This window comes from Trichomycterus rosablanca, chromosome 2, assembly GCF_030014385.1.
Source record: "Trichomycterus rosablanca isolate fTriRos1 chromosome 2, fTriRos1.hap1, whole genome shotgun sequence".
NCBI classification, from domain to species: domain Eukaryota; kingdom Metazoa; phylum Chordata; class Actinopteri; order Siluriformes; family Trichomycteridae; genus Trichomycterus; species Trichomycterus rosablanca.
In genome coordinates, this window is record NC_085989.1 from 45,794,697 (window position 1) to 45,938,875 (window position 144,179).

The 144,179-nt window shown below is 40.5% G+C and overlaps 3 protein-coding genes, 1 long non-coding RNA gene and 1 other non-coding gene across 6 annotated transcripts; 3 read left to right on the plus strand and 2 right to left on the minus strand.

Annotated features, from left to right (window-relative positions):
• The first annotated feature begins 29,084 nt into the window (after positions 1–29,084).
• Positions 29,085–57,337, plus strand: LOC134301807 (envoplakin-like). Its single transcript, XM_062986696.1, has 22 exons — positions 29,085–29,095; positions 33,703–33,793; positions 33,872–34,026; positions 35,587–35,710; positions 35,887–36,003; positions 39,379–39,405; positions 39,494–39,652; positions 42,229–42,336; positions 44,046–44,141; positions 44,240–44,350; positions 44,456–44,599; positions 45,387–45,541; positions 46,684–46,781; positions 46,867–47,057; positions 48,035–48,195; positions 48,381–48,519; positions 50,386–50,579; positions 51,000–51,150; positions 51,236–51,319; positions 53,014–53,118; positions 53,206–53,298; positions 53,864–57,337. Exons 1-22 carry the CDS (start codon positions 29,085–29,087, stop codon positions 57,335–57,337), a joined length of 5,988 nt encoding a protein of 1,995 aa, XP_062842766.1.
• An 8,118-nt stretch (positions 57,338–65,455) lies between these two features.
• LOC134309241 (sphingosine kinase 2-like) lies at positions 65,456–95,641 on the minus strand. Its single transcript, XM_062990891.1, has 5 exons — positions 94,404–95,641; positions 79,747–79,896; positions 72,871–72,965; positions 72,615–72,730; positions 65,456–66,371 (listed from the first exon to the last, which is right to left on the minus strand). The coding sequence occupies exons 1-5, from the start codon at positions 95,443–95,445 to the stop codon at positions 65,537–65,539; spliced, it is 2,238 nt and encodes a 745-aa protein (XP_062846961.1). The 5' UTR covers positions 95,446–95,641; the 3' UTR covers positions 65,456–65,536.
• A 1,268-nt stretch (positions 95,642–96,909) lies between these two features.
• On the plus strand, positions 96,910–100,086 carry LOC134309242 (uncharacterized). The gene is made up of 4 exons (XR_010011015.1): positions 96,910–97,007; positions 98,306–98,411; positions 98,603–98,656; positions 99,498–100,086. It is a non-coding gene; the product is annotated as an uncharacterized LOC134309242 (long non-coding RNA).
• LOC134309452 (small nucleolar RNA SNORD49) lies at positions 98,456–98,533 on the plus strand. The gene has a single exon (XR_010011167.1). It is a non-coding gene; the product is annotated as a small nucleolar RNA SNORD49 (small nucleolar RNA).
• Positions 100,087–102,490: 2,404 nt separating the features above from the next.
• LOC134309243 (fas-binding factor 1 homolog) lies at positions 102,491–135,927 on the minus strand. Of its 2 annotated transcripts, XM_062990892.1 has the most exons (30): positions 135,701–135,927; positions 132,632–132,659; positions 132,500–132,547; positions 131,138–131,216; positions 130,980–131,040; positions 129,947–129,997; positions 128,909–129,053; positions 128,557–128,637; positions 127,329–127,364; positions 126,822–126,950; positions 124,910–125,045; positions 124,403–124,560; positions 123,626–123,731; positions 121,941–122,399; positions 121,756–121,824; positions 119,784–119,866; positions 119,606–119,700; positions 117,305–117,436; positions 116,770–116,870; positions 116,465–116,671; positions 113,508–113,615; positions 111,830–111,969; positions 111,608–111,726; positions 110,653–110,775; positions 109,075–109,227; positions 107,446–107,622; positions 106,819–106,956; positions 105,913–106,021; positions 104,740–104,852; positions 102,491–102,642 (listed from the first exon to the last, which is right to left on the minus strand). In XM_062990892.1, exons 1-30 carry the CDS (start codon positions 135,701–135,703, stop codon positions 102,562–102,564), a joined length of 3,468 nt encoding a protein of 1,155 aa, XP_062846962.1. In that variant the 5' UTR covers positions 135,704–135,927; the 3' UTR covers positions 102,491–102,561. The 2 variants fall into 2 exon arrangements, with proteins under 2 accessions (XP_062846962.1, XP_062846963.1); XM_062990893.1 differs by lacking the exon at positions 127,329–127,364.
• Positions 135,928–144,179: the final 8,252 nt, after the last annotated feature.

Consider the following 144,179-nt stretch of genomic DNA (forward strand, 5'->3'; position numbering starts at 1 on the left):
CAGTGCCTATATAGAGTTGTTAACAGCTACCCATCTTTCAGCCAGTTATTCAGAATGACAAGTTTGTTCACATTATCTGACAGAAGTGAGGATATTTTCCTGTTCATAACCCTGCCACTGAAAACAGGCGCTTATAATATGAACCATTTTTAGATGCAACCAATTGTTGGGTGGGAAAAGAGGCCGAAATAAGTGGGTGGGGGGTAGGGGGTCTTCAAATGCTGTATTAGGACCCTGGTTAGCAGATTGAAACGCCTGTGCAGAAAGTGGATAAGCCTCATGTGCGAATCCACCAAAGCATGGGCGAAAATGAAGAGGTTGAGGGACTGCGCACGCGTCGGACGAGGCGTGGAGCAGGCAAATATACCCTCCTCAAACGCAATTGGGATTCCCAGCAGCAGAAGACTAATTGTCTATGCTAAATCGGGAGAAAATGCATAACTAAACTTAATAACTTGGTTGTTCTACCTTAAGCAGCAACAAGTGCAACTGAACATTTCTGATAACTGGAAATCAGCTGACCACTGGAGGTCATGCACCTTGTTTTATTAAATGTTGCAAACTGTTGAAACTATTTTACAACTTCAGTAAACACCAACTGTCTTATGTGTTTAAAAATTGCTCTACTAAACTTAATAACTTGTTGTTCCACTTTAAGCAGCAACAAGTTCAATCAAACATTTCTGATAACTGGAAATCACCACTGATTACTGGAGTTCCTTTACACCAAACTTGCCAACCCACGTATTTATAGATTTGGATTCATGCACAGGGGCTTTGTGCACAATTTAATCTGGAACATGAAAGGGGTCTGCACCCAAACTGTTATCACAAAGTCGGAAGCAATCGTTTGTTCAATTAAACCTCAAAAATATTGCTAGATTTGTATATACCTGGCAACACCTGAAGTCAATAATTAGGTGGGTGTCCACATACTTTTGGTCATATGGTGTATTTAGACTTGTGAAAGGTCAGTAGATAATAAGAAATGTGAGTGTGGGCTTGGAAGAATTTGGTGCACTCTTTTCACCTTCAGTTCTTGCATAATCGCTGCTGTCCCAGCTGATGAATGGCGTTCTTTCTGCACTGACACACAGTGAAGCGTGAAGTTTAGGGTGGAGTTTCTGATCCACTTCACTGAAAATTTGTTCAGGGCTTTTATTTTTTACATGTAGATGATTATCTTGTATGTGTCCTGTAGCTGCTAGACCTGTTGATCAGTGATGTGCTTTGGGTGGGACTGAAAATATGCAAACTACATTTTACAGGAGTCAGGCCCCTTTTCTGTAGAAGCATAACTGGAATTCGTTGCATTTCAGTCTCACACGCACCCACACACACACACACACACACACGTACACATAAACACACACACACACGCTTCTCAGCCCGGACCAGAAGAAATTGAACAATGCTATCATTCCTGTCTGTGGGCCGGACCGGTCCGGCAGCATGCCTGTGTGTATGGGTGTGAGCAGATTCGCTTAGCATCCCTGAGACATAAAAGACAAGACGAGTGAATTATTCTTCCATCCAGATAAGAATCTCAAGACAACACTGACAACATAGATAAGACAGAAACACACCTCGTTTTTTAACATTTTTACTACGCTTTACACTGTCTCTGCATGTAAGGTTTAAATGCACGTATTGAAGCTGCCATCTAAGAAACCTGAATCATCTGCTGATGAAACTGTCAGATATTGTAAACGAACGAACTCATGCTGGTGATGGTATTGTAGATTAAAACAGCAGCACGTCTATCAAAATCACAGTAGAATTCTGTAGAAGTGATGTTACACCAGTGAAAGTAAGGGTTTAGTAATAATGCTGCACTGATAGATAAATCCCTGATTAAAATCTGATCACCAAACCCTGGGTCGCAACCCTTAGGTGGGTAGCGAGCTTAAAAAAATGGGTCGCAGAGAAAAAATAATAATACTTAAATAACACACTCACTCACTCACTCACTGTCTTAACCGCTTATCCAATCATGGTCGCGCTCTGCTGGAGCCTATCCCAGCTTTTCAATGGGCGCAAGGCACACAGTAACACCCTGGACGGGGGTCAGTCTATCGCAGGGCAGACACACACATACACACACGTACACCCATTCACCTATAGGGAAATTCAGTGTCTCCAATTAACCTGGCTGCATGTTTTTGGACTGTGGAAGGAAACCGGAGCTTACGGAGGAAACCCACACAGACACGGGGAGAACATGCAAACTCTTGCATGTAGAACATGCCCAGGACCTTGTTGCTGTACACATAACTCATTTTTTTCCTCATTTATTTATGCATTATCTCCCCAACTTAGTGTAGTGAATTTGTCTTCCGCTGCTGGGGGATCCCCGATTGCAGTCGAGGTGAGTATACTGCTGCTCACGCCTCCTATGACTCATATGCAGCCCTTAGCGGAACCCTTTTACCCATGCACTCTGCACAGGTGCCTCTCTATCTGCTAATCAGGGTCCTTACACAGCATTTGAAGACCCCACCCACATAGTCCGGTCATAGTTCCCTAGCAGAACCGTGTCCCTGACTGGCGGAAGAGACGCCTGTGCAGATAGGAGGGGCAAGAAGTGGAGGGCTGTACACGTGTCGGAAGAGGCGTGAGCAGCGACGTGCTCTCCTCGGATGAAATCTGATATCCCTTTTAGCGGAAGACAAATTGAGTGCAGGAGGAAAATGGGGAGAAAATGCAGTAAATACATATAAAGGTGGGAGCATCATGATATGGGGCTGCTTCTTTTGTAATGGTTAATAACACGGTAAAACAAAACAATACAGCTTTTAAATAATCATTCAATTAAAATGAGATAAATATAGATTTTAAACATATATCACCCTGAGAAAAGAACCCCCTCTTAAAACCTTAGTAGTAACAACTGCAAACAGCATGAACTACCTGTTTAAGGTCTTACTGTAGCATCTTAACAGTCAGGACTATGACTCGACCACTCCAACACCATTTTTTTGACTCCTGATTGGTGGACTTGCTTGTGGACTTTGAATCATTGTCCTCCTGAATAACCCAACTGTGCTTGAGCTTTAGGTCACAAATTAATAGGAGGATTTTTTGATAGAGAGCAGAATTCCAGGTCCTGTGGAAGCAAAGCAGCCCCAGACCATCACACTACCACCACCACGTTTCACTGTTGGTATGATGCTCTTATAGTGGAATCTGGTGTTAGATTAATTTATGAGGTTATGAGGATCTAGACCATGTATGGTAATCATTAAGTCCAATGTGTGTGTGTTTTGTATGCGAGACAATCCTAATGAACTTTAACACGATAGGAGTGTTTGGCCTAAAGCATGTGTGTAAAAAGTCACTACAAACACACACCGGTTGTTTTAGTCAGCCTGTGTTGACAGGGGTTCTGTGTTTGCTGAAGCACTTGTGAGTAGGTGTATGGTGTGTGACCAAACTTGTACTACTGGAAACATTTGGTATTTTGGACTGAATCTGGATTTTACTACCACTCTAACATTTGTGCTGTGGTATGAACCGGTCAGATCTTAAAAGATTTTACCGGTTCATACCACAACACAGATGTTAGAGTGGCAGTAAAAACTGTGATTTAAATTAGAGTTTCTCTGAATGAACCCAAACTGCTCCCCTGTATCCGGAATATTTTCATTATTTATTTATTTTTTGTATTTTGTGTGCATGTGTTATTGCACTGATCATAAACGTATTAAATGATAAAACATGCAGCAATCTTAATACAATACACCACAATGGCATAAACTTTGAGTGGTGGAGGAAAACATCAAGCTTAGCGATCCTCTGTACATGTGAGTGCTTTTAGGGTTGAACTTAATTCAGGGTTGGTGTACATGTTAGAGTAAAAAAGCAGGTCATTACACAAATGACTTACATTTTATCCAAAGAGACAATTATGAGTTAATTCAATTATAGATACTATGGATGAATGGAGAGTTAAGATATAAAGATGGATGAATGAGTAGACAGATGGATGGACAACAGAGAGATATATAGATAATATGGATGGATGGACAAGATATAAAGATGGATGAATAAGTAGACTAATTAATTCAGTGGATGGATGGATGGATGGATGGATGGACAACAGAGAGATATATAAATACTATGGATGGATGGGTGGATGGATGGATGTTTACGATATAAAGATTGATTGATGGATATGGATGGATGGATGCATGGATGACAGAAAGATTTACAGATACTATGGATGGATGGATGACAGAAAGACATGTAAATACTATGGATGAATAGATGGATGACAGACAGAAAGATATATAGAGACTATAGATGGATAGATAGTGAAAATATAAAGATGGATGGATGAGTAGACAGATTAATTCAGTGGATTGATGGATGGATGAATTACAGAAAGATATATAGATACTATGGATGGATGGATGGATGGATGAATGACAGAAAGATATATAGATACTATGGATGAATGGATAGTTAAGATAAGAAGATGGGTGGATGGATGGATGAGTAGACAGATTAATTCAATGGATGAATAGATGGATGGACAACAGAGAGATATATAGATACTATGGATGGATGAATGGATGTTTACGATATAAAGATTAATGGATGGATAATGTATGGATAATTAGACTGATCAATTCAGTCAATGGATGGATGACAGAAAGATACTGTATATAAAGATTTAAAGGTGGGTGGATGGATGATGGATGGATGAAAAGACAGATCACTTCAGTGGATGGATAGATGAACGACAGATATATAGATACTATGGATGAATAGATGAATTGATGAGTAGACAGATAAATTCAGTGGATAGATGGATGGATGGATGGATGGATGGACAACAAGGCAAGGCAAGGCAAGTTTATTTGTATAGCACCTTTCATACACAGTGGAAATTCAAAGTGCTTTACATAAGGAAAAACAATTAATTAAAACAGAGAGATATATGAACACTATTAATGGATGGATGTTTAAGATGTAAAGGTGGGTGGATGGATGGATGGTAAAGATGGATAATGGATAAATGGATAGGTGGACAGATATATTCTGTATATGAATGTGTGGATGGATGGTAATTCAAAATGAACATTAGCAGTGATTTACTTTACTAATTTACTAAAATGTGGTTATTTTGTGTCTGTGTTTATGAATGAAAGATTGTACTGTCCGGTTGGAAGTCCTGGCTTGTTTCTTATATTTGCTGGACTTCTTAAGGACATAAGAATGTTTGGCACTGCACAACCTGTTAGTTTGTTAAGATTTAAAAATTTAAGAAATGAATGTAATATAATTCATTGTACAATAAAATTAATATTTTGGTCAGATGATTCTCTGTATAATTCTTTTTAATGCCAGTTTTAGACACTATTCAGTCTCTACTGGTAAACTTCAACAAAAAGGACAGTAACATTAGTGTTACTGCTGCTGACTAGAGTTTCCACTGTGAATGGAGGAGTTTTTCATATTTAGTTGCTTGTATCACTAATTTCCAGGCCTCTGGGGAGGCGTACACCTTCAATCTCTACTGTCTGTCTAAAACTTAACAGATAATTGCTAATGATTAAGCATGTGGTGTGTCTACTACATTTATGTTTGTGTTTATGAATGGAAGAGATTTACTACACACACGGATGTTTACCATAGTTTGGTCAAAGGAAGTGTACCAGCCCAGTAGTCGTAGAGGTTGTAGCGTAGTGGTTTTAAGTACAAGCAGAAAGTTGCTACTGTTGGGACCCTGAGCAAGGTCCTTAACCCTCAATTGCTCAGACTGTATACTGTCAAAGTACTGTAAGTTGCTTTAGATAAAAGCGTCTGCTAAATGTCAAAATTGTCAGAGGCCACAGCAGTCCCAGTGTGTGCCTAAAAATGTCTGAGGTAAGTTTGTGCTTCATCCTGGTTGAGGTTTCCACTCCTGGGTAGATGCATCAATGTTCCATGTTTCTTTTTTTCTTTCAAGATAATGTCTCCCACTGTGGTTCGATGGAGTCCCTGAGTCTAAGAAATGGCTTTCTGATGCTTTTCAGAAAAATGTATTTAAACTTGAATTAGATCAGAATCACTTTATTTCGCCAGGTATGTTACACATACGAGGAATTTGTTTTGGTGATACACAAAATAGTACACAAAATAGTACACACAATAGTAGACATAATTATACACATAATACACATGTATGACATGTAGCATGTTAACAGTCTGGTCTGTTAAATAAGTATTAACCAAGGGAGCAACTGTGGTTAAGAATTGTTACAGCTCTTGGAAAAAAGCTGTTAGCATGTCTGGTTGTGTTCGTTTTTATTGTCCTGAGTTTCCTGCCAGAAGATAGAGCAAGAGTGAGCTGTATATTCTACAGGCCTGCTTACTTAAAGCTGACGGGGTATTTAAATAAATAATGGTTTATATTTGGTAAACTTGGTTAACTGGTTAATTGAGTCACCAAGAGCAGTTACAAGTGATGATGTGCTTTTGCTCATGATTTGTTTATATTTCAAAATTCATTTAGTGTTACAAGTATGCAGTGATTGCAGATATCTGAACGTGTGCAATTACTTTTTCACAGGGCCAGTGATAGCTCAGTGGTTAAGGTACTGGACTAGTAAACAGAAGGTTGCCGGTTCGAGCCCCACCACCACCAAGTTGCCACTGTTGGGTCCCTGAGCAAGGCCCTTAACCCTCAATTGCTCATTGTGTTCCACTCATTGTGTAAGTCGCTTTGGATAAAAGCGTCTGCTAAATGCTGAAAATGTAAATGTAAATGTCACAGCAGTGTATGTACGTATATGTGTGAGAGAGTGAGAGAGAGAGAGAGAGAGAGAGAGAGAGAGAGAGAGAGAGAGAGAGAGAGAGAGAGAGAGAGAGAGAGTTCCTGACTGAGGTGTGGCACTGACACACCTGTTAAAAGCATTAGAATGAAAAAAATGTCTGCAGCCGTCCTGCACTAATAACGTGTTTCCTCAGTAGCCACACACACACACACACACACACAGCTGTGCAGGTGTCATTTACACACTGTTCGATAAATGTGAAATGGCCCGACCCCAGATAAAAAAAAAGTAAAAAAAAAAAAAGACAGTATGGAAAATTTAACACAGTGTTTCTTACATTTACTTTGACTTGTATTTGATTGCAGACAGGACGAACCTGAGATATTTCATGTTTTATCTGCTCAACTTCATTTCATTTATTAATAAACCTCCATTCCTGCATTTCAGGCCTGCAACACATTCCAAAACAATTGGGACGAAGGCAATTTAGGGCGAGTAATGAAGTGAAAAAACTAGATAGATAGATAGATAGATAGATAGATAGATAGATAGATAGATAGATAGATAGATAGATAGATAGATAGATAGATAGATAGATAGATAGATAGATAGATAGATAGATAGATAGATAGATAGATAGATAGATAGATAGATAGACAGATAGACAGACAGACAGACAGACAGACAGACAGACAGACAGACAGACAGACAGACAGACAGGGAGGGAGGGAGGGAGGGAGGGAGGGAGGGAGGGAGGGAGGGACGGACGGACGGACGGACGGACGGACACTTTATTGATCCTTTGCAGGAAATGTCTTAATAATGATAATAATTATATAATACTAAATGATAATAATGATAATAATAAATAATGATGTGATTCCAAACAGGTGATTGTAATCATGGTTTGAGTCTTTAAAGAGCAAAGATGCGCAGAAGATCCCCAATTTGTCAACAAATGCATAACAATGCATTGCAATGTTTAAAAACAATGAACCTCAAAGAAAGATTGGAAGGGATTTGCGTATTTCTCCCTCCACAGTGCACAATATCATTAAACAACTTAAGATACTGTAAATCTTGTTTTTGTACTGTTTTTAATTGAACTCTGGTCAAAATAGTTTGTGAAGACACACTGATATATTTTATACTGTATATTTTACACTGATAATGTGACCTGTTGTGTTGCTTTATTATTCACAATGCATCTGAACTGACCTTTTGGAGTGAATATTAAATAACTTTGTACCTTCACCTCTCTCTGTTTGTCTGTCAGGTTCTACATTTTCACTTTTTTAAATCTGTCACACGGGGCGGCACGTTGGCTCGGTGGGTAGCACTGTTGCCTCACACCAAGAAGGTCCTGGGATTAATTCCCATGTGGAGCAGTCTGGGTCCTTTCTGTGTAAAGTTTGCATGTTCTCCCCATATCTGTTCTCCCCATATCTGTGTGGGTTTCCTAAGGGAGCTCTGGTTTCCTCCCACAGTACAAAGACATGCAGGTGAGGTGAACTGGAGATACAAAATTGTCCATGACTGTGTTTGATATTAAAACTTAAACTGATAAATCTTGTGTAACCAGCAATTACCTGTCCTGTCATGAATGTAACCAAAGTGTGTAAAACATGACAGCAAAATACTAATGAAATAGATAAATTTAGTTATACAGTTTGGGTACTTACTGTAGGATGAGCACATGACCACTTAGTGCAAAACAAACAAACAATCAGGGCGGGGTCATCACTCATTTGTGCAAGATAAACTCTTGAACGTGCAAAATTGGTATTCAGTTGTACAGGTTGAACATTAAAGTGTGCAGTTTGAAGACAGTTGTGCAGGGTAAATTTATATCATACACAGTGGGTACCAAATCAAACATCATCAGTCATGCTCAGAGTCAACTCTTTAGTTATAAGTGGTCAGGGTCAAGGGAGGAATTTATAAATATCAACAAGCATAAACTGCTACAGTAAAATACACAGATCAGCCATAACATTAAAACCACCTCCTTGTTTCTACACTCATTGTCCATTTTATCAGCTCCACCACTGAAGTTCTACAATTACTGACTGTAGTCCATCTGATTCTCTACATACTTTTTTAACCTGATTTCACCCTGTTCTTCAATGCTCAGGACCCCCACAGGACCACCACAGAGCAGATATTATTTAGGTGGTGGATGATTCTCAGTACTGCAGTGACACTGACATGGTGGTGGTGTGTTAGTGTGTGTTGTGCTGGTATGAGTGGATCAGACACAGCAGCGCTGCTGGAGTTTTTAAATACTGTGTCCACTCACTGTCCACTCTATTAGACACTCCTACCTACAGTAGTTGGTCCACCTTGTAGATGTAAAGTCAGAGACGATTGCTCATCTATTGCTGCTGTTTGAGTTGGTCATCTTCTAGACCTTCATCAGTCATCACAGGACGCTGCTCACGGGATGCTGTTGGCTGGATATTTTTGGTTGGTGGATTATTCTCAGTCCAGCAGTGACAGTGAGGTGTTTAAAAACACACTAACACAACACCACCATGTCAATGTCACTGCAGTGCTGAGAATGATCCACCACCTAAATAATACCTACTCTGTAGTGGTCATGGGAGAGTCCTGACCATTGAGGAACAGCATGAAAGGAGGCTAACAAAGCATGCAGAGAAACAGATGGACTACAGTCAGTAATTGTAGAACTACAAAGTGCTTCTATATGGTAAGTGAAGCTGATAAAATGTTAATTTAATTGATTTAATGTTATGGCTGATCGGTGTATAGTTTCTATCAAAATACACAGTATTTATAATCTTAGGCTTTTTCACCCCAGTATTGTTCTACCTTGGTTAAAACATCTTGCACTTGGATTCTTTTCATTCTTGTAGGTGCAGGGCTTCACCTCGTGAGACCCGCCCCGATACATATAAGCATATTTCAGTGCTTATTGTGCTGCCTTGTGTCTTTGTTTTCCCTTTACTCCCTGTGTGTGTGTGTGTGTGTGTGCTTTCCATTGACTCTATTCAAGTTTTTTTTACAGTGGGCAGGGTTCAGTATATTGGAGGTAACAACAGTGTGTGAAAAAATTACTCAGCAGTTTCAACCAACAGGTTTGTGAGGAAGGGGTGTGCAAGGATGAGATGTGGGTTTGGTGGGATTGGGATAATTAGGGATGGGGGGTCTACAGAGTCGTGGTACGCTGGGATGATCAGGGATGGGAACAGATTTTTATTTTATATTTTAACTCTCTGTGTGTCTGAAATGTTAAAGACTAAAGACTATGAGATCAGATTCATTTGTGTCAAATGTGGCACATTTTGCAACAGGTATTGTCTCAAAGCAACCTTTTCAGTCAGGTTTCTGTTCTCAGCATAGCATGAATCTGTACTGTTAATAGTTATAAACAATCTACTGCTTGCTGGAGATGGTGGTACTGGATCTCAGTGCTGGATCTCAGTGCTGGATCTCGGTGTAAATGTTGAAATACGTCTCTCCTGTTTCTCCTCAGTTGGAATCTCAGGTATCCTCTTAGCTTGGTTTCTTTATATCTTGCAGACAAACAGCAGTTTTTTTATAGTGAACATAAATCATCCACTGCACCTGTAACCCAAGATGTTCCTCAAGGATCCATACTCGGTCCCCTTCTGTTCATTATTTGTTCGCTACTCCTAGGCTGAATCATCCAGAGCTATAATCAAAGTTTTGTCTGCTGTGACAAAGTCATTCAGATTAATGTCAGTCCTAAATATCAATTACATAGCCATGAACTGAACATTGGCGTGACTATGTACCGGGATTTGGGAAGGAAGGGGGGGGGGATTTCACAGCAGGATTTTCTGCTAGAACACCATCATTGGGATTCTGAAATTCCCGAGCAGCTCTGCTACTGGGCGCCCCATAGTGGGCACAATTGACAAAAAAAAAGGCCACTAAAATCTGCTGGGTGGGAAAAGACTGGACTAAAAAGGGGGTGGTTTGGTGGACCTTTATCCTTTTTGAATAGCATAGAAATATTATTAGATTAAACAAACTACACACAATAGAATGCTTTCTCACAAAAGTAATAACCAGTAAAAAGCATAAAGAATTTGGGTTCTTCATCACTTAGACTCTAACAGTGAGTTCTGGAGACACGGTAGAGATGAAAAGAAACGGCTCACGAACTAAACTCATCGTCACTCTTTCACCCACTTTGTGCTTCCTAAACCCTTTTGTACAGTGTAAAGTCAAACCTGTCAGTTCTGTCTACATCAATCCATCATTCTCTCAGAAAATACCAGAGCCATCGTTTCAGATTCCTCACATTGTGAGGTGAAGTGAGTAACATCTGAATTTCACTACAGAAAGAATGTTACACTCCCCACATCATCCAGCGTGGGTGGTTTTACTTTGATTCAGATTCTTAAAAACTGCACACATCTATTGCACAATTTTTTTGTATTTTCAATTAACCTGACATGGGGAGAACATGCAAACTCCACACAGAAAGAACCCAGAGCACTCCACCTGGGAACTGACCCCAGGAACAACTTGCTGTGAGGTGACAGTGCTACCCACTGAGCCACCCATGTCAATTATTATTATTATTATAAGTGCCAAAAGAAAATTATTATACTGTCAAACTTACTACATTTTGTCACATTATACCATTAAAATAATGTGTACAGTATATATGTGTAAAACCCTCATCATCAAAAGAAACCTGGTAAATTATTATTTAATTAGTAAAATACCGGGTCTGGATTAGTAACCAGCCTCTTAGAATAAACATTGAAAACTGCACTGGTACAACCAATCACCTTCCAGATCACACACCAGGATACCAAGATCAGCCTATTTCTCCAAACTGGACGACAAATCCAGAACGATATTGACCAGTACAGGGAAGCTACTAAGAGGCCAGCATTAAGTCTGTGTTGCTGAGATTCTTCGGTCTGTGCATCTGAAAATGGGCTAGAAATGACATAAAGCTTGTGAGAAACTAGAATAAGAGAATGATGGTCCATCCTATATGCATCTAAGTCCAGAGAACTCATTTTAACATTTTTTGCACTGTAGAGTTTTAAGTGATGCAGCTGTGAGGGATCAGAGATCACGGGTGTTCAGCTTACGTTTGCCAAAACATAAAATGTCTAAGGTAAATGTAAAAAATACTGTGTTTTTGAATTGCATTTGGGGTTGTAAACAACTGAGCCATTTCACCATGTCACTGCCCTTGTCCCAACTTTTTTTTAAATGTGAATCACAAATCTCTATACTGTCCCAACTTTTTTTTACTGGTTAATTTGCACTATGAGGCAGTTCTAGTGTAACCGAGCATCTTTAGAGTTTGCTGAGTTTATAACGAAAGAAATAAACTTTACATAGACAAACTACCGGGAGTAAAATAATTTACTGGCTTGTTCTTTTGAGGTGCAGCACAGAGATGATCACGTGTGTAGAGAAGCAACACTTTTACATTGATTATGGAATCCACAAAGGGACAAAATGCACTTAATATGTACACATCAAACACTGTCAGCACATTACATCACAGAAAAGTCTGTTACGCTAGCAATCCTACGGCAATTCAGTTAGCAATCGGTTAGTCAAAATGTCCAAGATGTTGAAGTGTACAGCTAAAAACACGACTCGGGTAACTGAGTTTGGAAAAAACACAGAGTTTTGCATCATCACTGGATGTTCTAGGTTTATATTCAACTATTAAGGAAGCTGTGTTGTGTATTGTAGCTTCTATTTATTTATTTAAATGAATTTTGAAGCCTGTGTGATGGCTGGATAAATTATTTTTATGGAGGTAGTAATTGATTTTCTCATTCACTCTATTGTCTTTTTTTTATTTTTTATTATAATACTACTACTAATAATAATACTGTTATTGTGTTTTGTTATTCTTATTGTTAGTAGTATTATGTAGTTATGTAGTGAACAGGACGATTATTTCCAGTGGCACTGTAACCATTAACCTCTGTACTAGATGTTGAGTTACTCCACATTACTGAGTGATGAGAAATGGTGTTACTCACCGTCTCACTACTGCGTAACTAATTGTAGTTTCAACAGTGTAATGAGCTTTTGATTTCACCTAAAGGTCAATGACAGGAACTATTATGTTATGAAGATGTTTCTCCGTGCAGGTTTATGAAGAACAGGTCATACCTGAATGAAACATCAGCGTGTGCTTTGTCTAACAGAAACCATTACATAATAAAGAATGCATTAACACAGTGTTAATAGCTTTGTTCTCTCTGAACTCTGCATGTACTCTTATGTTCGTCTGATATTAATCTCTTTTAACTCGAAGTACCCAAGCTGCTAATAATAAAACAAAGAGCATTTAACAGGCATCCTCATCCTCTGCTCCCAGCATAATTTTACCTGTGGTGTTTTATCTCTGAGGGCATCGTACTAGTTGTTTGCTTATAGGACAACGAACACAGAACCATATATGCTAGACAGCTAAACTTTAGATTATTTAAATAATAAGATACAGTGGTACCTTGTAACTCAACGTCCCCTAAACTCAAAATCTTTGAATCTCAGCGCCCTTTGTTGAAAAATTTTTGCTCTTAAACTTTTTTTTTTATTTATTTTTTTTATTTATTTATTTCATTTCAAATGAACAATGTATCTGTGTTTATCTGGATTTTCCTCACTGTTTCACTTTTAAACTTGTGTTACAACTCAAGGTTTGTTTATTAGGATTTTAACATCATGTTTTACACTTTGGTTACATTCATAACAGGAACGGTACTTACTGCTTACACAAGATTCATCAGTTCACAAGGTTATATCAAACATAGTCATGGAGAATTTAGTGTCTCCAATTCACCTCACTTGCATGTCTTTGGACTGTGGGAGGAAACCGGAGCACCTGGAAGAAACCCACGTGGACACGGGGGAACATGCAAACTCCACACAGAAAGGACCGCCCCTCCTGGGGATCGAACCCAGGACCTTCTTGCTGTGAGGTGACAGTGCTACCCACTTAGCCACCATGCTCGAGGTTCTGAGAAATTGTAAGAATCAGCTTTTTATTTCAATGATTTTATATTATATTTGTGTTATTTGTGTATAAGTATTATTTTATTTTAAAATTAAAACAATTATTTGTTCCAGCATAAATGTGCACATGTACACAGAGATAGCTGCATAAGCTGACTCTAGTATCTCATGTGATACAAAATGTTGGTATCATTCAGGATAGACAGCTCTATACTCCTGGGTTCATTTATCTATCCTGCCTGTATGGCTGAGATTTGTCCATCTGTGCATGTGACAACAAGCTAGTAATGAGGTAAAGCTTGTGAAAAACTAAAATAAGAAGATGATGGTCCATCCCAGATGCCTCTGAGCCCAAAGAACTTGATGCCACTTCTGGACATTGTTAACATGTTTTGCACATACATTTTTAAGTAATCCAGTGAAATCCCCCCAGGTTCCTAAAATTGTTCAATATGATTAATTGTAATAATAGTGTTATATACTGTGTGTTTTAAGTATAAACATGCAGTACACTATACAGCCAAAATAATGTGGACGTTTCTTATTATTAATAGGTTTCAAGGTATTTCAGTCACACTGACTGGTAACAGGTGTATAAACACACACACACACACACACACACACACACACACATATATATACACACACACACACACATAATAAAGATCTTCATCACTTCTTTGCAAAGCACTTAAATGGAAATTAACTTGCATTAACTGATTCTTATAAGAAAAAAGAAATGATTTTGTTGTTCTGCATTATTTTTTTTCTGACAGGGTTTTAACAGATTTGTGTTCTTGTACCGGAGGACGGATAGGTTTACTTACTAAATCGATCTGGACGAGAGCACCAGAGCGTTCTGCACAAATCCCTGACTTCAAATCAGTTAAACAAATTGGGGATTGTGAGCCAGGCCTTGTTTGTCAACATCAGTGCCTGATTTCACAAATGCACTTGATTATAAATGAACACAGATCCTAGATTCTACAGACATGCTCCAAAATGTTGTTGTAAGAATTAGCAGAAGATTACTGTTCTTATAGATTCTAAGCACGGTCAACCTTATAATAATGCCCATGTTTTAAGAACGAAATGTCCAACAAGATTATGGTCAGGTGTCCAACACTGTTTTAATAGTTTTGTTCTATCTGAACTCTGCATGTTCTGCGTATGTAGTTGTCCTGCGTTTGCTTATTAAGGGCGTCTGATAGTAATCTGTTTTAACTCGCAGTACACAAGCTGCTAAATTATAAAATTAAGAGTGTTTAATGAGCATCCTCTGTTCCCAGCATCCTTTTACCTGTGGTGTTCTATCTCTGAGGGCATCGTACTGGTTGTTTGCTAATAGGACAATGCACACAGAACCATATACTTATATGCTAGACAGCTAAAACTTGAGATTATTTAATAATTAGAAAGTTTAATTTATAGGAGGATGGATTAATAATTAGATTAATAATAAAATAAATTAATTTGAATAATAGTGTTGCTCATTTTTAAGTTATCATATCAATGTTCCTCCTGTATCTGTGTGGGTTTCCTCTGGGTGTTCTGGTTTCCTCCCACAGTCTAAAGACATGCAGACAGGGTAATTGTGTGTGTGTGTGTGTGTGTGTGTGTGTGTGTGTGTGTGTGAGGCAACCATTCTGGGGTGTTTCCTGCCTTTTACCTGATAATTCAGACACACTGTGACCCTGAACAGGATAAAATGATAGTAAAACAGACAATTAATGAATAAATGACTGATGATTCCTCATGTAAATGTAAACAAGTATAAAAGGTTAAGGTTCTTTAGCTGATGAAATCGTGCCTGACTCACACTACAATAAAACACTTTATTTATCTGTTAGTAAGTCTGCATTCCAAAAATGTCAAAGCTACGTGGTGGGAAGGACCGGGACAGTAGATTAGGAACTGCTCTTTGACCGAGAGGGACCCTCCACATTTAGTGGCTCAGCAGTGTGTATTTCTTGCTGGGGCCAAGTGTATCTGAGTGGCACTGACCAGCCACAAACCCTGCCAGGATTAACTTTCAGGTAATAATGAATAAATGAACTAATAAAATGACTTATCAAATGCTAAGTAATATACATCGATCAGCCATAACATTAAAACCACCTCCTTGTTTCTACACTCACTCTCCATTTTATCAGCTCCACTTACCCTATAGGAGCACTTTGTGGTTCTACAATTACTGACTGTAGTCCATCTGTTTCTCTGCATGCTTTGTTAGCTCCTTTCATGCTGTTCTTCAATGGTCAGGACTCTCCCAGGACCCCCACAGAGCAGGTATTATTTGGGTGGTGGGTCATTCTCAGCACTGCAGTAAGACCGACATGGTGGTGGTGTGTTAGTGTGTGTTGTGCTGGTATGAGTGGATCAGACACAGCAGCGCTGATGGAGTTTTTAAACACCTCACTGTCACTGCTGGACTGGGAATAGTCCTCCAACCAAAAATATATCCAGCCAACAGCTGTCCTGTGGGCAGCGTCCTGTGACCACTGATGAAGGTTTAGAAGATGACCAACTCAAAAAGCAGCAATAGATGAGCAATCGTCTCTGACTTTACATCTACAAGGTGGAACAACTTAGGTAGGAGTGTCTAATAGAGAACTCCAGCAGCGCTGCTGTGTCTGATCCACTCATACCAGCACAACACACACTAACACACCACCACCATGTCGGTCTTACTGCAGTGCTGAGAATGACCCACCACCCAAATAATACCTGCTCTGTGGGGGTCCTGGGAGAGTCCTGACCATATGGTAAGTGGAGCTGATAAAATGGACAGTGAGTGTAGAAACAAGGAGGTGGTTTTAATGTTATGGCTGATCAGTTTACACTTTACAGTAGTTTACCTAAAAACAGGCTGAGGACCTCTGGATGGGGTGTGGGTTTGTAATGGGGTCATGACATTTCAATACCAATCATTTTCCTGTACCTGTTACATAAAGGCCAGTACTTCACCTAGCAGTCTTGTTTGGTGAGCATGGGGCCACTCAGCATCCATCTAACCAAGTGAGGAGTTGAAAACACTTGTGCGCATGTTAACACGTTTTCAATGATTAGCTGTGGGGCACAATCATGTTGGCCCCATACTGAGAGCAGCCAATAAAAATAGATTTACACAGGCCTGCGTCAAGCCTTTTAGCAATTATCGTTTATTGTTTAAGGTATCAGTGTTGCTACACAGATAGCCATAGTCATCACAGTTCTGTTAGCCAATACTATTAGCAAAGCAATATAATGAATCAAGTCGATTTATTGAGCTATCAAGTGACTTTGACAGAAAATTTATGGACAAGTTTGCTCAGATGACAGATTGTCGTGTGTCTTCTTTATAAGCTCTGAATGTCACTGGTGTGTTTTACATTATTACAGACGTGTTATTTTGACTGGCATGAAAGGGTTTGGGTTTCTCTGCTCTGAAATGATGTTTGGACAGTGTGTTATTACAGTCTCAGGCCACAATGGTTTGTACTGCTTGATAACTTTGTATTTGTAACCTGATGCTGTATAGGAAGGTAACAAACCAGTTGTTAGATGTTAGTTATACTTATGTCCATATAATTATAGTATTAGACCTAGTATTTCTTTACTTTGCACAGCTTAAGAGCCGAGCATACAGTTCTGCACATTTTCTTTCAATAAACTAGGGTATTGATACTTTGACTTGGTGTCTTGTCTGGGTGCTTTCCTCTACACGAGATTCAACGAATTATTTTTCCCCTGGTTAAGTTCTTCATATGAGCTCAAGGGACAGGTCTTTCAGTTACTTTGAGTAAATCCTAACACCAGTTGTTCAGTTTCATTTATATTTATTTGGTGATGTCACTCATATTCCGGTCTCCACAATCCCACTTCTTGCGATGTAGTGATGAGGTGTGTTTGTGTTTGGATTCGTTAAGCGAGTAGGTTTGTGTGTAGTTTCACTTACGAGTGGGATACTGACCAATAGGATCCCAGTTTATTGTGCCCCACCAGGCTTTCTGTGCCAGAGACACCCCTGAATTTCTGTACTCCTAAAATAAAAATCCCCTGCTCTGGTACACGAACATCACTGATGTAAAATGCTGTTAAAATGTAGAATAAATAAAATACAATAAATGCTCAGCCAAGGGAAGTTTATTTCAGCACCTGGGTGCCTGTAAGTGAGAACACTGATGCTTGTTATCCTTGAACTCTGATAGGCATTTCAATTCAAACCTTGTACTAGTAAAGGTACCAGGTACAGAGCAAGATTTACCAATAGCTTTTGGGTAGGTGGGTGTTTTTCCATTATTCCATTAGGTAAGTTCCATTATTTTTTATTTGTATGCTACAGGAAGGCAACAGATGAATCACAGCAGCTGCATTTTAAATCACACACAGGTAAACCTGTCAACCTAAGTGGCTAACTGAAAGAAACAGTGGCATCCTAATAATGTTGTAGATGTCGAACAAGCATGACCATGTTAGGCTAGCAGCACGGTTATCTAGAAATACTCCAAGGTTTCTTGCATCCTTTGGGAGTTTTAGAAGAATATGACTAGTTCAATATTGTATCATCTTGCTGTATAAACCAATATCACCTCATCTGCAGCTCATGGAAAGATGCCCTTAGATTCTTCTCAAGCAATTTGTTATTTAGTAGAACACATTTATGGTGAGATGTCTGACAAAAACGATGACAGGATGAGCTGACTTCACCAAGAAAGTGCATGTTTAAAGAAAGTGAAACGGATTGAGGACCAAACCTTGAGGGACTCCAGTCATTTCTTATCTTTTTGCTATCATAAACACTTTAACTATTTGCTGGTGGTTATTTACTCATGTAAACATAACATGACTGTTAATGTTCAACTTAAAATTGGTTAAACACTAAGGAAATGTTTCACTTCTTTATTACCCTAAATTGTTGGGGGTTTTTTTCTCTGCAACCATAGTTTTATTAGATGCAAGGTACAGTAATGACTAAAACATTAAGACCAGACCTTAAAATATGCATGGCATGTTTGACAACAGTTCAGTAATATGTCAGTAATGTCAGTCAATGACTTCTGTGGCTCAAATTGTATAGAATTAAAATACAGCTGATGAGCTGAATGTGTCACAACACACAGTGTGTTGGCCATGCTAACTTCTGTCCACCATCGAAAGTACCCACAATGGGCATGCAGGCATTAGAACTGAACAACAGAGCAATGGATGAAGGTCAGCTGGTGCGATGAATAATGCTTCCTCCAAGATCATGTGGACGACCAAACAAATTTAAAATTTGATGACTGAAACTTACTCAAAAAAAGCTGGGACTGAAGCAAATTAATAGAAAAACGTGTATAAAATATTCAGGTTACAGTGCAGTGGTACCTTGTAACCTCGACGTCCCCTAAACTCAAAATCTTTATAACTAGACGCCCTTCTTTGAGAAATGTGTACCCTTAAACTCGACTTTCCCTTAAATTTGACGTGTGTGAGACTGCAGCTTTGTTCAGTGCTTGGCTTGAGTGGTGTGGTAAAACGTCATCAAAGTGCAAATATGAGACGAATCTGCATTTGTGTGGAATAACCGTCAAATCCAGTCTGAAAGCTCCACATGTATCTGTGTTTATCTGGATTGTCCTCACTGTTTCACTTTTAAACTGGTGTTACAGCTTGAGGTTCTGAGAAATTGTGAGAATCAGCTTTTCTGAGAGTCTAAAACACTTATCGTTAAAAAAAGCTTAATGTGGATTAATGTACTAAAAGAATGACACTAGAACACTAATACTTAATTACTAACACTTTACTAATAAAATTCCTTGCTCGTTGTTTTAGTACAATAAGTCACGTTAAGCTTTGTGCACCGCCGCCACACTCCATAGAAAATAACAGCACAGCAGCGCAAAAGCGGTTTTGTTACTTCTCATGTGAATGCTCCAGTACTGATCGGAATACGATATTCCAAGATCAAGCATCTCCACGATTAAGAAGCATAAGGAAACAATAAAGAAGTAAAGATAAAGTGCAGGTTTTATTGTATTTTTATTGAATTTCAAGGTACCATTGTATTTTAAAATGTTCCACAATAAGCATGTTAAATTGGTAACAGGTAAGGGAATCATGATGATGATCACGCCTCACAATTGTGTTCCAAGCTTTATTAAAAAATTGGTCAATCCATCCAAAAAGAACACTTCTCAACATAAGACAGCAAACAATTTGTATTTATTCAGTCTTTCTGTTAGTGTGGCTTCTTTGTACAGTTTAATGAGTTGGGCCTGGTTTACATTTACTGCAAGAAAACAGGCATTTAGGAAAAGTGAAACGGACCGAGTACTCAAGGACTAATTTCTTATCTTTTTGTTTTTAGAAATACATTAACCATTTGCTGGTGTTTATTTGCTCATGTAAACATAACATGGCTGGTAATGTTCAACTTAAAATATGGATCAACAGAAGGACTACTGTGGTTCAAATTGTTTATAATTAAAATAATGCTGATGAGGTGAATGTTATGCAGTCTTTCTTTTACTATCCAGTCTCTTTAACTATCCAGTCTTTCTATTATTTTGCAGTATCTTTGCACAGTTTAATGAGTTGGGCCTGGTTTACATTTCACTGCAGGTTAAACATCGTATAAAAAAAAGTATATATGAGAAATAAATCTTGAAATCTTCTGATGTCTTGTGGAGTCCATGTTTCGGCAGGTCGGAGCTGCTTTGACAGTCTATTAGGTGCGTGCTTTTAAGTTGCTTTTTTTTATTATACAGCAAGGAAATCTGCGGCTCTCAGGCATATAACTGCATTGTTTTGACAAATCTGTTTCATTGTGTTGAATAAATTATTCCAGCTTATGTGCAATAACAACAATTAAATATTATCCAGTGCACCTTTAAACTTGTAATTAAGAGCATTTATAAATCACCATATGCTTAGAGATGACAACTAGCAATAGGCAGCAGGATGAAAATTGTTCTCATTGATGAAAATCTGTTGTCATTTTGTTGTTATTGCTGAAAGAGTGACGAGGAGGCCTGGATGTAGAAGTGAAACAGGTCTTCCTAGTCGCGTCTGTCAGATAAAGAGGTGGTACACCTGTACCAGGGGCGGAGCCCGACAGGTGCGTGGACTTTTAACTCCAGAGTGAAGAGTCTGAACTGCACATACAGTCGGCGAGGAGAGAGAAAGACAGGAGGCAGAGGGACTAACTCTGGAAGTGCTGTAGACAGAGCCATTACGGACCTCCAACATGTTCAACAGTCCGACCAAGCTCAGCCAGTAAGTCCTGCTCACTGAGTCAAACTCTGCTGCACCCATCAATTGTTTATTATAAATAATAGTCTTTATTGATGTCTCACACTAGCACTAAAACTAATGTGCTTGTTACAAATATTATTGTGATTATTACTGTTAAACATGGATCATTTTAATTTTTAACTTTAAGTGCTGTGTAATGAAATTTTTTATTTATTATCCATTGTTACACATATTTTAGAGTTTGCACATATAAAGCTTTAACAAAATAATACAATGCCAGTACAATATACAAATATTCAGCCTATATATATGCTATTTAAATACATAGTAGTATTTTTGGAGGGTTTGTTTACGATCTATATCATATCACACCTGCTTTCTATATGCAATAGAAATCACATAGAGCTTCTATAATAATACATTCTATAGTGTTTACAGATCATTTAGCCATTACTGTTTAGAGCTGGTACAGTATGGGATGTTAAGAGCTAGGATGATGTACAGTAACATGGTAAATTCTATAAAGAGCTAGAATTGTTGATTGATGGTACATTAGTTATCTACATTAGTGTATACAGTATGTACTAGGTTTACTCTTAATCAGCTTGTGTGATGGTGAAAGAAGTCAAATGTATATTATAGGTATATCAATAGGTATATGTGTCCCATGTAAAGCATGTGTTAACATTTTGTATTCACTCTAAATCAGCAAAACATGCACTTTGACCAGAGTGGTCCCACCTTTGCCTATGAATTTATCTACTATAGTAAAAAGATATGACACAGGACAAACAAACATTTTGCTTGTCATAAGATAAGTATACAGAGGTTGTATAATACTGTAGGTAGGATAATGTAATAATTTTGGATAATTCATTTACATTGCAACTGGGGGTTAAGGGCTTTGCTCAACAGTGGCAACTTGGCAGATGTGGGGCTTAAACCAGCAACCTTTCAATTACCAGTCCAGTACCTGGACACTGGTAGCCAAGTGGGTAGAGCTGTGGGCTACCAACTAGAAGGTCTGTCATGCAGGCACTGTTGGGCACATGAGCAGGCCCTTAACCCTCTGGGCTTGGTGGTTACCCCTGCGCTCTGACCAAACAAGCTGCAATATACTGTATATACGTATATACAGTGTATCACAAAAGTGAGTACACCCCTCACATTTCTGCAGATATTTAAGTATATCTTTTCATGGGACAACACTGACAAAATGACACTTTGACACAATGAAAAGTAGTCTGTGTGCAGCTTATATAACAGTGTAAATTTATTCTTCCCTCAAAATAACTCAATATACAGCCATTAATGTCTAAACCACCGGCAACAAAAGTGAGTACACCCCTAAGAGACTACACCCCTAAATGTCCAAATTGAGCACTGCTTGTCATTTTCCCTCCAAAATGTCATGTGATTTGTTAGTGTTACTAGGTCTCAGGTGTGCATAGGGAGCAGGTGTGTTCAATTTAGTAGTACAGCTCTCACACTCTCTCATACTGGTCACTGAAAGCTCCAACATGGCACCTCATGGCAAAGAACTCTCTGAGGATCTTAAAAGACGAATTGTTGAGCTACATGAAGATGGCCAAGGCTACAAGAAGATTGCCAACACCCTGAAACTGAGCTGCAGCACAGTGGCCAAGATCATCCAGCATTTTAAAAGAGCAGGGTCCACTCAGAACAGACCTCGCGTTGGTCGTCCAAAGAAGCTGAGTGCACGTGCTCAGCGTCACATCCAACTGCTGTCTTTGAAAGATAGGCGCAGGAGTGCTGTCAGCATTGCTGCAGAGATTGAAAAGGTGGGGGGTCAGCCGGTCAGTGCTCAGACCATACGCCGCACACTACATCAAATTGGTCTACATGGCTGTCACCCCAGAAGGAAGCCTCTTCTGAAGTCTCTACACAAGAAAGCCCGCAAACAGTTTGCTGAAGACATGTCAACAAAGGACATGGATTACTGGAACCATGTCCTATTGTCTGATGAGACCAAGATTAATTTGTTTGGTTCAGATGGTCTCAAGCATGTGTGGCAGCAATCAGGTGAGGAGTACAAAGATAAGTGTGTCATGCCTACAGTCAAGCATGGTGATGGGAATGCCATGGTCTGGGGCTGCATGAGTGCAGCAGGTGTTGGGGAGATACATTTCATTGAGGGACACATGAACTCCAATATGTACTGTGAAATACTGAAGCAGAGCATGATCCCCTCCCTCCGGAAACTGGGTCGCAGGGCAGTGTTCCAGCATGATAATGACCCCAAACACACCTCTAAGACGACCACTGCTTTATTGAAGAGGCTGAGGGTAAAGGTGATGGACTGGCCAAGCATGTCTCCAGACCTAAACCCAATAGAACATCTTTGGGGCATCCTCAAGCGGAAGGTGGAGGAGCGCAAAGTCTCGAATATCCGCCAGCTCCGTGATGTCGTCATGGAGGAGTGGAAAAGCATTCCAGTGGCAACCTGTGAAGCTCTGGTAAACTCCATGCCCAGGAGAGTTAAGGCAGTTCTGGGAAATAATGGTGGCCACACAAAATATTGACACTTCAGGAACTTTCACTAAGGGGTGTACTCACTTTTGTTGCCGGTGGTTTAGACATTAATGGCTGTATATTGAGTTATTTTGAGGGAAGAATAATTTTACACTGTTATATAAGCTGCACACAGAGTACTTTTCATTGTGTCAAAGTGTCATTTTGTCAGTGTTGTCCCATGAAAAGATATACTTAAATATCTGCAGAAATGTGAGGGGTGTACTCACTTTTGTGATACACTGTATATATAGAAAAAATCTCACACTATACTGTACACATGTTTATGTATACATGACAAATAAAGGCAGTCAGATCTCCATTCACCCTCAACAGCTGAGCTACAACTGCCCTACTACTAACAAATTAACTTTAATTAACGTTAAATAACTAGTTTATTAGCACATATTACAATAATAACTCATTATCTTCAGTATTTATAAACTGTACTTAGGTTTATCTAAATATTTGTCCTGCTTTTTACATTATAATTACTTTATATTGCTGTATGAAAATGTACAGATATCTAGTGGTGAAATTATTAATTATTATAATATACATGAGGTAAAGCAAATGTTATTTTCTGTAATTAATAATTCATAAAGGCATGATAATAATGAGGTCTAATAATTGTATAGAATTGTTATATTAGTATTACAGTATGCTGCATTACCTCTATAATAATGTCCTGAGCTGATAAGATAGACATTAGATGGAGTTTTGACCTAATGTGACATAGTGGGTAGTGTACAGCCTACTAAAATATTACAGGATGTGTTATGTAGAGCTAATTTAATGATTAAAATAGTATTGAGAGCATAAATAGTATAATACAAGAGTAATATGACAGTATCGGATGGTGCTGTATCTACAGTAGATCTAGTGTAATATACTACAGAGCATGATTGCTTAGTATTGATAATATGTAGAGCTAGTATCACATAATGTTGTACTGTTATTTGGACTCATTAATGATGCTATAATTATATTTCAATATACATTAGTTATGTTTTATTGCTATACGAAGCTGTAAACTTTAACCCAGTAACCATAAATGATTATCAATTACGGATGAACACATTTCATCACCAGTACTGAACCTGCTGCGTGTTGCTGTGTTTATCTTTATGGTGAGCCCGGCCTGTTCCGATGGCCCGGCTCTGTAGTGATTAGCGCCGAAGAGTGCCGTGACTCACGGGATTCAGGTTCACGTCTGCACACACCCCATGGATGCAGGCGTGATAACTCTTTATGAGTGAACAGATTACAGTTAGGTGTGGTACATCTGGGTTTGTGGGTCCAATGATCGTGTGAAGAAATCAGAATTTGAGACAGTCAGATGAATAATAAACATGCTGAATACAATGTGCACACGAGGTTATCATGTAATAGGAAAACACCTACAGGCACGGTGTGTCTTATAGGGTGTGACTGACACACATGTTGGTGTAGGTTACTGTGTGGTTCACCGATCCTTGTGTCCTACAGACCTGAGTCATAATATTAGTCTGTGTTTACCTCAAACCAGCTTCATACGTCCATGTGATATAAAATTATAAATGTTCATGTGAGGCTTAAGTTGCAGTTGATTCTGCTGATCAGGCTGTTCTGAAAACTATAAGGACAGGCTTTAATCTGCAACATTCAACCCCACATTGCTTTGTTGCAAAGATTTGAAAAGACTGTTGGAGTGTGAACGCATAGTTTTGATGAAAGCCGAGTGGGAGGGATGAGCAGTATCAGCCTCATGATTGGTAAGATCAGAATTAGCCCTGCCCACTTTATTTACGAGAATTTATGATGGGATATACTGTATGTAGACATTGTTGTGTAACTCATTATTTATGGATCTTTGTTAGAAAGCAGTCACATATTTAGCTTCCCTAAGGCTAAAGCTGTACAATGCTTTAGCACGGACCTGGTAAAAGTGCTCAAAGCAGACACTTTTTAGTCACAAAGCAGCTTTCCAGACAGCTCTGAACCCACAATCGGCAAATCAGAGGCAGCAATTAAATAAAAGACTGCCTGCAGTGACAGAAAACATTAATACACTAGGCTTACTGCATACTGGAACATCCGAGTCCCTCACCATCTTCAAAAGACGATTAAAGACCTCTTTATTTATTTATACATCACCTTTTTATCAAGCACTTAAGCTGAGGACTAAAATGCACTTACTAATCTTCTGTGGCATCTTAAAAAAAAAAAAAAAAAGTCAGAAAAACAACCCTATTTCTTTGTTCTAAAAGGGTTTTAGCAGATTTGTATCCTTAGACTGTTGCTTGCTTAAATAAGGAAATGTTTACTGTGGAAGCTCTTCTGTAAGTTGTATGTGCACATGTTAATATTAAAGCTATGATTAATATAGTACTAACCGAGTAATGATACTACGCAATAAACCCACAATCAGCAAGTCAGAGGCAACGCTTGTTTAAAAAAAACTCCCCCTTAATGCACAGAAAACATTGAGACATTAGGCTTACTGTTTATTCAAACATCTTCGAAAGCTGATTAAAGACCTCTTTATTTACTTATACATCACTTCTTTATTAAGCATTTAAGCTAAGAACTAACATACACCTATGAATCTTGTATTGCATATAAAAAAAAAGAAAAAAAAAGAAAAAATTTCTATGTTGTACTTAACTTCAGTAGAGAAATGTTTACTGTGGAAGAGCGTCTGCTAAATGCAAATTTAAATATTGAAGCTATGATTAATATAGTACTGATTGAGTAATGATACTATGCAATAATTATGAGGAGCACAGCATGATATTTCTATAAATCTAAACACTGGGCTCAGCGGCGCCTTCAAGGGGGGGATGCAGGGGGGTACATGGCATATGCATAATATGCTTCTTTCTGATTTATTTCATTAGGTACTGTCCATTTCAGTCAATAATGTATATTTTATATATTTTATTTTATACTCCCCCCCCATTTCTCTGGTTCAGGATTGTTGTTGTACAGTAAAATGTTAATTGTACCGTATTAGTCTGTGCACATCAGGTAATTACTTATCCGCTAGTCTGTATACAACAGTAATAGACTTCCTGAAATGTAGTTATGGCTTTTAGTTTTTAAGATTTTCAGTGGCCCCATCTGGCTGCCCCTATGAAAAATTTCTGGGGACACCACTGACCGGACTTACATTAAGGACTCAATCCAGCCTGCCTGTGTTTAACAGCAACAAGGTCTTTTTTCCCTAATTCTGATATTTAATGTGTCCATTTCTGCAAAGATATGCAGCTGGTAGTGTCAGAAATCAGTCATCAAGTGGCTCCATGAACTTGACAATGAGTTCAGTATGGCCTCCCTAGTCACCAGATCTAAATCTGACAGAGCACCTCTAGGATGTAGTAGAACGGGAGACAAATGCGATAAAATCATGTCAACATGGTGCAAAATCTCAAATGAACCTCAGGAAATCCATGCTATGATGAAATGAGGCTAAACTGCTGTTTCTAATGAAGTGGCTCATATGACTCTGAGATACAATCTTATCTGAAATCTAATCACGATATTCTATTACTGATGTTAATGATCTGTGCGAATGTTTTTATCTGTGAATGAATCTATTAAGACATGTCAATCTGTGTCCAAATACAAACTCCATTTCCAAAAAAGTTGGGACACTTAGTGAAATGCACTAAAAAGAAGAATCTGTGATGTGTTAATTCTTTTAAATCTTTATTTATCTGATAGAAATAGAAAGAATATAAATATAAACACATTTAGAATTTGAATCCCTGCAACACACTTCAAAAAAGTTGGGACAGAGTCGTGTTCACCAAAGTGTTCCATCACCTCTCCTATTAATGAGACTTTTAATGGTTTGGGAACTGCATGAGGACACTAATAGTTGCAGTTTTAAAGTGGAATCTTTCTCCATTCTTGCTCAATACAAGACTTTAGCAGCTTGACATTCAGCAGTCGCCGTTGTCTGGTTCTCCTCTACATTTACATCTTTAATAGGAGACAGATCTGGACTGCAGGCAAGCCACACACACTCTGGGTCTACGAAGCCACACTGTTGTACCCTGTGCAGAATGAAAAGTGGCATGAGCTTCCTGGGAAAAGACGTCACCTTGATGGCAGCATCTCTCTAAAAATAAATGCGGTCCATTTATAACTTGACGTCCATTTTTCTAGAAAAGAAGCAATGTGAGCTCATCAGACCACAGCACATGCTTTCATTGTGTTTTGGTCCATTTGAGATGATCCCAAGCCCAGTGAACCCTGTAGTTGATGTATAGGTTTTTCCTTGTGTAAGGGTTTCAGGTTGATTTTTTAGATGCAGTGGTCACTGCAGTGGGCAGTGGTAGCTCAGTGGTTAAGGTACTGGACTAGTTATCATAAGGTTGCTGGTTCCAGCCCCACCATAGCCAAGTTGCCACTGTTGGGCCCCTGAGCAAGTCACTTTGGATAAAATCTGCTAAATGCTGCAAATGTAGATGCAGCAGCAGAATACGTTTAGTACCAACCGTTTTCCGAAGTGCTCCCAAGATCATGTGGCTATATTTATATTTATTTCCCATGCAATGGCATCTGAGGTCATGGACTTCTCCAGATTCCCTAAATCTTTTCACAATATTATGTACAGTAGATGGTGAAATCATTTGAACTCTATCTTGCCTTGAGAAATAGTCTCATTAAATTGATTTCAAATCAATTTAGGTGTTGAGCCACAACTTTGGTGTTTCCTCCTTTGATACCCAACCATGATTTCCTCACCTGATACCTGCCTGCCATCAAAACAAAAATCACTGACCACACCTTTTATTTAACAATTTGTACATACAATGCAGGTCCAGCACTGTCTCATTTTCGAATGGAGCAGGAATGTGTGTGTGTGTGTGTGTGTGTGTGTGTGTGTGTGTGTGTGTGTGTGTGTGTTAGTCAGTGCATGGCATGCTGTTTTTCAGGTCTGTCACACACAAAAAGCAAAGAAGCCAAACTGGAAGTGCCTGCACTTCTAGTTCCACACGCTGACACTCACTCATTCACACTCATTCACACTCGTTTACTCCCTGCCCACTTCTCTGTCTTCTAAACACACGTTTACACTCTGCTTGCTGTCTGCCTGCCAGATCTAGAGCTGGTTATCTGTACTATAAATATCTACAAACCCAAATTCCAGAAAAGTTGGAACAGCTGTAAATTAACAATTTGATTTGATTATTTAATTAAAAACTATGGAGGCACTTTGGTGGCATGCTAGTTCACTACCACTGAGATCCTGTCTGTGATCCCTGCACAGACATGGACATTGTAGCCTACTGGTTAAGGTCCTGGACTAGTAATCAGAAGGTTGCTGGTTCAAGCCCCTGCCAGGTTGCTGCTGTTGGCAAGGCCCTTAATCCTCAATTGCTTAATACTCAGTTTCTCAGACTGTATTGTGACTGTATTGGGGGTGATTGGAAGCCTAGTCACTAGAAGGAGCGCTTGTCAGTGCGCTCTAAGCGCAGGGCTTGGGACGGTGGTCAGAGGAAAGAGAGGCCACAGATTGGAGACAGGTTGAGCAACCAAGAATTTTAAGACTTATTGATGCCAGATGACATGAAGGCTATGGGTACCCGAATGGCTCATCGGTTCAAAAAGGAGAAAAGAGGATGATAGCCAAGCTATCATCCATCCTGCACAACACCTTACATTCACTGCACGGGTCTGTAGGGGTTCTAACAAGCTTCTTTAGCTTCAGACTCCTCCACCAGCTGTGTAAGAAGGAGTGCTAAAGCAGGTCCTTCATTCCATTAGGGCTTACAATAACAACCAGACCCTATAACCAATGACCATTTATCAGACTCTATACTCTCCATAACAGTTTCTATTCCGTCACCTTCCTCCTAGTTCATCTTAGTTGTCTTTCCTTTCTGTTCTTTCCCATTCTTCTCTTGTACTGCAGTAACAGGTTAATTTCCCTGAGGTGATCAATAAAGTCTCTTATCTTATCTCATCTTATCTTATACAAGGTTCTTCAAAAGGTTTCTGCACCTTTTTAAACTCTATTTATTAAGATTTTCAAAAACAAATGGCATCACTTTTCTACAATAGTCACCCTTTAATGAATTTTTCCCAGCATCGTACCAACTTTTTAATGCCATCAGCAAAACATGTTTTCGGTTGAGTGCGTAGTCACTGATGCACCGCTGCTTTTACATCATCATCACACAAAAATCTTCTTCCCCTTAAAGCTTCTTTGAGCATCCAGAAAGGTGGAAATCAGACGGCGCTAAATCCGGACTATAAGCTCTCTTAGTCTCTCAGACATGACCGATTACTACTCCTCCCACCCTCACCGTTTATACCAAAAATGCAATGGCCTGCAATGGATTGGCATCTTGTCCAGGGTATTTCTGCCATGACATTTTGTAATGCTACTGAGAAAATCCCTCATAAATCCAGCCTGACCTGTTTTATATTGTATTGTGTATATACTGTATATATGTTTGCTGAAGACAAGCAGTCCAAGAACATGGATTACTGGAATGCCCTGTGGTCTGACGAGACCAAGATAAACTTGTTTGGCTCAGATGGTGTCCAGCATGTGTGGCGGCGCCCTGGTGAGAAGTACCAAGACAACTGCATCTTGCCTACAGTCAAGCATGGTGGTGGTAGCATCATGGTCTTGGGCTGCATGAGTGTTGCTGGCACTGGGGAGCTGCAGTTCATTGAGGAAAACATGAATTCCAACATGTACTGTGACATTCTGAAACAGAGCATGATCCCCTCCCTTCGAAAACTGATGGCAGTTTTCCAACAGGATAACGACCCCAAACACAACCTCCAAGATGACAACTGCCTTGCTGAGGAAGCTGAAGGTAAAGGTGATGGACTAAACCCAATTGAGCACCTGTGGGGCATCCTCAAGTGGAAGGTGGAGGAGTTCAAGGTGTCTAACATCCACCAGCTCCGTGATGTTATCATGGAGGAGTGGAAGAGGATTCCAGTAGCAACCTGTGCAGCTCTGGTGAATTCCATGCCCAGGAGGGTTAAGGCAGTGCTGGACAAAATATTGACACTTTGGGCACAATTTGGACATGTTCACTGTGGGGTGTACTCACTTATGTTGCCAGCCATTTAGACATTAATGGCTGTGTGTTGAGTTATTTTCAGAAGACAGTAAATCTACACTGCTATACAAGTTGTACACTGACTACACTAAGTTATATCCCAGTTTTATTTCTATAGTGTTGTCCCATGAAAAGATATAATGAAATATTTGCAGAAATGTGAGGGGTGTACTCACTTTTGTGATACACTGTATATATATATATATATATATATATATATATATATATATATATATATATATATATATATATTATTATTATTATTATTATTATAAAGCTATTATTTTATTATTTAGCTTTTTTATCTGTAAAAGCAGGGAAGCTGAAGTGAAGCGGTGATTAAAGACTGGATTTTAAAAAGAGTCCATTCCTCACCACCCCTGGTGGAAACTATGCAGGAATGGGTTATACTAACATGTAATGCGACTGTTAGATGTGTCAAAGACTGACGTGACAGGTGAAATAATCATAGCTTTTGTGTGTTTTGTCTGGCTCAGGTGTCAGGCGTGTAAATTTTTCAAGCATGTCCTTTGTTTGTGGTCAGTCTATGTATTTAGTGTGGAATGAGTCTGTAGGCTGTTTGTCTTGTTCTCTGTTTGCATGTAATATAGAAGTGTATTTAGTGTAAGTCAATACAGTAAATCAGTAACTGTGCTTAAAACATGCACATCCATATCCACAGACCTTCTAAAACCTGCGCTGTTAAACAGGTTTAACTCATAACTCAAGCAAAACAACATATTTAACCTTAATATACAAGCTGAATGTTCGAAATGAATGTCAGAAATAGGCTTACCCTTTGCTTCTGTTCTCACAAATATGATTTCAATGCACTGGTTACTTAGCACAGTGCACATGTAAGTGTTTATATATCTGTAGCTGCTCATTTCTTTAGTCTTTACTTGATGTTCTGATTTGTAAACAACACTGAGCACTGTAATTAACTTCTATTTTTTAAAGGCTACAGCCATGTGCGTAACATGTTCTCAATGCTCTCTAAACTAAAATTCACACTTGGTGGTATCTAGTATTAGCCACAAAAGCTTAAATCTATGCATGTTTTGAATTACAGGGGGTTTGGGAGGGGGGTCTGACTACTGTATATGCCCAAATATATTTGGACACATGACCATGAGCTTGTTGCTTGACATCTTGTTTAAAAATCTAATGGCAATAAAGTAGAATGACCTCTATGTGATCGTCTTAAATAGAACAACAGCCACTCTTCTGAGAAGCTTCTTACAAGACTTTGAAGTATGTCTGTAGTCCATCTGTTTCTCTGCATACTTTTTTGGCCTGCTTTCACCCTGTTCTTCAATGCTTAGGACTCTCCCAGGAACACTACAGAGTAGGTATTATTTTGGTGGTGGATCATTCTCAGCCCTGCAGTGACACTGACATGGTGGTGGTGTGTTAGTGTGTGTTGTGCTGGTATGAGTGGATCAGACACAGCAGCGCTGCTGGAGTTTTTAAATACCGTGTCCACTCACTGTCCACTCTATTAGACACTCCTACCTAGTGGGTCCACCTTGTAGATGTAAAGTCAGAGACGATCGCTCATCTATTGCTGCTGTTTGAGTTTGTCATTTTCAAGACCTTAATCAGTGGTCACAGGACGCTGCCCACCGGGCGCTGTTGGCTGGATGTTTTTGATTGGTGGACTATTCTCAGTCCAGCAGTGACAGTGAGGTGGTTAAAAATTCCATCAGCGCTGCTGTGTCTGATCCACTCATAGCAGCACAACACACACTAACACACCACCACCATGTCAGTTTCACTGCAGTGCTGAGAATGATCTTCCATCTACCTGCTTTGTAGTGGTCCTGGGAGAGTCCTGACCATTGAAGAACAGCATGAAAGGGGGCTAATAAAGCATGCAGAGAAACAGATGGACTACAGTCAGTAATTGTAGAACTACAAAGTGCTTCTATATGGTAAGTGGAGCTGATAAAATGGACAGTGAGTGTAGAAACAAGGAGGTGGTTTTAATGTTATGGCTGATCAGTGTAGACTAAATCAAGTTTAGGATCACAGTAGTACAATGATCTCCAGATATTTCAAAGAGCTTTTTTGACGTGAATATTATAAAAATATTAAACTATTATTTTCTCTTCAGCCCCTCCATGGCATATCTTGAGTGTAATGTTACAGAATTGCTGCAGTGGCTATGTCTCAAAAGGACCAGTGTCGCCTAAGCACCATTCCTCGCTGCATAGTAGACCAATCTAGTCGTATCCAATTACACAATTGCATTATGCTTCCTCTCTACTGATGCTGATCTTCACTTTTGATTGAGGTGAGCGAGACTGACTTACGCCCCCTCCGACACGTGCGCAGTAGCCGACTGCATCTTTTCACCTGCACAAGGCGAGTTCATACGTGAATCTGCTTTGTGTACGGAGAGACACACCATAATCACACATTATTCCTTGACTCTGTGCAGACGCCATCAATCAGCCAGCAGAGGTCGTAACTGCATCACTTAAAAGGTCCCTATCCGGCGTCACACCCTGTATGAACAACAAGCCAATCGTTTTTCGTTTAGGTGCCCAGCCCAGATGGATGAGTTCAAAATGTTAGCTCTGAGTCTGGTTCCTCTCAATGTTTGTTCCTGTAATTTTAAGGGAGTTTTTCCTTGCCACTGTCACCCTCAGCTTGCTCAACAGGGGTTTTTGGTCTGTTGGTCCTGGATTCCGTAAAGTTGCTTTGAGATTATGTCTATTGTAAAAAGCTCTATACAAATAAATTTGACTTGACTTGACAAGGCTTTGAAGTATGTCTGTGGGAATTTGTGCCCATTTAGACAAAAGAGTATTTGCATGGATGTGGGTCAAGAAAGCCTCAGTTGATGTTCCAGTTCATTTCAAAGCTCATTTTTATAAATCTTGCTTTGTGCACAGGGGCACAGTCATGCTGGAACAAGAAAGGGCCTTCCCTAAACTGTTGTTGCAAAGTTTGAAGCATATAGTTCCTTTTTTATACTTGATTTTTTACGCTATTCTGTCTGATCAGAAGGGATGTCCTAATACGTTTGTACTTCATTATATAACAAAAACACAGTGGTTGAATATGTTTCCTCCCTGTGTATTTTTCTGTGATTAATGTTTTTGTGACTGTGTGTTCAGGATTGATCTGACCAAAGTGGTCAATCGGATGCAGGCAAATTCAGACCGGGCGGCGAACAACATAGTGGTTGCAGAGGAGCTGCTGGCCAAGGTACCTCTCAGTTTCTCAATCGGTCAAAACACTTAGCCAACGCACGACTTCCCCTGAAAACCTGTGTTTTCTTCTCAGGACTCAGACAATAGGAGGCGTGGCAGGTCTTTGACTCAGCCAGTTGACATAGCGGAAAACCTGACCGAGGCGGACGCGCTGCTGACCGAGCTGCACATGGACCTTGAAAGTGTGAAGAAGCTGCAGCACCCACAGAGCCAAGAGATCGAACAGGAGTACGTGAATCTCATTTCATACACAATATACACCTACTAGGCATAACATTATGACCACTGACAGGTGCAGTGAATAACACTGATTATCTCTTTATCACGGCACCTGTTAGTGGGTGGGATATATTAGGCAGCAAGTGAACATTTTATTCTCAAAGCTGATGTTAGAAGCAGGAAAAATGGGCCAGCGTGAGGATTTGAGCGAGTTTGACAAGGGTCAAATTGTGATGGCTAGATGACTGGGTCAGAGCATCTCCAAAACTGGAGCTCTTGTGAGGTGTTTCCAGTCTGCAGTGGTCAGTATCTATCAAAAGTGGTCCAATAAAGGAACAATGGTAAACCGCATGTGGGGAGCGAAGGCTGGCCCGCATAATCTGATCCAACAGACGAGCTACTGTAGCTCAAATTGCTGAAGAAGTTAATGCTGGTTCTGATAGAAAGGTGTCAGAATACACAGTGCATCACAGTTGCAGGGCTGTTTTGGCAGCGAAAGGGGACCAACACAATATTAGGAAGGTGGTCATAATGTTATGCCATTTACATTAGCAGACGCTTTTATCTAAAGTGACTTACAGTACTGTGACAGTATACGATCCAAACAATTAAGGGTTAAGGGCCTTGCTCGAGGGCCCAACAGTGGCAACCTGGCAGTGGTGGGGCTTGAACCAGCGACCTTTTGATTACTAGTCCAGTACCTTAACCGCTAGGCTACAACGGCTGATTCATTGGGCGAAATGCCGGAAACGCACAGGGCAAACACACACTCACACTCACAAAGAAACCTACATGAACATGCAAACTTTAAACAGAAAGGACCCAGTCTGTCCAGGCAGGGATCAAACCTGAGTCCTTTATGCTCTGAGGTGATGGTGCTACCCACTGCACCACTGTACCGCCCAGTTTAATTTATTAAAATAATGTGTTTATGTACATTTCTTTATGAGTGATGTGTTGCCATGGCACAAATAACTCTCTAAAATATGACACGAATTTTACTTTACTGGTTTTGATAGCCAAAGCCATCAAAAACAGTCTGTTTCTTTGGCATCTGCAAAACCCAGATATGGCTGGTAATAAAATATAATTCATCACTTTAGGGGGCACATTTGTTTGTTAGGATTTTAACGTCATGTTTTACACTTTTGGTTACATTCATGACAGGAACGGTAGTTACTCATTACACAAGATTCATCAGTTCACAAGGTTATATCAAACACAGTCATGGACAATTTTGAATCTTTAATTTACCTCACTTTGTACTGTGGGAGAAATCCGGAGCACCCAGAGGAAACCCACGCAGACAAGGGGAGAACATACAAACTCCACACAGAAAGGACCCGGACCACCACACCTGGGGATCAAACCCAGGATCTTCTTGCTGTGAGGCGACAGTGCTACCCACTTAGCCACCGTGCCGCCCCAGGAGACACATTTTAATCAATCAGTAGTCCCCTGATGATGTGCTTTACAACACTCTGACTGGCACGTTCCTTTATTAAAGGAAAAGCTGCTCTTTTGTTTTCTGACCGACCGCTCACATATTTAATCTGTGCTCTTCTTTAGTGTGGGTGATTTGACAGACCGCTGGTCTAAAACCTGCAGTGAGTATCAGGACCTGTATAAGCAGAGTCTGGGCCTGGATCTCTCTCCAAACACTGACTGGCCTGGGCTTCTCTCCACTAAACTGGTACGAGACAAGCACTTTATTCTTTTCTCTTAGCCAGTTCACATCTGTACATTTATCATTTCTTAATACAGCTGTTAAGATTTTCTCATAAATAAAGTTTTTCAACTTGAACCTCTGCTGCAAGAAAATTCAATTCTCCGAATGACTGAAAACCTTTGTGTATGTGTGTGATCCAGAGGAAGATCCAGACCGGGGGTTATGGGTTGAGTCTGACTGATGTGGAGAAGCAGCTGGCTGCTCATGAAGTCCTGCATAAAGAGATTGAATCTTATCGCTCTCATCTGGATTCACCTGTAAGTCAACACATCAGGTTCTGCAGACGTAAATATAAAAGTATCTGTGTCTAGAGCATTATGATACACTCACTTAGATTAGATTTAGATTTCTTTCCCAAGGCGATCAGACCCTGCAATGACTCACGGGCACTCTGAAGAATTTTTAACAGTATGCTATATGCCAATTATTACATCCATGTCTGTACAGACTATAGATAGTTGGTATTTAGTATGTGAAAAAAATACAGTGTAATATATATATATATACAGTGTATCACAAAAGTGAGTACACCCCTCACATTTCTGCAGATATTTAAGTATATCTTTTCATGGGACAACACTGACAAAATGACACTTTGACACAATGAAAAGTAGTCTGTGTGCAGCTTATATAACAGTGTAAATTTATTCTTCCCTCAAAATAACTCAATATACAGCCATTAATGTCTAAACCACCGGCAACAAAAGTGAGTACACCCCTTAGTGAAAGTTCCTGAAGTGTCAATATTTTGTGTGGCCACCATTATTTCCCAGAACTGCCTTAACTCTCCTGGGCATGGAGTTTACCAGAGCTTCACAGGTTGCCACTGGAATGCTTTTCCACTCCTCCATGACGACATCACGGAGCTGGCGGATATTCGAGACTTTGCACTCCTCCACCTTCCGCTTGAGGATGCCCCAAAGATGTTCTATTGGGTTTAGGTCTGGAGACATGCTTGGCCAGTCCATCACCTTTACCCTCAGCCTCTTCAATAAAGCAGTGGTCATCTTAGAGGTGTGTTTGGGGTCATTATCATGCTGGAACACTGCCCTGCGACCTAGTTTCCGGAGGGAGGGGATCATGCTCTGCTTCAGTATTTCACAGTACATATTGGAGTTCATGTGTCCCTCAATGAAATGTAACTCCCCAACACCTGCTGCACTCATGCAGCCCCAGACCATGGCATTCCCACCACCATGCTTGACTGTAGGCATGACACACTTATATTTGTACTCCTCACCTGATTGCCGCCACACATGCTTGAGACCATCTGAACCAAACAAATTCATCTTGGTCTCATCAGACCATAGGACACGGTTCCAGTAATCCATGTCCTTTGTTGACATGTCTTCAGCAAACTGTTTGCAGGCTTTCTTGTGTAGAGACTTCAGAAGAGGCTTCCTTCTGGGGTGACAGCCATGCAGACCAATTTGATGTAGTGTGCGGCGTATGGTCTGAGCACTGACAGGCTGACCCCCCACCTTTTCAATCTCTGCAGCAATGCTGACGGCACTCCTGCGCCTATCTTTCAAAGACAGCAGTTGGATGTGACGCTGAGCACGTGCACTCAGCTTCTTTGGACGACCAACGCGAGGTCTGTTCTGAGTGGACCCTGCTCTTTTAAAACGCTGGATGATCTTGGCCACTGTGCTGCAGCTCAGTTTCAGGGTGTTGGCAATCTTCTTGTAGCCTTGGCCATCTTCATGTAGCGCAACAATTCGTCTTTTAAGATCCTCAGAGAGTTCTTTGCCATGAGGTGCCATGTTGGAACTTTCAGTGACCAGTATGAGAGAGTGTGAGAGCTGCACTACTAAATTGAACACACCTGCTCCCTATGCACACCTGAGACCTAGTAACACTAACAAATCACATGACATTTTGGAGGGAAAATGACAAGCAGTGCTCAATTTGGACATTTAGGGGTGTAGTCTCTTAGGGGTGTACTCACTTTTGTTGCCGGTGGTTTAGACATTAATGGCTGTATATTGAGTTTTTTTGAGGGGAGAATAAATTAACACTGTTATATAAGCTGCACACAGACTACTTTTCATTGTGTCAAAGTGTCATTTTGTCAGTGTTGTCCCATGAAAAGATATACTTAAATATCTGCAGAAATGTGAGGGGTGTACTCACTTTTGTGATACACTGTATATTCAATATCAGTCACTATTGCACATTGCTCACTTTAATATAATAATATTCGGAGCTGCTAAACAGTTAATGCCATTGCTATATTGCTTTCGTACTTTGCATGGGACACCTTATATAGAAACCGGCAGCCTCTACTTCTGAAATCCTCTATTACTACCTCATATGCACATATTCTCATTTGCACACTTATACATACAGTCTGTTTATATGTAAAAATGAAGCATTGCACCTTGCATACTTCTCCACTGGACTGATTGTGCAGTATATACTGCTTTATCCTACTTCCTAACTACTTTGTGTATGTTTATATATTTTATTTCCTAAGTAGAGCACACTGAATCTTGTTGTACTTGTACAATGACAATAAAGGTATTCGTATTTGTAGCTAAATACACTATATGGTCAAAAGTATTTGGACACACGACCATGAGTTTGTTAGACGTCCCGTTTCTAAAACAAATGTTATTAAATCAGATTGACCTCTATGTGATCGTTTCAGCTAGAACAACAGCCACTCTACTGAAAAGGCTTCTCACAACAATTTGAAGTTTATCTGTGGGAACTTGTGCACATTCAGTCAAAAGAGTATTTGCCTCAGTTGATGTTCCAGTTAATTCCAGAGCTGTTCAGTGGAGCAGAGGTCAGGGCTCTGTGCAAACTTTCTTCATGTCTTTATAGAGCTTGTTTTGTGCACAGGAGAACAGTCATGCTGGAACAGGAAAGGGCCTTCCCTAAACTGTTGCTGCAAAGCTGAAAGCATATAGTTTCCTTTATATAATTGATTTATTACACATATTAGCTGGCTGAAACACATATGTAAAAATGACAATGGGTGTCCAAGTACTTTTATCCATATGGTGTAAATGTTCAAACCCTAAGGATTGCAAACCAAAAAAAATGGTCACAGAAAAATAATAAGAGCTAAATAAACTTGTATGGGCGGCATGGTGGCTCAGTGGGTAGCACTATCGCCTCACAGCAAGAACGTCATGGGTTCCATCCCCAGGTGGGGCGGTCTGGGTCCTTTCTGTGCAGAGTTTGCATGTTCTCCCCGTGTCTGCGTGGGTTTCCTCCGAGAGCTCAGGTTTCCTCCCACATTCCAAAAACATGCAGTCAGGTTAACTGGAGACACTAAATTGCCCTATAGGTGAATGAGTGTGTGTGTCAGCCCTGCGATGGACTGGTGCCCTGTCCAGGGTGTTACTGTGTGCCTTGCGCCCATTGAAAAGCTGTGACCCTAATTGGATAAGCAGTTAAGAAAGTGAGTAGTGAGTAAACTTGTATGCGAACTTCCCCTTGTGGAAGCCTTATTTTACATCTTGTACACCACAGAGGTTAAGATGCAAAATGTGGGTTGCTTGAAAAAAAGTTAGAAAAACCCTGTTGTAGCTGAATAAATAAATAGATATTGTGAGAAATGTTAGATTACCAGTAACATGCCAGTTTGACAAGCTTTATTAAATTATGTGTTCCAACAGGAGCTGAAGAGTCAGTACAACCGCCTTGTGGTGAGTCAAAAAATTTTTTCACTTTATTGGTCATTAGTAGCTGCAAAATATATGTTTGTTTACATCAAATTTCTCTGTGTGATTGCAGGAGGAGTCTGTGAGACGTAAAGCCAACCTGTCTTCTCTGTATGACTACCTTCTACGCTGTAATAAGGAGATCAACTTCTTCATCGAGCAGCAGACTCGCATCCGCAAAACCGACTGGAGTGACCTGATGAGGGAGTCCGGGGTGCGCAGCGAGTACGAGGTAAAAGGGGATTCCTAACAAGGGCCGATTTTCATCATTTGTTTTCCTTAGTTATCTTCCCTGCCCAAAATAACTTTACAAATATTATGAATTGACTGTATTGTGAGTTTTCTGAAACATGATCAGTCAAAATAGGTGCTCGGGTGGCACAGCGATAAAATTCACCAGCCCACTACTGCCAAGATCCAGGGTTCAAGTCTTGGCAGTTCTGTCGGTCGGTCAGGCATCTACACAGACATAATTGGCTATGTCTAAAGAGAAGGTGGACGAACAGCCCAGCCATTGGGAGGTGCACTTATCAGTGCTGGTCACAAGCTAGCAGGGTTGCATAAAGTATATACGTATATAAATATATATATATATACAGTGTATCACAAAAGTGAGTACACCCCTCACATTTCTGCAAATATTTCATTATATCTTTTCATGGGACAACACTATAGACATGAAACTTGGATATAACTTAGACTAGTCAGTGTACAACTTGTATAGCAGTGTAGATTTACTGTCTTCTGAAAATAACTCAACACACAGCCATTAATGTCTAAATAGCTGGCAACATAAGTGAGTACACCCCACAGTGAACGTGTCCAAATTGTGCCCAAATGTGTCGTTGTCCCTCCCTGGTGTCATGTGTCAAGGTCCCAGGTGTAAATGGGGAGCTGGGCTGTTAAATTTGGTGTTTTGGGTACAATTCTCTCATACTGGCTACTGGATATTCAACATGGCACCTCATGGTAAAGAACTCTCTGAGGATGTGAGAAATAGAATTGTTGCTCTCCACAAAGATGGCCTGGGCTATAAGAAGATTGCCAACACCCTGAAACTGAGCTACAGCATGGTGGCCAAGGTCATACAGCAGTTTTCCAGGACAGGTTCCACTCGGAACAGGCTTCGCCAGGGTCGACCAAAGAAGTTGAGTCCACGTGTTCGGCGTCATATCCAGAGGTTGGCTTTAAAAAATAGACACATGAGTGCTGCCAGCATTGCTGCAGAGGTTGAAGACGTGGGAGGTCAGCCTGTCAGTGCTCAGACCATACGCCGCACACTGCATCAACTCCGTCTGCATGGTCGTCATCCCAGAAGGAAGCTGACGCACAAGAAAGCCCGCAAACAGTTTGCTGAAGACAAGCAGTCCAAGAACATGGATTACTGGAATGCCCTGTGGTCTGACGAGACCAAGATAAACTTGTTTGGCTCAGATGGTGTCCAGCATGTGTGGCGGCACCCTGGTGAGAAGTACCAAGACAACTGTATCTTGCCTACAGTCAAGCATGGTGGTGGTAGCATCATGGTCTTGGGCTGCATGAGTGTTGCTGGCACTGGGGAGCTGCAGTTCATTGAGGGAAACATGAATTCCAACATGTACTGTGACATTCTGAAACAGAGCATGATCCCCTCCCTTCGAAAACTGGGCCTCATGGCAGTTTTCCAACAGGATAACGACCCCAAACACAACCTCCAAGATGACAACTGCCTTGCTGAGGAAGCTGAAGGTAAAGGTGATGGACTAAACCCAATTGAGCACCTGTGGCGCATCCTCAAGTGGAAGGTGGAGGAGTTCAAGGTGTCTAACATCCACCAGCTCCGTGATGTCATCATGGAGGAGTGGAAGAGGATTCCAGTAGCAACCTGTGCAGCTCTGGTGAATTCCATGCCCAGGAGGGTTAAGGCAGTGCTGGATAATAATGGTGGTCACACAAAATATTGACACTTTGGGCACAATTTGGACATGTTCACTGTGGGGTGTACTCACTTATGTTGCAAGCCATTTAGACATTAATGGCTGTGTGTTGAGTTATTTTCAGAAGACAGTAAATCTACACTGCTATACAAGCTGTACACTGACTACTCTAAGTTATATCAAAGTTTCATGTCTATAGTGTTGTCCCATGAAAAGATATAATGAAATATTTGCAGAAATGTGAGGGGTGTACTCACTTTTGTGATACACTGTATATATAATTCTTAAATAATTTAACATTTGCTGTTATAACATCCTCCACTTTTCTGAGAAAGTTTTTCAGATGATTTTGGAGTGTTTCTGTGGAAATTTATGCCCATTTGTTAAAGGAAACCCTTGAAAATGTCTTAATTATTATGAGAGGGGCAAGAAAGTCCTGGGTTCAAATCCCAGTTGGAGCAGTCCTGGTCCTTTCTGTGAGGAGTTTGCATGTTCTCCCCGTGTATGCGTGGGTTTCCAAAAACATGCAGTCAGGTGAACTGAAAATACTAAAATTGCCCTAAGTGTGTGTGTATGTGTGTGTGTGTGTGTGCTCTGTGATGGACTGGTGACCTGTACAGGGTGTTTCTTGCCTTTCGACCAGTGAATTGCACCCACTGCAACCCTGAGTAGAATAAAGCTGGTGGTAAAATGGTTAATGAATGAATAAATAAAATGATTCCCTCTTTTTGCTCTCCATTTTTGTATTTTTTACAAGATCATCTCTTGCTTTACAAAACTAGCTGTTATGGTTCAGTAGGACCAAACCTGTACCAAGACTCTAGAACTTAGAGGATGTGATTACTAAATAAATAAATGTGATAAATGGTTAATAAATGTGTTTGTTTTGCAGAGGTTCAAGAGCAACAGCCTGCCGACCCACGAGAGTGAAGTGGGCAAACTTCAGGAGGAAGCAGATACCCTGATCAACACCAACCATCCAGGCTATGATTCTATTAGTGTGAGTTTAACATGCAGTATATTCAGTACCTACATTTCATCCTCAAACACCTGACACTGCTGGAAGCACTGGACACTCACACAATTACTTACTCACTTAGCCAATCTAAATCTGTGAGGTGATGTTGTGTGACACTCCACCAGCTGTGTTACTGTGCCCCACTTTTACTCATTACACAAAAGCCTGGCCCCTGATGAACAAATTCATTCATTCATCAATCAGTAGATACATTCAGTAACTGTAATCAATCATTTGTCACATATAGATGTCATTTCCATATCTATTTATCCGTCTATCAGTTTATCCATCTATCAATCAATTCATCCATAGATTCATTCATCTACTAATTCATTCATCCATCTGTTCATCCATGCATTCATCTATCAGTCAATTCATTCATCCATCCATCAATTCATCTATCAATTAATACATCCAACCATTAATCCATCTATCAATCCATTCATTCATCCATTCATTAACTCCATCCATATATTCATCTACTAATTTATTCATCCTTCCGTTCACCCATCCTTTTATTTATCAATCCATTCATCCATCCATTCATCCATCTATTTATCTATCAATTATTTTATCCATCCATTCATCTATCAATTCATTCATCCATCCATTCATCTATCAATTCATTCATCCATCTATTCATCTATCAATTCATTTATCCATCAATTCATCTATCAATTTATTCATCCATCCATTCATCTATCAATTAATGTATCCATCCATTTATCTATCAATTCATTCATCCATCAATTCATCTATCAATTCATTTATCCATCAATTCATCTATCAATTCATTCATCCATCAATTCATCTATCAATTCATTTATCCATCCATTTATCTATCAGTCCATTCATCCATTAATTTATCTATCAATTATTTTATCCATCCATTCATCTATCAATTCATTCATCCATCCATTCATCTATCAATTCATTCATCCATCTATTCATCTATCAATTCATTTATCCATCAATTCATCTATCAATTTATTCATCCATCCATTCATCTATCAATTAATGTATCCATCCATTTATCTATCAATTCATTCATCCATCAATTCATCTATCAATTCATTTATCCATCAATTCATCTATCAATTCATTCATCCATCAATTCATCTATCAATTCATCTATCAATTCATTCATCCATTAATTTATCTATCAATTCATTAATCCATCCATTTATCTATCAGTCCATTCATCCATCCATTCATCTATCAATTCATCCATCCATCAATTCAGCTATCAACTCATTTATCCATCAATTCATCTATCAATTCATTCATCCATCAATTCATCTATCAATTCATTCATCCATCCATTTATCTATCAGTCCATTCATCCATCCATTCATCTATCAATTCATCCATCCATCAATTCAGCTATCAATTCATTTATCCATCAATTCATCTATCAATTCATTCATCCATCAATTCATCTATCAATTCATTCATCCATCCATTTATCTATCAGTCCATTCATCCATCCATTCAGCTATCAATTCATCCATCCATCAATTCAGCTATCAATTCATTTATCCATCAATTCATCTATCAATTCATTCATCCATCAATTCATCTATCAATTCATCTATCAATTCATTCATCCATCAATTCATCTATCAATTCATTCATCCATCCATCTTAGCTGTAATTACAAGGTCATGTCCTTCTCCTCTTTCTTCGTTTAGAAACATAATGATAAGGTGAAAAGGGAATGGAATCATTTTCTCAACCTGTGCCACTGCCAGGAGACCCACCTGAACAACGTGGAGCTCTACAAAAAGGTATGAGAATTATGGGTAGTGTAATCGCCTACAACCTCAATCTTACTGATTTTATTTTCTGCCGTCTGCATCAATAACTGTTCAATAACGATCTGCAGTACCAACTCGATACTGAAATGATCTCTGAGTCCCTGAAGCGAGTGAACAGCACCATGGAGCCCTCGCTGCTGTCCAACATGAGCAACTCTCAGATCCTGACGCAGCTGGAGGTACGACTCACATACTTTTAATAATCACATAGTCAAAATCTACCAGATAACAGATACTAAAGAATGTGTGTGTGTATGTGTGTGTGTGTGTGTGTGTGTGTGTAGGCTGAAGAGAGAGCGGTTCAGAGGAACGAGCGAAGGCTTGCTGACCTAAAAGAGTTCTGCGACAGGATCGCTCCTCTGCCTCAGCGCAGGGCTCAGTACTACAGAGGTCCTGTCACGGCCCTGTGTGAATGGAGCGAGGACACGGTACTGCCACGCCCACAACAAACGCCACAAAAAAAGATTTTAGTATTACTGTAACCCTTACATGCACACAGCCTAGCAAATGCCTCTTCTACGGCAACACACACAGAAAAAAAACACGCTATGCTCTCTGTATTCCTCCACCAGGAGTAAGTGGCGGACAGTAGGTGACTTCCTATCCGGTCTTTTCTCCCTCCCACAAAGCAAATTTTGTCTGTTGAGTGCCCGACCAGGCCAATGGCACCAGTGAGACCTGAATTTGAGTAATTGCTGTGGTGGGATAGTGCATTAAACTGCTGCCACACCCAAACCCAACACGTGTATTTAAACCAACAAACAAAATTATTATTATTATTTTATTATTATATTACTATTGTTATTATTATCATTATTATTATTATTATCATTATTATTTTATTATTATTATTATTATTATTATATTACTATTATTATCATCATTATATTATTATCATTATATTATTATTATTACTGCTATTATTATTATATGACTATTATTATCATTATTATTTTATTATTATTATTACTATTATTACTATTATTATTATCATTATCATTATATTACTATTATTATCATTATAATAATTATCATTATATTATTATTATTACTATATTATTATTATTGTCATTATTTTTATTATTGTCATTATTATTAATATTATTATTATTATCATCATCATCATTATATTATTATTATATAATATATTATTATATACCAGTCCGTTTACATTGAAGCTGTATCTAAGCCTTGGCGGTGTTTTATTATGTGCAGGGGTCGGTACATCGTGGAGAGAAGTACACTCTCCAGTCCAGCCCACGGGACGAGAGCTGGGAGGTGAAGGACAGCCTCGGGGAGAAGAAAGTCATTCCTGGAGTTTGCTTCGTCATCCCTCCTCCTGACTCGGAGGCCATAGAGCGAGTGGAGGGGTGAGAGATAATAACACTATTATCCAACCGGAGCTCACCATCCCAGAATACTGAGCTGTTACCATGGCTACTGATAATCCACCAATCAGTCTTACCTCAATTAGTGCTAATTAGCTACTACATACTAGCCCAGCGATTCTCAGCCTTTTTTCTATTAGATCCCCTGTGTTAAAATTAAGAAATGAATAAAACTCTAACCCCCTTGCTATGGGTTGTGATATTATTCTTATGCTTTCAGCAGTGATGACAACAGATATTGTTTTTAAAACAAACGTTTATTGGTTGACATTGTGGGTTTATTGTTAGTGATTCATCACCTGGGTCCACCTCAGCATGTAATCTAACAATCTAAATCACTTGTGGTGTCCGTCTGTTGACCTTTTAAATATTTGAGACACAACATAGGCTAAGGTAATAACAACAGAGATTATTCTTAATCTGTTTAATAAAATGTAACAGGACCCCCTTCTGGGCTCACTGAGACCCCCTAATGGGCCCTGGTCCCCTGGTTGAGAACCGCTGGTCTAGCCTGTTTCTAACAGGTGTATGTAATGAATTATATAAGGCTTGTGGATTATATAAATGGAAGGTTTATGGATTATATAAATACTTGTGGATTAAAAAAACAATGTGGGAAAAAGCCTTGACCATTACTGCCCCATGTGTACAAAGCAAAGTCCATAGAGACATAAATTAAAATAAGAAAGAATAAAAGATATATAGCAGTGGTAGCTCAGCGGTTAAGGTACTGGTCTGGTAATTGGAAGGTCGCTGGTTCCAGCCTCACTATACCAGGTTTCTACTGTTGGGCCCTTGAGCAAGGCTCTTATCCTTGCTTGGATTGTAGACTAAACACTGTAAATGTAACTGAACTTCAGAGGCTATCTTTGGGATGAATTAGAATGTTGATTGTGAGCCAGGTACTCACATCAGTGCCTGACTAAATTCACAAGAATTCACTGTAACACTATAATCTTGTAGAAAGCTACCTCAACAGAGTAGAGACTGTTATAGCCCCCAAAGGAAAAATATATTTTAAATGAATGCACATGGTTTTGGTATTGTATTTGACGTCTGACAAGCTCAGGTTCAAGCGTCCACATACTTGTGAAACTAATGCTTGTGACTCACTTCATGTGCAGCCTGGAACATGACTTTGCTAGTCTGAAGAGGAGAAGATCGTCTCTCCAGGCCTCCATCAGGAGCCCCACTGAGGAGGTGGTGAAGGTCACCCGGAAAGGTACGATGTCCATTATGTTCAGAACTGAAAGACTAAATGAACACAGACCCAAACCAAACCCTGATCTGGTGTTTCCTCCCTTCAGTGTCCATGTCCAGTACTCCTGACTCAGCCAGCCTCCCAGTACTCTCTCGAGCCAGCAGGGACGACGACCGCCTGGACCAGCTCATCGCTGATCTGATGAAGTTGGAGAAGGAGGTTCTGGGCAGACTGAGAACCCCTCTGGCTCGATCTGATCACACCGGGGACCTTGCAGTCCGAATCCGAGAGCATGAGGTAAGAGGGAGATGCCTAAATTTTCCTCTGTGTCCAATTACCATAGTATTTCGCCTCCACTCCTGATCTAGGAGAATCGTGACTAACACATGCCCCCTCCGACATGTGTGCAGTACTGACCGCTTCTTTTCACTTGCACTTGGCGGGTTCATATAGAAATCCGTATCACGCATGGAGAGTCATGCACTGATCCCTATTATTCCCCGCCTCTGTGCAGACACCATTGACCGGCCATAAGGAATCCCCTTGATCCTCCCTCCCCCATGCAAGCCAATTATGTCAGTTTAGGTGCCCGGATGGACGATAGCAGAGCTGACTGAGGATTTATGTTACACAATTCCTAAAAAAACACATTAGTAATTAGAGAAAATATATATTACTCAAAATTTGCAATTTTTTTATGTAAAAGTGTAAAAAAAAATTAGACAATTGAAAAATAAAAGCAAGTAAAGGTAGAAATTGAAATACCAGGTGCAAAATGGCAAAGAAGGCAGCACGTTGGCTCGGTGGGTAGCACTGTCACCTCACAGCAAGAAGATCCTGGGTTCAATTTTCAGGTGGAGCGGTCCGGGTCTTTTCTGTGTGAAGTTTGCATGTTCTCTCTGTGTCTGTGTGGGTTTCCCCTGGGAGCTCCGGTTTCCTCCCACTGTTTAAAGACGTGCAAGTGAGGTGAATTGGAGATACTAAATTGTCCATGACTGTTTGTTTGACAATAAACTTGAACTGATGAATCTTGTGTAACCAGTCCTGTCATGATTGTAACCTAAGTGTAAAACATGATGTTACAATCCTAATAAATCAATAAATAAAAGGAGGTGAACATTACAATCCTGTGCTTATAATTAAAGTGGTTTATAGCCGGATGTTTCCACTGATTAACCACAGAGTCTTGGTGATGAGTTTATAGTATTAAGATTAGGATTTGTATGACTTCCAAAACCTAATTATTTTGATGTGTTGCTGTGTGTCTGTTCTAGAGAGCCGTCTCCACCTTGAGGAATCTGGAATCAGAGAAAGCTTCAATTCAACGAGAAATCAACCATCAGCTATCCAGCTCACCATTCCTAGCGCAAAAACTCAGCACTGCTACTAACAAGATTGAGGATCTCAACACCATTACTGAGCTCTACGGCCAAAAGTAGGTTCATCTTAGATTATAGTATAGTTCTTTTTCTTGGTGTTATGATTACAACATGTTAAAGAGTCATTTGGTTCTTCAGAAGCTTCTTTAAAGAACCAAACAGGTTCTTTCTGTTGAACTGCTATAAAGACTTTTGAAGTACATGAAGGCACACTTGTGATTTTTAATGTTGTTTTTTTAAGGGCCAATGCTGTTATGCCCTTGGAAGAACAAATCAAGAGGGTAGATTTGACTCTGAATGGGCTGGAGGACCGACTGGGCAGAGACACCATCATCTACAACAAGCCCAATGCCATTGAGGATCATATCAAATTACTGGAGGTAAAAAATAAAGAACAGTGCCAATTTCACCAACGTATATTAACAAGTTTCATTTATTTTAAACATGTTTATTACTAAATAGCTTTTATCTTCTAATTTTTACCTTTAATTGTGAAACTGGATAAAGGATTAACCAAAGAGACCAATTTCCCTTTTAGTCAATTCAGTTCAGTTTGATTTAACTTTATTGTCATTATACCAATAAAGGGGGCGGCACGGTGGCTAAGTGGGTAGCACTGTCACCTCACAGCAAGAAGGTCCTGGGTTTGATCCCCAGGTGGGGCAGTCCGGGTCCTTTCTGTGTGGAGTTTGCATGTTCTCCCCGTGTCTGCATGGTTTACTCCGGGAGCTCCGGTTTCCTCCCACAGTCCAAAGACGTGCAAGTGAGGTGAATTGGAGAAACTAAACTGTCCCTGACTGTGTTTGATATAACCTTGTGAACTGATGAATCTTGTGTAATTAGTAACTACCGTTTATGTCATGAATGTAACCAAAGTGTAAAACATGACGTTAAAATCCTAATAAACAAACAAACAAACAAACCAATAAAGGGGTTGTCCTATAGGTACCTAGCAGCTAGGATGCATAAACCAGTGCATTGTAGTGCCGGTCCCAAGCCCGGATAAAGAGGGAGGGTTGTGTCAGGAAGGGCATCGGGCGTAAAAACTGTGCCAAATCAATAAGGCAGATCACGATCCGCCGGCGACCCCTAACAGGTGCAGCCAAGGAAATATAGGGGTTGTACAGTATAATTAGAGCCCAACTAAATTCACATGACAATGTGCTTAATGTCAGAGACCTGTTTTTTTAAAAATCACACATTTCACAAATTTTTTAAAGAAAAAAGCCACATTTCACAGCACGTCATTAAATTACACTCATATATAAATAGAAGCTATGATACACAGCTCAGCTACTTTAATAGTTGAATGTAAACCTAGAACATTCAGCGACAGTGCGAGGCTTCATGTTCTGTCACAAAGACAAAAACAAACCCCCCCCAACCCTGCGTCCACAGAATTGGTTGAGAGTTTTCCAAACACAGTTACTCGAGTGAAGTTTTTAGCTGCTTTACACTTCAACATTTGTGGACGTTTTGACTAACCGATTGCTAACTGAATTGCCGTAGGATTGCTAGGGCCGTCTTCATTTAGATTATCACTTAGAATTAAGGCACATCAGTAGGAGCATTTTAAGGAATTTAAGAATTTAGACATGCCTTCTTCTCAGGAGCGTAGGATGATGTAAAATGTGTCTATGTAGGGAGATCACCAAATCAACATTACCCTTGTTTTTAGTGGAATTTTATTCACTTCTGCAATCTTTACAACTTATTAAAAACAAAAAAAGCATGTCGCTCAGGTGGCGCAGCAGGATATTCCGCTAGCACACCAGCGCCGAGATTCTGAACTTCTTGGTTCAAAACTCGGAGTTGCCACAGGTCGGCTGGGCGCCATTTAGTGGGCATAATAGGCAGTGCCTTCAGCAGACACGTTTCTGCTAGGGCGAGATGACTAAACTATGTGGGTGGGGTCTTCAAACACTGTGTAAGGACCCTGATTGGCAGATAGAGAGGCGCCTGTGCAGAATGCATGGGTGAAAAAGGGTTCAGCTAAGGGCTGTGCGCGGGTCAGGGGAGGCGTGAGCAGCAATATACCCACCTCAACTGCAATCAGGGATCCCCCAGCAGCGGAAGACAAATTGACTATGCTAAATTGGGAGAAAAATGGAAGAAAATGCATCAATAAAATAGAATAAATAAATAAATAAAATCACTTAAATCTGTTCAATCTGTCATCCAGCATATAAATGTTCACCATCATGAGAAAGTAAAACCACGTTTGTCTTTGACTTTTCCTCGTTTAGAACATTCAGACAGACGTCAAAGTGAAGCAGGTAGAAATCCAGAAACTGAACAAGGATCTGAACCTCACGGAGGAGCTGTGCGGCCACCTGCAGAAAAGTTTCCAGGAGTACTGTCCTGATATTTACCGCCAGGAAACGGAGGTTAAGAATCTCAGGAACCGCTATGCCAAAATCGTCAACCATCTGGAGCACAGGTGAGTGTGTAATACACTTTCTGAAACCTTCTGGCCGGAGTTAAACGGTTTTAGTTTGGGTGTCAGACCTAACTGCTGTGGAAATGATACCACAGCCTGGTACTTATACAATGTCTGAATCTACTTTATATTAATTTAAGGCCTTAAAAGTAATATTTTATATGAACACGGTATTAAATATTAAAACTCTATTTTGGTTTGTTTCTTTTAAAATATTATGTAATTGATTTAATATTGGATTGCATTCAGACACAACAATTGAACTGATGTATTTTAATTTAAGAAATATTTTTAACGTCTTGCTAGCATAGAGATTGGGATCTGCAATGGGCTAAATTAACCAAAGCCCTAATGAAAACACAGGGTTTACTAATGTAAAAGACTTTTGCCAGCACGTCACCTCTTGACATGTCATTCCAGACTGACGCTGATGAAAGAGGCAGAACAGAAAAACAACAGCTTCCAGTCTGCTGTTAACTCTCTAAGCAAGTTCCTCAACCACTTACACAACACCAATGTTTATTCTTCAGACACCTACACTGAGATCACCTACAAGCATTACGCACAGAAGGTCAGTTTATTGCTTCATCATATGTAATTATATGAAACACTGTACATGACCAATGTTTTATTAAACAGTAAATATCTCATTACAGTGGACTATTGAAGAGCTTAAGAAGAAATCTTATGATGTGGATCAAATTTTAAAGCTTTCCACTGAACTGCAGGACATCCTTAAGGTAGGTCTAGTGTTTCTGAGTCGTTTTCTTGATGTGGCTACAGGGTGGCTCAGTGGGTAGCACTGTTGCCTCACAGCAACAAGGTCCTGGGTTCAGTTCCCAGGTGAGGCGGTCTGGGTCCTTTCTGTGTGGAGTTTGTATGTTCTCCTTGTGTCTGTGTGGGTTTCCTCCAGTAGCTCTGGTTTCCTCCCACAGTCCAAAGACGTGCAAGTGAGATGAATTGAAGACACAAATTGGCCATGTCTGTGTTTGACATTAAACTTGAACTGATGAATCTTGTGTAACGAGTAACTACCTGTCCTGTCATGAATGTAACCTAAGTGTAAAACATGATGTTTAAATCCTAATAAACAAACAATATTGTGGCAGCATTCATACAGCAGCTAACTATGGCAGTCACTTTAGTGAAGTCCATATTCTAATTTATATTGTCAGTTTGGTTATGAAAGAAAATGATAACTGTGTTCCACAACCAGAATCACTATCAGTAACATTCAAGCACTTACCTGCAAAATTAAGGCATAATATTTATGTATTTACCCACATAACTTTGCTAAGTGGTAAATTGTTGGTCTATTAGTGTTGGCCACTTGGCCCCAGGTGACTATGTACTGCATGTTTTTCATTATGTAAGATGCCCATAACTGGGTCCTTGTAGATTCTTTATGCGTCAAAGTCATCCTAAAATCACCCCACAGATAGTTTATAGTGGGTCAATAGGGACATTTTTTCTGAACAACAACATATTTCAGTGTTACAGAAGCCACCAATTTTGTTTATAAACTGAGACACCATAGTGAGGTATTGTGTACTGCAATTTAAAAGTTACTAAATTTGGTTGTCTATCCCAAACCTTGACTGTTGGTCTGTCTGAAAAACTAGTGATCTTTCTACATAGACGCAATTTATGCATCCTACGCTCCCGAGAAGAGGGCATGTCTAAATTCTTAGATTTCTTAAAATGCTCCTACCGAGGTGCCTTAATTCTGAGTGATAATCTGACTGAATAACGAGGGACCGTCTGACGCTTTCTTAGAGGTGAAGGCAATCCCAGCATTCAGTGCGGCACGACTTTTCTCACAAAAAAACTACAAACATGGTGGACGAATGTGGAGCAACCAACGGAGTTCTTTTCAAATGTAAATAAATTCTCACTGATTTTTAATGTGTATAAAGGTGTAGAAGTGGTGTTTATTTGTAAATTCAGGCTCGTCAGGGACAGTTTAACAGTTTTCGGCATGCTAGCGGGTTGTGCAGCCTCAGCACATTGGTTTGAATGGCCTGAGGCTAAGTGTGTTAGCTTACTGGTGACGTAATCGCTGTATAAGTAGTGCATCTAAATAATCTGCCTTATGAGTTTGATGTCTAATTAGAATCCTCTCCACTAAAGCAGCTGCCCAGGTAAGCAGTAGGCAGCAAGTAAGCTCACTAGGTTTTCAGACAGACCCAATATGAATGTAGTCTTTATAACCTCTAAGTCAGGGGTTCTCAACCTTTTTGTTTCCTGGGCCAAAACAGGCTGCAAAAGTGGCCAAATGCTAGTGTAGTCGACCCTACACACGTACTAATATACTTAACCAATAGACTTATAGGACCAAAGTGTGGAACCACAGATGGTTCAGGGGTTGCAAGTTGAACCTTTGCTTGACTGGCACATTAAACGAGGAATTTGAATCTTTTGTCTTTGGTATCAGGAATATGAAGCCATTACTTATCAATACCACCGCAGTGTCAGCGACACACAGTCTGAAATAAGATCCTGGCAGACTCTCACTCTCGCTGAAGCTTCACAGTACATGGTAAGTTAAAGATAAAATAATTATGGTTTCCAATTCAATTACATTTTGGTGATACTACATGTCATCAATGTTTCTCTTTACTTCTAGGAAAAAGATGTTGTCAACAGCTACTATGAAGTGTTGGCAGAGAACAGCCAACTGTATGACCAAATGCTACTGTCCAGCAACATGGTCAATAAGGTGAGAATTACTTTTTGTGATTTATGATTTTAAATGCTGCTGCCATTGAGAAAGAGCATTTAGGACGTCCATCTTTTGTGAAGAAAATTAGAAATTATCATTATTTCTTAACACTATGGTGTAAATGGGTATCTGTATGTGGTATAAGTTTGTCGCCACAGGGTTTGGCTACGTTCAGAAAGATAAACAGACAGACAGACAGACAGACAGACAGACAGATAGATAGACAGACATACAGATAAATAGATAGATGAAAAGACAGACAGATAGATAGATAGATAGACAGACAGACAGACAGACAGACGGACAGATAGACAGACAGACAGACAGACAGACAGACAGACAGATAGACAGACAGACAGATGGATAGATAGATAGATAGACAGACAAACAAGGCAAGTTTCTGGTGTGACCTGGATGGATTTAAGGCTTTTTTTAAGACTTAGGCATTTGATAAAATAAAAAAATAATAATATTAATACTGATAATTGTGCATTAATTAAATATGTAAATAAAGTGTGGAAACACACCAACAATAAGCATCTCCTTCTCACCCCCATTACAGCAAGAAACGGTGGTGAATCGGGTGGTGGTGTACCAGCAGATGGAACTGGAAGAAGTGGAGAACCTGAAAAAGGACCTGGCGGACGAGATCTCCCGACGTATTCACGCTGAGAACGAGATGGAGAACTACAGAACCAGAATTGTGGCCCTAAGAAGCCGGAGGGGTGTAGAGAGGGTGGAGGAGATAGAGACGGTGCAGTACTACCGCGACTCCAAACTGGAGGCAGACCTGGTGGCTTGGAAAAATGAAATAGATGAACAGATCCTGAGACACTCCATGGTCCACTCTGAGATCGAAATCATCAATAGAAAGGTCATTAGTCTAGAGCACGAAGCCGAAAACATCAAACCCAAGCTGATACTCAAGGTGATGACTGAGTTTGGAAGGGATCTCAAACTGGAAAAGGAAGAGATTTTCATCCGAGAAGAGTTCCGAAGGCTGAGGGAGGAAATTCAAGTGCGGGAGACGGAAATAGTGCAGAAAACCTCTGAATTCATGTACTTGGAAAATAAGAAGCAAACAATTATAGAGAGGGTGGTAAAGAAAGAGGTGGTAAAAATAGAGAAGGATCCTGAAATGCTGAAAGCTGTCATTGCGTTCAGGGAAGAACTCTCTGAGATAAGCACCAGGTCCAAATACCTAACCAGTGAAATCTTCCAAATAACAAGCCAGATGAGCTCTTTGGAGAGAATCATCCCAACTATACAACCCAAGATTATCACGAAAGAGGTACTGAAGGTGGAGCAAGACCAAGAAACCCTAAGAGAGTCGCATATTCTGCGTAGAAGCCTGGAGGAAATACAGCAAGAAATCACTGTTATGCTAACCGAGATTAAAAGCCTAGAGGTCCGTTACACCCACGTTGAGAAAGTGACACAAAAGATAGAGTTCAGGGAAACTGTCAATGAAGTCTACAGAATTGATCCTGATACTGAGATAGAACTGAGGCGTCTGAGAAAAGAGATTCAGGAATGGTTATCAAAGCGAGTTGAAATTGAGAAAACGGTAAAATTGGTGACCGTGGACATCACAATTCTGCATTCCGAGAAACCCAGGGTAGAGGTGAAGGAAGTCTTCCAGGAAGTCATAATAGAAGAGAGAAGTCCAGAAGTAACTCGGGAATTAATAAGGCTGAAGGAACACCTGAGCCAGATTCAGGCCACCTACCACACTACATTGGAGAAGCTGTCCATTCTGCGCAGAGAACGAGATGAGTGGAAGGTCGAGAGGTCTAGGATAGAGATGAAGGTAATTACAACTGAACGTATTAAATATGAGATCAATCCTCTGGTCGAGAAGGAGGCCGAACAGCTCAGGAAAGAGTTGCAAGAGGAGCTTCAACTCATTCGCATCATGGAAGAGCATGTCATCGATATTCGCCAGAAATTCATCACGCTGGAAAAACAGAGGTACCAAGAAAAGATTGTATACCAGGAAGTCATAATCCTCCAGAAGGATCAAAAACAGATCATCGAACATGAAAGCCTGTCCAGGAGATTCACCGAGGAGTTGACGTCCCGTCGGACAGTGGAGGAAGAAGTCCGGAAGTTGAGAGCCATCGTTCAGGAGAAGAAAATACTGATTCAGCAGTCGGATGTTCAGCAGAAGAAGATCACTATTGATGCAGAGCTCATAGAGATCAGGTCTCTGGTTCTCACATTCGAAAATGCTCCACCCCCTCAGGAAAAGATCATCATCGAGGAGGTCGTAAGGGTAGAGAGAGATTCTGATACAGACCGACAAATAAATAGCCTTCGCATCGAAATCGAAAGGGAGAGCAGCAAGACGACCGCACTGTTAAGGGACATCCAAAACCTTAAGCTCAGAGTGGAGACCATGACCAAAGAGAAGTCTGTGGAGAAGACTATCTATAAGGAGGTGATCCGGTATGAGAAGGACCACACTTTAGACCTTGAAAGAAATTGCCTGAAAGACCAAATATCTCAAGTGAGGATTGCCAGACGAAACCACGAAGAAGAAATCCAGCACATCCAAACCAAAATAACCCGTGTTCAAACCACGGTCACGACATACACCAGAGAGGAGACCACTCTTACCCAAACACTTACTATTCTAAAGAAAGAAAGGGACGAATTGCTCCGGGAGTTGAAGAGTCTAGAGAGAGAAAGAACCGAGATCACTATAAGATTCCAGCAAGAGTCTAAACTGATGAGTGAAAGAAGCCAAATGTTTAAACAAAAGCTCTTTAAGCTGGAGTCAGATTTACAGATTTTAGAAAAGGAGATTTACGCTGAAAAAGAAAAAATACAAAAGAAAGAAATCACTATTATCCAGCTGAGGGATAGCATAAAGAAAGAGGACCGTTCTGATTCGCTCACCACAGAAACAACTAAATCTACAAAAATTACTATTTTGGATCCCGAGACTGGAAAAGATATGTCGCCATATGATGCCTATATGCAAGGTCTTATCGACCGGAGCTATTATATGCATCTCCAGACTCTTGAGTGCAGCTGGGAGGAAATAACCACTTCCGGACCCGATGGGGAAACCGCTATCCTTATGGATCTCAAGAGTGGAAAGAAATACTCTATTCAAGAAGCCTTGCTAGCAGGCAGGCTGACCCAGTATGATGTCCAGCAGTACAAAGAAGGCAAAGTTCCCATCTCAGTGTTTGCTCTTAAGGTTGCTGGAGAAAAGACCAGAAGAGCAACTATTACCGAAATCATACCTCCATCCTCGCCGGTTAAAAGCGTATCGTCGTCGTCTCTGATGAGGAGCTTCAGCTCATCATCTCAATCATCCCTCCAGCGCTCTTTATCCTTGAGCAGCACTAATCTAAGCAGCACCACACTTTACAGCACCGGAGAGGACACCTTCCCAATCTCCGGAATTCTGGACACCACGACAAAAAGTCGCATGTCCGTGCGTAGCGCCATGACCCGTAAACTAATCGACCCAGACACCGCTCAGAAGCTTCTGGAAGTGCAAGCCGCCACAGGAGGAATTGTGGACATCAACAAAAAGGAACGCTTCTCGGTCCACAAGGCAGTAGAACGTGGCCTTATCGACCCGACTCTGCTGCAAAAGCTCATCATCGCACAAAAGGCCTTTACAGGTGTCGAGGACCCTGCAAGTAAGGAACGTCTGTCAGTGGGCCAGGCAGCTCAGAAGGGCTTGATCCCCAGTGAGAATGCCAAAAGGTACCTGGAAGCACAGTATCTCACGGGTGGTCTAGTGGATCCCAACACACCCGGCCGAATAAACCTACAAAGTGGCGTTGACGCCAATATGATCACCCAGCAAACACTCAGAGAGCTGGAAGACGACCACAAACACATGAAGGAACTGGTCGACCCTAATACAAAATCAAGAATTACGTACAAGGAGGCCATGGCACTCTGCAAGAAAGATGAGACTACCGGACTCCTCCTGCTTCCAGTCACGTCTACTGACTCGGTCGATAGCGTCTCCTACAACAGCTTCAGTTACTCTGCTAAAATATCATATTAAGGGAAAGAAGTTCTTACCGGAAGGAAAATTTTACAGGTTGTGGTGAAGGATAAATGTTTAAGACATTGGTTCTCAAAGTGGGGTCCTGGGGTTCTACATTTAAAAGTACATTAATGTGCAGTACATTTGAACATTAGGCAACACCTCCCTCTTGTGGAAGAACTTTCACCTGCTCAGAATGATTGAGTTAGTGGGCGAGCGGGTTGCAGGCCAGATTTATGAGGTTACCATTTAGATAATAAAAATCCTCAGAAAAAATAAAGCAGGGGTATGCACAGTTGTCTAATGTTTGAATTATTTTTTTTTTTTTTTATAAAATAAATTGGGGGTCTGGGGGATTTTGTTTTGCACAGAATTTAGCTTCAAAAATTTTTTTGGGTTTTAAGAATGAAGGATTTGGCTACATAAATTCCTTTCTGTTTTATTAAAAGTAAAGAGATATATAATGACATTTTATACATATAAATGTGGATTTTCTTTTGTGTGTATTAAATATAGTGGTGCTTTCCTACAAGTTACTCCATTTGGTGTTCTCCAGTCTGTCTTAAATATAAATATATGTCTGCATAACTTATCTGATTTTATAACTCTACAGATTTTAATAAAGAATAACAGTATTTGTATTCTCAGTTAGAAACGAGTCTTGTGTTTTATTATTTTATTGATGCATAACATACACTATACGAACAGAAGTATTGGGACGGCCCTTAATTCATGTGTTTCAGCCACAGCAATTACTAACAGGTGTAATAAATCAATTATGTAAAGGAACTTATATGCTTATATGTTTACTTTGCAGCAACAGTTTAAGGAATGCCCTTTCCTGCCTCTGTGCACAAAGCAAGCTCTATAAAGACATGAAGAAAAGATCAATTTAAAGAAACTCTAGTGCACAGACAGGGTTGCCAACTTTCAGAACTGGAAATAAGGCATAAGGAAATAACCCTGGGCTGGCGGATTGGCGGAAGGCATAGGGTGGGGGGTGGCTTGGCGGGTGTTTACCTGAGCGGGAGCACTGTCATAGGAACATTATCAAAATGTTTTATTTAGGCTGTTTAACATATATTATTTTCCTTTTTTATAATAATAAATCAGAAACATATTTTAGGCAAAACAACGTGCATAAAGAACATCATTTAATTTTTTTTTCAATAGAGCAAACAACATTTTTACATAATCCATCTTCACACTGACATGTACTCCTTCAAGAATTCTTTAAACGTGCAAATCAGCAGTTTAACATTTTTTAAAAAATTAAACAGACCTGGTATTATAAAATAATTTCAAACATTAGTGCAAAAACAGTTTAGATTGCCGCCCAGGTGGCGCAGCGCTAAAACAGCACACTAGCACACCAGAGTTGGAGTTTCTAATACATTGTATCAAATCTCAGCTCTGCTTTCCGACTGGGCAGCTGCATGAACAACGATTGGCTGTTGTTCATAGGGGTAATAAGTCGGATCATAGGTACTCGTGACTGGTGCAACTGCGGCCCCTGCTGGCTGACTGGTGGCGCTTGCACAGGGCTGAGGAATAATGCTGATGGGGGTTTGGCCCTCCGTACACAGTGTCCGTCGGTGTATGAACTCGACTCTTGCAGATGAAAAATGCAGTCTGTACTGACTGTTTGTGCCGGAGGGGCGTATGTCAGTTGAGAGGCGTCTTCAGTCAGCGGTGAAGGGTCAAATCAGTATAGAGGACGCAATTGGACATGACTAGATGAGTGATGAAAATTGTTTCATTAAACAATTATTTTATGAAATATATTTTTTGTATTATATTACTGTTAGAATTTCATATCACATGTACACTGTCAATTTGATATTTTCTTCCACAAAGTAGTTTAAATTAGTTTAAGTAATTTACTAGATAACTAGATTTCTTCCTAGGGTAATCTTTGCCGTAGTTCAGCTTTTTCCAGTGTGAAGTAATTGGTAGCTTTCAAAGAAGTAACCCTGGTATCTAACACCCAGATCTGGGTTAAAATAAATCAATATTGGCACCTGCACAGAGATGAGAAAAGAGGGCCCTCAGGGTGTGTCTCTCCGTACACCACGCTGAGCTGCACTGCACTCGTCAAAGTGTAGGTGATGAGATGCATACGGCATGCTGCCCACGTGTCGGAGGGGGCGTGGGTTAGCTTCGTTCTCAAGTTCACAAATGTCACAAATTCTGCCGTGACTAACAGAAAAAGCCGGATGGCAGGCGGTGCACTTGGCCTTGTACTCATTGCCTCTTACGGGACGGTTGGCAACCCTATGCACAGAGCCCTGACCTCAGCCCCCCTCAACAGCTGGGGGGGTTAAGGTTGCACCGGCCCTGCTTGTGTTACTTTAGTTTCGCCCTAAGCCTGGACCTAAGGCAGATGAGGCTGCGCGATGCGCGCTGCCTACTGTGCTACTTAAACAGCGGAGTATTTATAGTGGTGGTAAATTCGGTTCATTTTATGGACTCGGGTTAATCTGAGTCACTCAGTAATGTGATCCGGTTCACTTGGGTCACTTGAGTCAGTTGAGTCACTTGTACTGACATTCTGATTGCGACTGATTTATTGCATTAAAATGCATCCAAATATCACTTGTCTTCCATGCACTCATCTTCTGTAAATAAATCCATCTCTCTTAATTCTCTTGGCACCTCACACGTCTCTTCTCAGTGACCAGTTGACACTTTTTTTTTAAGTGAAATCTTGACCATGTGGGAGGGGGGGTTGAATCACCTACCAATCAGATGGGTATATTAATGGGTCAAGTGTTTAAAATTACCATGGTGGCTATGATACTCCTTAAGTGGTACAGTACTAAAGTAGCCTGTAAGCATTTGCATTTTAATAATAATATAACTATATTTTGTTCTTTTGCTGACAAGAAAATATGCTGCATTACTAATCTCTTCCACTACTACTGATAATACAGTGTGTTTAACCGCTTGTTTATTGGAATATTTAACTTATTACTTAGATTCACGGACTGGAGTGAAGTCGGTTCAGCCAAATCATCTGAGTCAGAGGTGTTTCCAGTGAGTCGGCTCACTCGCCTTGTATACTGAGCTGCAGCCAGTCAGAGGACTCGTAGAATCCGGGTTAATTGAGATTTCGGACTCGTGATTCCTGATTCAGTACAAAGATTCGGATCATTAACCCGGGTGATTCAGGAACCGCCCAGCTCTAGTATTGAACAGTCTAATTATCTGCAGCGTTTCTTTCCCATTGATAAAAATACGGAACAAAGCGCGTCCAGTATCAGTTCAATACGGAACGCGACATTTAGTTTCCAAATACGGAACGATTCCGTATTTTACGGGACGGTTGGCAAGAGGGCATTAAAATATTTAGTGTTTTAATACCAATAGGTGACAGAAAACAACGTGGTTTTAATAATTAAGGGATAAGAATCACACAAACCTTTTTTAAAACTAGTTAATATTGTCTGATGTTGACAAAAGTAAAACACAATGTGTGTGTGTGTGTAAACAATACTATTCTTTACAAAGTAAAATGCATTATGAGGCCGTTCACAATTATTAAAGCATATTTATATTAATATAATATTATAATAATAGTACGTTTATTAATTATTCATTATTACCGGGTCGAGTGAGTGCCACACAGCATGTGGTCATGTGACTTCATCATGATCATGTGACCAAGCGCCAACACATTTAATTTGAAATTATATGAACTATTTTATGTATCAAACTTTATAAATAATCGTTAAAATAATCAGATAAATAAATGTAAATCAAATAATCATACCTGAACATGAGACGCCAGACATGCGGGTCAAATATCGGAGATATTTAAAGTGTCCACAAGATGGCACTACAGTCCCATATAAGTCCTTCATTTCTTTCTTTATTCTTTTACCACCGTTTTATTCCGATCAGGGTCTCGGTGGGTTTGATTCATTGGGCGAACGAGAGGATATATCGCGAACCGGTCGTCAGTCCATCACAGGGCAAACACACACACACACATTCACAATATCTCAAATTAACCTGACTACATGTCTTTGGACTGTGAAGGGAAACCGGAACATCCAGAGAAAACCCACACAGACACGAGGAGAACATGCAAACAGCACAAAAAATCCAGACAGAAACGACTTAGTCCATCTAGGGATTCGAACTCAGATCTTTCTAGCTGTGTGGCAACAGCACAACCCACTGTGAAACTCCCATGATAAGAAGGTTCCCATGATCCTTGGTGAGTCACTGAGTCCTCAGTCCCAGTCAAATTTTCTGCTCATTTATTAATTACATGGATATTAAACAATTTTTTTTTTTTAAAGGCAAAGGAATTTTCTAGATATGTATAATGAAGGGTCAGTTCCTTTTGTCGAAACAGTATTCAGTTTATTATTTTAAAACATGAAAACAAAAAAGCCAAAAAAAAGTTTAAACACCCATGCTGAATGTCACATTTGAACCAACTTAAACACTGCCTTTAATCTGCAAACTTTAGTGCACGCACATCAATTATTCAATGTGATCAATGTGATTTGTACTTAGATGTTTAACAGAAGATGAAATTTGACCGAAGGTGTACATACTTTTGCAGAAAGGTGGTATACTATAAAGCTGCTCATATTCCACCACACTGGTTTGGGTCATTGTCGAGACCCATGATCTCTGACAAAGAATTCATTGGTAGTCATCAGATATTATGATGCCATGCACACAGTCAGGGCATCCAGTGTCAGAAGCTGCAATGCTTGCCCAAAACATAAAGATGGACCATATGGAAGATGTTTTCTCATTGTCTGGAAATGATAGTTGTCGTTAATATAGTTTTTCCTAAAAAAAAAAAAAATTCTGGCAAACTCCAGTCTGGCTTTATCAAGGTCCTTTAATCACAATTTAATAATCCTCTGTTTTAATCTTCCATCAATTTTTTTCATCCGTCTAAAACAAGGGAGGTCAACTATAGCACCATGGACTAAAAATCTTACGACTTTTTAATGATTTTGAGCAGAGTAGCCACAGGAACATTAAATTCCCTAGAGACGGACTTGTAGCCTTGAGATTGTCCACACTCATGCACAGTTTTGGTTCTTACTTCTTCATCCTCTTTGCTCTTCCTTCTTTTCAGTGTGGTACAAACACACAAAGACTGAGTCACTTTCCTGAGTTTAAACTGAACATGGGATTTCCAGATTGTAGCACCTTTTACTGCAATCACATGATTAAAATCCTATTATTCCTTACCATTTTCAAAAGGCATCAATACTTTTGTCCAACCCATTTCTAAATTTTGTGTTGTGCCAAAGAAAACAAAAGAAGGTCCATTGCTATAAAACTAAAACCTTCACCAAACTGCTGCCACAAATATGAAAGAACACAATTCCACAATCCAGTATCATAAGTTCTACTGTACAACTGATTTTTCCGACCTGACCTTGGCAGTGTGGATGTTATTTCAAATATCACTCACATCTCATTCAGTGGAAAATATTTATTTGTATATTTATTATTTATATGCAGCAGATTATTATTTCTAGTACAATTCATCATTAGAACATGTTTTTATTGCTCCATAGTCCAACATTATTGTGCAATACATCACTCCAGCTGATGAATGACATTGTGTGTTTTGATCTGAGGCTCGTGTTAGGCTGTTTGACCATTAAAACTCAATCCACAAAGTCCTGATTGACCGTTATTTTGCTTATCTTTCCTCCAGGGGCAGTTTTGAACTCAAGAGTGTCACAACCAAGATTTTTTATATACATATGCTTTAGCACTCCAGTCCAGTTCTGAGCTGATGTGGCTTTTAAATTGAGCCATTGTTGCTCCTAGATGTTTCCAATTTTCAATAACTGTACTTACATTTGAACAGAAGTGTAGGTGTAACAGCTCTTGTATTGAAATTATCTTTAGTATTTCTCTAGTTTAGTGCAAAGCAAATCAAACAGTCATGAAATCAGTTGCATTTATGCAGTTAATACACCTTAAAGCTCAGTAACAACTAACTAACATTGATATTTGCTTTTGTTTTTATTACAGTATGCACTAATGAGCAAAAATATTAGGACCACCCACCTAATATGCTGTCAAAACAGCTAAGACCCACTAAAACAAGGACGTCCAAACTACGACCCGCAAGCCATTTGCATCCCGTTTCCATAGAAACAAAATTTAAGTTGTGCTGCTATTAAGCAGGGTTTTTTTTTTTTTTTTTTTTTTTAAACCTTGAACTGTTTGAACTCTGTGTCTCTATCACATAAAACAAATCTAAACCTTCCCCCGACTCAAAACATTAACGTTACACCTACATTAACATTCCCAGGTTTTGTATAAACACAGAGGCGAATGCACTGGAAAAATGAATATTTTTTCACTGAGTTCAGAGGGAAGTGGGTATGTTTAATTTAATAATAATAACCTGACCATTAGGATTATAAACTGGTGAGTGAAATCGGCAAAATCTTAGTTTAAATGACACTGTAGACGATAGATCATCAGTCACTCAAAAAAAGGAAGTCTAATTGTTAGTAATCAGGAGCTCTGTTATATTTGTATTTGTATTATTTCTAAATAGTCTGTGGCCCCGTCTCTGCATATTTTTTTATTCTATTTGGTCCCCACCAAGAAAAGTTTGGACACCCCTGATCTAAAACTGGGACACCTCAGGTCATCTGAATGATACATTTATAATGACAAAATTATAGGCTTTATAAAACTATAAATATAGATCATATTGTCTAATGTAATGAAATGACTATTGCTACCACTTCCTTTTATATGGTATATTAGTACCAAGAGTACCAATGTTTTGTTTTTGAAAAAGAAAAACTTTTTATTGCTTCTCATCAAGTAAAAAAAAAGAAACATAACAGTATCTCATAGTGACTCATAAACAAGAAAGATAAATTAAGTAAAGATCACACAAATAAACCAAAAACCTTGATTGTGCTCATAACCAAACTGATCAAACACACCTATCTATCTATCTATCTATCTATCTATCTATCTATCTATCTATCTATCTATCTATCTATCTATCTATCTATCTATCTATCTATCTATCTATCTATCTATCTATCTATCTATCTATCTACTTACCTATCCATCCATCTATCCATCCATCCATCCATCCATCTAATCTATCATCCATCCATCCATCTATATATTATCCATCCATCCATCATATATCCATCTATCATCCATCCATGCACCCAACCATCCATCCATCCATAAATCTATCTATCTGTCTGTCTGTCTGTCTGTCTGTCTGTCTGTCTGTCTGTCTGTCTATCTATCTATCTATCTATCTATCTACCTATCTATCTATCTATCTATCTATCTATCTATCTATCTATCTATCTATCTATCTATCTATCTATCTATCATTCATTATCCATCATCCATCCATTCATCTATATATTATCCATCCATCCATCTATTTATCCATCCATTTGTCCGTCCATATTTCAATCTATCTATTCATCCATCCATCTACCTGTATATCTATCATCCGTCCATCCATTCATCCATCCATCCATCCATCCATCCATCTATCCATCTATCTATCCATCCATCCATCCATCCATCCATTCATCCATTTGCTGGAGTTCAAAAGGACCAATTTTAGATAATCACTGATTAATTGACATTAATTGATTTTAGGTTTGTATTTATTATCAAACTCCAAGTCTAAAAATACTCATCACCCTGATCCCTACAATCACAATGCTCATCACCACCTGAGTTCTGATACCTGACGCTCATCACATACCTATAAAAAGCTTCTCGTTCCACTTACTCCTGACATGACATTACACTTTTCCGTGTGCTCTCGCTATTCTGTGTGATTCTCTAAACATTTAGCCTATGTATATGTTAGCGTTAGTATACTTTATTGTTTTAAATCTGTCTTTTTGTGTATCTGTCTTGTAAATATGATCTGAATTCAATTAAATAATTATTTTTCTTGGTTAGCCACAGCTAAAACGCTTCATCATGGCTAAACTAATAACCGCACCAGTAGCTGGGTTGTGAATATGAATATGTTTGTGCCTACTTTCTGGTGTGACTGGTTTAACTCTGCTTGGTCTGTAATGCTTAAACTGGAACATTTCACCTTGTGCCCCTCAAGCAACGAGACTCATAAACACCAGCTCAACTTGAACTACATTTTCCTTCCATCCTTTTTTTATTGGATGGCATTTTTTGATAAACCACGTCTGGATAAGTCAAAGGTCATCCTGAGATGAGTCTGGCATATCCCTTATGGACCTGTGCCTGGATCGGGCCGTACTCCACCTGCTCCCCGTCAACAGTGATGACCCCAGGCTTAGTGATGGGCTCCAGCCTTAGTGCTTTAACTCGCCGGTACACCAGGTACGGGCACTCGCACGCCAGGTGGGCACCTTTCTCCATGGCCAAGATAAGCCTGAGAAGGGCTGGACGTGATATACCCGCTGTTATGTACAGTAAGTGTAGGTACCCGTCGTCAGGGTGGGCATCTGGTGCTGCCATCAGTTCCTCAGCGAGGTGAGAGTGGCATGTAGCCAGAACAAGGACAAAGTCCTGCTCTTTTTCCATCATCCAGTCTGTCGGTACCGGATCTCCGAGTGCGGGCAGTAGATCATCACATGGTCCGTGTTCCTGTGACTCCTGTGATTTAGAGTTATGGATGTTGTTCTTGTTTGTGTATGGCTGTTGAGGTGTGTTCTGAACACGCTGAACAGAGGAGCAGAAAAACAAAGGAGGACTTGGACGAGCAGGAGAAGAAGAAGCGGACTTCAGACTGGAGTCCTCCCGAGCGGGCAGGAAAGCCAGCCTGCCCTGGTAGATGCGCAGGGACGCCAGACGGCGCAGAGTGCCCACGATAAAGCGTACAGCGCCAACATTGCGAAACTTCTCGCTCTCGATGTCGACGTCGGCCACAAAGCCCCAGGCGAGCGAGAGGAAGGAAAAGAGACGACGACCCGATGAGAGACGGACCGAGAGGATGTCCAGAGGACACACCAGACCTTTACAAAGCAGGAAACCACAGCTCAGCAGTAGGTCCTCACCGAACACCAGGCCAGATCTGGGACACACACACACATCCACACAAACATTATACACAGAGATAAATGCTTGCATTGCAAAATCATGTGCTTACAACAATGTCATTAGCAATAATAATAAAACTTTCAATAAAAACTTTTAATTTATTAAAGTAATTGAAAAAGAATGGTTTAAAAATCTAAGAGGCCTCTATTTGGAACTCTTAAACCTAGAACAGAAAAAAACTGGAGCCATTAATATGGAGCCTGATAAGATAAGATAAGATTCCTTTATTGATCCCCATGGGGGAAATTCGAGTGTTACAGCAGCTCCAGTACAGTGTAAGTACAGTAAATAGAGTAGCATAATATAAAAAAAATTAACTATGCTATGCAATAACTATTATACAACAGTATGGTAATTACTACAATATAATAAAAACACTATATATTCTATATGTACATATATACATATGTGTGAATAATGAAAATGGATGGATACAGTAGATGGATGGATGGATGGATGGATACAGTAGATGGATGGATGAATGGATGGATGGATGGATGGATACAGTAGATGAATGATGGATGGATGGATACAGTAGATAAATGATGGATGGATGGATGGATACAGTAGATGGATGGATGGATACAGTAGATGGATGGATGAATGGATGGATGGATACAGTAGATGAATGATGGATGGATGGATGGATACAGTAGATGGATGGATGGATGGATACAGTAGATGGATGGATGGATGGATACAGTAGATGAATGATGGATGGATGGATACAGTAGATGAATGATGGATGGATGGATACAGTAGATGGATGGATGGATACAGTAGATGGATGGATGAATGGATGGATGGATACAGTAGATGGATGGATGGATGGATGGATACAGTAGATGGATGGATACAGTAGATGGATAGATGGATGGATGGATACAGTAGATATATGGATAAATGGATGGATACAGTAGATGGATGGATACAGTAGATGGATGGATGGGTGGATGGATACATTAGATGGATGGATGAATGGATGATACAGTAGATGGATGGATGAATTGATGGATAGATGGATGGATGGATACAGTAGATATATGGATAAATGGATGGATACAGTAGATGGATGGATGGATGGATGGATGGATGGATGAACAAATAGATGGACAGACTGACAAACGGTTGGGTGGGTGGGTGTTTGGATGAACAGATAGATAAACAGATACACACAAAAATAAACAGACAGTGACAGACAGACATAGATAGATAGATAGATAGATAGATAGATAGATAGATAGATAGATAGATAGATAGATAGATAGATAGATAGACAGACAATCAGACAGACAGACAGACAGACAGACAGACAGACAGACAGACAGACAGACAAATTAATGGATGGGTGGGTGGTTGAACGAATAAATAGATAGACAGACAGAGAGAGACAGACAGACACAGAGAGAGACAGACATATATCTATGCTTAATATAGTTATAACTATGACTAATGTACATATATGATAATAAGTCTATATATATAGTAACAGGCAGGTATACATATTAATAATAGTATAAATAATAGTATAAATACACAAGGGTCTTAATGGGTATATAATTGTCCAAATATATGTGTAAGACAGTTTATGTAAAGTGCAGTTGCAAATGATAATAAATCATAGGTCCAGTGTGTTTTCTGTGGTGTCAGTGATGTTTTTATAAACATGGTGAGCATCTCGGATCACAAAACATGTTAAACCTTATAGCACCTTACTCAATGTTAAACCTTGAGGCAGAACATCTAAACTTCTGGTTTACTCATGTCACCTGAATCCCAAGCTACAGTGGGAACAGGACAAGCACTGGTCAGCTTATTGAAGAAAAAAATCAACATTTATTAAACCTCGATTCCTGCTACAGGTGGATGGTTGGGTCAAAATGTCCCGTACACGTGTTAAATATCCAAAGCTCGATTTGGTCTGTTACTGTTGAAGCCCATTCACCTGAAGATTCAATCTGTTGTACCATCTGAGTTGCATAGTTTTATGTTTGCCACACACAGAACTGCCGCTCACTGGATGTTTTTCAACATTCTGTGACTTTAGAGACTTCTGAAATACTGCAACCAGTATTGTGATATACGTTCTTAATTAACTGAAGCTCTGGACCCGTGTCTGTATGATTTGATGAATTGTGCTGCTGCCACATGACCAGCGGATTAAAAATAAAGTCCAGCTCATCTCTGCTCCCTGAACTGTGTTTAATCTTTGCCAGTGGATTTTTGTGGTGATGAATAGCAGCGCTGGTGTTTGATTTCCTGTGTCCCATGCATACAAACGACCCTATTAGCAGCCTTAGCTTTCGACTTTAAACACATCAGCACACGTCTGTACAGCGAGCCGAATCACCACATCAGCAGCACACTGGCCTCGGGACAAACCTGAGACTGATTCAGATGAATTCACAGAGTACATCATTTTCCTGTACGTATAATCCAGTGGTGATTTCTCTAAGACTGCAAGGGAAGCTCAGCTTCCCCTAAAATGTCAAAAATTAAATGGCCAAATATGTACAGTTGTGTTAACATTTCATTGACTACAAATGCGTTAGAACACGTTCATCTCGAAGACGAGTTCGTTCAGAATCAGCTACTTATCACAAATCGACTGACTCGATTTTGTTAACTTCTCATACATTCCCTTAGCGTCAATGCATTTTTGTCCCGCCCCTGGATGCTGAGCGTCTCTGGGGGTGAATGGAGCTGTGGGCGGGTCTGGACGCGGAGCTTCTGCAAGGCTGAATCCCGTTTTGATTGACAGCTATTTTGAGATCTACACGTCACTTAATCACTGGGAGCTTCAGTCCCATCGCGGATTTTACGAGTGAAGTTAAAAGACAAACTGCAAGCCATTTCTTGGTATTTGCTTGGTGAAATTACTTGACCATTTCCATTGTTCATTGTGTAAATAAAACACACTCATAGTATTTGTTTCAGTTTAACATAATTTCAACATTTCCTTGTTCGAGTTTAATATTGTTTCGTTAGTTCGTTCAATCAATCATTCATACTGTTGGCTAGGTCAGAGTGAACTAGCCAGCTAGCAAGGTGCACACGATGGTAGACAATGCTAATATTGTCGATCTGATTTTGGCAAAGCCATTTGTTAGTCTTCCTTACAAGGAGAAAGTTAGAATTAAACAGCAGGGCAGATCAACACCTAAGATTGATTTGGTGCAAAAAGTAGGGAAAGGTAACAGGTCTTTTCAGCTCTCCTGGTATGACAGAGTTAGCTGGCTGACTGGAAGTGCTGTGACAAAGAAAATGTACTGTTGGCCATGCCTCTTGATGAAATCATCTCAGGGATCATGTCTTGTCTGGTCAAAACTGGGTTTTGGGGATCTGTCTAACTTTGACCGGGCATATAAAAGGCATGAAAAGAGCAATGAACATGTGAGTGCAAGTGCAAGGTTAAGTTGCCTGGGCAGGGTCAGGGTTGAACATGCAATTAATGAAGGTGCTCGCATTCAAGTGGCAAAACATAATGAAACAGTCAAACAAAACAGGGCCTTCCTAAACCGCCTTATTGATGTGACTTCCTTGCTTGGCCAGCAGGAGCTATCATTTAGGGGGCATGATGAGAGTAGTGAATCATCCAACAAGGGGAATTACAGGGGGTTCACAGAAACATTATCTAAATATGACTCTGTCCTGGTCACACAATTCCAGTCATGAGCTGTGTTTTCTGGTATGTCTCATTCTATACAAAATGACTTGATCTCAGCTCTTGCAGCCACTGTTTCTGATGAGATCAGAGATTAAATTCAGGCTGCTCTCTTTTTTGTGTAGCAGGTGTAATGCATCTCTAATCATTGCGGGGCGGAACAGGCAATGAGGTAGCCGCCCTAATGATTTGGGGAAGGCATTTAGGCGGGCGCCTTTGGGGTCCATGGAGTGTTTGTACCGGCTGGCTGCTAAGCTAAGGGAGCTAGGAGCAGCGTGCTCGAGAAGACGGCACATTTTGTGAGCCACGCGGCACGGCGTTGGGGTGTGTGTTTACGGACGAGTCCAGGGGGACGGTCGCATCTGCCGGTTGCCGACCAGGAACACGGAGGACTGGAAGGTGGCAGTATATTGGGTGCTAGCTGCTGTTCTCTCAGTGTTTTTTTTCTTTCTTTTTCGTTTTCTTTTCTGCTCCAACAAATTAGTTTTTTAACATTAAAATATTTAACTATAATTGGTCTTGGTCAGGACTACAGTGTGGGGAAACTACCTTATTAATTTGTGTGCTTTGTTCACAGAGTGATTAATATTGTCGTGTAACGCTTGTCTGTGATTTGGAAGTGCCAAATAGATTTTATTTCTTTGATTTGCTCTTATGCACGTGTGTTAAGCCGAGTGTTTTGGGTTAGTCCCCCAACTTCGTTGATGCCTGACCAACCCATAGACATTTGAAAGTTTTAGCTATCTCTTTTAAAGGAATAAACTGACAGTGACTTGTAAAATTTGTATGTACTTTCAATCTGTGTCTGTGCATTCCTTAAGTCAGAGCTCCCCTTTGCTCTAGGCCTAAACCAAGGGGTGGCGTTGTCGGGTTTGTATCGGGATATAGAGGGGCGACCGCCACATTTGGATGGCAGGTGGAGGAAACAACTGATATTGCTTGCCGTTCGCTATGTTGATAGTGCAGGTAAAATTCAGGAGCGCTTTATAGTTTTTTTTTTATGTTTCAGAGGGGCGAGATGCTCAATCTGTTTTTGAAGTATTAAATGAAAATATGCAGGGCTACAATTTTAGGGATAAACTTGTGGCACAGAGATACGATGGGGCTGCTGTCATGGCTTCAGCCCTCAATGGTCTGCAGGCCAAAGTGAAGGCAATTGCCCCCAGTGCAATGTTTGTGCATTGCTATGCACATAGACTTAATCTGGTGCTGTCACAGGGGGCTAAATGCTTGTCTGAGTGCAGGATATTTTTTGCATCACTCTCTGGGTTTGCCACATTTTTCTCCAAATCCACAAAGAGGACATCTTTTCTTGAGTCTGCAGGCTGTTCAAGGTTGCCCAGAAACGCTCCTACTCGATGGAATTTCACATCACGGATAGTGAGCACTGTGGCAAACAACTATGATGGCCTCCTGCAGACTTTTTTTTAACATCATTGCAGATAAGACACTGGATGATGACACATTGGATTGTGCCAAGGGTTTGTAATGAAACTGGAGGATTTTGAATTTGTGTTCATGTTGTACACATATGAACAAATCTTCTCAGAGACTGATGTGGTCTTTGATATCGTCCAGCAGAGGGCCATGGATGTTCTCTACTGCAAGAAAAGAATTGAGTCTCTTCTTGCTTTTGTCAAAGAGAAGAGTTCAGAGGGGGCTTTCCAAGCTGTTTATGCCAAAGCAGCAGGTCTCACATCAGACCCACGAGATGAGCCCATGAGAAAGCGCCGTCTCTCCCAATTCCAAGATCCCCAGGAGCGCTAAAGAAATCTGTACATGGCCATCCTTGATAATCTCATGGAGCAGATTCCTCTGCGTTTTTCCAAATTTGGAAAGTTTGCGCTTCTTAGAATTAGTCAATCCAGGGAAGTTTGATGACATGAGAGAAGTGTTTCCAGAGGAGGCATTCCAGAGTGTCCTGAAAAGTTATGGCCAATACTTTGATTCAGTACTTTGTATTCAAATCAGGACTTACAGGGTAACAGGGGAAAGCTGTGTGATTCCTTGGTTTTTCTAAAAGACATGGAGTTGGACAGTGCAATGCCTCAGCTGTGTACAAGCTGTTATCGTTAGTGGCAACAATTGGAGCTACATCTGCGGGTGTAGAAAGGAGCTTCTCCTGTGTAAAAAGGCCAAGGCCGTCTAAGCAGCCTAGCTTTGCTGGCCATTGAGAGGACACTGGTCAAGTTCCTGGAAAAGACGCCTACTTGGTACGAAAGGATCACAGGCCATTTTCTTGAAAAGGAACGGAGGGCAGAATTTATGTATAAATAAATGGACAAATTTTATGATGTAAGCCGACAATGAGCTTCCCCTCTTTGAAAGACCAGCAGCCACCACTGGTATAATCATTTACATTTATTTATAAATTCATTCATTCATTTTTTTAATGGCTGTATCCTTGTTATGGAATAAACCTTGGACAGGGTGTCAATTTATTACAGGACAGAACACACCCACACATTAACTTCTTTTCCTACCATGTGACCTTTAGTAGCGTGACATTACCTTATGTAGCAGTGGAATGTAGACAGGTAAATCTGCACTTACTGTGAGTAATGGTGGACCGATGCTGCCAGTGCGTTTCCAGTTCCACCGGGCAGGATGCCAAGAGGAGTGTGGATCGCCTCTTCCCAATCCTCTCTTTCCATCAAACCATTAATCACCTACAGAAAACACCCCACCAAATCAACACCAAAAGACACACACACACACATTGTTGTACCTTCATAAGCCCGACATGTAATAGATCACTGATCATCACGTGCACAAATAATATAAACTAACACAATAGATTGATACACACCTCGAACAGAAGTCCGTCCCCTGATAAGATGACGATGGTGCTCCACTGTGACAGATCAGCGTTTCTAACCAATTCACGTGCATGGTTTTGATGTTCTAAAGAGAAAGAACAGCAGCATTTTATTTACAACCCCAAATCAGAAAAAGTTGGGACAGCATGGAAAATGCAAATAAAATAAAAACACAGTGTTTTTTACATTTACTTTGACTTTCATTTGATTGCAGACAGGATGAACCTGAGATATTTCATGTTTTATCTGCTCAACTTCATTTCATTTATTAATAAACATCCATTCTTGCATTTCAGGTCTGCAACACATTCCAAAAAAGTTGGGACAGGGGCAATTTAGGGCTAGTAATGAGGTGAAAAAACTAAATAATGATGTGATTCCAAACAGGTGATGTTAACAGGTGATTGTAATCATAGTTTGGTACAGAAGCAGCATCCAGGAAAGGCTGAGTCTTTGATGAGCAAAGATGATCAGAGAATCTCCAGTTTATCAACAAATGTGTAAGAAAATTATTAAAATATTTAAAAACAATGAACCTCAAAGAAAGATTGGAAGGGATTTGCATATTTCTTCCTCTACAGTGCATAATATCATTAAACCATTCAAGGAATCAGGAGGAATTTCAGTGCGTAAAGGCCAAGAGCGCAAGCTTGATCTGAACGCCTGTGATCTTCGATCCTTCAGACAGCACTGCATCAAGAACCACCACTCAACAATAACTGATATAACCACATGGGTGAGGGATTACTTTGGCAAACCTTTATCAAGCTCTACAATACAAAGTTACATGCAGAAATGTGTCATGGTATGGGGTGTGTCAGTCCCCGTGGCAAAGGTCATTTACACTTCTGTGATGCAGCATTAATGCAGAAAAGTACACTGAGATCTTAGAGCAACATGTGCTGCCTGCAAGACGTCGTCTTTTCCAGGGACGTCCAGCATTTTTCAACAAGACGATGCAAAACCACCTGCTGCACACATTATAAAGGCATGGCTGCGGAGGAAGAGGGTACGGGTACTGGACTGGTCTGCCTGCAGTCCTGACCTGTCCCCAGTAGAGAATTTTGAAACGAAAAATGTGACAACGACGACCCCGTACTGTTACACATCTTAAGACATGTTTGCAGGAAGAATGGAACAAAATAAAAGCTGAAACACTAAATCACTTGGTCTCCTCAGTGCCAAAACGTCTTTTAAGTGTGGTGAAAAGGAATGGCAACATTACAAAGTGGCAAATGCTTTACTGTCCCAACTTTTTTTGAAATGTGTTGCCTGAAATGCAGGAATGGATGTTTATTAATAAATGAAATCAAGTTGAGCAGATAAAACATGAAATATCTCAGGTTCATCCTGTCTGCAATCAAATAAAAGTCAAAGTAAATGGAAGAAACTCTGTGTTTTTTATTATTTGCATTTTCCATGCTGTCCCAACTTTTTCTGATTTGGGGTCGAAAATGTAATTACTGTATGTGTTGCAAAATTATGTAATGATCTAAAATAATTCAGTGTGATGATTACGCAATAACAGAGGTGTAAATAAATTCATAAATGTTTGTTAATTTTCTTCTGGCTCTTAATCAGTGGTCAGTTTCTGATCACAGAAAGATTTTTGTTGGGTGCAGATCATCAGCACTAAAACACTCAGATGTGCACTACATACACTATCATGTCAGTAAAAGGTCAGTGACAATGCTGTCTGGACAACTGTCCAGCACACTTTTTGCTTGTTATTATTATACACCCACTGAGCACTTTATTAGGTACACCTATCTGCTACATGCATCCATTGATTATTTGACAAGCTAGACCTACCATACAGATGTGCTTTGTGGGTATACATTTACTGACTGTTGCTATGTCACCCCTTCTACATAGTTTATTAATCAAAAGGAATCCCCATAAGACTGACCAGATGGATTTTGTGTGGTGGATTGTTCTCAGCACTGCACTGACACTTACAGAGTAATAACATGTGTGTGTTGTTCTGGTATGAGTGCAGAAGGTGCAGCAGTGTTGTTGGGATTTCTAAACACCTCAGTGTTAGTGCAATGGTCTGATGGTTTTCCCATTTGATCAATGGACAAGAAAAAGGGGGCTGAGAAATACTGACTGTACCCCTAAATAATAACAGCCCTAATACACTAGCAACTAAATGTGAATGTGTCAGTAAAAAACATGAATTACATCCAAATACACCATATGGCCAAAAGTATTTGGACACTTGACACACTAATGAATGTACTTTGGCAATTAACCTCCGGAGCTCCCGGAGGAAACCCACACAGACACGGGGAGAACATGCAAACACCACACAGAAAGGACCTGAAATGCTCCACTTGGGAATTTAACCCAGGACCTTCTTGCTGTGAGGCAACAGTGCTACCCACCGAGCCACCATGCCCCCCATATAGAAATGATAACAATATGAAACCATAAAACCATTTTTTTCTGCCGATTTGGCAAAACACTTGTATTGTTTGCACTATTATAGCTGTAAATTTATAGCAGCAGTGCATCCCAAAACTGCATCGTATCTTTTCTTTTAGTGCTCGTATATCAGGTGTCATCGATCGATACACTCGTACAGTAATAACCGAGCATCAATCACCAAACTGTGAGATGTTCTGTATCATCTGTGTGATATATTACACCTAGGAGAGAGAAGTCAGAGAAAAAGAAGAGAAAACTGAATTATAGTAAAAGAGAGGTGTGTGTGTGTGTGTGTGTGTGTGTTCAGTGGGTTAATCTTTTATTATGCAGCACTTACAGCATCTGAGCATACTCATACCACACACACACACACACACACACATCTTGCAGAATGATCCGAATAAAAAGTTTGCAGTGTTGTGTGACTGATGTTTCCAGCTGGGAGCTACTGGACTTAATGTTCAAAGTGCTATAACGGCGGCGCAGGATGGAAAGTGGAACATCGGTGCAGGTTTGTGAATTGATGACAGGCTGGTCGATACCCTGGTACATCTTCAGTATACACTGATCAGCCATAACATTAAAACCACCTCCTTGTTTCTACACTCACTGTCCATTTTATCAGCTCCACTTACCATATAGAAGCACTTTGTAGTTCTATAATCACTGGCTGTAGTCCGTCTGTTCCATACTTTGTTAGCCCCTTTCATGCTAGCTCAGGTGCCCAACAGTGGCAACATGGCAGTTGTGGGGTTTTGAACCAGCAACCTTCTACTTAATAGTCCAGTATCTATAGGCTACAGCTGTGTGTGTGTGTGTGTGTGTGTGTGTGTGTGTGTGTTCAGTGGGTTAATCTTCTTAGACCAATTTGCTTGAATAATTATGAGCACTTGCAGCAACTGAGCATACTGACACACACACACACACACCTTGATCCAGCAGTGTATGTGTGTGTGTATGTTTTGGTCATCTGAACCTTATAGTGTCATGAGACTGATGTTCCCGAATGGAAAGTGGAAAGTCGATGGAGGTTTGTGAATTCAAGACAGATTGGTCGATACCCTGGAACATCCTGCCAGAGACAGTCTGCAGTTTCAGTGTCAGTGTATATATCCATTTTTATCACTCCAAACTTGAAGCAATATCAAAACCAGGCTGGTTATGGATCGTCAGCCAAGTGGAGAAATAATTCTGTCAGGGGGTGACGAGCTCCTCTTGATAGAGGCGCCAGGTATAACCCCATCCCTATAATATTAAAGGTTAAAAGGTTTGAATACATTTTGGGAGAATCTGTGTTAGTATACACAATATGGGCCGCTCAGCTCTGCCATCCGGCTGGACTGGGCGGCTACATAAACAACGATTGGCTGTTGTTCACACGGTGGGTAAGCCGGACCAGGGTTCTTCATAACTGGTGCAATTACGACCTCTGCTGGCTGATTAATATAAATATAATATAATGCTTATCAGGTTGTGGCTCTCCGTACACAAAGCTGATCAGCATATGAACTCGCCTTGTGCAGGTGAAAAGATGCAGTCGGCTACTGCATACGTGTCGGAGGGGGCATGTGTCAGATGCGGCACTGCTCAGTCAGCAGTGGAGGGTTGTATCAGAAGAGGTGAAGTGTAACGCAAGCAGGGTAATTGGAAACGACTAGATTAGGGGAAAAATTTGGGGAAAATTGCAAAACAAAATACACAATATGGACAGAAGTATTGGGACACCCCTTCTAATTACTGAATTAATGTGTTTCAGCCACAACATTTGCTAACAAGTGTAATAAATTATTTTTATAGAGGAAATGATATGCTTACAACTTTGCAGCAACAGTTTAGGGAACGTTCCTTTCTGTGACCTCAGCCCCACTCAACTCCACTCAACTCTGGATTGAACTGGAACATCGACTGAGGCTTTTTTGACCAACATAAACATTTGTCTGTGGGAATTGGCACAAATTCCCACACACATACTTTAAAGTTTTGTGAGAAGCCTGTTGTTCTAGCTTAAAAGACTACATAGAGGTCACTCCATTTTAATAGCATTTGTTTTTATAGCCATATAGTGTACCTGATATGTCTGTATCAGAAAAAAGGATGGAGAAGAGCGAGAGAGAGAGAGAGAGAGAGAGAGAGAGAGAGAGAGAGAGAGAGAGAGAGAGAGAGAAAGTGCTGAGTCAGCATTCCTTCAGTGTGACAGTCCATCATTATTAGTTCCTCTTCATCCTTCTACACTTTATTAAACCTGATCGGCTGTATCAACTCTGCGCCAGTGAGACTGTACCAGGCATTTTAATTTCACAGTAATGTGTGGACTTGCCTTAAAACAGGTCTTCAGCAAATCTCCCTGCTGTCAGGGGATTTTTCTACGTTACAGGTGCTGGAACAGTTGTTACACTCGAAAATGAAATGATAAACTATTTCAAAATCAAAGCTCTGGACAACCTGTAACCCTGACCAAAACAAAGTGGTTACTGGAAATTCATAAATGAACTTATAGTTTAATAAATGACTTTCAACTGCTATAACACTAGTCTATTAGTCCACCACCACCAAGATCCTTGTGTGCTATCGACCAGTCGGACGTCCGCACAGTCATGATTGTCTGTGTCTGAGGGTGGGATGGACGAAGTACATTTTGGTTCACTTGGAATACACTATATGGTCAAAAGTACTGTATGTGGACATCCCTTATAATGACTAATGATTTAATTTAGTTGTTTCTGATACATCTGTTGCTAAGAGGTATAGAAAAATGATATAAAGTAAATTATATGCGTTTAACATTGTGGTAACAGTTTGGTATCAAATTTGGTACCTCCAATTCACCTCACTTGCACGTCTTTAGATTGTGGGAGGAAACCGGTGGAAACCCACACAGACACGGGGAGAACATACAAACTCTACACAAAAAGGACCCAGACCACTCCACCTGGGAATCTAATCCAGGACCTTCTTGCAGTGAGGCAACAGTGCTACTCATTGAGCCACTGTGCCCGCCCCTCCACCCAAGCATAAAGCGAGCTCTATCATGGCATGGTTTGACTATGGAATTTGTGCCCGTTCCGTCAAAAGAGCATTTGTACGGCTGGGCACTGATGTTGATCAAGAAAGCTTCAGTTGTGTAATTTCTTACTCAGAGCCCTGGTCTCAACACAACTCAACACTTTTGGGATAAATTAAACTTGGATTGTGAGTGAGGCCTCTCTTCCAATATCCACTGTATGGCTGTATGGGCACAAATTTCCACAAACACACTCCAAAGTCTTGTAGAAAGGTTTCTCAAAGAAGTGGATGATATAGGGAGCAATTTAAATATTCATGCTTTTGGAATGGAATGTCTAATAAACTCGTAATCAGATGTCCCAGTACTTTTGTTCATATAGTGTATCTTCATTGACCAATATTGAATTAGGAATATCTGTCCTAAAGAGACCATCACAAAGGCTCGACACACTGAGCCGAGTGTGTATGGAGGCTGTAACCTGGGTAAAATGTAAGTAATAGAGCTTCAGTATGAGCTCCTCCTCTGGTGAAGATTCATTAACTTTCTGTCACTGTGGACTGAAATATTATCAGGGCTTAAATTGGCCCAGGATAAAAATACTGGGTTTATTTATAGCTCAGCTGGTTCCTGATGAAGATGCTGTACTGAACAGATTGGGCTGGTTGCCTTCTCCACCACCTCAGGACATTTCCTGCTCGGATAACTAAAAATGTGCTGCCTCAGTCACACAGAGCAGATGTTAGACGCCTCCCATGGATCTGAATCTTCTATAAAAGGTTTACATCCTGATGTTTATGAATTATACTATATGGACAAAATATAGGATGCCTGGTGATTGTTTAGGAAGGCTTTCTACAATATTTTATTGATTGTTTGAGGGAGTTTGTGCCCATTCAGGCAAAAAAATTATTTATAAAGGCATGCACTAGATGTCCTGGCTAGCAATTGGCATTCCAATTCCACTGGTCAGGGTCAAAACTCTAGAGTTACTCCACACCAATCTTATCAAACCATGTCTTTCTGGACCCCACTAAAACAACCCAGGGTATCAAATAGTGTGTAAGATCCAGTCAAATCCAAATTGGACATTTACATGTGTGGTATTTAGCAATGTTATCCAAAGTAACTTACAATTGCAACATATACAGTGTAAGCAATTGAGAGTTAAGGGCTTTGCTTAGGGGCCAAACAACTTGGTAGAGGTCAACTTTCTGATTACTAGTCCAGTACCTTAACTACTGAGCTACCACTGCCCTGGGACAGTGGGATACCCATAATTGAGGGATAAGTATGTGTGTGTGCGTGTGTGTGTGTGTGTGTGTGTGTGTGACTTGGTGGTGGCGGAGCTTGAACCATCAACCTTCTGATTACTAGTCAGAGTATGTGTGTGTTTGTGTGTGTGTGTGTGTGTGAGAGAGAGAGAGATAAGTACCTGTGGTGATGAGTGTGTGAGGGAGAGAAGCCTCAGTGAGCATGCTCAGAACTGGACCTGTGTAGCGAGCCATGGCCTGACCTCGTCCACTCAGAGGATTAACCAGCACCATCACACGCTGTCCAGCACACATGCGACTGTACTGTACACCTGAATGAGAGAGAGAAGATAAGAAATGTATCGGTCAGGTACTGCACACGTGTCGGAGGGGGCTTGTGTGATAGTTACGATCTTCCTCGGTCAGGAGTGGGGAAGGAAATATGAATCAGGTAATTGGATATGACTAGATTGAGAGGAAATTCATTCACTGTCTGTTTTACCATCGCTTTATCCTATTCAGGGTCGCAAAGCCTAGGGGGGCTATCTTCATTTAACATTACTGCACGTCTTCAGACTGTGGGAGGAAACCGGAGCTCCTGGAGGAAACCCACGCAGACACGGGGGGGACATGCAAACTCCACAAAGAAAGGACCCAGGACCCAGATTTTTTAAATCCTATGCCGTGGAAAACTCTTCTAAAAATACAGGTATTCTGGGGATCAAGTGTCACCCAAGAAATTGCCAGTCAGGACAATGTTTAATTAGGAAGAGACTGTACAGATCTTTTTACAATTCTTGTCACAATGAGCCTTCACCCTTTGGCACCCTTTATGTATCCCAGACATCCATCATCAAAACCTTGATGTTTGTCACATAATAACCTTGGTGGCAGTGACCTAGACATGCTATCATAACATTTCTTTAATTTTTCCATGCATACAACTGCATTTCAGACAGTACCATGTTGAATTCAAGCTTGGGTTGGGATTTATTGACATCTAGGGAGTTTATGCTCTATTTGGGACAGAGCACTGGAACATCACTTGAGACTTTCTTGACAAAGATCAGTGCCCAGCCATACAAATGCTCTTTTGATTAAACAGGCACAAATTCCTACAGACATATTCTTGTGAGAAGCCCTCACAGAGGTCACTCTGTTTAAATGTCCAACAAGCTGTTCAATGATCAGGTGTCCAGATACTTTTGGCCATATAGTGTATTTAGTTTCATCTGACATTAAATAGCAAACACTGCTACTAATGTGCTACAGACCTTGTAAAATCACACTATCACACACACACACACATACACACACAGCAGTACGGTAATGATGCTGAGTCGGCGTTAAGGCTGCACCAGGCTATAAACCACACAGAACAACAATCACATAAACACACAGTGAGGTAGCAGAGTGAATCTAATCTCTCTGAGGATCAGATGTGTTACAGTGAGTGTTCGCTGATGCTGTTTTTACAGGAATCTGCAAAGTCTGATCTTAGGAATCTTATTCATCTGTACAGCAAATCCAGCGACATCATCACATAGACATAGAGCTTCTGAAACAGCTGGTGTACAAACACAACACAACTGTAAAATATACTGTATATACACTGATCAGCCATAACATTAAAACCACCTCCTTGTTTCTACACTCTCTGTCATTTTATCAGCTTCACTTACCATATAGAAGCACTCTGTAGTCCTACAATTACTGATTGTAGTGAATCTGTTTCTCTACATGCTTTGTTAGCCCCCTTTCATGCTGTACTTCAATGGTCAGGACCCCCACAGGACCACTACAGAGCAGGTATTATTTGGGCGGTGGATGATTCTCAGCACTGCAGTGACACTGACATGGTGGTGGTGTGTTAGTGTGTGTTGTGCTGGTATGAGTGGATCAGACACAGCAGCACTGATTAGTTTTTAAATACCGTGTCCACTCACTGCCCACTCTATTAGACACTCCTAACTAGTTGGTCCACCTTGTAGATGTAAAGTCAGAGATGATCGCTCATCTATTGCTGTCGTTTGAGTTGGTCATCTTCTAGACCTTCATCAGTGGTCACAGGACGTTGCCCACGGGGCGCTGTTGGCTGGGTATATTTTTGGTTTGTGGACGATTCTCAGTCCAGCAGTAACAGTGAGGTGTTTAAAAACTCCAGCAGCGCTGTTGTGTCTGATCCTCTCATACCAGCACAACACACACTAACACACCACCACCATGTCAGTGTCACTGCAGTGCTGAGAATGATCCACCACCCAAACTGTACCAGCTCTGTAGTGGTCCTGTGGGGGTCCTGACCATTGAAGAACAGCATGAAAGAGGGCTAACAAAGCATGCAGAAGAACAGATAGACTACAGTCAGTCAAGTGCTTCTATATGGTAAATGGAGCTGATAAAATGGACAGTGAGTGTGATGGATTGGTGCCCTGTCAAGTGTGTTTCTGGCTAGAGGTTGGTGTTACTGACCAGGATAAAGAAGTAGATTTATTAGACCCGTTAGCAATTACTGTGGCTGAAACACATGAATACTTCTGTCCATATAGTGTATCTCTGTGCATAAAGAGCAAGGCTGAAATCTAATAGTCAATGTCATTTATTCATTCGATGGCAATACAAATATTCTCCAGACCACAGAGGGAAAAGGCAGGTCACCAGTTTATCATAGGGCAAATAAACACACACACACACACACACACACACACACACACACTCATATGTAGTGCAATTTTGTATTTCCAAATAACCCGACTGCATGTCTTTGGACTCTAGGAGGAAACCCGAGCTCCCGGAGGAAACCCACACAGACACGGGAAGAACATGCAAACTCCTCACAGAAAGGACACAGACCACTCCACCTGGGAATTGAACCCAGGACCTTCTTGCTGTGACGCGACAGTGCTACCCACCCACAGCAGTGCTGTGCTTCTTGTGCCATTTTATATCACCTGTAATACAAAAAGAACTGAAGTGATGTTCTTATCTTGCTTCTATTACATTTGTAGTTGTGTTTGTGTATGTTGGCTTATTTTTTGCACACAGTTTAAAGCTAAAATGGACAGAGAGATTCCCTTTGGGGGATTAGGAATCGGCTGAGGTCAGTTATATGAGAACGTCAACATTTCTGGCTAGTGTTTTGTTCCAAAGCTAAAAGGCTCCTTAAAGGTGGTTAACATATTTTTGTAGGGACAAGAGCTCACAAGCTTAGTGTACAAGCTTAGCATTAATGTTTTTGAGAGCAGAGCTAAAATACTCACGTTTGTCCAGGTGTAAAACAATTTTCAGACAAAGAAAAACGATCTGATTACCTTAAATAAAAAAAATAAAAAACAGAATGGAAAATCCAAATCAGATTTGAGCCCTACAGTGTGGCGTCTGAAAGCAGCCACAGAGTCGGTGGTTCCTGAGCTCTAATGGAAGCTGAACCTGGGTCAGATTTCCTGCTCTCAGATTCATTATTTATAAATGCGAGTTTAGGAATACTGTTTCCATGAGTTCACAGAATAAAAGCCCAGAAAACAAACGCTGCATACATTTACTTTACATTTACATTTTCGGCATTTAGCAGACGCTCTTATCCAGAGCAACTTACAGAAATGCTTCCATAGTGAACATTACCTTACTCTAGTTTAAGTAGACAACAGGAAATGAATATGAGTGTTAGTAAGTAAGTGAGTAAGTAAGTACATGTCAGCTTAAGTGCTTGATAAAGAGGTGATGAAGGTTTTAAATCGTTTTTTGAAGACAGCGAGCGACTCGGATGTTCGGACAGACAGAGGAAGCTTGTTCCATCACTGGGTGCATGTACAGAGAAGAGCCTTGATGCTGATGCAAGTCTTCCTCGAGTCCTGGGTGGAGGATCAAGTCGAGCGAGACTAGTGGCTCAGAGGTTGCATGGTACACAGCGGGGTTTGATTAGACCACAAAGGTAGCTTGGGGCCAGTTCATTTTTGGCTTTGAAGGCGAGCATCAGTGTTTCAAACTGAATGCATGCAGCTACAGGAAGCCAGTGAAGAGAACGCAGCAGTGGGGTGATGTGGCAGTGTGTAGGTTGGTTAAAAACCAGGCGAGCAGCTGCATTTTGAATGAGCTGCAAGGGTTTAATAGTGGACATCTGAGGGGCTTACATGGACAGAAATGGCCGAATCTTCCTGATGTTGTAGAGGAGGAACCGGCATGATCTTGTCATGTTGGCTACAAGAGAAGGTCAGCTGGTTATCCAGGACAACACGAAGGCTTCTTACAAGGACAGTGATAGCTCAGTGGTTAAGGTACTGGACTAGTAATCAAAAGGTTGCCGGTTCAAGCCCCACCACCACCAAGTTACCACTGTTGGGCCCCTGAGCAAGACCCTTAACCCTCAATTGCTCAAAATTGTCTCTTTGAATAAAAGCGTCTGCTAAATGCTGAAAATGTAAATGATCAGATGGTCTGATCTTGGAGTCATCAAGAGAGATACAGACAGATTACAGACTACAGAGGTGTCGCTTTTGCACTGGAACGTCCCAGTAAAGGTGTTGTACCTGTCAACCTGAAAGTAGGGGTCACACCGTCTTTATTGGGGCTGGTAGGTACAGGGGTCACACCTATCCCATATCGTTTATATCTGGGACTTACGGGTAATTTTAAGCAGCCAATCCACATACTGACATGTTTTAGGTGGTGGGAGCACATCTATACGGACAGAGCATGTTAAACTCCTCACAGATAGTGACAGTAGGTGTGAAATGAACCCATGTCCTCAGCACCCTCTTGCTGTATAACATCCACACTCCATGCTCTTTCATTATTCCACTTTTCATTTCTTTGTTCTTTTCTTGGGTCTCTTTCTTTATTTCCAGCTACTTTTTACTTCTCCCTCTATCTCTCTTTGGTTGTTTCTATTTTTATTTCACTCCTTCCATCACACGGATAGATTGCGTCTCCTCATCTGTGAATGAGGACTGGGGTTGTGGAGGATTGATGAGCGAGTACCTGATTGTGGATGACGTTAATGAGGCAGGAAATCAGAGGGATTCATTACACAACTCTGTTCATCTGATATGAGCACGTTTGACTGGAGACAGTGCGACGTATTAAATCATATCGCTCCGGCTTATCAGGAGGAAGCTAAAGAAACCGACGTTTATTCAACTAATATCGTGTTTATTCCTTTTTACTTTAAAATCATTAGTTTTGACTTTGAGTATCTGCCACAGTAAAGGTTTTTAACAGTACTGATTTTGTAAATGATGCCTGAATCGACTTTCTGATATCACATGATATATGTAGTTCTTTTATGCCAAATAAACATCAGTTTGAAAATGTAAATAGATAAATTAGGCAGTGTGGGACTGATGCTACTCCTGCTTCCTGCAGGCAAAAATAATAATAATTAAACAAAAAATTTTAACAGGCACATAAAAAATAAACTGTCCTTGTGAAAGCTTTATGTTACCCCCTGTAAACCACAGTGGGACCAATGGGATGCATTGTTTGTGTTGCCAGGGTTGCGGTAAAAATCAAGGACAAAATGTGGGTCGCTTGAAATAAAGTTTGAAAAACCCTGCCATAGACTGACAGTTAATGCAACTACTCATTTACATACATTAAAAGCAGACACTTTTTTTCAATTTCACCCATAAAATCAGACCCACTCGACTGGGACCAGGATAAAGCAGTGGTAAAACAGACAACGACTGAATAAATGAATGAATTTTCGAATGTCCCACAAGAACAGCCTGCCCCCTTGTACCTGAAACAATTCTGATAAAGCCCAGATATACCGATGTGGGAATACATAGAAAAATAAAGACAGATTAAGAGAGAAATTTAAAAAGACACAAAGGAAATGAGCTACAGACGGTGAAGAAATGAGAGAAGTGATGTTTCCTAATCAGAAGAGAAAGAGAAAATAGGAAGTGTCAAAGGAAGTGTCATTATAAATGAAAATGAGAAACACCAGAGCCAGGGAGATTAAACACAAAAGAAACCAGGGAAAGCTTTTGTGTGCGTCATAAGCCGATTTGACCTTTAACTGGTCCAAAGAGAGACTCATTAAACTCTGGTCACAGTTTCTTCCATCCGTTTCACTTTCTGTATATTGTGTGAGTTTGATTCTGCAGTTTTTAGAAGCCCCAAGCAAGCACCATGTGTTTATTGTTATTTTTTTTGCCGCTGCTTTCAAAGTTATTAGGAATATAACAGCCTCCCAGTCTGGTATGGAAATTGTACAGCCTCAGACCAGAAATCCCTCCAGAGAGTAGTGAGGATGGCAGAGAGAATCATCAGAACCTCACTCCCAACAACTACAACAACTATACCAGTCACACTGCCTCAGAAGAGCCACCAAGGTAGTTGGTGACCGCACACACCCGGCCTATGGACTGTTCAGCCTTCTGCCCTCTGGCAAACGCTACCACAGCATGTGATGCATGACTGCCAGACTCAAGCAAGAGCTTCTTTCCACAAGCCACCAGACTACTCAACTCCCTGTAATAAACACACAACATACCTGGACACACTTACAGACTGTCTAAACATATCATCATGCTGCTATTCTCTTATTCTGTGCAAAGCTCAAGTATTTAACACTAGGCATTATATTTATTACCTCACCAGTGGCATATTTACAGTTACTGTGCAATAACAATTCCCTCGCCACTGCTAATTACGTGCAATATTTTTTAATTAAGGTGTCTGTCTACAATATATGTGCAATTTTTTTTACTTAACGTATATTTTTTACTTAATGTATACTTTATGTCTGTATATAATGACTAGTATGCCTGTTGTCTTGTATATGCTCTTGTTATATTTGCACATTGGAGCTTGAGAAACGCAACCTTGTTCAGCTGTGCACTCCTAGTTGTATAGTCTGAATAACAATAAAGCTCACTTTGACTTTGACTATAAAAAATATAATATGTAAGTCTCAACTTTTCACTGTGTATGGTTGCTAGTTGCTTCTTTATTCCGTACAGCAGTGAATTTCTACAGAGAGCTCAAACATGCACAAAGGGAAATTTCAGGCTCCTTGTATTCCTATTGCTACCTTGAACAATTCATATAAGAAGGAAGGTAACTTCTAATCAGGCTTTCCCTTCATCAGATATGGCCAACTTGACCGTTGGCACCGGAGAGACTCGAACCTGGTCTATGCTGTGATTGGCACAATAAACTGCTGCTTCACCTGAGCTCTGACTGATTTTTAATCTGTGAAACTGTTGAGGACAGCATGGTTGCTCGGTGGGTAGCACCTTCTCCTCCCAGCAAGAAGGTCCTGGGTTTGATTCCCAGATGGAGCGGTTCGGGTCCTTTCTGTGTGGAGTTTGCATGTTCTCCCCGTGTCTGCGTGGGTTTCCTCCAGGATTAATGAAACAGTTGATAGTCGTACTTTAGAAAGGATCTCTACATTTTACATTTCTAGCATTTAGCAGACACTTTTTACAATTGTGAGCAATTTGAGCAATTGAGGGTTAAGAATCTCGATCAGGAGCCTAACAGTGGCAGCTTGGCAGTGGTGGGTATTAAACTGAAAACCTTCTGATTACTAGTCCAGTAATCAGTAACTAAATGTAAATGAACTGCCTGAGCTGTCAGATGTTATATTAGAATCTTTACCCACTATTGTGTGAGGGTTTCAGACGCATCTACAATCAGAATCCAAGTTTCCCTCAGTTGATCAGTTACATGTGGTGAAACTGTGTGTACATTTTGTTGATCTGCTAGTTTAAAGTTGAGGAATCAGCAGAGCGGATCTTGGGGAACTGACAGGCAGAAGCGGTGACAGAAATCAAGCATCAGGGAATTCAGGATGAGCAGAGTAGACGAGCACGCTGAACGACAGGTGACCTTCCAACGAACTTCAAAAAATAAATAATCATGCCCACACACTGGACTGTGTATCCATGCACAAAATCAGAGACAGATGCACACACACACACACACACACAAATGTGGATAGTGATGCAATTTCACATCATAACACACACACACAATTACTCCTGCACATACACACTTCTGCAGTACTGTAACAGCAGCTATGACTTTCAAACTCACCTTCTAATTCTCACTACAGAATTAGTACAGAATCAGCAGTGATCTGTAAACAAATTTCAAGGGCCCAACAGTGGCAACCTGGCAGTTGTCAGGTTTGAACCTGCGACCTTCTGTTACTAGTTCAGTACCTTAAATGCTAGGCTACAAATGCCCCAACTGCTTAAAAATATAAGGTTTCTAAAATCAAAATCCTCACCCACTACTCTAAATAGTTTACTTATTTTATTAGGATTTATTAGGATTTTACACACTTTGGTTATATTCATGACACAACAGTCAATTACTGGTCACACAAGATTCATCAGTTCAAGTTTAATATCGAACACAGTCATGGACAATTTTGTATCTCCAGTTCACCTCATTTAACATGTTTTTGGACTGGGAGGAAAGCAGAGCTTCCGGAGGAAACCCACACAGACACAGAGAACATGCAAACTCCACACAGAAAGGACCCGGACTGCTCCACCTGGGAATGTCTTATTATCTTATATCTTATTATCTTATTATCTAATAATAATTATTATTATCTTATTATCAATATCTTGTTACTGTGAGGCAACAGTGCTACCTACTGAGCCACTGTGCCGCCCACCTTTTAAATTAGCAGATGCTTTTATCCAAAGCGACTTACAGTTGTGACTGAATACAACTGAGCAACTGAGGCAATTGAGTCTTGCTCAGGGTCCCAACAGTGGCAGCTTGGCAGTGGTGGGGATTGAACCGAAACCCTTCTGATTACTAGTCCAGTAACTAGTAACTAAATGTAAATGAACTGCCTGAGCTGTCAGATTTTATATTAGAATCTTTACCCACTATTGTGTGAGGATTTGAGACGCAGCTTTAAAGCAGAACTGCAATCAGAATCCTCGTCCACTGCTGTGGAGGGATTATAGAATTAGCTCAGGAGGAAACCGGAAACCGGAGCTCCTGGAGGAAACCAACATAGACACGGGGAGAACATGCAAACTCCACACAGAAAGGACTCGGTCCGTTCCACCTGGGAATCGAACCCAGGATCTTATGCTATGAGGCAAAAGCACTACCCACTGCTCCAAAGTGTTGCCCTCAGGAGTTTTAGAGTTGTAGAATTAGATTTTTGCCCCCCTTTTTTCTCCAAATATTGTAGAATCAGCTTTAGAAACGTTCTAAAATTAAAATCCTCAATCACTGCTGTGTAATGATTCTAGAATAAACTTTGGGAAAGTTCTAAACAATCTACTCCTCTCTAGTTTCCGAATATTCTAGAGCTCGAGACATGCACATTTACATTTTGGGCATTTAGCAGAGGCTTTTATCCAAAGTGACTCACAGTACTGTGACAGTATATTGTCTAAGCAATTGAGGTTTAAGGACCTTGCTCAAGGGCCCAACAGTGGCAACCTGGCAGTGGTCTTGAACCAGTGACCTTCCGATTACTAGTCCAGTACCTTAGCCACTAGGCAAGACGAGCTATCGAGGTGGTAGCTCTTTAAAGCAAAACTTTACAGAGTAAAATATTTTTTTATATATTTATATTTTCTTATGCATTTTCTCCCCTTTTTCTCCCTTTTTAGCACATCCAATTGCTCGATTGTGTCATGCTTCCTCTCCACCAATGCCGATCCCCGCTCTGATTGAGGGGAACGAAGCTAACCCATGCCCCCTCTGACACATGGGCAGCAGCCGTATGCATTTTGTCACCAACACTTTGACGAGTGCAATGCGGATCAGCACTGTGTACGGAGAGACACACCCTCTTTTTCCATCTCTGTGCAGGCACCATCAATCAGTCAGCAGATGTCATAATTGCATTAGTTATGAGAGAGACCCTATCCAGCTTAATATCCCACCCCTATATGAACAACAGGCCAATCATTGTTCATGTGGCTGCTCAGCACAGCTGGCAGGCAGAGCTGAGATTCAATACAATGTATTTGAGATCCCGGCTCTGGTTCCAGAGTAAAATATTAATAGCTGTTTGAAATGTTTGACTCAAGTGCCTTTACAAAACAATCAACAAACACCAGGGGAAGAAAATAAACTGACTTGTTTTATCTCATCAGGAATTGCTATAATTTTTATGTCCTTGACTTTACACTAAAGACTTATAGGCTATAATTGTAAAGCCTTTGGTTTAATGCACTTTCTGATAGCAATATCGATTTCACACCATTTAACTGCCAGCTGGATGGACCTGACCACCCAAATGCTGCTCTTCTAAACACATTATAAAAAACAGGGATCAGAAATGTGGAAACCAGCAGTGTCTCAGATTAAAGGAGTACATGCAGAGTCTGAAAACACGTTCAGAGAATTATACAAACCCAGTGGCCCGGTGGGCATCGTATTAAAATACCGCTAGACAACAGACTGCACTGACCTTTCGAGTGATTGGTGGTCAGAGAACAAAGGGCTGAACATCAGGCCAGATGTTTAATATGCAGATGGCGCTGACCGAAGCCAGCTGAAGCTCAGAGAATCTATAATCTAATTATCAGGTCGAGCACCACACAGCCATCTGCTTTATCTGCAAAGAGCCATTTACACATCGTGTGTCGGCTGATTTGGATTCTTTGCTTTTTCAAAACTCATTTCAATTGCATGGCTGTTGTTCAGTAGAAAAGATTGTTGTTCAATGCATGCAAAAATAAAATTATAATTGTGGATAACTGAGACTGAGAAATCTGAGGCATAAAAAATACTATTACAGTTAAACAGCAAAACAACAGACCAACAAATATTACAACTGTACAGTTCAAAAGATGGTGGTGGTATAGCTGATAGAGTGGGTTCTAGATACTTGAATTGATTCCTTGCTTTCAGTCACTGGCTGTGTTTAAATGCACAAAAAGATTTTCTTTACTCCGGCTGAATTTATTTGGATTACAGATAAAGACTGAGGTGTTTACTACAAGTAATCCCATCCAAAACAACAAGCATGTGTAGAGTACCACTTAGTGTACATGTTACCCTGACAACACTGGGATACATTGTACACCAACACTGGGGTAAATTGGTAGTGCAATTGCAAGCCAAATAGGCACAAATTCCCACAGACACACTGCAAACCTTGTGGAAAGTCTTTCCAAATAAGTGGAATATTAATCACAAGGTTTTTAAATGAGACATCCAGCAAACTCATGGTCAGGTGTCCACATGCTTTTAACCGTACAGTGCATTACATTTTACATTTACAGCATTTAGCAGACACTCTTATCCAAAGCGACTAACAGAATTGTGACAGTATATTGTCTGAGCAATTGAGGGTTAAGGGTCTTGATCAAGAGCCCAACAGTGGCAACCTGGCAGTGGTGAGGCTTGAACCAACGACCTTCTGATTACTAGTCCAGTACCTTAACCACTAGGCTACAACTTCATTTCTAATGAGCATCATTAGCTCAGTATAATTAGTACGAGTGTTGATGTTGCTGCAGTTTATACCAGCTCGTTATTTCTCTCTCTGATTTGAGCCTTCGCTCATTAGACTGTGCAATTACTGAGCTTCAGCAATTTTCCAGCAAAGCTCCAGTGCTCTGGTTTAGGTTTCAGCCTGGCAAAAATAGTGCCAGAAAATATGCTGATGGTGGTGTTTTAGAGGTGTTAAACACTTCCCTCGGATTTAACACCTCCACTGAATGATACAATACTGGCAGTAATTATGCCAGGCACTAGATACCAGAATCTTTGTACAGATTGGCTGCAAGGGCATCGGTAATTGGAAGGTCGCTGGCTCAAGCCTATGTTGGGCCCTTAAGCAAGGCCCTTAACCCTCAATTGCTTAGACAGTATACTGTCACAGTACTGTAAGTTGCTTTGAATAAACATTTACAATTTCAGCATTTAGCAGACGCTTTTATCCAAAGTGACTGACAGTACAGTGACAGTATATTGTCTGAGCAATTGAGGGTTAAGGGCCTTGCTTAATGGCCCAACAGCGGCAACCTGGCAGTGGTGGGGCTTGAACCAGCAACATTTTGATAACTAGTCCAGTACCGTAACCACTAAGCTACACCTGCCCCTATAAAAAAAAATGCCAAAAATGGCAATGTAAATTTTATTAGGGGCAGTTGTAGCCTATTGGTTAAGGTCCAGGACTACTAATCAAAAGGGCGCTGGTTCAAGCCCCACCACTACCAGGTTGTCATTATTGGGCCCTTGAGCAGAGCCCTTAACTCTCAATTGCTTAGACAGTATACTGAAACAGTACTGTACATTGCTTTGAATAAAGGCGTCAGCTAAATGCCGAGACTGTAAATGAATGTAAATTAGAGGCAGTTGTAGCCTAGTGGTTAAGGTCCTGGACTAGCAATCAAAAGGTCACTGGTTCAAGCCTCACCACTGCCAGGTTGCCACTGCTGGGCCCTTAAGCAAGGCCTTTAACCGGCAATTGCTCAGACAATACACTGTCACAGTACTGTACGTCACTTTAGATAAAGGTGTCTGCTAAATGCCGAGACTGTAAATGAATGTAAATTAGGGGCAGTTGTAGCCTAGTGGTTAAGGTCCTGGACTAATAATCATAAGCCCCACCACTACCAGGTTGTCACTGCTGGGCCCTGTCACAGTACTGTACGTCGCTTTGGATAAAGGGGTCTGCTTAATGTTGAAAATGTAAAGTTGTGGTTTGGAAGGGTACATACACAATCAGCCAATTGTCCCAGTCAGGTCATCAGTTTCCCCTACAAAAAAATTCAATACATGCCAGATCCACCCATTAATACCCCATTTTGCACCCCAAACTGCATCTCGCCTATTAAATAAAAGCTACCAACCTATTCAGATCTGTCCTTAAACTTGTCATAACACAGTCTGGATGTCAGAACTAAAGTCTCTGAACCTATAAGAGACCAGAGTCACAAAACTGAATTTGATTTCATTTCTAGATCGGCGTTGGCAGGTCTGTACCCTCAGCGCGGTATCAATCACTCACGCTGACAAGTTCAGCGTCTCAGAGAGCCGAAGCGATCCTCCTGTGTTCATTCATTAGTTATTACTGCCAAGCAGATGCCAGGACTGCAGAACGATGCTCCTTACACAGCAGAATTTATAAGTAAGCATTAGTGTTATGACTTCCACCCCACTTCCTCTCGACGTACACCCTGCCCCCCACCCCTGCCCCCAACCTCAGACCCTAAGCAGAATAAACTGTTTAGTAAAAATAAATAAGTGGTTAATTTTACATTTGTAGAACACATAAGGCTCCACAGCAGAAAGTACCACAACATACAACACAAACGGTGACGTACGGACTGCAGCTGAACAAATACTGTATTTGCTAATAATAAATAGTAGTGGGTAAGCACTATAAGTGTAATGTAATCAGGCACGTTTGCACAGGATGAACTGGTGGTGATTACCAGTGCTGGTTTTGGTCTTGGCTGCACAATGCTGCCTCTAACATCCAACAAGCTGTTTAAACTGCATATGTTTTAAAAATACAGAGTAAGAGGGTCAGTAATTCTTCAAAACTTGTGTCTGACCAGTCAGCAAGCTCCACCTTAACAGATCGTGGACCCCAAAAAAATTATCCAGTCTTGGGCAAGAACTAATTGGTCCTTAGATTTGTAGTTTCCTAAAAAGGTTTTTAAAAACAAACTGATCTTTTTTGTAAGGATGTTTGGGTGGTGCAGCGGTAAATTACACCAGCCCACTACTATTGGGATCCAGGATTCAAATCCTCTGTGGTGCTATCGGCCAGTCTGACTGCAAATGTTTACACCGATCAGCCATAACATTAAAACCACCTCCTTTTTTCTACACTCACTGTCCATTTTATCAGCTCCACTTACCATATAGAAGCACTTTGTAGTTCTACAATTACTGACTGTAGTCCATCTGTTTCTCTGCATGCTTTGTTAGCCCCCTTTCACCCTGTTCTTTAATGGTCAGGACCCATACAGGACCACCACAGAGCAGGTATTATTTAGGTGGTGGATGATGTTCAGCACTGCAGTGACACTGACATGGTGGTGGTGTGTTAGTGTGTGTTGTGCTTATATGAGTGGATCAGACACAGCAGCGCTGCTGGAGTTTTTAAATACCATGTCCACTCACTGTCCACTCACTGTCCACTCTATTAGACACTCCTACCTACAGGTCCACCTGTAGATGTAAAGTCAGAGACGATCGCTCATCTATTGCTGCTGTTTGAGTTGGTCATCTTCTAGACCTTCATCAGTGGTCACAGGATGCTGCCCACGGGGCGCTGTTGGCTGGATATATTTTTGGTTGGTATACTATTCTCAGTCCAGCAGGGGACAGTGAGGTGTTTAAAAACTCCATCAGCATTGCTGTGTCTGATCCACACATACCAGCACAACACACCCTATCACACCACCACCATGTCAGTGTCACTGCAGTTCTGAGAATGATCCACCACCCAAACTGTACCAGCTCTGTAGTGGTCCTGTAGGGGTGCTGAACATTGAAGAACAGGGGAAAGCAGTATGTAAAAAAGTATGCAGAGAAACAGATGGACTACAGTCAGTAATTGTAGAACTACAAAGTGCTTCTATAAGGTAAGTGGAGCTGATAAAATGGACAGTGAGTGTAGAAACAAGGAGGTGGTCATTATTGGTGTATTATGAAACTAATAAAGTACCACTGGTGTGGAAAAACAGGCATTAATTCATTAATATCGGAATTAAGATTTATAAGGGCTGTTAGAAATTTGGGATTTTTGACACAAAGTTGATCACAACTGGTGAAGCTCGAACCGAACCCGTATATAACTCAGTACGATCTGCACCACCATGCTGCTCATATAAAAATATTTATTATAAAAATATTATTTATTTAGTAATAAAGTTGTACTCACCGGTCCTGAGTCTGGGCAGGTAGCGGGAGGAGCGGCATCTCACCGCCCGTGCCCACCTCTCAGTCTCGGCCAGGTTGGCATGAGGATCCCCGGTGGGCGCGAATCGGAATCGGTGCTCCAGTCTGTATCGACCTCGAGTCCCGGTCCAGCTGCTCTTAACTGGGTACAAATAAAGCGATAAATAGGCAGCAGTGTCCGCTTCGTCCTCTCCCCGGTGCGCTCGGCATCCAACACAGTCCCGGAAACTGAGCTCCTGGACTGGCTCCGGCCAGGCGGGCGAGCCGCCGGTTTTTCTGACCCCGATACAGCTGTCCGTTAATGTTAGAGAAAAGTGGACCTTTCCGGTGGCTGGATCAGTAAACTCTCCGCACAGCTGCGCTTCTGATTCCTTCATCTCTCCACCGATCAAACACTGCTGCTCTGCTACCTTTCCATCCATCCCGCACACCTGAGCGCCTGCTCCATCCACCCCTCTGTCCACCCCGCACACCTGAGCGTCTGTTCCATCCACCCCTCTGTCCACCCCGCACACCTGAGCGCCTGCTCCATCCACCCCTCTGTCCACCCCGCACACCTGAGCGTCTGTTCCATCCACCCCTCTGTCCACCCCGCACACCTGAGCGTCTGTTCCATCCACCCCTCTGTCCATCCCGCACACCTGAGCGCCTGCTCCATCCACATCATCGTCCATCCCGCACACCTGAGCGCCTGCTTCATCCATCCAGCACATCTGCGCTTCTACCTTTTCATCCATCCCGTATAGCTGAGCGCCCGCTGAATCCACCCCTCCATCCATCCCGCACAGTTGAGCTTCCACCCGTCTATCCACCCCAAAGAGCTGCGCTTCAACCCCACCATCGGTCCCGCACACCTGAGCGCCTGCTCCGTCAACCGCTCCATCCATCCCGCTCTGCCGGGCTTCTATCTTTCCATTCAAAGCGCACAGCTGAGCTCCTGCTCCGTCCACCCTGCCATCCATCCCGCACAGCTGAGCTCCTGCTCCATCCATGCCGCACCGTTGAGCCTCCACCCCTCCATCCATCCCAGAAGGAGAAGTTCAGGAGGCTCTGCACCGAGCGGGACGCTGCGTGTGTCGGTACAGGAGCGAGGCTGCACCGCTCAAACTACTGGAGTTGAGCAGCTGGTTTAGTTCAGGTGGATGAAAGATCTCTCTCTAGTGACAGGAAGCAGGTATTGCAACAAGAAACACACACACACACACACACACACACACACACACACACACACACACACACACACACTTCACTTCTAAAGTTAATAGAAATCACGTGATCTAATTTAAAAGACGCGTGTTGGAGTGTTTTGATTTAACGGGACCGCGTCTCAAAGCTCACACTACAGTGGGATGTGTGTATGTACATGTGGGTAATGATGGTGAGACATGGTCCTACTGACCTCTGAAATAGATTAAATGTTCGTCCTAGTTTCAGTAATCTATTCACTGTGGTCAGGGTCACGGTGGCCAAATCAGTCTTTCCTTAATGCCAGTCTAATACCGGACTCACTGTAATGCCAGTCTCCCTTTTATGCCAGTCTGATATCAGTCATTCTAATACGATTTTCTCATAACAGTCTCTTATACCAGTCTTTGTAATACCAGTCTAATTTTGGTCTCTCTATAATGCCAGTCTAATATCAGTCTTTATAATAATCTCTCATAATGTGTAGTCTCTGCTGAAGATGAATGAATGAATAAATGAATGAATGAACGAGAATGAATGAATGAGTTAAATATCAATAAATGAATGAATAAGTGAGTGTAGAGTGTAAAGTCTACTAAAGATAAATGAATGAATAAACGAGAATGAATGAATGAGTTAAATAACAATAAATGAATGAATGAATGAAAATGAATGAATGGATGAGTGTAAAGTAATAACAAAGAATAAATTAATGAAGTAGTTAAATAACGACGAATGTATAAATAAATGAATGTGAAAAAGTGAATGGGTGATTGTATAGCGGCTACTGAAGACGAATGAATGAATAAATGTAAAAGAATGAATGGGTGACTGGGTAAAAGGCTACTGAAGATGAATGACTAAATGAACGAGAATAATTGAATGGGTTAAGTATAAAGTAATAAAGAATGAATAAATGAATTAGTTAAATAACAACGAATGAATAAATAAATAAATGTGGAAGAGTGAATAGGTGACTGTGTAAAGCAGCTACTGAAGACGAATAAATGAATGTAAAAGAATGAATGGGTGACTGTGTATAGTGGCTACTGAAGATGAATTAATGAATGAATGAATAAGTAAATGTAAAAGAGTGAATGGCTGAGTGTGCTACTGAGAATGAATAAATGAAATGAGTGAAATAACAGCGAATGAATGAATGTACAAATGAATGAATGAATTTCATGTGTAAAACAGCGGTTAATCGCTCGTGTTTCCTATTGGTCGGAGATCACGTGGTCTGTGATGCTTTAGCGGTATAAATACTGAGCCCAGGCCTGCAGTCCGGTCTCTTGATCTGGCTGGTGGAGGAAGGACGACATGATCTGTGTGAACAGTTCCAGCTCAAAAATGTGCAAACCTGCAGCATTTAAATATGAGCCTGTAAGGCCACCTTAATAATGTAAGTTTGTTTATTATTTTTTTATTTATGATGTTTATTTGGGTGTGTTAAGATGCACATGCTGTATGGTCACTCAACTGGGCAGTGAATCGGATTGTTAGACTATGTATTTTACAAGTTTAATGATTTAATTTTATAATAATAATTTAAATCTAACTTATAAACTGCGTCATTTGATAATGTTGGCTAGGCTAAGCTAATCATTCAGTAAACACGTGCACAGGTTCACTGCTGCTAAAGCTCATCAGTTTAACAAATGTACATTTTTAATTTATTTATGCGAATGATCTTGCTTTAATCGGTTTATCTAAAGTCAGGAGGTCATGTGGCATTATTTTAAACACATGATGTACTTTGAAAAGAAGCACGTGGTTTATGAACGCAAGGACAATGCGTGTATAGATGGGAATCGATTCCGGAGTCGATTCTCTGAATCGTAATTGTTCCTGTGATCTAATCTTTACAATCGAACCACCACGTGTAATTTCTTATAACCTGCACAACTGGTGTACATTCTTACAAAAACAAAGCTGTTCTATTTTATTAAAATACATTAGTAGTAAAAATTTGGTTCAGAATCGGCTCAGTCAATTTCAACGCTTTAGATTCCTCAAACCCCCACGTGGACTGAGTCAGGGCTTGTAGTACTACATTACGTGCGACCTTAAGGTGGTAGTCGAGTCCAATGAGTCGTTTTATGGCTGCAATTACGTTTTAGAACAAAATCTGCACTTTTAGCTACAATTGCAACTGCTTAAAATTGCCCTTAAACATCTATCTGCCTTGACTTTGCCATAGACTTGTTCAGAGTTAAAATTTGTTATATTTTACACGTATAGCATTCAGCAGTTCCCTAATGTGGTGATGCAGTCAAGCAAAGGGTGTACACTAACAACCTCTTGGTGACTAGTCCAGTACTTAAATAGCTGAGCTACCACTTGCTCCCAGTTTACTCATGTCCAGTCCTGCATTGGAATGATGATGCTAGCAGATTTGAACTCCACTGGGGCACAAATTTACTTTAAATTGTATAACTGGATTTCAAACTGACTTGCTGTGGTGGCACATTGGCTTGGTGGGTAGCACATTCACCTCACAGCAAGAAGGTCCTGGGTTAGACTCCCAGGTGGAGCGGTCTGGGTACATACAGTGTGGGGTTTCCTCCCACAGTCCAAAGACATGAAGTGAGGTGACTAGGAGATAAGGTGGTCTTCAGAAAGGAAGGTCATGTTATGGCATCATGTTGTTGAACCTAAATGTCATCACACCACAACAAACTAATCTTTTCTTTGAACCAGGTATCTGGAATGTGACCGGACTTCATCGACTCTAATGCAAATGCCACTTGCATTAATCTAAACTCTTCCTCGGTGAAGGAATTTGAATCCTGATCAGCTACAGCAGGTAAGGTGTTCACTGCTTGCTAATTGAACAGTGTATAAGGTGTTTCTGGTGATGAAAATGCTACATAGGAAGTGCCGTCTGATGCGATAACTGACGATGGTTTAAGCTAAACATTTCTGAAGAATCTGCAGAAAGTACTTTATATTCATTGAACAATGTACAGCACATCTGATGGTGGTTTTATTTTCTAGGTTATGGCTTGGTCATGGTGTACTGGAGTTTGGATCTCTTCAAGGCAAGAACAGGTATGATTTGGCTTGTTTTAATAGTGGTAACTAGAGTAGAAGTGCACAGCTATTATCAGTTGTAAAGTTTAGCGATTTGTATGTGTATAAAACCATCATGGCAGCCACCAACTATTAGAAAAATGTAAGAATATATAAGAACAATTGGTGACATGAAGGAAAAATGGTTTCTGGTTTTATAATCTGGACTGTAACAAATCAGATTTTGGCAGTAATCTGATCAACTGCTTTAGATGCACTTGAGTAATCTGATAATGGAGGAACCCTCTTTACTAATTGGACTTTATAGCTGGAGTGTCTCCCTGGGGTGAAGCCATCCATTTACTACTACAAGATTGGTAGTGCTATTGAAGAGAAAAAAAACTGAAGCTCTTCTTTTAGACACCAAGAAAAACCAATTCATTGGAAAAGACCATTAGACTGGAAGTAGGAGGAAGAGGATGGCCAGCAACCAGCTTAATAGGATTTAAAGATCGACGAATTGGCCGTTAAGAACCCTAAAGCGCCCAACAGTAGGTGGATACTATGGAGAAATGCTCTCCATGTGGTTGCCAGCAGTCAGAATTGATATGACTGCACAAATTTCAGCCATTACTATGGCTACATGAGGCTGTTAACTTGTTAAATTAATGGCATTTTTTAAATAATGGTGGTTGAATCGCTAAGCTAATGTGCACTGCTGCTCTAGAGATTGTATTTCAAGCAAGTGATGATACAAAGTTATCCCTGTCTTAAATGATCGTGTGGAGACTGACTAATCTGAGGCTCACCTTTAATATTATCTGCACATTGTGCTGCTTCGATGTTCTCAAACTGACTCGGTGTGCTTTTCTCGTTTCAGGTCTCGCTGCACTATATGGCAAAAGTGTTGGGACATGCCTCTTGGTCATTGAATCCAGGTGTTTCATTCGGTCCTGTTGCTACAGATGTATAACATCAAGCATGTAGCCTTTACAAACATTTGTGAACGGATATGGTGTACAGGGCCAGCTGTAGCCTAGTGGTTAAGGTACTGGACCAGTGATCAGAGGGTCGCTGGTTTAAGCCCTTACCACTGCCAGGTTGCTGCTGTTGGGCCCTTGAGCAAGGCCCTTAACTCTCAATTGCGCAGACTAACTGAACTAAGTCGCTATGGCTAAAGGCATCTGCTAAATGCTGAAAATGTAAATGAAGTGCTGACTGGCCTTCCTGTAGCCCATAAGTCTCCTATTAAAACTATCATGAGAATCTTACTTTGGCAATCGAGGTCTTGTATGAGCAAAGAAAACTTGCGAAACTAACTGGTATTAATTCCCAAACCATTTAAAATGTGACCCAGTGGTAAACATGCTTCTGCCTCAGATGAAGTGTTGCATGCATCAAGTTCTACATTTAACAAATGGAATTAAGTTCGTCATTGAATCTGTCGAATAAAGGTTCTGGTGAAAAGATTCTGGTTTTGGTTGTTTGTGTCCCAACTATTCTTGAAAGGGGGGGGGGGGGGGGGGGGTTGTACATTCTTTAAACTTGCTGAAAATGTAAATGAAAATCAAGCATTGAATAGCAGACCTAAAATAAAACTGCTCTAAAACTGAACCTTGGTGGTTAGAATGAATCATTTGAGGTTTGGCTAACAGCAGATTTATTGCTCAGTTGTGGGTCTGTAGAATAAATGCAGTACCTAAACATGTTTAAACTCTAATTTGTACCTCTAAATGTTTTATTTTTATATATATATATATATTTTTGTAAGGGTCATACATAACTTTACATGGGTAAAATAAATGTCCAAAATAAATCCAATGGAATGTGTGCATGTGTACTTTTATTATTATTATTTTAAATCTGCTAAGTGTAGTAAGTCCTGGTCCATGAAACTGGTCTATTTATTCAGCTTTTTTCTGTTCCTGGTAGATTACCGATTAAATACCTATGTAAACATGGTGGGTAGCACTGTCACCTCGCAGCAAGAAGGTCCTGGGTTTGATTCCCAGGTGGGATGGTCCGGGTCCTTTCTGTGTGGGGTTTGCATGTTCTCATGTCTGTGTGGGTTTTCTCCCACAGTCCAAAAACATGCAGTCAGGTTAATTGGAGATACAAAATTGTCCATGACTGTGTTTGACATTAAACTTGTGAACTGATGAATCTTGTGTAATGAGTGACTACTGTTTCTGTCATGAATGAAACCGAAAGTGGTGAAACATGACGTTAAAATCCTAATAATTTAATAAGTAAACATGTAAAAGGTGCTTTGGTTACATTCATATTAAATATTTTACAGTGGTGTTCAAAAATAGCAGTGATTTTTAAAAAGTGAATAAAGTGCAAAATCATTATAATAACTTATTTCCATAAATGCAAATGCACTGAAAATACTACACTTTCAATTCTAAATCAAAACATTAACAAAATGTAACCAGTTTGTGTCAATCCTTTACAGAAAGTTAAGAAAAATGAATATTAGGCTGTTCAAAATAATAGCAGTGCAGCATTTTTCTTTAAAAACTTTACTTTAAATTACTGAACTAATATTTAGTGGCAGAACAATTGTTTCTGAGATCTGTGTTGTATGAAGTCGACCAACTTCTGGCACCTCTGAACAGGTATCCAGTCCAGGATGATTAAACTACAGTCCACAGTTATTCTGCATTTTTGGGTTTTGCCTTAAAAAACGTGTTTCAGATATCAGCCCACAAGTTCTCTATGGGATTGAAGTCAGGGGATTGTGCTGGTCACTATTACCTCGATCTTGTTTGTCTGTAACCAAGATGTTTTGGGTCATTGTCATGTTGAAACACCCATTTTAAGGACATTTCTTCTTTGACATAGGGCAACATGATCTCCTCAAGTATTCTGATATATTTAAACTGATCCATGATCCCTCGTATGTGATAAATAGACGTAACACCATGGTATGAAAAACATCCCCATATCATTTTGTACCACCATGCTTTACTACCTTCACAGTGAACTTTGGCTTGAATTCAGTGCTCGAGGGTCGTCTGACATACCGTCAACGGCCACTAGACCCAAAAAGAACAATTTTGCTTTCATCAGTCCACAAAATGTTGAGCCATTTCTCTTTGGACCAGTCAATGTGTTCCTTGGCAAATGTTAATCCATTTAGGACACGTCTTATTCTTAACAATGGGACTTTGCAGGAGTTCTTGCTGGTAAATTGGCTTCACTTAATCATCTTCTGTGCTCACTGGTAACTTCAGATGTTCCTTGATCTTTCTGGAGGTGATCACTGGCTGAACCTTTGCCATTTTGGCTATTCGATCCATTCAAACAGTAGTTTCATGCTTCCTTCTGCATCTTTCAGGTTTTGGTTGTCACTTCAAGGCATTTGAGATCATTTTAGATGAGCAGCCTATAATTTGCTGCACTTCTCTGTTTTTCCCTCTACAATCAACTTTTTAATCAAAGTACGCTGTTCATCAGAACAATGTCTGGAACAACCCATTTTCCCCAGTATTTCAGAAGGAAATGCACTTTGACCAACATGTGCAACATTTGCCCCCCTCCTACCTTAAATAAGGGCAAAACTGACACCCGTTCTTCTGCAGAATTAATGACTTCACCAATTGAACTCCTCACTGCTATTATTTTGAACAAGCCCCTTTCAATCAATGCTTCGATTACTTAGAATGAGTGGCATGCATGTTCTAATTGTTGGGTTTGTTTTGTTTTCATTACTCTACTACACTTTCAAGTAAATTTTTTGCTATGTAGAAATAGTATTTCTACTAAAAACAGTGATTCATCAGGTTAATGATGTTGGACTGCTATTTTTTTGAACACCACTGTATTTCTTATTGAAATACCTTGTGTAGTTGATTGAGAAACGGTTCATGAAGTTAAAAAGGGTGGGCTGTTTATTAAGGAGTGTAAACATTATTGAAGCTTTGCACCAGTATTTTGGGTCATGTATGTAAAGTTGACTCGTACGGTGCTTTCTTCAGCGTATCTAGAAAGAACTGCTCATCCTCAAGAAAGTCCCGGTCCTAATAGAGAGAGAATTTAGGTTAGTCTAAGTATGACAGTGAAGGTCACAAAAGACGTGCATTAACGTACCTAAATGATATTGTAATACGCTGCATATTATGTACAGCATATACTACAATGTACATGCTATCTATACAGGTGCATATCCAGTCACTGCCACTTCATCAGGAACACATGTATACCTGCTCATTCAGGGAAGCTGTAGCCTAGTGGTTAAGGTATTGGATTAGTAATCACAAGGTTGCTGGTTCAGGCCCCACCACTACCAGGTTGCCACTGTTGGGCCCTTTGCTTGCTTAGTCTGTCACAACTGTAAACTGCTTTGGATAAAAATGTCTGCTAAATGCCCTAAGTGTAATATTCACATTAAACATCACAAACAAAATGGAGAAAAATGTTATCAGTGTGTCCTTTGGAATGGTTGTTGGTGCCAGATGCTCAGGTTTGAGTAGAATGGAAACTGGTCTGGAAATTTTACTCACTACACAAAACAGTGTGCCAATTGTGCACTGGGAAACATCCTGTTAATGAAAGAGGTCGGAGGAGAATGGGCAGACTGGTTTGAGCTGACATGAAAACTACGGTCACACAAATATCCATTCTTTACAGCCATGTTAAACAGAAAAGCATCTCAGAGTGCTTAACAACCTTTAGGACGACAACAACAGCAGATTACATCAAGATACATTCCTGTCAGCCAAGAACAGGAATCTGAGGCTACAGTGGGCACAGGTTCAGCCGAAAATGCATAAATAAAACAAATAGGTGAAAATGGTGACTTTTCCTACAACAAGTGGATAACTGAGGTGTTATAGTGTGGGGATTGTTTTCTTGGCACATATTGGGCTTCTAATACCAGTCCCATGTTATTTCAATGCCACAGCACATGCAAACGTATCGCTACTAATATTAAATGAAAAAACCCAAGCCTGGCCTCAGTGATTTTGGATATAATGTGCTGTAAAATAAAGGACCAATGTCAAAAGTTACAGTACACTGTTGATATAAAAAACCTTCTGAAACTAAATTCTTGGATGGCCCAAGTTTAAATCTCAGTGGTGCAAACAGCCTGGCCGGGCACTTATCAGACACAAATGGCCATGTCTGAGGTAGGTTTGTTTGTTTGTTTGTTTATTAGGATTTTAACGTCATGTTTTACACTTTTGGTTACATTCATGACAGGAACGGTAGATACTCATTACACAAGATTAATCAGTTCACAAGGTCATATAGAACACAGTCATGGACAATTTAGTATCTGTAATTCACCTCACTTGCATGTCTTTGGACTGTGGGAGGAAACCGGAGCACCCGGAGGGGAGAACATGCAAACTCCACACAGAAAGGACCCGGACAGCCCCATCTGGGGATCAAACCCAGGACCTTCTTGCTGTGAGGCGACAGTGCTACCCACCGAGCCACCGTGTCAACCGTCTGAGGTAGGTAAAGCCAGATGATGAATCTCCTTGTCACTGCCAGTGACTCCTATAGCGTCTGGCACAAGCAGTGAAGGAATACAGAGAGCAACAAAAGCACTTGTGTGTTCATGTAAAATGAATCAGCAACATGGGGTGCAACTATTAAATAATTCAGAAATTATATACCACGTTGCCAAAAGTATTTGGACACCTAAGCATAAGCTTGTTGGACGTCCCATTTAAAAAACCAATGACCTCTATGTGATCCTTTCAGCTATAACAGCAGCCACTCTTCTCACAAGAATGTCTGTGGGAATTTGTGCCTATTCTACCAAAAGAACATTTGTATGACTGGCCACTGAAAGCCTTAGTTGATGTTCCAGAGCTGTTGAGTGGTGATGAGGTCAGGGCTCTGTTCAGGACACTGGAGTTTCTTTAAACCAAGATTTTCTTTATTTCTTTATAGAGTTTACTTTGTACAAAGGGACACAATCATGCTAGAACATAAAAGGACCTTCCCTATACTGTTGCTGTGACATTTAGAGCATATACAGTACTTCCCTTTAAATAACTGATTTATTACACTTGTTAGCAATTGCAGTGGCTGAAACACATGAATTTAATAATTAGAAGGGGTGTCCCAATACTTTTGTCCATAATACTTTTGTGGGATGTTACCTTCTCAGCTGTGTGGCGTAGCAAAGCGATTGTGGCCTGTAGTTTGGGAGAAATAGCACTGGACACCGGTGGAGGAGGAAGAACCGCTGTGCTGCTAAACACTGGAGAGAAACCTTACAGAAAGAAGGTGAACAATTAGCACTGTTCCATTCAGTATAATTAAATATTTCATTTCATTTTCATTAATATGAATCTACAGGGAAACACTGGGCACAGGACAGGAATACCCTAGACAGGACACCCATCTATTGCAGGGCTTTGGCCATCCTCCCCCTCGGATATAGCTAATCACATTTATTTAGGCACCCGATCGAATAATAGCACCGCTGAGATTCAAACCCGAATCTCAGCAAAGGTGGGCTAGTGTAATAGACTGCTGTGCCACTCGAGCACATGACCAAATATTTGTAGTGGCAAAACAGCTTTCCACGGGAAATGGTCTGAAGTTTTAATATAATGCACCAAATCTTTTAGACAGTCTTGCAATTTTATTTGTAGACCTGACAGGTACATTCACTTGTACTAGAAGCCCAATATGTGCCGAGAAAACTATCCCCACCATATAACGCCACAGTTATCCACCAGTCACCAGTTTCACCAGGTTTTGTTTTATTTATTCATTTTTTTGATAAATCCTGTGCCCACTGTAGCATTGGCTTTCTGTCCTTGACTGACAGAAATGTATCTTGATGTGATCTGCTGTTGTAGTCCATTTGCCTCCTAATTATATTATTACTACTATTGCGCTTTCCGTACTTAATTTGGCACTGTGTCAGGAAACCAACAGATGGAAAGGGCATGTGGTGATCCATTCTCCTTGGTCAGATTGGAGGTTGTGCAAAAGGCAGTGGATTCACAATCGGTAATTGGAAAGTCAAACAAGCTTCATATTATGGACTTTGTCCCTGCTTTTAAATGAGGAAAGATTTGTGGTGACAAGATTGTGTGACCACAACATAAGTATATTTGGAGGAGACAACATAAGGCACTTTAACCCAACAACACTGTACATACTGCTCAATACTCCTACTGGTAATCGCCACATTACTTTGCTCTTAATTCACATCAAGTTAAACTTTTCTCAACTTTTTTGCACCACTGACTCCGCCAGCAGGTCACTTTGTTGTGTCGCCATGTGTTGTGCCATGTTCCATACAAGTGTTATTCATTTACCTAAACTCTGTGTTAGTAAAGGATCAACAGGAGGAGGTACGGGATTAATGGGAAGGCCGGATCTCATTCTCTCCACCTCTCTACGATGATCTGTCATCCTCATCCGCTCCTGATGGAGAGAAACAGTGAACAAACCACACTGGAGCAGAGTCTGTGTGAAACGTACTGATTGTGATAGTGAGCCCTTAGCAACGTGTACAGTTTGCTTTATGTTTTCTTCCACACTAGTTTTCAGAGACCTTGATCAAATAAGATCTTCGAATGGGTGAAAACCAAAAAGAAACAAAACTTTCAGTCCATATCGACATTCACTGGTCAGCAAAAATGTATGAATGGTGAGGATGGAGCTTTTACTCTCCTCTCACTTAGCTTAGATCAGTGGACACACATTTTCTTTTACATTATTAATATTTTTACATCTGATAATAATATTGTGTACTGTAAAGGTAAAATGCATCAAATCCTTGAATTTGCCTAGTAAGAAACATTGATTTAAACTGCTGGATTATTCGCTGATGCATTCTCATGTTTTCAATGAGAGACAGGTTAGGACTGCAGGCAGGCCAGTCTAGCACCTGCACTCTCTTACTGTGAAGACGCACTGAGGTAACACGTGTGGAACGTGACTCGTTATCATCTTACTGAAATGTGTCTGTACCCCTCAACATCAATGGTACCAAGGCAGTTTACAAATGAGTTTTTAATTTGCTTTTACCCCCTGTCCTGATAATTTTGGTAATAAGTGAATAAGTGAATTCTAGAGCTGATTTTCTAAACCAAATACACCATTCCACCAACCATATATCCATCCCACCGGTCTTGAGGTGGGGAATTATGAACATCTTCATTTGCCTTGCACCTTATTAAAGCCTTAAGTTCATGAATATAATCATAAATTAGTAAGACCTGCTGTAGGCTGTGTTCCTGCTTCCTGAGTCGATCCATCTCTGTGTGGATGGTGCGCAGTCGAGTCTGGTGTCCGACCTCCACCTGCCTGGCCTCCTGCACTGCCCGCTCACCCTCCTCATACCTCTCACAAGCCAGCTGCACAGAATTACATGGCACAAGATAAAACACATGGCTACATCATGTAGCATGGTAGCACAACATGTATGGAGGATAACGCTATGTTCTCTGTATTCTTCCACAACCATTTAGCATTTATTTATTTATTAGGATTTTAACCTCATGTTTTACACACTTTGGTTACATTCATGACAGGTAGTAACTGGTTACACAAGATTCATTAGTTCAAGTTTTAACATCAAACACAGTGACGGACAATTTTGTATCTCCAATTCACCTCACTTGCACATCTTTGGACTGTGGGAGGAAACTGAAACTCATGAAGGAAACCCCACACAGAAAGAACCCAAACCGCTCCACCAGGGAATCAAACCCAGGACATTCTTGCTGTGAGACAACAGTGCTACCCACCGAGCCGTCCGTACAACCATTTATGGGAAGGTCATTTCCGCGACCCTTCCCTCAGACACAGCCAACCCCATCCACATCAAACCTCCAAGCATTTACCTGGCTCAGGTTCTCCACCTCCTGAGCTCGGTTTTTTAGTCGTAAAGCCGATGCACTCAGTCGTTCCTTCTCTCTCTGTAGATCATCCCTGAGCTTCTCCAGGTTCTCTCGCTCCTTCTGAGCAGCGTCCTCTCTCTGCTTCAGCTCTGCAGCTTTCAGCTTTAGATCAGCCTGCTCCTAAAACACACACACACACCTTTTTACACTTAATGCCTCTGTAAACACTGAGCTTACCTTTAATAAATCAGCAAAATTACAAAGTATGTGATTATACACGAGACATCTAAGGGTTCCTGTAGGTATCAGCATGTCCTTTAACTTCTGTACTGCAAGGTGGATTGTCCTGTAGTGCATCCTGGTGCCCTCTCTTCCCCGGCTAAACAATGAGCACATGCCCGATGATGCTCTTAGATTGTGACACATAAATTCATAAAAAGATCTGCAAATCAAGCCACAGTAGCTCTTCTGTTGGTCCGTACACCTGGCAGCAATGAGTCTTGGCTGCTCAACAACCTGTCGGCAGTTTGTGGCTTGTCTTTTCTTGGAACGCTGCCTGTGACACTTCTTGCTGTTTCGAAATGGCCAGAACGATTCAGCTCTTATTAAAGTCACTCAGGTGACTCAGGTGAACAGATCTGCTGCATTCAACACATCACTACAAGGAACCACCATCAGCCCGACGTTTATAGATCCCTGATCATCACATGTGCAATGACTGTGAAATAAGCCTCGCTGTGATCGTTTTTGGGGGTGGTTTTAATATTTTGACTAATCTGTGTATCTGGTGTAGTTTGGGTTTGTAATGCGTCTTCATTCTTCTTAACAGCCCATTTTTAAAATGATTCCATAATGATTTATTTATAAATGATTCATTACTACAGATTCATTATTCGGCTACCAACAGAACCTTACCAGAGGAACCTTGCGATTTGTCGTCCTATTAATGGACTTAGTGCACCATAAAATTATAGCATCTGAGTACACGTAAAATTAGTTTAAAAATCATTTCAGGTGAATTACCATCTCTATAAGCTATTCTTCAACTGGGGTTGAATCAAGAGGCTGAGCTCGAATTATCAAATCAAATTTATCTGAATTTGAAGACATTATGGATCAGTGTTCTGTTCAAGGGTCCTGTAATGAGCCATAGAGTCCATGAACACACCTTCAAAACACTACAGACCCTTTACTTTAATTACAATAAGACTTTGCTTTTTTATGTAAAGGCAAAGCCCAGGAAAAGGTTTCGTACTGCAACACCTTCAAACAAGTTTGTTGGCATCACTTTGCCGAAGCTTGGTGACCCCGAAATGCTAAAATTTTTTGCAAATCTTTCACAGTGATTTTTGGATAAATAATGCCTCTTCACCTTCTGGAAAGATTCAATCTCACAGATGGCTTGACAACATCTAAGGACCCTTTAGAATAAGCTAAAATCCTCACTAATCTTCTTAGGAAGCTGCTGTGACCCTCACCAGCAGCAGCAGATGGAATATGAGATGAAATCGTTTCCTTGCTGTTGTTTCAGTAATGATTATTACGTAACACAAGTCATTTACCTCGAATAGAAGATTGCGAATGCTAAGCACAGGGTTCCAGATGTTCCAGATTTCGTCTGAGTGTGTGTACCTGTGCTATGCTGAAGATGTGACCTTCTCGGTCCACGTCTCTCTCCTTGCGTAGTTTGTCCTGAGCGTGGAAGTGTGACCACTCAGCCGCCAGCTTCCTCCTCTCCTCTGCACAGCGCTGCATTACTGACTGCTGCTCCTCCAATAGTGAGTTCTAATACACACACACCTGATTACAATTATTACTGTTATTGTTTAATTATTATTGTTATTTCTGTTGTCAAGATGTATATTAAAGATCATTGCAGCATTGTGCTGTATAAAGAAACACCAAAGAGGCCAAACAGACATCAGTTTAATAAAGCTGACTTGTTTAGGTACTGAACTGCTCCTCAGGATTTAGAGGAGGAGGGTTAATCCTCGCCCAGGCCACTCTGCTCCCCTAACCCTCAACTGCTTAAATCATGTTCTTTCACAGCTGTAGACTGTGTAGAATAAAAACATGCACTGGCTTTAAATTATATTATAATATACCATATTACAAACCACATTTCCAGAAAATTTGGGATGTTGTGTAAAATGCAGTGAAAATAATTTGTGATTGTTAATTCTCTTGAATCTTTATTTAACTGATAATGTTTTCACTTATCAGCTTCATTGTATGTTTGTAAATATAAACAAAAATTTTAAATTTGATGCCTGAAACACACACAAATAACAATACTTTATAAGCAGGTGAATTTGTAACAGGTGAGGGAATCATGAGGATCCACCAAAAGATCAGTCTTTGGGTCATGGCCCACCACTTTGTGCCAAACTTTGTAAAAGAGGTGTTAATCAGTTCAAAAAGAACATTTCCCAATTCATTATTGACAATTTAACAATTTAGCTCTTTCACCATCTACTGTTCATAATATTGTTGAAACTCGACGTCCTTTGTGAAGAAATTTGTTCCCTTAAACACAACGTTTTCCTTACATTCAACATCCTCGGTCTTCTTTTTTTTATTTTTTATTATGTATTTAATTTCAAATTTACAATGAACAGCCGCTTTGTTCAGCGCTCGACTTGAGCGGTGCAGTAAAATGTCATCAGTGTGAATATGAGACGAATCTGCATTTGTGTGGAATAACCTTCAAATGCACTCTGAAAGCTCCTCATGTATCTGTGTTTATCTGGATTTTCCTCACTGTCTCACTTTTAAACTTGTGTTACAGCTCTGAGAAATTGTGGGAATCAGCTTTTGTATCGTAAAAAAAAGATAATAATAAAGCTTAACATGGATTAAAGTACTAAAAGAATGACATAAAAACACTAAACTTCTCCTAATTATTACTGCTCATAAGTTCTCTCCACTAATGATATTCCTCGCTTGCTGTTTTAGTACAAAATTCAACGTCTTTTAAAATCAGCGCCACTCCCAGAACCAACTGACATTAAGTTTTAAGGTACCGTGTTTTGGAAAACCATTCTCACTTGATTCAGAGCAAGTATGTAACTTTTGACCCACCAATGTAATACAGCAGTGATAGAAATGACAGCAGTGTACTTTCCCTCTTTGAGGATTCTGAAAGGTGTAGATGGAAACTCTGAAGAACAGTTTTTATATGAAAGCTACCAGCTATGCTGTGTTTGAGACCTTAGCTCTGTCCAGCTCCTCTCTCTCCAGGGTGAAGTGTTGAGTCATGGTGCGTCTCTCCTCCTCCAGACCTCGCAATGCTGACTCAGCTTTAGCCTGTTCTCCGGTTGCTCGCCAGCGCTCCTGGACACATACAAAAGGGCCACATCTCAGCCTAATGGTCTCCAGCTAAGAATTTGACATGTTAAAGTTGACAAAGTTAAAGTTGACATAAATCAGATGTTTTAAAGTTTTTGGCCAGTGAGCCCATTGCGTGTTTTAAAAACTTTACTTTGTGACCCCACTCTAAGCCCTTCCATTCACAGTCTTTTCTATTACAGTCAGCTCTTGTAAGAAATGCAGGTTGCTTTTTACAGGTCTGTCCGGCAACACTAAAACCACCAATCATGTTCACTATATAAACAAAAGTATTAGGACACCCCTTCTAATTTTTGATTTTTTGAGTTTCAGCCACAACAATTGCTAACAGGTGTAATAAATCAATATATAATATATATATATATATATATATATATATATATATATATATATATATATATATAGGAAAGGAAAATTATAAGCTTCCAACTTTGCAGCAACATTTTAGGGAGGGCCCTTTCCTAAAGGATGATTTCTAGCATGACTGTGCCCCTGTACACAAAGCAAGCTCTATAAAGACATTAAAAAAAGCTTGATTGAAAGAAACTCCAGTGTCCTGCACAGTGCCCTGACCTCAGCACCAGTGAACAGCTCTGGAATGAACTGGAACATCAACTGAGGCTTACTTGACCATCATCAGTGCCCAGCCATACAAATGCTCTTTTGACTAAATGGGAACATATTTTAATGTCTTGTGAGAAGCCTTCTCAGAAGAGTGGCTGTTGTTCAAGCTAATGGTCAGGTGTCCAAATACTTTTGCATATTTGATATACTATAGTGTAGCTCCTATAGACACTGTAGACGTAAACATACAGACCTGTTGAAGCTGCCTCTGTTGCTCGGCCAGCTGTGTGTCCATCCTGGCTATGACCTCCTTGAGTCGGCTTCTCTCCTCGGCCATGTCCCTCTGCTGCTGAGTCAGACGCTCCTGCAGCACTGACACACACACACCAACACATTTCAATACACAATAACCTCAAACCATGCTCGTTTTTAACACTGTTGGAAGGAAACTGTCAGAGCATTAGGTGTGTGGTACCTCGCAGTTGTTCGTCTCTTTGTCGTGCCCCAAGCTCCAGGCCCTGAGTGGTGCTTTCATGAGTGCTCTCTATACGAGATGAGAGATCACCCAACCTGTGAGAGAACTGCTCCATCTGCTCTATAATCACTGTTAGAGACCTACACACACACACAAACATGTCACACACTTCTCTTATGAGGACTACACACTAGCTGCATTCTCTAAAACAGTGGTCCCCAACCACCAGGCCACGGACTGAGTATTGCAAATGACGGTGGCCTTAAATGTACACCGATCCGGCATAACATTATGACCACCTTCCTAATATTGTGTTGGTCCCCCTTTTGCTGCCAAAATAGCCCTGCAACTGTGATGCACTGTGTATTCTGACACCTTTCTATCAGAACCAGCACTAACTTCTTCAGCAATCTAAGCTAAAGTAGCTCGTCTGTTGGATCGGTCCACATGGGCCAGCCTTCACCCCCCACATCCATCCATAAGCCTTGGCCGCCCATGACCCTGTCGCCGGTTTACCACTGTTCCTTCTTTGGACCATCTTTGATAGATTCTGACCACTGCAGACAGGGACACACCCCACAAGAGCTGCAGTTTTGGAGATGCTCTGACCCAGTCGTCTAGCCATCACAATTTGGCTCTTGTCAAAGTCGCTCAAATCCTCACGTTTGTCCATTTTTCCTGCTTCTAACATCAGCTTTGAGGATAAAATGTTCACTTGCTGCCTAATATATCCCACCTACTAACATGCCGTAATGAAGAGATAATCAGTGTTATTCACTTCACCTCTCAGTGCTCATAATGTTATGCCTCGTCGGTGTATGTTTCAGTCAACTTCAAACCTGCCAGCATTTTGGATTAAAATCCAGGCAGAATATCCAGAGATTGCTACAAAAGCAATGAAAACAGCTTCCATTTCCAACATGCTATCTTTGTGAAGCAGGAGTTTCTGCAGTGATGGCAACCAAAACAAAGTTACAGAGTAGACTGGACATAAGGAACACAGTTTGGGTGGTGTTGTCTCGTTGCAGCGAATAAAGCTCAGGGTCCATCATTGGTGAGTGGTATTGTTATGAATTTTGTGTTGTTTTTTTCTGGCTTGTTGTTTAATTTTATTTTAAATCCTCCCGCCCCCGCCGGTCTGTGAAATTATATCTTATATGAAACCGGTCCGTGGTGGGGACCGCTGCTCTAAAACGTGTCAAGTTACCAACTCCTTCTTCTCACTTCTCACAGAAACCTTTTTCAACACGTATGGAGAGACACACTGTGCTCTCTGTATTCCCCTTTGCAGCAGCTTCCGCTCCAGTGTACAGCAGCTGACCTGGCTGGTGGCACCTCAAAGACTCAAACTGGTTTTTTTTCTCCCCATTGTTATCTCAGTTTAGTCATATCCAATGTCTGTTGCACTGCTATCATATGCCATAAAGGTTTTACAAACTAAACTATGACTAAGAGTTCAAGGTGTTGGTTTGTGCTGGACAAACATATCAGACCTATGGAGGCCCCAACTCAACCTACAGGACTTAAAGGATCTGCTGCTAATGTCTTGGTGCCAGATACAACAGCACAAGTCCATGCCTCAACCGGTCAGGGCTGTTTTGATAGAATAAGGGGCACCTACACAATATAAATCAGGTGGTTTTAATGTAATGGCTGATCAGTATGAATGCAGCAATACCTGGTCTGTGAGGTAGCACTGGTTACTGCGTCTATCTCCTCGTCCTTTAGTCTCCTGAGTCTGTGGACCTGCTCCTCGTGATCTTTCTTCATCTCCAGGATGGACTTTCTATATACAGAACACACACAGTCATCCACGTGTTACTTATTTTATCCCCGCCAGGTTCTTGCAGCGTAATTTTGTGCTGGATTTTCTCTAAATGAGCATTCTTTGTTCCTTCTTTTGAGGGCGAGGCACTGCAGTAAAATAGCAGACATATGTGATATCTGATAATCCATATGTGATATCCAGATAAACATGTATCTGTGTTTATCTGGATTTTCCTCACTGTTTCACTTTTAAACTTGTGTTACAGCTCGAGGTTCTGAGAAATTGTAAGAATCAGCTTTTCTGAGAGTCTAAAACGCTTATCGTTAAAAAAAGCTTAATGTGGATTAATGTACTAAAAGAACGAGACAGGACAATAATTAAGGAACTTCTCTTAATTATTACTGCTCATAAGTTATCTCCACTAATGAAATTCCTCACTCAATGTTTTAATACAATAAGTCACGTTAAGTTTTGTGCGCCGCCACACTCCATAGGAAATAACGCTCATGTGAATGCGCCTCTACTGAATGGAAAACAGTACTCCAAGATCAAGCATCTCCACGATTAAGAGCCATAAGGAAACAATAGAGAAATAAAAGTAAAGTGCAGGTTTGATTGTAATTACACCAATCAGCCATAACATGAAAACCACCTCGTTTCTACACTCACTGTCCATTTTATCAGCTCCACTTACCATATAGACGCTCTACAATTAGTTTCTCTGCATGCTTTCTTAGCCCCCTTTCATGCTGTTCTTCAATGGTCAGGACTCTCCCAGGACCACCACAGAGCAGGTATTATTTAGGTGGTGGATGATTCTCAGCACTGCAGTGACACTGACATGGTGGTGGTGTGTTAGTGTGTGTTGTGCTGGTTTGAGTGGATATGACACAGCAGCACTGATGGAGTTTTTAAACACCTCACTGTCACTGCTGGACTGAGAATAGTCCACCAACCAAAAATATCCAGCCAACAGCACCCCGTAGGCAGCACTGCTGTGTCTGATTCACTCATACCAGCACAACACACACTAACACACCACCACCACAATGTCAGTGTCACTGCAGTGCTGAGAATAATCCACCACGCAAATAATACCTACTTTGTGGTGGTCCTGTGGGGGTCCTGACCATTGAAGAACAGGGTGAAAGCAGGCTAAAAAGATATGTAGAGAAACAGATGGACTACAGTCAGTAATTGTAGAACTACAAAGTGCTTTTATATGATAAGTGGAGCTGATAAAATGAACACTGTGTAGAAACAAGGAGGTGGTTTTAATGTTATGGCTGATCAGTGTACATTGATTTTAACTGTTTTTTAATTGTATTTTTATATATTTATATACAGTGTATCAAAAAAGTGAGTACACCCCTCACATTTCTGCAAATATTTCATTATATCTTTTCATGGGACAACACTAACTTGGATATAACTTAGAGTAGTCAGTGTACAACTTGTATAGCAGTGTAGATTTACTGTCTTCTGAAAATAACTCAACACACAGCCATTAATGTCTAAATAGCTGGCAACATAAGTGACTACACCCCACAGTGAACATGTCCAAATTGTGCCCAAATGTGTCGTTGTCCCTCCCTGGTGTCATGTGTCAAGGTCCCAGGTGTAAATGGGGAGCAGGGCTGTTAAATTTGGTGTTTTGGGTACAATTCTCTCATACTGGCCACTGGATATTCAACATGGCACCTCATGGCAAAGAACTCTCTGAGGATGTGAGAAATAGAATTGTTGCTCTCCACAAAGATGGCCTGGGCTATAAAAAGATTGCTAACACCCTGAAACTGAGCTACAGCATGGTGGCCAAGGTCATACAGCGGTGGTAGCATCATGGTCTTTGGCTGCATGAGTGTTGCTGGCACTGGGGAGCTGCAGTTCATTGAGGGAAACATGAATTCCAACATGTACTGTGACATTCTGAAACAGAGCATGATCCCCTCCCTTCGAAAACTGGGCCTCATGGCAGTTTTCCAACAGGATAACGACCCCAAACACAACCTCCAAGATGACAACTGCCTTGCTGAGGAAGCTGAAGGTAAAGGTGATGGACTAAACCCAATTGAGCACCTGTGGCGCATCCTCAAGTGGAAGGTGGAGGAGTTCAAGGTGTCTAACATCCACCAGCTCCGTGATGTCATCATGGAGGAGTGGAAGAGGATTCCAGTAGCAACCTGTGCAGCTCTGGTGAATTCCATGCCCAGGAGGGTTAAGGCAGTGCTGGATAATAATGGTGGTCACACAAAATATTGACACTTTGGGCACAATTTGGACATGTTCACTGTGGGGTGTACTCACTTATGTTGCCAGCTATTTAGACATTAATGGCTGTGTGTTGAGTTATTTTCAGAAGACAGTAAATCTACACTGCTATACAAGTTGTACGCTGACTACTCTAAGTTATATCCAAGTTTCATGTCTATAGTGTTGTCCCATGAAAAGATATAATAAAATATTTGCAGAAATATGAGGGGTGTACTCACTTTTGTGATACACTGTATATATATATATATATATATATATATATATATATATATATATATAAATATATATATATATATATATATATATATATATATATACTGTATATATTTGTGTTATTTTCAGTGTATAAGTGTCAAATACACTTATAAGACTAAAATATATGCAGTTCCACAAGTTCCGCATTAACAGGTTTCCCAAACATCCTTATGGGAAAAAATACCTTGAAACTCAAACTCAACTTTTTTTCCTATTGTAAAAATAGAAACATCATCTCTCTTTATTAACTCATAAAGATGTCACTGCACTCGATACGTCTCAGTTTCATCTGTTGTTTTTTTATGCACAACCGAAGTTGACAGCATAAACACGAGTACCTCTGGAGTTCTCTGAGTCTCTCCACTTCTCGGTCTCTCTCCTGCTGGCACTGTGCCAGCCTGCGTTGGTACTGCTCCTGAAGCTCCGCCCTCTCCTTCTGCATTAGCGCCATCGCCGCCTCCAGCCTCTCAGACAGCTCCTGGCTCTCCATCCGTGCCCGTGTCTCCCGCTGAGCTGCACACTCCTCCAGGAGCTTCACTCGAGATCTGAGGACGAGATCAGATGACTGAGCCTCCATAAAGTATAAACAGATTCAAAAACTGAGCAAAGTTTTTGGTGTCCAGTATGTATGTGTGAGTGTTACCTGTGTGCACTCTCCATCAGCTCTGTGTCCTGTTTGTGTCTCTGCTGGACACTGTCCAGGAGCATCTGGAGCTGATCCTTCTCCAGCTGGAGACTCCTCACCTGCACACAAGTGCAACACAAACCCCATTTACCTTTCACACCCAAAACCCCGGCAAACACCGGGTTACCCTTCATGTGTGTGGTGTTAAAACTGCAGCCTCTTTATTGAAAAAAAATACACTATATGGCCAAAAGTATTTGGTGATCTTTTTAGCTAGATCAAATAGATCCAGAGTGGATGCTGTTTCAACATGTGCAGTAGATTCAGAAAGTATTCAGACCTCACATGTTATTGTGGTGTGAGTTTGATCAATTTTAACTTAATACCTCTTGACTCCAGATGGAATTTGGAGCTCTTACCTCCCTGGCCAAGGCCTTTCTTGACCAGATGCCCAATTTGGCTGGATGGCCTAATCCAGGAAGATTCAAGATTGTGCAAAGCTTCTTCTATATAAAAACACTATAGTGGAATTCTGCGCCCTGTGTGTGTGTACCTGTCCCTCCAGCTGCATAATCTTGACCTGTAGTGCAGTCACATCTCCACTGGGTGGCGCTGCATCTCTCTGCTTCTGTACTGATCCCGGATCAAGCTGTGCTCCCAAACCCCACAGCTGAGCCTGAGCCAGCTACACACACAAACACACAACAAACAAGAGCACACACACAACAACGTTACTGTGTTTATTTCACTGCTGAATTATACGTGACATAAACACTATACGATCGAAAGTATGAGGACACCTAACCATGAGCTTGCTGAGCTTGTTCCAAAACCGTGGGCATATAATTGGAGCCCTACCTGGGATTATAATAGTCTCCACTACTGTGGGAAGACTTTCCACAAGATTTAGGAGTGTGCCTCTGGGAATTTGTGCCCATTCAGAGGCAGACCTCCCTGCTTAAGTGCCCTCTCTGTTTATTTGGTGCACCAAAGTTGGAAAAGAGGACTTCAAACTAACTGTAACAAACTGAACTAACATACAACTACCAATACTCTGAGAAGATTTAAGAGTGTGCCTCTGGGAATTTGTGCCCATTTGGAAAGAGACTTGCCCTCTTTGCTTAAGCACTCTCTGTCTGTTTATTTGGTACATTAGAGTTTGAAAGGAAGCGTGCACACTTACTGTAATGAACCACACTAACAGACTACTCCCACTACTCTGGGAAGGGCTTTTTACAAGATTTAAGAGTGTGCCTCTGGGAATTTCTGCCCATTTAGAGGCAGACCTCCCTGCTTAAGCTCTCACTGTCCGTTAATTTGGTACATTAGAGTTGGAAAGTTAGCGTGCACACTTACCGTAAGGAACCGCACTAACAGACAACTCCCACTACACTGGAAGGCTTTCAACAAGATTTAAGAGTGTGCCTCTGGGTATTTGTGCCCAAGCAGGGAGGTCCACCTCTGAATAAGTGCTCTGTGTCCGTTTATTTGGTGCACCAGAGTTGAAAAAGAAGCGTGCACACTTACTGTAATGAACCACACTAACAGACTACTCCCACTACTCTGAGAAGGCTTTCCACAAAATTTAAGAGTGTGCCTCTGGGAATTTGTGCCCATTCAGAGGCAGACCTCCCTGCTTAAGCTCTCTCTCTCCATTTATTTGGTACATTAGAGTTGGTAAGGAAGCGTGCACACTAACTGTAACAAACCACATTAACAGACTACTCCCACTCTCATTACTCTGGGAAGGCTTTCCACAAGATTTAAGAGTGTGCCTCTGGGAATTTGTGCTCTTTTGAAAAGAGACCTCTCTGCTTAAGCGCACCAGAATTGGAAAGGAAGCGTGCACACTTACTGTAACAAACCACACTAACAGACTACTCCCACTCTCATTATTCTGGGAAGGGCTTTCCACAAGATTTAAGAGTGTGCCTCTGGGAATTTGTGCCCGTTCAGAGGCAGACCTCCCTGCTTAAGCGCTCTCTATTTATTTGGTGCACCAGAGTTGGAAAGGAAGTGTGCACCTTTACTGTAATGAACCGCACTAACAGACTACTCCCACTCTCACTACTCTGGGAAGGCTTTCTACAAGACTTAGGAGTGTGCCTCTGGGAATTTCTGCCAGATTAGAGTGAGACCCCCTACTTAAGTGCTCTCCGTTTATTTGGTACACCAGAATTGAAAAGGAGTGCACATTTACTGTAATGAACTGCACTAACAGACTACTGTACTCCCACTTCCACTACTCTGGGAAGATTTAAGAGTGTGCCTCTGGGAATTTGTGCCCGTTCAGAGGAAGACCTCCCTGCTTAAGCACTCTCTGTCCATTTCTTTGGTGCACCAGAGTTGGAAAGGAAGCGTTCACACTAACTGTAACGAACCGCACTAACAGACAACTCCCACTACTCTGGGAAGGCTTTCCACAAGATTTAAGAGTGTGCCTCTGGGAATTTCTGCCCATTTAGAGCCAGACCTCCCTGCTTAAGCTCTCTCTGTCCATTTATTTGGTACATTAGAGTTTGAAAGAAAGCGTGCACACTTACTGTGACAAACCACACTAACAGACTACTCTGGGAATGCTTTTCACAAGATATAAGAGTGTGCCTCTGGGAATCTGTGCCCATTTGGAGGGTATAGACGCAGGATAAAAAGTCCTGGCTTGCAATTATTATCCAATTCATTCCAAAGGTGCTTGGTAAGGTTGATGCCCTCCAGATCCAAGCATAAGCACAGTAATGTTGAGACAGGGAAGCCCAAAACATAAGTAATAGGTATGGCTGAAAAAGCTGCATTTAATAATTAATTTAATAAACTTTTGGCCATCTAGTGTTAGTACTCAGAGGAGTGTGTGTACCTGCTGCTGCAGTAGGAGTTGCTGAAGACCATCAGTACTGAGTGATACCTGCTGGGCAGGAGCAGCTCTCACTCCTATAGGGTTCTGCTGGAACTCTGAAATATGAGAGTTTGAGAGAACTTAATTTCAGTTCAGAACCAGGTGCTGAATGTGATCCAGTCTTTGCGTGTAGATATACCGTGTGCTTGAGGGGCTTCTGTGCTAGAGTTTGGGGCCAGCGGGGGGCTCTGCGGTTTGCCAGAGACAACCAGAGACTCACTGCTGTGCACAGAGACCAAAAAGACAGAATACTGATATAATCGTATTTCTCTTTGCACCAGACATAATTTTTTTCATCAGGTATTGCATGGTGTGCCCATCAATCTACTCCTTCATGCATGTGCCCACCCACACATTCCTTCAACTATTTCTCCTTCTTTCCATCCATCCATGTATGCACTCATCCATCCACATCAAATCCTCTATGTATGCAACCACAAATCCATCCCATCATTCTTCTCCGTGCATGCGCTGAGCTATCCATTTATTTTTGCATGCACCCATTCACCCATCCCTCTATACATGCATGTTCCTATATCTTAATTTCTTAATGCATGAGCCCATCTATTTGTCTACATTCATCTGTGTGTATGTTCCCGCTCACCCACCCATCCATGCACCCACTTACCTATTCCTTTATGCACGCGCCCACCTATCCATCCCTTCAGGTATGCATGCACTGACCTATTCATCCATCCATCCATGCATGCACCCACATCCAATCATCCCTTCATGCATGCACCAAACTATTTATCCCTCCATGCATGCACCTGTCTATTCATCCATCCATCCATGCATGCACCAGTCTATTCATTCAACCATGTATATTTATCCATCCACATGTATATTTATCCATCCATGCATGCACCTGTGTATTTATCCATCCCTTCATGCATGCACCAGTCTATTCATCCATCCATTTATGCATGCACCAGTCTATTAATCCATCAGTTTATGCATGCACCAGTCTATTCATCAATCCATCCATGCATGCACCCACATCCAACCATCACTTCATGCATGCACCAGTCTATTCATCCATCCATTTATGCATGCACCAGTCTATTAATCCATCAGTTTATGCATGCACCAGTCTATTCATCAATCCATCCATGCATGCACCCACATCCAACCATCACTTCATGCATGCACCAGACTATTCATCCATTCATTTATGCATGCACCAGTCTATTAATCCATCAGTTTATGCATGCACCAGTCTATTCATCAATCCATCCATGCATGCACCCACATCCAACCATCACTTCATGCATGCACCTGTCTATTCATCCATCCATCTATGCATGCACCCACATCCAATCATCCCTTCATGCATGCACCTGTCTATTTATTCATCCATCCATCCATCCATTCATGCATGCACCCACATCCAATCATCCCTTCATGCATGCACCTGTCTATTTATTCATCCATCCATCCATCCATCCATTCATGCATGCACCCACATCCAATCATCCCTTCATGCATGCACCTGTCTATTTATTCATCCATCCATCCATCCATCCATCCATCCATGCATGCACCCACATCCAATCATCCCTTCATGCATGCACCTATCTATTTATTCATCCATGCATGCACCAAACTATTTATCCTTCCATGCATGCACCTGTCTATTCATCCATCCATCCATGCATGCATGCACCTGTCTATTCATCCATCCACCCATACATGCATGCATGAACTGAACTATTTATCCATCCTTCAATGCATGCACCCACATCCAACCATCCCTCCATGCATGCACCTATTTATCCATCCCTCCATGCATGTACCTACCCGTTTATCCATCACTTCATGCATGCACTTGTCTATTTATGCATTCATACATGCAGCCATTCATCCACCCTCCCATGTATACACCAATCTATTTATCCCTCCATGCATAGACCACACAGGCTTTTATTAATCCATGCATCTATACATCCATTTCTCCACACATAAACCTATCCAGTCATGGGTCCATCCATCATTGTATTCCTTCAAGCATTAAGCATGTATCCATTAAATAAGCTGTTATGAGAGGGTACACCACTAATACACCTACAGCCAAGTCTAGTACAGTTTAGCACATTGGGGCATTGTGATACCTGGGCTGTCTGGGAGGTCCAGGGGGATCTTCCTGCCTCCTGCGTGTAACTGGGGTGGTGTTTCGCTTGCTGGAGAAGAAAAAAGATATTTGGTTGTGGGGTAGAAGGATTTCAGCTGATTTTCTGACTTCAATAATCAGCATTCAATAATCCATTAATTCCATCCCTGCCTCCCCCATCCCTACCTGAGGAACATGTCCAGGTCGATCTCCTCTCCAAGTCCCAGTGATTCCTCCTGCCTCCTCTCTCTCACCTCGGCCTGAACTTTCTTTTTATTGAGAGCGCCTGCCAGCCAGTCTCCCTCTTCCTCCTTGCTTTCCTCCTCCTCCTTCTTTCTGATCTCCGCTGTGGTTCTAGAGGTTTCCGGAGAGCTGGGTACAGCTCTGAGCTCCTCAGCAGACTTTGGGGTCGCTCTAGATGCTTTTTCTCCTCCGTGAGATGGAGGAGGCTTTAGGCTCTGGGGTGCCGTCTCTTTCTTCTGCCTGTTGTCCTCCTCATCATCGTCGTCTTGGTTCAGACCAAGCCAGTCTGAGGCTGGTCGGCTTGGTCGTGTAGAGGTTATTATGGTGGATGTTGCGGAAGAGGAGGTGTTGAGTTTGGGCTTGCGCTCTGGAGAAGAAGAGCTGACGTCCTCGGTGGAGAATCTAGGCGAGGGTTAGGATTGCACATTACAGAGTGGATACACAAGTATAAGCACCCCAACCCCCCCAGACATAGCCACTAATGTCTGTGTAGACACCCGGCCAGAGGATAGCACTGCTGAAATTCAAACTCAGATCTCAGCGGTGGTGGGCTAGCATAAAAGATTGCTGCACCACCCGAGCGCCTCATTTATTTAGATAAAAGTCTAAATTTAGATTTATTGATTTATTTCTAAATCAAACCTTACGACAGGAGAACAGATTAAATAAAGGCATGTATTATTGTTGAGTGTATTAGGTGCAGCAGTGTTGTTGGGATTTTAAAGTCCTGTTTAAACGCACTGACCTCTTAATTAGGAACACATACCCTGTTTTCCTTTTTCATGCACAATGTGTTTTTATCTTTTATCAGTGGACACTTTCTGATCACAGGTTTTTTAAAATCCTAACAACACTGCTGCACCTACTACACATAAACCAATACATCACACATTACCATGTGGGTAATGCAGTGCTGAAAACGCCCCATCAAACAAATATCTGGTCTGTGGGGGTCCTCGGGAGGTTCTATCAATTAATAAATGGAGTACAGGGGGAAACGGCGTGTACAGAGTGACAGATGGAATACAGTCAGTAATTGTATACCCATAAAGTTCATCTTTAGATTATAAAATGATCATTAGGTATGCCTATCTAGTTCATACATCCATTGAAGTGCTCGGTGAGTGTGTGTTTATATACATATATGATCTGCTGGCTGGCCGAGGCCCCTGCACAAGGGATGGTTGATTCAAGAAGAGCAGTGCGTGACTCTCCGTACACAATACTGCTCTCAGTGAGATCCCGTTTCTGGCAGGTAATCAGTAGTGGAGGGTGACTGAATAGGTATTGGAGGAGCCATGTTATAGTCAGGTTGAAGCTCTGCAGCAACTGAGTAAATTACATTTAGGGAACTGGATACGACAAGATTGGGAGGAAAAGATGTAACAAATATAAATCAAACAGGAGCAAGGAATCATTCCTTTGCTAATAAAATCACCTGAACTTAATAATACGGAAGGGTGTCCACATTGTTTTGGCTATATAACCATTCAGTCACAGAAAATGGACAGTTTTGGAAATCTTTCATACCCAAAGACACGTCCATTACAAGTGTATGTAAACTCCTGTTATTCAAATATGCAGATCTAATATTCGTAAGGCTGTGTGATGGATGTGTGTTTGCTTACCGTACAGATTGTCTGCGGGAGGTGCGTCCCTCTGGGGTTGACGCCACCGTGGGTTGGTATGAGCCAAACGTGAAGTCCTCATCTCCAAACATCGGATCTTTAGTGTCTACATTCAGTCATAAATAGAAACGACCAAAGTTAGTGGGATGAAATTACAGTGTAAAAGTCCTGCAGAAATCTTTCCATTAATCAGGTCTCAAGCAGATCTTTGTACCCTCGTAACCATGTGGGTCACTTTAAAATCATCACAAATACCAGACGCCCAATCTCCACCACTGCCTAAAAGTGTACCAGTAAGACTTCAGATCACTATGCGTCACTGATTTTCTCAGACCAGACACCACATGGTCCTTGTTCACGTCTCCAAAAGAGGGTCCAGTACCTCTCTTTACCAAAAGAAAATCCTGGAAGACCCCTCAGCTCAGGGTCTGCAGCCAGAAAACTTTATTGGTAAGCTAGCAACCACATACTGGGAGGCACAGATGCCACATTTTTAAACTTGGCATACAAACTATCAGGAAGAAGTCTGTCAAGCTACATCCAGGTGGTACAACCTAGTGGTCCACCAGATACCCTGCCAGGCACTTAAGATTTAAAGCTGCCTGAACACCAAACCATATTACAGGTAAAGGTAAGAAGATAAAGATAGAGAGATAGAGACATAAGCATTACATATGTAGCAGTTAACACTGTGATGAACTCAGAACTGTCATTTCAGGTTGGATGGTCATCTTGATTTGAACTTAGTATATCTTTTGTATAGATATTTTGGCATACCTTTGCCAGCTGAGTTCTTCTGTGCTGGTTTGTCTGTTTCTCTCTCTGGTTGGGTTGCGTCTTTTTTCTCACCGGTTACAGGTCTCTCCAGCAGACGAGGGGCAGTTCCAATTCCCAAAATCTCATCCAGTCTGGTGCGTGCTCTCTGAGGAGTCTCGCTGCGTGAGAAGTAAACCAAATGTGAGAAAACGTCAAGCGCCCATGAACTTAATATCTGGTTGGGTCATATTTAGCTAAACGACTACAACCAAACTCTTATAATAGTTCATTATTGGAATTTGGCCTCTGTAAAAGGTTTTTATGCATTAACTGGCAGTTGATGGTTCTGCCACATAATCTTAATATGGATATTAGTATCGTAATACAATAGTATCTTAGTAGTATCTTAATATTAATTCAAAATCAAATCTACTACACAGCATAATGTCCAAAAGTCAACAACAATGTTTTAAAATGTTTTACACAATATTATGGATGTCATGTACGCCTTTATGGTGCAGATTCTACCTCTCTTTCTTTGGGGTAAGTCTGCTGCCTCTGCTCTTTGGGGTGTCATTAAAGCCTAGTGTGTCCATCAGGTCGTCTTCATCATCGTCAAACATCAACTCTTCTCGTTTCTTAGGGGCAGGTTCAGCAGGTATCACTGATAAAACATAACAGGTCATGAAACTTATTGTATACAGTGGAAGAAAAGAAGCATTTAACCATAAAAGTAGAATTTGATGCCTGCAACACAGTCAAAAAAGTTGGGACAGAGGCGTGTTTACTCCCATGTTCCATCAGCTTTCCTGTTAATGAGACTTTTTGATGGATTGGGAACTGAGGACACTAATTGTTGCAGTTTTGTAAGTGGAATTTTTCTCCATTCTTGCTTGATGAGACCCCATCTGCTTAACAGTCCGCGTCATGATGTAAAGTTGGTGAAAAAATAATATAAAAGCTATATTAAATTTACTTTTTGAAACATTCCGCAGTGAGCAGGTACGTTTGATAAAATCACTGGTTTGACTCGTTTTTACTGCATTTTACAAAATGTCCCAACTTTTCACTCATGTGCACAACACTAAAGGACAGTTGGTGAAGGATCACATTTGGGGATTTGCAGAAGGTAGTGGCATTTTGGGGTCGCCAAGTCTCTAATCAGATGCCACTTACTGTACATGTCAACAAACTACACAGAAGAAAGTATTTTTTTCTTACTACAAACAGAAGCGCTTGAAGTTCGCTAGACACTAATGGAATATTAAATGGAACTGTGGGGTTTTATGGCCAGACAGGGAAAAATTTGAGCTATTTAGATATAAACTTGCATGAAAAGAAAAATGGTTTGACAAAAAAACAGAAGCTAATCCTACTGGTAAGAACAGTGGATGATCTGTGATGTTTTGAGGATGCTTTACTTCTAAAGACTATATTTATTTTATTTATTTATTTAACAGGGACAATGTACATTAATCAACATTTTTGTTTCCACATCAATGTAAATGTACCAGAGTTAGCTATAAAGCTAATTTCCATCTGTAGTCCCTAGGCAGGTTATTGTTGTAGGGTTGGAAGCAGTGTCAATAGCTCAGTAAAACATTATACACAGAAGAAGCTATTAAAATACACACATATATACACATAAACATACATACATATAACATCACAAACAGTAGATAGAAAAATATGTGATTATCAATGATAACAGGTTTGATTTGCTTACAGCCATGTCTTCAATTTATATTTAATAGCCACCTAGTTGAGATCTATGACATCATGGACTGATAGATGCTTAAGCTGGGTTTGGCTCTTCCAGCAGGACAGTATCAAGGGTTAAAGGGGTGGCACGGTGGCTCAGTGGGTAGTATTGACGCCTCACAGCAAGAAGGTCCTGGTTTCTGTGTGGAGTTTGCATGTTCTCCCTGTGTCTGTGTGGGTTTCCTCCGGGAGCTCTGGTTTCCCCCCACAGTACAAAGACGTGCAAGTGAGGTGAATTGGAGATACAAAATTGTCTATGACTGTGTTTGACATTAAACTTGTGTAATGAGTAACTACCGTTCTTGTCATGAATGTAACCAAAGTGTAACACATGACGTTAAAATCCTAATAAATAAATTAAGAGTTAAAGTATAGACTTATCAAGTGTTAAAGTAAAACACACTAAATGCATGGATGCTAATAATGCAATAAATAATGCAATAAATGCATGTCTGTTAAAACCACAAAAATAAATGGACATCAATTACTGATCAGACTTCACTGTGTATGATTTAGCTTATTGACCAAAAATAAACTGTTTGCCATAATTTTTTACCCATCTTTACCAATAGGGCCAATAACACTGGAGCTAACTTTATGTTTTATCTGAAATCGGTCTGTTATTGGCGATTGGGGAATTGGGCAAGATCTTTACGAAGAACCACAATATTAAATTCACCTTGTTGCTCGTTCTTCTTTCTCACTGGAGAAGCTGAATTTTGCTTCACTGTTTTCCCTGATGGACCACTCTTCGTTCGCTCTGGATCCAGATCATCCAGCAGGTCATCCAGATTATCATCAACGTCATCTGATTAACACAAACAACAACCAGCACTTGAGATAATAGATAATTTCAATCAATGTAATCCTCACATCACTATGGATTTCATTCACATACATTTGTAATTACATGAGATTTTCAAAGACTAGCCTACAAAAGTGATCATGATGAGGTCAACATTGTAACAATTTTGCATGTCAGGGTATTTTAAACTGATCAGCTTAAATACCTGATTAACTTTAATATGGGCCAAACTGTTCTGGCCAGATGACTGGGTTTATACATATATTCAAAATAACAAGGGGTGTCACAGCCAGTAGTGGTGAGTACCTACAGACAGTGGTCCAATAAGGGACAAAGGACAAAAGACAAAATCAAAATTATTAACTGTTTTTGTGTTGATACCTTGTTTGGCAGGTGTGAATTCAACTGCATCCTCCTCTGTAATAACGCAGCATTCAATAAAGACAAAATAAATCATTCATATCAAAACAAGTGGGTCGCCACATAGAATTATATTCTGTTTAATTATCATAACAAATACTTGCATAGGGCTTTCTTATGCCGATTCTTTTTACTTTTATATTTATTTCTTTTCTTTACTTTTATATTTATTCCAGTTCTCTCCTGCTGAGTCTCCCTGATCAGATTGGCAACTACCAACCTGGAATTTCTTCAAGACAAATGAAGTCAGTAAGACGGTGCAATTTTATATGAATTACAATGTTTAAAATAAATTCTAGTGTACGTGTGTGTCGGAATGGGAGGGGGCACTCAAATAAATGGGACTTCCTCAAGGACCCAACTGTAGCTGCATGGCTCGATTCAAACCCACAACCTTTCAACTGATAGCCCAAAGCTCTATCCATCAGGCTACCACTAAAACAACTAAACTCTGCTGATTTCATTTCCAGTTTAGTGGGCTTTGGAAACACATTTCAGCTATGAAGATTTTTCCTTCTAGATAGACAGACAGACACACAGACAGATATACAGATAGACAGATAGATTAGAAAGACAGAAAGACAGACAGACAGATAGAGAGAAACAGACCGACAGACAGACTGACAGATAGATAGATGGGCATATAGACAGATGGACTGACAAACGGACGGACAGATAGACTGATAGATTAGATAGATAAGACAGACTGACAGACAGACAGATACATTAGATAGACAGAAAAACCGACAGACAGATAGAGAGAGAGAGAGAGAGAGACAGACAGACAGACAGACAGACAGACAGACAGAAGACGGGCATATAGACAGGTGGACAGACGAACGGACGGACGGACAGACAGATTAGATAGATAGACAGACCGATTAGATAGACAGAAAAACAGATAGACAGATAGATAGCCAGATAGATTCAATAGATAAACAGACAGATAGATTAGATAGACAGAAAAACAGATGGCCAGATAGAGAGAGAGACAGACTGACAGACAGACAGAGAGAGACAGACCAACAGATAGATAGATAGATAGATAGATAGATAGATAGATAGATAGATAGATAGATAGATAGATAGATAGATAGATAGATAGATAGATGGGCATATAGACAGACAGATGGACGGATGGACAGACAGACAGATAGACAGACCGAGAGATGGAGCTGAATGAACTCACCCAAAAAGCTGAACTTCTTGTAGTTTCTAACTGGAGCAGCTGGAGCAGAGCTGGTCTTCCTCTCCTCTGGCTCAGCAACATCTGTATGGAAACAAACAGTGAAAAACTGAGTAAGCAATACGCAAAAGAAGAAATATTATTAGTCCGGACATTTTCATCTCTGGCTTATTTATACTGTATATTGTAGAAATTACAGATTTTTTTAGCATAGCTATTTTACATTTAATGCAATTAAAACCACAGAAACTGTAAAATGCCTCTAGTTGTGAAATATGTTTGGTCCCGCTTTTTTTTTTAACTTTGCCAGGATGTGCTGATATTTAGTGGACTGCATTCTTTTATCTACTCGTACTTAATGCAGGGTTAGGTTTGGTCTGGTCTCCTAGTGTGGTAACTTCTTGTTTAGATCCTTCATTTCTGGTGGTGGTTCTCTGAGGCGGGGCAGAACCGGGGTTCCTTTTCGAGCCAAACAGATCAGCGTCCATACCATCAATGTCCTGTGAGGGTGAACAAACATACACACAATATAACATGTTATTTATTTATTAAGATTTTCACGTCATGTGGTAACATTCATGACAGAAACAATAGTTACTTGTTACACAAGATTAATCAGTTCAAATTCAATATCAAACACAGTCATGGACAATTTTGTATCTCCAATTCACCTCACTTGCTCGTCTTTGTACTGTAAGAACATGCAAACTCCACAAATAAAGAACCCAGACCGCTTTGCCTAGGAATCGAACCCAGGATCTTTTTGATGTAAGGTGACAGTGCTACCCACCGAGCCACCGTGTCGCCCTTAATATAACATCATTAAGAAAAAAGCTAATGGGAACTAACAACAGTGGGTGTTCAGATGGTGTAGTGGTCAATTGCACTGGCACACTATTGCAGAGATCCAGGTTCGCGTCTTGTTGGCCGTTCACACAGACATAATTGGCTATTGGCTATCTCTGAGGGAAAGTGGTTAAAAACTCTAGTCATTGAGAGGTGCCGGTCCCAAAACCAGATAAAAACTGTGCCGAATCAGGTGTGTGGACCAGAATGATCATCTGTGGCGGCCCCTAAATACAGGAGGAGCCAAAAGAGTGAGGGATTCTAATAAAAGGGATTCTACAACAGTATGAACGTGAAATTTGAAAAGATTTGAGATTAAGGTAGCGTATGTTTCAAAATTATGTTCGATGTCAAGAGTGGAACTGACAGGCCAAATCCCATCGAATCTTTTTGGAGCAACCATACAGATCCATATTGTAACAGTGCTTTGGATTTTGCTGCTTTTTTCCAACAGCATGAGCAAGCAAACCACTGCACCTTAGAGATTGTTACTGCTGCCAGTGTAAGACCTAAAGGTAAAAAATAATTTTTATTATATTATAATCACCTTCATGCTCTCCAGCAAAGCTTTAGGATCTGCCTCGGACACCTCAGAGTCCTGCAGATAAAAAAAGAAACATGGTAAAGGTTCAGTGACATGCTAAAATATACACTGGGTAAGACTAGAGTCACTAGAAAATGTCAATGTGTGTTGGCATCAATTCTACAAATATGAACAATTGTGTTGAGGAAGTAGAACAATCATTTTAATTCTATAGTCACTAAGGCATGAGCATCTTACTGGATGTGCACATTGAAAACAATGTTTTTCTCCCCAGATTTAAATGCAAATGTGACTTCAATTACTTTATGTTGAAAGATTCAAGCACGGGCGCTCGAGTGGCACAGTGGTCTAACGTGCTAACATAACCCTGCTGAGTGTTTGAATTTTAGAGCCGAGGACCTGGCTGGCCGGGCGTGTTTAAGGGAGGAAAAGTCGAACAAACTCTCTAGGACTGGTCTGGGTGACTGAGTGAATCATATGGAGCTTAGCGTCGAGAATTAGACATGTGTCGCAGGGGGTGTGTGGTGATCCGGCTCTTCATAATCAGATCAGGGATCACAATCCGGAATTGGAAATGACTAAATTTGGAAATAAAGGGGGAAACACCAGAAAAGTAGTTAAGCAGGCTTTGTCCATGCCCCAATAATACAGTTGCTAAGAACGTTTCCTCTAGACGTAAAATAGCAGTATAATGTACAACATCTGTCTAGAAGCATCTGCATTAATTTTGTTTCTGCACTGATTTATTCTGGAGCTTTTTTTGTATTAAAGATGTCTGATTAGTGTAAATGACAACCTGGCCACAGCAATGGATCAGTGTCATTCCATGGCGTTTTCCAGCCCTGCACCCAGTGTTTCTAGGTGGCACCCAAGCAAATATAACTCTAACCACAATGATGCAGATAGTAAAAAAAATACTAAATGAAAACTATATTCTAAAAATACATAATTTACTTATATAGGTTTTTAATAAACAAACAAAACAAAAAAATGCCAAACTACAATGTGCTAGAAAAGCAACCACAGCCCAGCTTACCTCCTCATCTTTCTGGACTTCCTCTACCAGTTTGTTGAAGAAATCATCATCCAGCAGATTCCTAAATTTCCCCATATAAAATACTGGTAAACAACATGCATCATGCATAAACTATTGTATTATTCATTTCCATATTTTGTTGAACTGTATGCTCTCACCTCTTGCCACTTTGTGTTCGCAAGAGCCCTGCTGGCCTGCCAAGGCCTCCAGCGGAAGATCTGGGCTTGATCGGAAGTTCTGGAGAAAAAAGGGTAAGAGAGGCATTTTATCACTGTATTAGCCACTACAATCCAGTTTTGAGAGAATACACGGATTTAATGAAGATGTACGTTTGACATTCTGTTAACAGTGTGATTACAGTGGTCAAAAGAGATTTTGTTTCTTGAACACTTTCGGGTGCATCTTATGTATTTTGAGCCGCTGATAACAAAAATCACCTCGAATTTTTCCTATCACATACTATTTTATTGATTCATGATTGTTAAGACATAAGGCTGTCTTGTTACACAGAGGCAATGTATATTCCTCAGTACCTGTTGGTATGCTGCACACATCAAGAAAACATATCAGAACATGGAACTGTTGTTGAAATACATCAAGTACAGCAACTACACCTGAAACATCTGGAGATTCAAAGTGGCACTGCTTCTTGGATTGCAGCTCAGATATACCAAGTATTGCTGCTTCATTTGCGATTGACACAGCCACTAAAAAAATCATATTACACTAAAAAGAACTGGCCAATTTGCAGAATTTAACTCCAGATATTTTTGCCTCCACTTTACATAAGACTCAGGCTGAGGAGAAAAATTATGAAAGCAATGAACAAAAAGGGGAAAGGTTTTCGTTATTTAAGACAAGTGTTCCCGAGAATAACTGATGCCAAGATTAGTGAAGGCATTTCTGTAGGTCCACAAATCTGACACATCATGAATGATCTGGTGGTGGGACCTGAGAAAATCGCTTGGAAATGATTCAAGGATGTTGCTGAAAATTTTCTTTTGCGACTATTGACTGCCAAACTTCATCAAACTGGTTGACAGCCTTCTTTAAGCTTACAAAGTGATGAAGTGCAACATGTCATTTAAAATCCATTTCCTGCATTGACACTTGGATTCCTTCACTGCTCATCTTGGTGCAGTAAGTGATGAGCATGGCAAATGCGTTCACCAAGACATTGCCACAATGGAATGTTACCAAGGCCACTGGAATCCGTCAATACTGGCTGACTATTGCTGGACACTAATATGAGATGCAACAGATGTTGAGTAGAAATGAAAATCAGCAGCAAAACACTTTTAGCTCGGTTGAGCTAATGACATGTATAAGATTTTAATGTGTTATAATCAGTAAAACTTAATCTCATGTTTCTCAAAATTTCTAGGTGGTACAGACAATCAGAAACTACATCTGTGTTCAGCTCGAATAGGTCTGTCACAATCACCAAAAAAATTCAAGGAAACAGAACTTTTGCAAAAAATTGTTGTCCAGTGTTATTAATATTTAGACAGTGGTCGTACCATCAGAGTCGTCACCCAGCAGATCCCCCAAAACGTCATCTACAGAACCTAAATGAAGGAAGATGTTAGAATGCACATATGGGCTTAATAATCAGTTATTTAATAAAACAGGTATAATAACACACTTCTCACCTCGCAGTCCTTTCTTCTTCTTGGAAGTCTAAAATAGTTTAAAGACAACATGGTTATAATAATGTCTACATGTTTACATACACTAGTGAGGGAGATGAAGAACATTTTTGAGCCAATGACTGGAACCCTGATTAATTTTGTGTAGGTTACATCTTGTTCTAGTATAAAAGCTCTGACCAGTAGAGACATGTTCTCCACAAGACTTAAGATTTGGAGAATCTGGAGGCCAATTCAACCTCTTGAACATGTTGGTAAGTTCCTCAAACTATTCCCGAAGAAGAAAGGTGACTGCCCATGAAGGGTGTACTTAGTCTGCAACAATATTTATGTAAGTGATATGTCAATGTAACATCCTCATAAATGCCAGGACCAAAAGTTTTCCCAGCAGAACACTGCCTAGAGCATCACGGTGCCTCAGCTGGTTTGCACTTTCCCATAGTGCATCCTAGTCCCACATCCTCACCAGGTAAGTGACGTGCTGTACTGGCCGTCCACATAATGACTTTTCTAGCATTATGTGGTACAACAGATCTTCTGTAGATTCAGACCACATGCCTCACTGAGCCTTGGGTGCCCATGACACAGCCTCTGCTTCACCCGTTGTACCACTTTTGGTAGATACTAACCACTGCATGCCAGGAACACCACACAATGCCTGTCGTTTTGGAGATGCTTTAATCCAGTCGTCTGGCCCTTGTCAAAGTTGCTTAGACACATTTGCCCATTTTTCCTACTTCCAACATGTCTTCCAACTGACTGTTCACTTGCTGCTTAAAATATCCCACCCTTTAACAGTAATGAGAAAATCAATGTTATTTACATTCAACTGTCAGATGGACAGAAGAAAAGCCCTATTCCAGCTTTTTTGGCCATGTGATCAGCAACAAACTTTAGCAGAGTGCTTTAAATGATGCATCTATGTTCAAGGTGATGGAAAGCTTCCTCTTAGCATATGACTGGGTTTCCTTTTGACCTTGGCAGGAGACAAATGTTTCATGTACTTCCCTTTTAAGGGGTTTAATCATACTAACTCTATTTATATGGACACCAAGAAGTCAGCACCTTACCTAATTAAAGTCTATCATATTTACTGATAACAATGAGGTCATGCAACATAGTAAAATAATATTTTTTTATTTTCTGTTATTGCTGTATTTGTATTCTGGACCCCACAGATTGTCAGAAAATCCACAATAAACTTATAAAACAACTCAATTTTGAGACGAACAAAATCAGAACTTTACATCTTCACTTACTGGCTAATTTTGTCCATGAACATGCACATGTAGGTGCATTTTGTAGGTATGCTGTATCTCATCCATTTCTCTGAACAATTCACCAGTCCCTTATCAATTTTTATCAGCTACAGAAAATCATATAATCCAAAATAATAATTATAAAACGGATAGTTCTGGTCCTAAAATCTGATTGGCTGAGCCGTGTTCGAAGCCGTTGTAAAATCCCTGATAAACGCACACCTATGACCACCTCACATCATTCCATATTAATACGCCACTGAATAGAGAAAGTTAATGTTATTTTCGCCCTCACGTTGCCTAGCAACACTGTTAATCGGATTACCTTGCGTCGCGGAAGAATGCTTTATTGTAAGTTTATACACAATAAATACATTTATGAATTAAACATTGTTGTATTTATTATATTTTATGTTGACCGCCGTTTTATAAAAGCAATAAGCCACTCGAGACCGTACGTTACTGTTACGATTTTAGCACGGGGAAAGAAGTTTTAGGCACTCCGCTTCGCGTCGTGCCAAAAACGTCATCCCCGTGCTAAAATCACAGTAATGCACGGCCTCTCGTGGCTTATTGCTTTAATGTTGGTACCTCTCTGCAGCTTTCCATTGGATTCTGAAGCACAACTGGTTGGATTTAATTCCATTTAGTCACAAGAGCATTTGTGAGGTTGGCCAATATGATCAGGCAGTGCTCTGGATCAGGGTTAAAGTTTATCCCAAACTGGTGGATGTGACTAGCCAGAAGGTAATCAAACTAAAAATAATGCTTTTGGGTGGAGCTTAGTTTGTGCATGGTGTAATTACCATGGTGAAACAGTAAGGCAATCCCCGAACTGTTGGAACAACAAAGTTGGAAGCAATAATTCACTGAACATATGCTGTATTTTAAGATTTGCCTTTAATGAAGCTAAGTGGCCCAAGATATTAGAAATGGCACCAGATCATTACTCCTTTCTCAGAACTATTCCTTCAAACAGTGTATCATCCTGACGTTGCTTTCTGATACAGTTTGGAACTCAGCAGATTTCAACAAACAGTAGAGGGCAAGTTATAGCCTAGTGGTTAAGGTACTGGGCTAGTAATCAGAAGGCCGCTGGTTCAAGCCCCACAACTGCCAGGTTGCTTTTTTTTTTTTTTAGATAAAGGCATCTGTTATATGCCTAAAATGTTCTGTGAGCTAATGGCTGAGCTGCTGTTACGCCTAGACGTTCCCCATTCCCAATAACAGTAATGACTGTTACAGCCCTAACAGGACCAAACATTTGATGAGCTGATATGTAATGTATTTATTTATTAAGATTTTAACGTCATGTTTTACACACTTTGGTTACATTCATGACAGAAACGGTAGTTACTGGTTACACAAGATTCATCAGTTCAAGTTTAATGTCAAACACAGTCATGAACAATTTTGTATCTCTCAGTTCACCTCACTTGCACGTCTTTGGACTGTGGGAGGAAACCGGAGCTCCTGGAGGAAACCCACACAGACACGGGGAGAACATGCAAACTCCACACAGAAAGGACCCGGACCGCCCCACCTGGGAACTGAACCCAAGACCTTCTTGCTGTGAGGTGACAGTGCTACCCATTTAGCCACCAGCTGACATGTAAAAACTTGTAATGGTGCCAGTTTAGTATGATTTAACTGTTAACGTTTGTCTAAGAAGTTGGCTTGGCTGTGTCCTAATTTTATGCACCCATAAGCAATGGATGTGACTAAAATGTTAGAAGAAGTGTCTACATACTTTTGGCAAGCAGTGTATCTGCATGAATGCATTTAATCAGTTAAAAAACCCCGATATACTTACCATGATTAAAACAACATTCAAGATGAATGAGATTAACCAGAGTGGCTAATCTCTGCTAGCTAAACCACGGCGTTCCTGTCGCCATTGGTAACCGCAGCTGACAAACCGCCGACTCCGTTCTTTATTAAATATATACCATGATTATTACCTCTATTTTTATTAAACACCACACTACCATAATAAACACAACCTAACCGACTCATATCTCCTGTAAACTGGTGTTCATTTTTATTTATATTACATAACTCAAACGGTTTCTGCTTTTTCTCAGCATTACAGTTTGAATTCCCGAGCCTCACTTCCACGAACAAACCACTTCCTGTTTACCTTACTGCATTATGGGTAATGTAGTTCTAAAGTGAGAATGAGAAATGTAGTTCTCCGTTATATTTTATTGTAGTTATCATTTTTTTAGTTGTATTATTATTAATAGTATTATTATTATTATTATTACTTTTATTATTATTATTTTCCATAACTCTTACATCGTTTTCCATTAATCATGTCAATTATCCTATCTGGCCGGAGCTTCTAAAGTTCTTTAAATAATAACCCAGCCAGTTCAATTGGGAGCAAATTTGAGATTTATAAACAAAATATTACTTTGAGACAGTGTTCCAGATTTGAATTGTATAGGGCCTCATTCAGCTAATCTGTGCTTGGACCTTATTATTATTATTATTATTATTGTTGTTGTTGTTGTTGTTGTTGTCGTTATTATTATTATTATTATTGTTGTTGTTGTTGTTGTCGTTATTATTATTATTATTATTATTATTATTATTATTATTATTATTATAAGCTATGTGGAGTTAATTCATTAAGACTCGTTAAAAACAATCTTTTTTATATGTGTGATACAAATTTTATAATACGTAAGGATGTGAAGAAGATCACCAGGGGGCGATAAGAGCACAATACATTTTAAACTGAGCACTTGTTGCACAGTAGACGCGCACTCACATCAACATCATCTACATTGTCAACAACAACAATAATAATGTCAGTAAACTACTACTTATAATGATATTAAGAAATGAATAAGAATAAGAAGATCAGTAAACTAATAGTGTTAATGATCATATCAATAAATAGTAATAATGTGATTACCTAGGTCAAATCACAAATTAGCCCAACAAGGCCCTATACAATCCAAATTTAAAATTGGTCCCAATTGAACAAAGTGTGGCTGAGTTATTATTATTATTATTATTATTATTATTATTATTATTATTATTATTATTACTCAATAATAACAATAGATGAATGGATGGACAGAGAGGTAAATAGATAGATAGATAGATAGATAGATAGATAGATAGATAGATAGATAGATAGATAGATAGATAGATAGATAGATAGATAGATAGATAGATAGATAGATAGATAGATAGATAGATAGATAGATAGATAGATATTGTAACACTGTGATCCATTTTTTCCTCAAACAGAGGAAGTTCGTTCCACCACTTGGGTGCCAGTACAGAGAATATCCTTGATGCGTGTCTTCCCCAAAATTCTTCTTCTTCCTGCTTTTTTAAAATGTCCCAACTTGTCCAGAACTGGGCCCCATAGATGTGTGAGTGTAAATTATTAATGTACTGACTGAGTGGAGACGAGAAATGACACAATCTGTATTGCGCAATAATTACAGCTAATCCTGCACGTCTTTCACGAGCACACGGTGTGTTTCCACTTCACTGTGGTATGTACGGTATCATTAAATGATCAGTGATTCGGTTCTTTTTCACAGGATTCAGCTTTTGTTCATTAGACAGACTTTATCATAACGCTCACCTGAAGGTCTACAGCTGAAGTGAAAACTTCACAAACACCTGAGAAAGACGTGTACACTATACAGACAAAACTAATGTTATTGAGTTATGTGTTTCAGCCACAACGATTGATAACAGGTGTAATAAAGCAATTATATACATTAGTAAATGCTTCCAATTTTGCAGCAACAGTTTAGGGAAGGCTCTTTCCTGTTCCAGCATGATTGTGCCCATGTGCACAAAGCAAGATCTATAAAGACATGAAGAAAAGCTCGTTTTAAAGAAACTCCAGTGTCCTGCACAGAGCCCTGACCTCAGCCCCTCTCAACAGCTTTGGAATGAACTTGAATATCAACTGAGGCTCTCTTGATCAACATTAGTGTTCAGCCACATGGTCACAAATTCCCACAGACATACTTCATAGAGTTCTCAGAAGAGCGGCTGTTGCTCTAGCTGAAAAGATCATGTAGAGGTCACTCTATTTTTTTTTCTTTATGCACTTTCTCCCCTTTTTCTCCCTTTTTAGCACGTCCAATTGCCCGATTGCCTCTGACACATGGGCAGCATGCCATATGCATCTTATCACCTACACTTTGACGAGTACAGTGCAGCTCACCGTTGTGTACGGAGAGACACACCCTGAAAGCACTCTTTTCTCATCTCTGTGCAGGCGCCATCAGTCAGCCAGCAGAGGTCATAATTGCACCAGTCATTAGAGAGAGCCCCCATCCGGCTTACTCCCACCCCTATCTGAACAACAGGCGATGGATGGATGGATGGATGGATGGATGGATGGATGGATGGATGGATGGATGGATAGATAGATAGATAGATAGATAGATAGATAGATAGATAGATGGATAGATGGATAGATGGATAGATAGATAGATAGATAGATAGATAGATAGATAGATAGATAGATAGATAGATAGATAGATAGATAGATAGATAGATAGATAGATAGATGTCAAGTTTTTATTACGACTTTGACTTTTCTCATTAACTTGAATTTTCCCAAAGCATTTCTGGATGGAGGTGGCTGTCCTCCTTCAGTATTACAGAATAGAAATGAAAGCCATCACAGCTATTGTAACACTGTGATCCATTTTTTACTTTACTTCCAGCGTAGTGTGTGTTCTTATTCTTTGACTATAGTCTATTTCTTGACATATGAGCAGTGAAGACACAGTGAACACTTGTATATTTCAGTATAAGACATGTATCAACGTGTGGATAGCAGATGGTGTAATTCAGTATCATATTTCCTCCCCTCCAGTCTTTTTGTCCAGTGGTATTTTGACTGAGTCCACATCTGTAGGAAGGCCTGTGGTGAAGAAAAAACACTGGAACTGATTAAAAGCTTGTGTTATTACAAGTTGAGTTGTTAAGGAAAAAGAAACATCCTCTCTGAGGTCAAAGCAAGTTCTGTTGTAATAGCCTGCTTTATTTTTTCATCATTTTAGTCATTTACTCAGGTTTGTCATTAAAAATAATTACAACATGAGCACATTTCTAATAAACATTTAATAAACAATAAACCTGAAAGAAACATGTTGAAGTGTATTCATTACAATTAGCATGTTTTTACTTATTTTCTTTCCGCTGCCCTAGTATTAGTGGTCGCCACAGTGGATCATTCTGATCTGCATACCAGACTTGGCACAGTTAAACATATCTGTGTAGACACCCTACAGGCCAACAGCACTGCCAAGACTCAAACCCTGAATTTTGGATTTTACTGCTGTGTCACCCATCTTATATACTATCCCACTCTGAGGAGACTCATGTTCTAGACTTAGTGGTACCACTGGCCTCCTTGGGTGCTCAGAGAAGGACGGTCAGATTGGTAGTAACCTTCATGCTGCTGCAACAGTGTGGCTGAGGTGTAGACATGAGTGGTTGAGGACTGCAGTGAGTACAGCATGTTCCTCAGTACTTATGCTTCCTGTACAAATCCGCCGCTGTCCAGCTGTTGGGGCCTTGAGCAAGGCTCAATTAACCCTCAATTGCTCAGACTGTATACTGTAATGTAAGTCACTTTGGATAAAGGCATCTGCTAAACGCCGAAAATGTAAATGTACTCTGTAGCTTCACACATGATGGAGACGTGTGTTAGCCTGAAGGATTGCATTTAGAAAATGCAGTTGTAGCCTTGCGGTTAAGTTACTGGACTAGTAATCAGAAGGTCGCTGGTTTAAGCCCCACCACTGCCAGGTTGACACTGTTGGGCCCCAGAGCAAGGCCCTTAACCCTCAATTGCTTAGACAATATACTGTCATAGTACTGTAAGTCACTTTGGGTACAAGAGTCTGCTAAATGTCGAAAATGCAAATGTATGTATTTAAAATTTGGGGCAGTTGTAGCCTAGTGGTTAAGGTACTGGACTAGTAATCAGAAGGTCACTGGTTCAAATCTCACCACTGCCAGGTTGCCACTGTGGACCCTTGAGCAAGGCCCTTAACCCTCAGTTGCTTAGTGTAAGTCACTTTGGATAAAAGCTGAAATTGTCTTGTCTAATTAAAATAATGCATTTGGGAAATCAGGTGGTGCCGCACTACTAAGGAGATGTGAATCTCGAGATCTAGTGTTGACAGTGCCGCTGGCCTGGACACATTTGGCTGACTCTGAGGGACGGAAAACCAAACAAGGGGTTCCCTCCTGTCCTTCAAGCAGCTACTCCTTTCTGGTGAAGGCACTGGCAGCTCAGAGGTTAACCTACTAGACTAGTAATTAGAAGGTTGCTGGTACAAGCCCCAGCACCTCTAGATTGCCATTGTTGGACCCCTTAGCAAGACCCCTAATCCTCAATTGCTTGAACAGTATTCAGTCATAATTCTTGGACAAAAATGTCTGCGGTGTAGGCACAGGCATCAGAGAAATACAGCGAGTGTAGCGTGGTCCTCCGTTGTTGCTAAGGTTCTGACACTTCTTCTTCACACTGACCAGTGGCATCACACCTGTCCAAACAGCAAAATGTTCTTTCTTTAACAAAATACTCTTGAAAACTCACACCTGTACAGTGTTTACAGTTTACAAACAGACATATACACATACAGATACAAAAATACAGGTGTCTATTTTTTTTTTTAAGATAAGATAAAATAATATGGAGGTAAATATGTAGCAAAAGTTTAGCACCTGTGAAAACGAAATCTGTAAAATTTGAACCTGTAAAAAAAAAAATCTGTAACTGTGAAAAAGATTTGTACCTGTAAAAAATAAATTTGTAACTGTAAAAAAAAATCTGTAAAATTTGCATCTGTAAAAATAAAATCTGTAACTGTAAAAAAGATTTGTACCTGTAAAAAATAAATCTGTACCTGTAAAAAAGATTAAAATGTACGTTTAGATTTCTTTTACACGATATGTATTTGACTGTACCGGTACTGTAGGACTTAATACAGTTGTGGTGAATGGTACATGTCACTAGGTAATACAGAACTATAACCGGGTTTTATACACTTTTGAGAGGCTCCCTTGGCTTTTCAAGGCAGATAAAGCTCACAATCACGAAATAGCATTAAATAAAAATAAACAGAAAGACTTTTAAAAACATATTAGATTGTAGTTTGTGCTTTGTTTACTGCAGTCAGTTCGTGCAGGTTTATTCACTTTTGAATGTTTATTAGCCGAGAACGAGATGAAAGAAACTCGAAGGTCAGGCCGAGAGTCCAATATGTCCACTATAAAACTAGCAGGGTTAAACGCATTAACACATTAACTAGCAGCCAACACGCAGCAACATCCACCATAATACCCACAGCAACACTAATAAGGAAGTTATAACATGAGTTATGATGTTCTGATCCAACTACACTGAAACTTTGTGATTGACACACTTCTTGCTGCTCTAAAAACAAGCTCTTTTGATTGGTCGGTAATTACGTCTATCTCCCCAGTAGTCCCGCCCCCTGCGCCCCTAAGCCCAGCCCCTGCAGCTACAGGTACAGATCAGTTTTGCAGCACGCTGACTGAGATATTTGTTGCAAAACTGTGCTGCAATGTTTTTATTCTCACATCGAAAATAAAAGTACAAATTTATTTTTTTACAGGTACAAATCTTTTTTACAGTTACAGATTTTATTTTTACAGGTACAAATTTTTTTCACAGTTACAGATTTTTTTTTTTACAGGTACAAGTTTTACAGATTTCGTTTTCACAGGTGCAAAACTTTTGCTACATATTTACCTCCATAAGATAACACCAGTGGCATAACTACAGGGGGGGCAGGTGCACTGGGGCCCATGGCGAGGGGGGGGGGGTCTCCACGACATGACAACCACCCACCTCACTGCCCCCCCATTGGCTGCATGTATTATGCATGTATATACTGTATCTGACATTTGTTGAGGGGGCCCAAAATGTTTTTTTGCACTGGGGCCCATGAGCTCCTAGTTACGCCACTGGATAAAACCTTATTGATCCTGAAGGAAATTGCAGGGTAGTTTTCGATTTATTGATGCATTTTCTCCTCTTTTTTCTCCTGATTTAGTGTAGTCAATCTGTCTTCCGCTGCTGGGGATCCCTGATTGCATTCGAGCAGGGTATGTTGCTGCTTACGCCTCCTCCGACCTGTGCGCAGTCCGTAGCGAACTCTTTCTTTTTCACCTATGCGTTCTGCACAGGCTTCTCTATCTGCTAATCAGGGTCCTTGCACAGCGTTAGAAGACCCCACCCACATAGTCCGGTCATCCTGCTCTAGCAGACACTGCCAATTATGCCTGCTAGATGGCGCCCAGTCGACCGGTGGCAACACCGAGTTTCGAACCGAGGAGTTCAGAATCTTGGCGCTGGTGTGCTAGCAAATTATCCCGCTGAGCCACCTGGGTGCCTACAGGTGCCAGTTTTTAAGAGCATTTTCTTTCTTTAAAACTCACGCCTGTATTTTTGTATCTATACAGGTATGTGTAAATGTTGTAAGGAAAAATGGAACAGAAGGAAGGACGTCTCTCCAAACTTGATGAAAATGGTCAATCTTTATTACAGGATGCAGTAGCAAGGAACACAAAGTGTATCTCGGGAACAGTGGAGCTAGACTGAACAACTCATGATTAAAACACACAACATATATACATTTAAGAAGAACCATATATGGGCTTCCTACGTTGCCCTTTTAGGGGTTTCCTGTAAAGTATGTGTATTATCTAAAGGCAGTGCAGACAAGATGGAACTGTCACCTCAATTTAAATTGGTCTAATTGTTTTTAAACACTTTCATGTCTAGGCTGATCCATTTGTCTGTGATGGCTGTTGATTACTCATTATAATAATCCCTTTCAAGTTGGTTAGAACTTGTGAGAGCTGTCTCTGCTCTTCTTGATTCATATGCTAAACTAAGCCAGGTGGTCCCCAAATTTAGGAAGAGACACCCTGGTTTAGATTTTAATTATGATACTAATGCCATTGAGTACAATGGGGTAAAGCTAGTCATAATTGGGTCCATGCTGTAATTCTTACAATGTTTATTTGTAAATATATGTGTGTATATACATTGATCAGCCATAACATTAAAACCACTTCCTTGTTTCTACACTCACTGTCCATTTTATCAGCTCCACTTACCATATAGAAGCACTTTGTAGTTCTACAATTCTGCAACAGTGACTTATACTTTTGGTTGATGTGTAGACTTGAGTGGTGGATGACTGCAGTGAGTACAGCATGTTCCTCAGTACTTATTAAGCTTCCTGTAGGAATCCTCCACTTACTGGTAATAAAAAAATGCACTTGGTAGCTTCACACATGATGAAGGAGGCGTGTGCTAACCTGAAGGATTGCATTCAGAACAGTGATAAGTGGTGTAAATTAGGGGTGGGCAGAACGATCCAAACATCGATAGTGTCTTAGAAATAAGAAATGAATAAGTATGTTAGTAAGTACATGTTAGTTCTCAGATTAAGTGCTTAGAGGTGATGAAACATTTTAATTGTCTTTTGAAGACGTTGACAGACTCAGATGTTCAGACAAACAGAGGAAGTTCGTTCCACCATTTGGGTGCCAGTACAGAGAATATCCTTGATGCGTGTTTTCCCCAAAATTCTTCTTCTTCCTGCTTTTTTAAAATGTCCCAACTTGTCCAGAACTGGGCCCCATAGATGTGTGAGTGTAAATTATTAATGTACTGACTGAGTGGAGACGAGAAATGACACAATCTGTATTGCGCAATAATTACAGCTAATCCTGCACGTCTCTCACGAGCACACGGTGTGTTTCCACTTCACTGTGGTATGTACGGTATCATTAAATGATCAGTGATTCGGTTCTTTTTCACAGGATTCAGCTTTTGTTCATTAGACAGACTTTATCATAACGCTCACCTGAAGGTCTACAGCTGAAGTGAAAACTTCACAAACACCTGAGAAAGACGTGTACACTATACAGACAAAACTAATGTTATTGAGTTATGTGTTTCAGCCACAACGATTGATAACAGGTGTAATAAAGCAATTATATACATTAGTAAATGCTTCCAATTTTGCAGCAACAGTTTAGGGAAGGCTCTTTCCTGTTCCAGCATGATTGTGCCCATGTGCACAAAGCAAGATCTATAAAGACATGAAGAAAAGCTCGTTTTAAAGAAACTCCAGTGTCCTGCATAGAGCCCTGACCTCAGCCCCTCTCAACAGCTTTGGAATGAACTTGAATATCAACTGAGGCTCTCTTGATCAACATTAGTGTTCAGCCACATGGTCACAAATTCCCAC

Bases quoted from the DNA above. Each gene is read 5' to 3' on its own strand.
- LOC134301807 (XM_062986696.1), top strand. The intron at 39,653-42,228 runs GTAAAAGGGGAT...TTTGTTTTGCAG, and splicing joins GGGTGCGCAGCGAGTACGAG to AGGTTCAAGAGCAACAGCCT. The intron at 45,542-46,683 runs GTGAGAGATAAT...CTTCATGTGCAG, and splicing joins GCCATAGAGCGAGTGGAGGG to CCTGGAACATGACTTTGCTA.
- LOC134309241 (XM_062990891.1), bottom strand. From the start codon at position 95,445: ATGGATGGAGGGGTGGAGGCTCAACGGTGCGGCATGGATGGAGCAGGA. The intron at 72,966-79,746 runs GTACTTATCTCT...CTTTCTCTTTAG, and splicing joins TCACACACTCATCACCACAG to AACATCAAAACCATGCACGT. The intron at 72,731-72,870 runs GTGTGTATCAAT...TGTTTTCTGTAG, and splicing joins GGGACGGACTTCTGTTCGAG to GTGATTAATGGTTTGATGGA.
- LOC134309243 (XM_062990892.1), bottom strand. The intron at 131,041-131,137 runs GTGAGAGCATAC...GGGGAAATTTAG, and splicing joins CGAACACAAAGTGGCAAGAG to GAATCTGCTGGATGATGATT. The intron at 119,867-121,755 runs GTATCACAATGC...CTCTGTGCACAG, and splicing joins GGACCTCCCAGACAGCCCAG to CAGTGAGTCTCTGGTTGTCT.